This window comes from Phyllopteryx taeniolatus, chromosome 3 (genome assembly GCF_024500385.1).
Source record: "Phyllopteryx taeniolatus isolate TA_2022b chromosome 3, UOR_Ptae_1.2, whole genome shotgun sequence".
Taxonomy (NCBI): domain Eukaryota; kingdom Metazoa; phylum Chordata; class Actinopteri; order Syngnathiformes; family Syngnathidae; genus Phyllopteryx; species Phyllopteryx taeniolatus.
In genome coordinates this window covers 9,746,416-9,862,548 of record NC_084504.1, presented here as the reverse complement: position 1 = coordinate 9,862,548, position 116,133 = coordinate 9,746,416, and the positions used below count along the sequence as shown (strand labels likewise).

General features: G+C 40.2%; 2 protein-coding genes across 6 annotated transcripts; both read right to left on the bottom strand.

The window, feature by feature from the left end:
* Positions 1-3,338: 3,338 nt before the first annotated feature.
* Positions 3,339-90,509, bottom strand: cfap299 (cilia and flagella associated protein 299). 5 transcript variants are annotated; one of them, XR_009787637.1, is made up of 7 exons: positions 90,376-90,505; positions 85,828-85,952; positions 72,706-72,796; positions 19,475-19,617; positions 7,922-8,051; positions 4,197-4,366; positions 3,339-3,678 (listed from the first exon to the last, which is right to left on the bottom strand). XR_009787637.1 is itself a non-coding variant. In XM_061766892.1 (7 exons), the coding sequence occupies exons 2-7, from the start codon at positions 89,228-89,230 to the stop codon at positions 3,586-3,588; spliced, it is 684 nt and encodes a 227-aa protein (XP_061622876.1). In that variant the 5' UTR covers positions 89,231-89,818; positions 90,376-90,509; the 3' UTR covers positions 3,339-3,585. The 5 variants fall into 5 exon arrangements, 4 of the variants coding, with proteins under 4 accessions (XP_061622876.1, XP_061622877.1, XP_061622874.1 ...); XM_061766892.1 differs by lacking the exon at positions 4,197-4,366 and adding an exon at positions 89,129-89,818 and having other exon boundaries at positions 90,376-90,509; XM_061766893.1 differs by lacking the exon at positions 4,197-4,366 and adding an exon at positions 89,592-89,818 and having other exon boundaries at positions 90,376-90,509.
* Positions 90,510-101,680: 11,171 nt separating this feature from the next.
* On the bottom strand, positions 101,681-108,822 carry fgf5 (fibroblast growth factor 5). Its single transcript, XM_061769288.1, has 3 exons — positions 108,525-108,822; positions 107,729-107,832; positions 101,681-102,678 (listed from the first exon to the last, which is right to left on the bottom strand). The coding sequence occupies exons 1-3, from the start codon at positions 108,721-108,723 to the stop codon at positions 102,298-102,300; spliced, it is 684 nt and encodes a 227-aa protein (XP_061625272.1). The 5' UTR covers positions 108,724-108,822; the 3' UTR covers positions 101,681-102,297.
* Between the last annotated feature and the right edge of the window lie 7,311 nt (positions 108,823-116,133).

The following is a 116,133-nucleotide window of genomic DNA, read 5'->3' as shown; positions in this document are numbered from 1 at the left end:
TCTAGTTAGCTCATTAGCTTGCTTGCTCGTTAGATCACGAATGTAAAAACAGTTAACTTTCCCTTAAGTGTCTTTGTTGTGTGGCTGTATGTGCGGCGCATGGCGCGAGGCTGTGGAGTATTAGACCCCAACGCAAATTGCCTGGCTACTAGCGGCCAATTTCCATTGGAGCTCCCCAATTAGCCATCACCTTCCTCCGTGTGTGTGTGTGGTTGTAGGCATAGCTTGATGGCTAACTCCAACACTTTAGTGGTAGAAATGAGCCAAGTTATTATTAATTAGTAACTCGCAATTGAGCTCAACATCCACTGATGAAATGACGGCGCTCAGTATTTGTATAGTGGATGAGGGCCGACTCATGGCCAGAATGTACGCCCAAGCCCAAGTGTGTACTTGGGCTTGTTTTTAGTCCCACCCCAAAAATCTGTACAACTGAGATGGTGACAAAGTTTCACACTATAGCTCAACAATTCAGTAGTAAATTGTTCATCTTCAAAAATATTTAATGTATTTAGAAAACAAATCACGGAAATGACTTGACAGGGTCTTTAACTGACTGACCGACTATGTGATGCACTGAAAAAAGGTGAATTTGCTACATTTAAAAAAACAAAAAAACATTTACTATAACTTTGCTGTTCTGCTGCCACACAAGACAGAAAAAGGACAGAGAGAGTCGTTCCAGACACACACTCAGGAAACAACTCGACCAAAAGCGAGATTGTAATAATGCAGTAATAAACTTGCATTTCCAATTCAGAGAATTAACATGTGACTACTATTAAATGCCAGAGGTCTTTAGATGTGCCTCGCAGTGCAGCTAGGAACATGCGGAATGCTTTAAAGCTCATTAAACGTTCTTCTTCTTCTTCTTGTGAGTGTGAGTGGGGACATAAAAGCAGAGGGACCCCCACCTTCCCACTTCACCCAATCTCACAAAGCTCTTACGTCTTTAATTTGTTTAGATAAACTCAGCGAAACTCGCAAGGATGAAAGAACATGACAGATGGAACGGACGAAACATTATGCTGGCAAAACTACAGTAACACACACAATGTGTTATTTATTAGAATTGTTGGTATTAAAAAAAATACTTTAAATGTATGGATTGCATTCATTTTAATTGCATTTGTACCAAAATTAAACCTTTACAATTCTAATAAAACAGTAAACCAGTAACACCCACAATTAATTTATTTATGCTTTATGTTCTTGAATGTCCCCTTTCTATATTAAAATTTGTCTTTCAGGGGTCTTTCAAATACCAGCAATTATGAGCGATTTTGTCTAATTGCTAACAAATTTGAACCTCATATACTAGACAGATGTACAACACTAAATTGCCAAGATTGTGATTTTTCGGGCATTGCGTATGATCCGAGCATGTGGTGAAATTTGATGACTTAGGGTTAACTCTTAACAACTCAACCACTTTTTTTTTAATTTTTTTTTTTTTAAAGAGGCTCTAAGCAGATATCCGTGTTTCTAAATACATTACATATATTTGAAGATAAATGCTGAAAATATATGCGATGACTTAAAACAATATACAGTAGCTTAGGCACCTTTTTCACCGTTTGAATTTTCTTGATTTTGTGGGCGGGGCTAAAACACTTTTTAGTGCGAGTCCCCTCCCCCACTAATTAAGGACAAAGTAACATCATTTCATTTGGCTGCTGCTCAGTTGTGAGTTACGTAGCTGTGCTTAGCCTCCATAAAAAGGCCCATTTACCACTCCAGTGAGCAGTTAGCAAGCAAACGATGGCGACAAGCCCAAAAGGCATCTTCACGGGTTGCCTCAATTTACCGAAGAGCTCAGTGACTTTTTTTCAAGCTCCCAAAAAATGAGGAAATAAAAAAAAAAGCGATGGATTGACTTTAAAGACACAAGCAGATGGTGAGCTGAACGTCGCCACCCGCAGACTCAGCAGTGCACATTTTATGACAGATAGTTTTGTAAATTTTCACCAGAGACAATATGGCTTCATGGGTAACTTGACACTAGTGAATGAGGCAGTGCCGACTGTCTAACTACCTGGGCGTCCTCCTACCGTCCCGCTGTCGTCAGGTGCTGTGTACATTATGTCACCAACAACGAGGGTAAGTTAACTTGTGTGCTTATTTTTATGATTATAGTCCACAATAACCACTCAATTTTGAAGTTGACCCTCCTAGCATGATTTTACATCATATAAGCTATCACCCGCTCAGTATGTTTGATTCCTTTTGGAATATTAAGAACCCTAGACACAGGAAGTCAGCCATTTTGTTTTGAAGGGGCCATTATACATGAAATTTGTTAGCCGGCACGGTGGTCGACTGGTTTGCACATCTACCTCACAATTCTGGCAACTGGGGTTCAAATCCCGGCCTCGCCTGTGTGGAGTTTGCATGTTCTTCCCATGCCTGGGTGGGTTTTCTCTGGGCACTCTGGTTTCCTCCCACATCCCAAAAAACATGTGTGGTAGGTTGATTGACAACTCTAAATTGCCCGTCAGGTGTGAATGTTTCACTTGTTTGTTTATATGTGCCCTGCGATTGGCTGGCGACCGGGTCAGGGTGTTTCCCTCGCCTCCCGGCCGAAGAAAGCTGGGATAGGCTCCAGCAGCCCACGACCCTAGTGAGGATAAGCGGTAAAGAAAATGGATGGATGGATGAAATTTGCTAAAGATGTGTATCATGAGCAAACCCACAAAAAAAGTCTCAAGAAGACATGATTGAAAACAAACAGCAAGTCTTCCATTTTGATTTGAAGCGGTCATTTCGGGGCCAATTTGGCCATTCTCAATGGTCCTTCGAATTATTTAAAAATTCAGCCTCCAAAACCATTTTAACCCAGCAGTATGACATTTAGTAGACATGTCTACCACGAGTAGACCCACAAAAAAGTCAGAAGAAGCCATGCCAGAAAACATACTGGAAGTCTACAGTTTTTCTTGGTATGGGCCATTTCCGGGTCAATTTTGCCATTTTCTGTGGTCCTTTGAATGTTTTTTGTTGTTGTTGAAAATTCAGCCCCCAAAGCCATTTTAACTTAGCAACATGAAATTGAGTAGACACGTCTATCAGGAGATCACAAAAAAGTCTCAAAATATTGCGAAAAAGAAACAGGATTTTCTGCCTTTTTTGTTTGAAGTATCCATTCCAGGGGTCCTTCAAGGACAAATGTTTTTCAAAGATTTTATCTGATTGCCACTAAATTTTAACCATGTATACTAGACAGATAGATGACACTAAATTGTCTGAAAAAAAAATATTTTCCATCCTTGCGTGTGAGCGCAGCATCACAGGAGAACTTTGATGACTCGCTAAAAAACACACAACTCAACTCCACAGGGTCAGATTGTGACCAAAATAGATTAATTGAGCTAAAAAGGGCAAAATGATGAAAGGCAAGTCAGGCCGATTATAACTTCTTACATTGTGGAAGTAACACTGTTGATGATTAAGATGATAACAAAGTTAAAAATGGAATGTTACTGTGCCTCCGCCCAGATGGCATGTGTGATATGTCTGCCTCCCCGGTGGACCTTTTCCTTTGTTCCCCCCATCAAATTACAGGGTGTGTGTATCTGTGTGTACATCTCAGACGCTTGTAATGTAGTGGTCCAGGATGACAACATGCGCGTAAAGGCCCGACTGCACCACGCTCCTTCTCAAGTCCTCGCCGGGATCGCACTGCAACACACAAGCAGGAATTATGACTCTGTATAGTAACAGTATGCAGTCACACTAATGCTTCACACGGAGCTGCCTGGTGATGACAAAGATACAAAGATAGACTTCTTGATATGAGATTAGTTTGACCAGGTGTACCTAATGAAGTGGCCAGTGAGTGTATTTACCCTTCTGGGAATTATCTGGTTAATTACAAAATAAGCATATAAAAATAATATATTCCATAATGATAAAAATATTTTTAAAAATATTAATAAATCTTAAAACATATTTTCAAATTATTTCTTATCATTGTTATTATATTCAACCAGTTCAGGGTGTACCCCGCCTCCTGCCCGATGACAGCTGGGATAGGCCCCAGCACACCCGCGACCCTAGTGAGGAGAAGCGGCTCAGAAAATGGATGGATGGATGGATGTTATTATATTTGTACTAATTAAAATAAACACATAAATGCATAATTATTATGTACTATATATTATTATTGTGGGTCACTGATGGTGCAGTGGTACACTCACCTGACTTTGGTGCAGGCAGCGTGGGTTCAGTTCCCACTCAGTGACAGTGTGAATGTGAGTGCGAGTGGTTGTCCGTGTCTATATGTGCCCTGCGACTGACCGGCGACCAGTTCAGCGTGTAGTCTGCCATTTGCCCAAAGTCAGCTGGGATAGGCTCCAGTGTCCCGACCCTAACCAGCATAAGAGGTGTTGAGAGTGGATGGATGGATATTATTATTGGAATTATTAATATAGTATATATAATAATTACCATCGAATTTATAATTAAAATAAATAAATAAAGGCTCATGGGCTTTTTGCACATAACACCGTGACGTCATATCAGTTGCGATTAATACGATTTACCCTCTTCCGGTTTGTGTGATATGAAAGCCGTGTATTCAAAGTCTTAAGTAAACAGCCAAGTATGAGACTTTAAAAAGATCCGATGGATGGATGGAATTTATTTTTGTATTTTTTATTTTTTTTAAAAAAGCAACATTAATTGATATCATAAACGTGTTTCAATGTTCACATCGTCAACCAAAATCGTTTACACTGTTATCTCAGCGATGTTGCACTCACTCCTGATTAAGTGTGCTTTGCCTCAGAATCTGCTTTTCTGGACACCGCGGTGCATGAAAACATGAATTAAAAGGAGAAATAGACTCATTAAAGAAAGATTCAGAAACTGAAAATTACTGTAAATCTACATTTGTATTACAAAGATTCATGTACCATGGAGGTGATGATCAGTGACTAACAATGCGTTGATACTGGACGCAAAGAGAACGTTTACCTCCGAGGCTTGGCAGCCGGGGGGACGTAATAAAATTGTGTGCACCAAGCAGCTGTTCCAAGTGGATGCGACGGTAATATCATACGCTAGATGTGCCCTGCGAAGCGACCCCAGTGAGGATAAGCGGTAGAGAAAATGGATGGATAGATTTTTTCTTTTCCCAATATCTGGAACAATTAGTGTTACGCCCATAACAAGTCAATATGGACGTTCCGTAACATTTGGCAGCTCTCGATAAATGAATGTTCCATAAAAAAAGTCGTTATTTATTTTAATTCACGTCAAGTAGTACATACAGCTGCACACACTTCAGCACCAGGGTATACTACACATGTGAAAAGAGACCCAATAGAAGCACCGAACCCCCAATTCCAATGAAGTTTTGCTTTGTAAAACGTAAATCAGAACAGAATACAGTGATTTGCAAATCCCTTTCAACCCGTATTCAATTGAATACACTATAAAGACAAGATATTTAATGTTCAAACTGATGAACGTTGTTGTTTCTTTTTCAAATAGTCTCTCATTTTGAATTTGACTCCTGTAACACCTTCCCAAAAAGCTGGGACAGGGCCAACAAAAAACTGGGAAAATTGAAGAATGCTTAAACAACAGCTTTTTGGAACATTCCACAGGTCGAACAGGTTAACTGGAAACAGGTGAGTGTCATGATTGCATATAAATGGAGCATCCCCGAAAGGCTCAGTTGTTCATAAGCAAGGATGGAGCGAGATTGACCATTTTGTAAACAACTGTGTGAGCAAATAGTCCAACAGTTTAAGAACGTTTCTCAATGCACAGTTCCAAAGAATTTAGGGATTTCATCATCTCCGGTCCATCATATCATCCTATGTTTCTGAAAATCTGGATAAATCTGCACATATGTTGCAAGGCCGAAAATCAACAATGAATGCCCGTGACCTTCAATCCCTCAGGTGGCACTGCATTAAAAACCGGCATCATTTTGTAAAGGATCTTGTCATGTGGACTAAAGAACACTTCAGAAAACCATTGTCAGTTAACACAGTTTGTCACTACAACTACAAATGCAAGTCAAAACTCTACCATGCAAAGCGAAAGCCATAAATCAACAACACCCGAGCTTGGGCCGAGCTTATCTGAGATGGACTGACGCAAAGTGGAAAAGTGTGGTAGAAAAGTGTGCTGTGGTCTGATGAGTCCACATTTCAAATGTTTTTTGGAAATCAAGGACGTTGTGTCCTCTGGGTCAAAGAGGAACAGGAATATCCGGATTGTTATCAACGCAAAGTTCAATAGCCAGCATGTGTGATGGTATGGGGGTGGGTTACTGCCCATGGCATGCATATATGTAAAGGCACCATAATGCTGAAAGGAACATATAGGTTTTTGCAACATGTGTTGCCATCCAAGCAATCTTTTTCAGGGACATCCCTGCTTATTTCAGCAAGACAATGCCAAGCCACATTTTGCATGTGTTACAACAGCGTGGCTTCGAAGTAAAAGAGTGCGAGTACTAGACTGGGCTGCTTGTCACCAATGTAAAATGTGTGGCTCATTATGAAGTGCAAAATATGACAACAGAGAGCGCGGACTGTTGAGCAACTGAAGTTGTACATCAAGCAAGAATGGAAAAGAATTCCACCTACAAAGCCTAAAAACAATTGCTTCTTGAGTGTTGCTTTTTTTGTAACGTGTTGCAGGCATCAAATTCAAAATGAGTGAATATTTGCAGGCCACTGATGGTGTAGTGGTACCCTTGCCTGACGGTGGTGCGGGCAGCGTGGGTTAATTTCCCACTCAGTGACGGTGTGAATGTGAGTGCGAATGGTTGTCCGTGTCTATATGTGCCCTGCGACTGACTGGCGACCAGTTCAGGGTGTAGTCCGCCTTTCGCCCGAAGTCAGCTGCGATAGGCTCCCCGTGACCCTAACCAGGATAAGCGATGTTGAAAATGGATGGAAGGATGGATGAATATTTGCAAAAAACAATTAAGTTTATCAGTTTGAACATTAAATATCTTGTCTTTGGAGTACATCAATTGAATATAGGTTGAAAAGGATTTTGAAATCATTTTATTCTGTTCTTATTAACACAACACCCTCTCTTCATTGGAATTGGTGTTTGTACTTAAAAGGTTATAGGGTGGGGGATCAGGACATTTAACAGATAATAATGAAAGACAGAAACATAATGTAAAATACACATACAATTAATACTCTATGGCCCAAATAAACAAGACATTGATCCCAGTCAATAGTTTGAAGCAAATTGTAAATACATCCATCCATCCATTCTCAACACCACTTATCCTGTCCAGGGTCTCGGGGCAGCTTAAACCGGAGGGTTAAACCCACGCAGGCACGGGGAGAACATGCAAACTCCACACAGGCGGGGCCGGGATTTGAACCCGGGTCTTCAGAACTGTGAGGCAGATGTGGTAACCAGCGATCACCATCATGCCGCCCACGTTATTTCAGTAGTTCCCCCCCGCCCCCCCGGGCCCTCTGATATATTGTATATTTTGGCATTTGGCAACAGGGGTGTGTAGACTTTTTATATATCCACTGCATATTCCCTTCACCTTAATTAATTGTTGTATTATTGACTGTGTTGATTGTGTTAACAGAAATAAATACAAAATACATGATCCATATATGACTATTTTTTTCTTAATTGTATGAATAATTTTGCTGATGGGTGCCCTTTTTTTGGCTTTCGCACTTGCCCCCCAAAATGTCTGGGCATGTGCCTGTACGTGTGAGTCATTTCTCCATGACATGTAGAAGACGCAATTTTTCCAAACCGGAAAACATCGACCTGTGTTTCGGCAAGGCGGGAGATTTACATGCATTGAGCCCATTACTTGACATGCGGACCATGAACAGTTTGCCGTTTGTCTGTAGTCTCATGCTAAGAACGTTAGCTGTGGTCTGTGTTTTTACATGAGGGGGAAGGTGACCCTTACCTTTGGGTCCACATTGAGAATCTTGCTGTCCATCTTTCTCCTGAACAGAAGACCGTCAGGGTGGTCGTAAATCGGTTCATAGTTTGAGCTGCAGCTGGAAGCTGAAACCTGATTGGTCCAATTATAGTAACTGAAAGGTCGAGCAAAACAACAAAACGTTTTAAGATTTACATGTTCGAAAAGTATGAAACACTCGTTTGAAACCCTAACACAGACTTGAAATCCTTACTTGAAACCCTAATTGAAGACCCTAACCCTAGTTTAAAACTTTGTAAGATAGTTTACCGTGCAAGTGACTCAAGTTCAAGCTCGTGTCAGTTGGCCAATCAGAGGACACGTGAACTGCTGACCTCACACGTGTCAGCTAAAAAATCATGGCAGGTCGAAACGCTCGAAACATCTTTTTCTGTCTTTGTTTTTTCTTTTTTTGGGAGGCCGAGCGAAAAAGCGTCCGACACATTCCGCACAGGAACGAGTAGCCCGAAGCCAACATCTCGCTAACCTGCTAAAAATCCCACTGAGGTCGAGTGCCAGTTAGCGGCTCAAGAGTTCAGCCAGACGACACACATGCAAACGTACACAGTTAGCAGTTAGCTGCTAGCCAGAACTCTATTGATTTTGGATGAGGTCGCTGTGGCAAGGCAAGAACCCTGCTGATTTTTGTCCAACATGGTAAAACATGTTATCTCAGGTAGTTACAACACTTACAGTGTGGAAAGTAGTCAAAGCACAAATTTGAAACCCTAACCTTTGCTTAAACCCCACACTAACTTCAATCCTACCCCTGCCTTTAAACCCTACTTTGAAACCCAAACTTGGACTTGCAGCCCGAATGTCATGCTTTAACCCTGGCTTGAAACCCTAACTTTAAACTCTGATTTGAATCCCTACCCCTAGCTTGAAACCCAACTTTGAAACCGTAACCTTGGTTTAAAACTCTAATTTGAAACCCTAATCCAGTTTTAACCCTATTTTAAAACCAACACAGGCATGAAATCCTATTTTAAAACGCTAACTTGAAACCTAAACCCAGATTTTTGCTTGAAACCCAACTTTAAAACTAACCCAGAATTGAAACCCTAATTTGAAAACCTAACTTGAAACTGTAACTCAGGTTTGAAACCCTCACGCTTAAAAACCCTACTTTAAAACCCTGTCCATTGCTTGAAACCCAGGTATGAAATCCTAACTTGAAACCCTAACCTTGTCTTCAAACCCTAGTTTGAAACCGTTACCCCAGGCTTGAAACAATAACTTGAAGCACTCCGGCTATAACGCACACAGTTTGCCTTTATACTCGAGCGCAACCCACATGCGCAGTTTTGCAAAAATATCCTGCAGTTCTCCTCCAAGTCGGGGGTGTCGCTACGGCTGGTATTGGCTAGGACGCCACAGGGTGGAGTTTCCTCTGCATTTTTTGGCCATTTCCGCTAGCCGTCTTTCCTTTCCTTTCCGGGACAAGGAACAAAGAAACAACAATGGCGACCGTGGAACAGTGTCTGCTAGAACTAATGGACCTAGATGACCAGATGATACATTTAATTATGCTGCAAAATCAATCAAGAAGGCAGCGGTGTAGATGGTATGTAGAACCAAAGGGAACGCTGAGTACGTCATCACAGCATGTGATTAAAACGGACCAATCACGAGAGATGATCTCCGCGGCATTCTACGCGTAGCAACAATTTTTGCCGTGTGACGCATAGGGGCTGCGCGGCCCAATGTGTCGGTCACGTGATGCAATGCGGGCGCGAGAGTATACAGAGGCCTTTACAATGGCTTTAGATCCTAATTTGGTGCAGTCTTCAAACCCTGACTGTGATTTGAACATCCCAAATTGATTGTGGAGATGACTGAGGAAGCTTCTCAAATGTTCTGTTGATTTGATTAACTTGATTGGTCCTGACGGAGGGGAATTGTGGGAAATGTTTTGTCAACATTTCTTCTTCTTCACCTTGTGTTCTGTCCTCTTTCCATCTTTCCCATGTACCCCTCCTCCTCTGTGGGGAACAATAACAGGCAGTGTGGTTGCCACTAAGAGGGAGCAGATGCTGCTGGATCTGGTGCCCACTCGCTGCACTCAACTCCACTAAACCACATGCACTCGCAATACTGTCCCTCCTCCTCCTGCCACTAAGAAAACAGAGCAAGAGCCACACCGGCTTGTTTTTTTGTTTACAAAAAGCTGCTTCACATACTGGCTGAGACGTCTATTGTAAGTGGCTAGCGCGTAAAGCTAATGTGGTGGTTTACGACATCACTAGGTGCTCCTTCTTGACAAACATCACTGACGAGATGGACTCCAAATCATCACCCATATCTAAATTAAATGTATTTGTTTACAAAAAGGTGCTCAACACACTGGCTATGAGTCCTGTTGTAAGCAGCTAGCAGGAGAAGCTAACTCAGTGCTCCTTATTTTCAAATATCATGGATGAGATGCACATACAGTACATGCACCACACCGGTCGCACGAGATCCAAATCGTAGTCCACAAAAAGCTACTCCATACTGACAGTCTTTTCTAGCCAACAGGTAGTATAAACTTACCAAAATATTTAGTAGCTCTAAATATGACTAAACAAGGGACTCAAATGCACAAATTCAGTCGCAAAGGATCCTGAATCCAAGTGTTGCTTTCAAAACCAGAGACGGAAGGTCCAAATGCAAGTCATTCGTTAACAAACCAGAGTTTCTTTCAAAACCAGTTCTGATTTATCCAAATCAAAGTTCTTTGTTTACAAAAAGTGTTTATTTCAAAACCAGTTCTGATTTATCCAAATCAAAGTTCTTGGTTTACAAAAGGTGTTTCTTTCAAAACCAGTTCTGATTTATCCAAATCAAAGTTCTTTGTTTACAAAAAGTGTTTATTTCAAAACCAGTTCTGATTTATCCAAATCAAAGTTCTTGGTTTACAAAAGGTGTTTCTTTCAAAACCAGTTCTGATTTATCCAAATCAAAGTTCTTTGTTTACAAAGGTGTTTCTTTCAAAACCAGTTCAGATTTATCCAAATCAAAGTTCTTTGTTTACAAAAGGTGTTTCTTTCAAAACCAGTTCTGATTTATCCAAATCAAAGTTATTTGTTTACAAAAGGTCGGGAAGGGTTTAAAAAAACATTTCTTTCTGAACTAGTTACAGAAAATGCAAATCAAAGTTCTTTGCTCACAAAAAGTGATTCTTTCAGAACTAATCAACGCAGATCCAAAGCAAATTCCTTTACTCACAAAAAGTGTTTATTTTGAGATCAGCGGTTTCCGATCCAAGTCAGTCCTTTGCTCACAGTGTTTCTTTTAGTCATTTGTTCAGCTTTTTTCAAAACAAATCATTTTCAAACCAAATCAGAACTTTCTCCACAAACTTATTTGTTTCATGAAACAGACATGAAAGAGATCCAGTGCTAAAGTGTCATTTGTTTACAAAATTATGAAACATCTATTTTTTTGCATTGTAACTTCAAAGACATATTGTGAACAGCCTGTCACTCATAAGTGTGCCTTTAATGACTTTGTATGTGTCTATCATCAATGTCTCTTTGGTGTTTTCTGACCATCTGTTTATGCGCTCGCTGCCCACTGGCCAGCCAGCGAGTGAGCGGTGGGTCACGCCCACGTGGTCGCGTCAAACCTAAAACCATTTCCTTCTGAGCAAACAATCGCCCCGCCGGGTATTTTGGTCTCTCGCTAGATATTCCGCCAAGCAAGCAAAGCAAAGCAAAGAAAAGCGAGCTCTTTGAGATTCCAAGAATCTGTGGTTTGTCAGCAGTGGTGGGAAGGAACCAGGATTTGTTACTGTACTGTGGTACCTTGACTTTTGAAATCAAATTAATTTTCCCCTTTGAAATGAATTGAAAATACATTAATCCGTTCTAGCCCACCCAAAAAACAACACAATTTTCTGTTAGGTGTTTCACAAGACCATGAAATTTGGGAGATATGTATAAGATGAGTTGACTCACAAAACATTCTGAAGGAGCCATGCCTGAAAAGACACAGGAAGGCAGCCATTTTGGTTTAAAGAGGCCATTTCGATGTCATCTTAAGGCCTCTCTATAGGCCGACGAATTGGCGCGCGCGGCCCCTCTGCGTCACTTGACGCGCACACCGCAAAATTTGTGTCTGCGCGTAGAATGACGCGGAGATCATCTCTCGTCCGTTTTAGTCACATGCTGTGATCACGTACTCAGCGTTCCCCTTGGTTCTACATACCATCTACGCCGCCGCCCTCTTCATCGATTTTGCAGCATAATTAAACATATCATCTGGTCATCTAGGTCCATTTGTCGTTGCTTTGTTTCTTGTCCCGTAAAGGAAAGCAAAAACGGCTACCGGAAATGGCCAAAAAATGCAGAGGGAACTCCACCGTGGCGTCCTAGCCAATACCAGCCGTAGCGACACCCCCGACTTGAAGGAGAACTGCAGGACATTTTCAAAACTGCGCGCGTTGGTTGCGCTCGAGTATAAAGGCAAACTGCGTGCGGGATAGCCGGAGTGACGTCAGCGCGGTCGCCGCCCCCGCGGGTATATAGAAGCCTTTAGCCATTTCCAAGGGTCCTTGCTTAACTTAGGAACGTGCAATTTGTTAGGCATGTCTTTCATGAGTCAACACACAAATAAGTCTCAAAAAACCCATGCCTGAAAAGACACAGGAAGGCAGCCATTTTTGTTTCAAGTGGCCATTTTGGGGTCATCTTGACCATTTCCAAGGGTCTTTTGAAACTGGAAAATTCAAACCCCAACACGAGTTTCTCATAGGAACATAGCATTTGGTAGACATGTAAAACATGAGTAGACGCACAAAAAAGTCTCAAGAAGCCACGACAGAAATGTCATGACAAATGACAAAAGGCAGCCATTTTGGTTTAAAACGACCTTTCTGGGGTCATCTCGGCCATTTCCAAGGGTCTTTCAAATCCTTCAGGCCCTGAAGACAGTTTCTTGGAGGAACATCAAATATGGTGGACATGTCTATCATGAGTAACCCCACAAAAAAGTCTCAAGAAGCCATGCCTGGAAAGACACATGAAGGCAGTCCTTTTGGTTTAAAGTGGCCATTTCGCTGTCATCTTTGTCATTTCCAGGGGTCCTTCTAATTTTTGAAAATTCAGCCCCCTAACACCACAATTATTTTGTTAGGTGTTTTCAACAAAGAAAGATAGGACTATTGTACAGAAACAACAGAACATAATAAAAGAGATTGGAAGGAAAAAAACTATTGACAATTGTGGCTCTTTTTGCCCAAATGCGAGGGCATTAGAGTACCTTATGTTTTTTTGCTTCTTTCAAGAGGTGGCATATCTGAAGCTCACTCATAACTCAAGTTTTGGCTCGGAACACAAGAGCAAACAATCGACCAAGCCATGGCTCATAATTCAAAAACTTGTCAGTTGGGGCATTTGTAAGTCAGGGTAATGCTGTGCTGAAGTAGGATTTTCTGGTATCTGTACTTTACTCCGTCTAATTTCGGGCCACTTCCAGCTCTAAAAGCTCTGACATCATGAAAACTGTTATTATCGCACCAGTATTGCAATACTCGGGTTATCTTTAACTGCGATCGCGGCATTCCGTATCAGAAATAGTTGGAAGTCACTCCTAAAACAATCAACGAATTTTCCTTTCTATTGCCAATGTGTCAGACAATTTCTTGAATATTAATTTTTTTTGCAGAAAAAACACCTTAAAGGAGCATGACAATGTTTTGTTATTGGCTTTTTCTTAGAGATGATAAAATAACCAATAATTGTGTATAAACAGTATGAGTAAGTATCCATCCATCCATCCATCCATTTTCTGAGCTGCTTCTCCTCACAAGGGTCGCGGGAGTGCTGGAGCCCATCCCAGCTATCATCGGGCAGGAGGCAGGGTACACCCTGAACTGGTTGCCAGCCAATCGCAGGGCACATACAAACAAACAACCATTCACACCTACGGGCAATTTAGAGTTGTCAATTAACCTACCATGCATGTTTTTGGCATGTGGGAGGAAACCGGAGTGCCCGGAGAAAACCCACGCAGGCACGGGGAGAACATGCAAACTCCACACAGGCAGGGCCGGGGATTGAACCCCAGTCCTCAGAACTGTGAGGTAGACGCTCTAACCAGACGGCCACTGTGCCGCCTGAGTATAGTATAAGTAAGTATAAATAATAAATAAGTATTTTTAAGGAGAGGTGGCATGTTCTTTAAAAAAAGAAAATGTTAACGAACCATAAAACTCACTGGAAAAAGTGGTTGTTTGAGCGAGTGGGGTGCTTTTGCCACCTGTAGTTATCGGAGAGGGGGTGGAAAAAAAGAAGGAAGGCAGCTCGCTTGCTCTCGGCATGAAACTTGGACACTGACAAACAGCACATGGCCACAGTGCACCTGCGTGCCTGGCTTCATTCTGCGCTGTGAAAACATTTGCACCGCTGTCCTGTCGCATTAACTTTGCAAACGATCCCGGATCCCGCGGGACTCTGGCGTTGTGCCGTGGCATAATGGGAACTTGTGGCCCACTTTGTGGCCCCGGATTGATAAATATTTGCCGGGGAGGTGGAAATATTCCACATGCGGAGAAGTGTATGAGTTTTGTGTTTGAAGGCGAGTCATCAAACTTCACTGCCATGCTCTGTCCACATGCCATGACAAAAATGAAAAACTTTCTCATTTAGCCTATCTTTCTAGTATACAAAGGTTCAAATTTGGTAGCAGGCTCTGAAATGAGTGCTTCAAACCAGTGCCAGACGTCCGTTTTGGGCCTGGCTTCTTGAGACTTTTTTTGTGGATCTACTCATGCTAGACATGCCCACCAAATTTCATTTTCGAAAGTGAGAAGAGCTTTGGGAATAGAATTTTCAAAAACTTCATAGGAAGAGTTTGTCTTTGTAGGTCCACTAAATGACCAAAGTTAATGTAAAATGCCCATTTCTAACAGAAATGGTGGACATCTGTGTCTTTTCAGGCTTGTTTCCTGAGGCTTTGAGTCTATAAATGATAGACATGTCTACCAAATTTCATGTTTATAAGTGATACTGTCTTTGGGGACTGAATTCCCAAACAATTCAAAGGACCCCTGGAAATTGCCAGCTTGATGTAAAAAGGCCATTTCGAACCAAAATGGCAGACATCGTGTGTCTTTTCAGGCATGGCTTCTTGAAGCTTTTTTTGTTGTGTCTACTCATGGTAGACACGTTTACCGAATTTCATGTTGCTAAAGGAAAATGGCTTCAGGGACTGAAATTTCAAAATCCGTTTAGAAAGAGTTTGTTTTTCATGACGGCCAGGAAAAGGCCAGCGTAACTCTAAAATGGCTGCTTCAAACCAAAATGTCAGACTACCTGTGTGATTTTGGACACTTTTTTGTGGGTCTACTCATGCTAGATATGCCTACTACGTTATCGAGGCAATTATTTCCCTGCACTATTAGCCTTGAAGGCACCGGTCAAAAACACTGTTGTATTTTGATATTAGTATTTATGACTCCAATTCTGATTCAATTGAGTGACACCATACAAAAGTTTTCTTCAATCATTCACCCTGCTAAAAACACAAGACATAGGCAATGAAAACATTCTAAGGATGGAAACAATAGAGCACAGGAGTCCCCTGCGTCATTGTTTCCACCAAATCGTTCCCGTCACACTTTTTTTCACTGGTGCATGTGTGCCGCCGGGGGTGGCGCTGCCCAGCTGCCGGAGTGTTCCGGTGGTTGCCATGGCAACGCCCTGTCCATCGAAATGCCTCGCATCGCCCAAGCGGTTGACCGTAAAATGAAAGTAGTCCACCAGAGAAATGTGACATTTTAGTAGATTCAGATTCGGTGTGGAAGTATGCGTGCATCCGTGTACCAGTCACAGACAATATAATTTTCGTTAAAGGGGAAAAACCTTAATTGGTATTCCACAATTGGGCCAGTGCAGTGCAAGCATTCTATTCCCCAGCCACCCGAACGAGTGCACTGACTGAGCCAACCTTTGCTAGGTTATAATTTAATGCATCAGCGTGCTGTGTCAGCATTCTTCTTTCTTGCCATATTTTAACGTTGTTTCAGCCTCCTTGGCGTTTGACTGGGTGGAGGAATTTGGTCAAGCTCTGATCGTGTGGAGTGGACTTGTTAAGAGTTTCGTGTTTTATGGCAAGTCATAAAAGTCAAGTCATCATTTTTTCTTTTACAATTTATCATTGTCCATCTGTCTAATATACATTTTTCAAATTTGCTAGCAATTGGACACATTTTTTTGTAGGCTGAAGGGAAATGACCGAAATGACAGTACGTAATATGGCTGCTTCAAACCAACATCGCAGACTTCCTTTCTTTTCAGGAATGGCCCTCAAAAGACTTTTTTGTGGCTCTAGTCATGGTAGATATGCCTACTAAATTTCATCAAACTAAATGAAGCTCTCTTCAGGGGCTGAATTTTCAAAAACTCTCATGGAAGACTTTGTCTGTATGACCTCTGCGAATAGCCAACAATGCCATTCAAAATATCTGCTTCATACTAAAATGGCAGACTTTCTGTCTTTGCCAGGATTGTTTCTTGAGACTTGTTTCTTTCTCGTTTCTTGACACTTATTGTGATAAAATGATGAAACAAGATGGCAGCGGTCCAGAGAGCAGCATGTGATTTCATTTACAGACACAGTGGACCTCATTGTTGCCAAAGTTTGTTGTGGGAGTTTTGGGGTTAATTTGGGAATATTTGTGAGGTTATGTTAACTTGGGATGTGTTGGGGAATTTTTGAGGATGTTTATGGTTGTTTTTGGTTGTTTTAAGAGTTGTTTTGAGGTATTGTGGGGGTCTTTTCTAGGGTGCTTTGTAGTGTTTTGGCATGAATTTGTTATTTTTTTGGCCTGTTATGTGTTTGCTTTGGGAATGTTGTGATTAAGGGGATTTTGGGGATGTTTCCAGGGATGCATTGGAGGTATTTTTGAGGATATTGTATTTGGGTGTGTTTTGAGGATGTTCTTGTGTGTTGTAGTGTTGTTTTCAGGGATGTTTTAGCAATGGTTTTGGGGTGGTTTGGGATTTTTTTGGGGGTGTTTTGAGGATGATTTTGGGGTTATGTGGGGATGTTTTGCAGTGTCTGTGGGTGTTTTCAGGGATGCTTTTGGGCGCTGCTTTCGACGAAGTTTTGTGATATTTTGAGATGTATTTGGGTGTTTTGGACTATTGAGCGGGTAATTTAGGGGATGTTATGTTTGAGGGTATTTGGGGGGGGGTGTATTTGGGTATGTTTTGGGGACACTATTGATGTGCTATAGGGTTGTTTTAGTGAATGTTGTTTGGTGTGGTGGGGGTATTGGAGCTGGTGCAGTGTGTTGTAATCTAGGTGTTTTCAGGGAAGTTTTGGAAATGTCTTGTTTTGTGCTGGTACTTTTGGGTGTTTTTTAGAGATGTTTTGAGGTCTGATGGGAATGCTTTTGGAGATGTTTTAAGAATATTTTGGCAGGTGGTGTTTGGAGTCTTTTCAGGGATGTTTTGGATGGGATGTTGCGTTTGAGGGCATTTTAGGGTGTGCGGGCGGATTTGGGCTGGTGTGTTGGGTATGTTTTTGGGTTGTTTTCAGGAATGTTTTGAGGGTTTTTTGGGGATGCTTTTGGAGATGTTTTATGAATGTTTTCTGGAATTTTTGGGGTGTTTTCAGGGATGGTTTGGGGAAGTTTTTCAGGGTTATGTGAAGGTATTTGTAGATGTTTTTCGGAGATAATTTGCCATGTTTTGGGGGTTGTTTGTGCTGGATGGGAAGAATTTTGGGGGTGTTTTCTGGGAACGTTGCGGGGTGTCTTCTGTATATTTGAAAGACCGTTGGGGATGTTTTAAAGAGGTATGGAGGTATTTGTACTGGTGCCTTAGGATGTTTTTAGGGTGATTTGGGGCTGTTTTTTGGGGGTGTTGAAACAAATGTGTGTTTGGTTCCATTGTAGGGTTCTACGACCTAGCAGGTATCCAGTGGCGGGCTGTAAAATTTGGGCGGGTTTATTTAGCAATGGGAGCCGTTCTTTGGTTTCATGCGCTTATTATTTAGCTGCAGCTTAGCTTTAATGCTCGCCGTGCCCCAGCACCAAATTGGAAGCAGACGACTCTGTGACCTCGCCGTGCAAGCGAGCAACCTGCCACAGCTCCTTGAATGAAAAGAGCAGAGAGCCATGATGAGGTAACCACGTCACGCTGAGACACGAGTGCTCCTTTGCTTTTACTATGTAAAACAACCATGAACTCAACATGAACTCACATGGGACTCCATTAAAAGAACTTGTACAGATCGACACACAAGGTTTGGGTTTCGGAGTAGAGTTTCAAGCCAGTGTTAGGGTTTCAAACGAGGATTCGGTTTAGGGTTTGGCTTTCAAATGAAGGTTTCGATAAACGGTAAAGGTTTCAAGTCAGTGTTTGGGTTTCAAATCAGGGTTTAAAGAGACTTCAAATGAGTGTTTAGGTTTCATACAAATGTTAGGGTTTCAAACCTGGAATCTAGGACAGGGCTAAGGTTTCAAAGTATGGTTTAAAGACAGGTTTAGGATTTCAAAGTAGGGTTTCAAGACAGGTTTAGGGTTTCAAAGTAGGATTTCAAATCGGTGTTTAGGTTTCATACAAATTTCAAAGTGTAAAATCCAGTTCCAAGAAAGGGTTAGGGTTTCAAAGAAAGGGTTGAAATTCGAGTTTCCACCCTGGAATAGGGTTTCAGACAAATGTTAGGGTTTCAGGACATAGTTAGTGCTTCAAGCCAGGGTGTGGTTTGTAACACGGCCCAACACATCATTTTACGTGGCGCGCGAAAGAAAATCATGTCAACTCCATGATTTTTGTAAAAATCTGTTGTCATATGTAATAAATGTTAAGCTATTGTATAAGCATTTTTTTGGTTACCAAACTCCTTTTTACAGTAACTTCAACAATAACTGAACAAACAATTATCCTTGACCTCTGACTTAGTTATCCATCAATTTGTTGTGTATATAGTATGTAATAATATGATGAGCTAATTAAACATTTACATTGTTTTGCAGTCACGATGGCCCTCTGAGGGAAACCGTAACCACAATACGTCCATAAAATCTAAAATATTGGTGCAATCGTTCTGATATTTTCAAAGGTGGAAGTGGGCTAGGTAGAGATATCAACATCAATTTTGGTGATGAGGGATCGCAGTCTATAGTGAGCGTATACACGAGTCTCCAAAAGGTCCCCAATGAAATCAAATGTTTGATTTCACCACGACTCCTTGGCAACCCAGCTTGTCTCCAGGAGAGACACCAGGAGACGTCACCTCCGCAACTAGCGGAGGCTCAAGTCGCCAATAGGTCGCTAAATAGTCTCCAGGCCACTAAGATAGGGTTCTTTAGTTTTCAAAGGAGGGTTTAAAATTTGAGTTTCAAGAAATATTTTACTTTAGTAGGCTACGAAGAGGGTCAAATTATTAGGAACAGCTCTCAGTTCTCAGTGTCGTCCCTGTCGAGGCCTTCACGGTAGAGTTCATTTCAACTTCTCCTCACATTTAATCCCAACTAATAAGATTTCCTTCTCCACCACCCACCAGCCTCTGCGGACCCCAGAGCCGCGTCCAAGGAGGACTCACCATAAATCCGAGGGTCCTGGCACCAGCTTCTTTCTCCCGCTGAAATATGGCGCAAAGTCCTGCGTCTGCAGTCTGTGGGCGTAGTCGATATAGCCAGACACTTCCTGTCCGAGAGTGTTAGCATCGCGCATGAAGATCAGCGACTGCGGAGACGCAGGACAAGAAAAGAACAAAAGAGGAAGATGAGAGAAGACAATATCAAAAGGGGAAAGGGGAGAAGTAATGGTTGAAAGAAGGACAGGACAAGAAAAGGAAATATGAAGACGAAAGATGGGAGAAGAAATGAAAAAGAAAGAAGAAGAGGAGAAAAAAGAAGAAATACATGAAAAGAAAAAAGGAAAAAAGACGGGAGAAGCAACAGATTAAAAGAAGAAAAAAGACAAGCGAAACATGGGAAAAGAGGGAAAAAGACAAAAATGCGGGAGAAGGAAAAGAACAAAGTACGGGAGAAGAAAGTGACACAAATAAGATGGGAGGAGAAAATGACAAAAAAGAAAAAAAAGGGGGGCGTAAAGACAAAAGAAAAAGAAATACGGGATAGGAAAAGTACAAAAAAGAAGAGATACGGGAGAAGAAAATGAAAAAGGACAAAAGATGGGAAAAGAAAAGGACAAAAACTAATAGATGTGGGAGAAAAGGAAAAAGGAAAAAATGGGAGGAAAAAAAGACAAAAAAAAGAAGTGTCTGTGTTACTAATCACATGTGAGAGGAACCCTGCAAGGTCAAGACTCCCGCTCCCACCGCCAGCGCCAGCGTCGCCCGCGTGGGCCCACGGTGGAATATCCTGATGGACGCCGAAAAAAGATCCTTTCATTCATTCCGATACACCCACAAGACCGTAACACCAGCGGGTGCATCGGTCGACAAAATGGGGACGGAAACGTCCTTCAAATGGACGCAAACTCTTCAAGAGTCTTTTGGCCAAGTTCCGAATACACATTTACTGATGCTGTCATAGACCCAGACCGGGGATTACGGAAAGGGGTTCAAGTCCACGGTGGGGCTTCAAACAAGGGGTACGGTTTCAAGTCAGGGACACGGTTTCAAGTTTTTGGCTTTCAAATTCTTGTTTCAAACCTGAATTAGAGGTTCAAACAAGGTTTAGGGGAGGGGTTAACCAACATGGTGGGGCCAGGTAGCCCCCAAGGACCAACCACCTGAGTTGCACATGTGCCTGTTCTAAAAAAAATAATAATAATAATTTGCTCACCACTGATAGGACATTGTGATTTCCTTGGAATGTTGTCAAAGTGGTCATTTGAAAACGCAAACACTCTATAAATAAAGTGCTGCATATTGATATTTAGCCATTTTCTAACTTGTTAAATCTTTGTTGATAATAATTGAGAAAACATTAACATGATCAGTGTCTTCACATAAATAATCTAAATTGACACGACTGTGCGTCAAACTGGTAGCCCTTCGCATTAATCAGTACCTGACAAGTAGCTCTCAGTTTCAAAAAGCTTGGTGAGCCCTTGTATAGGGTTTTAAGTTAGGGTTTCAAACAAGGGTTGGGGTTTCTAACTGAGCCACTGAGAACATGACTGGGCTTTTCCCAGTAAAATTAGCCCACTCTAGTTCTCAGCGGCTGACTTTGTCTTTGAAATTAGGGCTTCAAATAAGGTTGGGGGCTTCATGTTCGGGTTTCAAGCCTGGGCTTCAAACAAGAGTTAGGGTTTCAAATTAGGGTTCCAAGTCTTGGTTAGGGTTTGAAACAAGGGTTGGGATTTCAAGTTTGTGTTTCAAAACAGGGTTAGGGTTTCAAGTCGGGGTTTAGGTTTCAAAGGTAAAAAACAAAACAAAACAAAACAAAACATACAATTATTTGATTACACTAATAAATATATAGTATGATTATTATTATATAAGACCTCCTCACAAAAATGTAATGAGATAATAGTTCAGACTTGTACGCCCTCCATGTTTTATGGCGTTTCGAGCTCCTCAGGACAACGTTGACTCCCATCCTTCTCAATCATCTTTGATTGCTTTTCAAGACGGGAGCGGCTGGGCAGCGTCTGTACGTGCGTTCGTGTGCTGAGCTGATAGCTAGCATCTGTTTTAAACGTCTGGAGGCAGACGGACGGATGATGTCGCGGGGCTCTGTGACGCGATCGGCAGATGTGATGGCGAGGGTGGGATATGCACCGGCTTCCACGTGGTAATCGCTCCCGTAAAAAACATTTAAAAAAAAAATCCCAAAATAAAGATGAGAAAAAAAAATCTATAAAAGTTGGGGATTATGAGGGTGTTTGAGGTTGCCTTTGGGGCTGTTTTCAGCATGTCTTTCGGGTGTTGTGGGGGTGTTTGGGGATTTTATATAGAAAGTTTTTTGCAATCTAAATTCGCAATCACACATTTTTATTAACTAATTTCACAATGTATCGAAGTTGGTACTCAAGTGTTTGTTATCTACATTCTTGCTCACAGGTCTATCCCATTCATACACTTAATATTTTGTTATCCAGTCAAGCTTACAAACTTTTTGTTAACTAAATTCATGCCTAGCAGTATAACCTGACAATAAAATAACAACCCCTGCACCCCCACCGACCCTCAAATAAAAGCGCAGCCTTGGCTGAGGTCTGCAAACCATAACAACAGGTTGAAGTGTGTGTGTCACCCCCCCCCCCCCCCCCCCCCCCAACAGGCCTTACGTCACCTGACAGCAATTAACCCAAACAGGTGCAGTGACCTCACAGAGAGACCCCCACCCCCAACCTACACCCCCCTCCTGAGGCGAAGATCCCAGGTGGATTTCCTGCTCTTTGTGACACCCAATACAAGATGGCCGCTCGTCTTACACGCCACGGGGCTGTGACCTTCAAGATGAAGGTTACGTAAACCAAAACGAGAGAGAAAAGGAAAGGTCCCTGCCCGCTTTGAACATCGCAAACAAACACTGAAAATTGAACACTGCTGACTTGTGAGTGGGAATTAAAATAACACAATGGGTGTCCATTAAGATAACAAAAAACTTATCTGCGTACAAATTTAGAAAACAAAAATGAATTCAGATTACAGACTTGTGAACAAGATTTTTGTTAAAAACTTGCGCGTTTAGATAATGAAAACTTGTTGTACATGCAAAGGTGTGAATTGAGAAAAAAAGCGTATGGATGTGATTTTAGATAAAATCTCGTGAATTTGGATAACAAAAACTTGAGCATGAATTTATATCACAATTTGTGAATTTACATAACAAAAAGTTGTGAGCACAAATTTAAATAACAATAACTTGGGAATTTAGATATGTATGATTTTATACATAACACAAACTTAGATGACAAAAAATGAATTTAGATAACAAAACGTGAATTTAGGTAACAGACTACTGAGTGTGAGTTAAGATGAAAAGTTGTGAGTATGAATTTAGATTAAAACTTGTAAATTTAGATCAAACTTGTAAATTTAGATAAGACAAACCTAAATTTTGATACAATTTTGAAATTAACATGACAAAAACTTTGAATATCAGGCTTGATCAGTGTGATCATTATATACAATATTATATATATCAATATCTGTATGTGTGTATATATTTGTTTTTTGTTTTGTTTTCAGTAATTATTATGCTAACATTTCAATATTTTTTATTTAATATTACATAAAAACTACATTCAAAATTATTTTTTATGTAAATATAGTTTGTTTAAAAAATATTGTGTGTTTACTACTAATTCCTGTCAGTTAATGTAGAATACAAGAATGTTTAAATTATTTGATTATTTCTTATAGTAATAATAATATCGATTAAAAAAATATGATATAAAAACTGTAATTGAATTGTGCTCCAACTGCGAAATGCTGAGCGTCAGACACCTGCACGGCGCCCTCACACTGCACCATTGTTTGCACCGGGGATGGACAGAGTGTGTGTGTGAGTGTGTGTGTGTGTGTGTGGGGGGGGGGGGGGGGGGGGGGGGGGGGGGTTAGGGGGCGGAGGGGTCAAACTCGGCGGTGGTGCCAGATGATTATTTCACTTGGAAGTCGCTTCACACACTCGGCCTGCGGAATGGATGACATGCTCGAAAATGAACATCATACAAAATAAATACACATTTACACTTGTATTACCACCCAAAAAGAACACATTCACATGCTTGAAAAGCTACTTTTTGTCAATGTTTTCTAAATTTCTGCTTTTGTCGTCTCAATTCACGCTCACTTCTTTATCTTACTTCACAAGTTTTGTGATCTAAATTTGCACTGCGCACAAGTTTGCTTCACCTAAATTCACGTAATCTAAAATTCCCCAAAAAAGTCTTTTGTTATCCAACTTTACATTTTTGATTTTTTAAGTTTTGGTGATCTGAATGAATAAGATTGTGATCTAAGTTTGCACTTACACATTTTTGTATTTGTATTTGTTAGCTAAGATCATAAGTTTTTCTTACCGAAATAAACAAAAAAAAAATATTCTAAAATCATGCTCCAGCCTGTTATATAAATTCCAAAACTTTTTCTTACCTACTTTTGTGCTCATAAGTTTTTCTTATCTGGAGTTACACATTTCTTCTCTAAAGTTGGACTTACAAGTTACTAAATTCACCCTAATAAAGTTACGTTTCTTGTAATTTTTATTTTTATAAAATGTTTCTTCTCTTCTTCTCTATAACGTTTGTTATTTTTATTTTTATCAAAATTAACAAACACACGTTCCATCTAAATTCATGTTTCATAAGTCTCTGTAAGTCACATCTATGATTTTGTTATCTAAATTCATCAAGTTGTGGTTATCGGAATTCACAAGATTGTGTTATCTAAATTTGCAGGCTCAAGTTTTTATCATCTAAATTCGTAGTCACACATTCCATCTAAATTCATGCTAAATACTCCATTTGATTCACAATTTATTTGTTGTTGTTATCTAAATTCCCAAGTTTTGTTTCAGAATTTACAAAGTTTTGTTTTCTCTATGCGCTCACAAGTTTTTATTTTCTAAATTCAAACTCGTCCCTGCTAAAGCAAATGCCCCCGCGACCGGATAAGCGGTAGAAAATGGATGGATGCTTATCTAAATTCACACTTGGAAGTTTTTGTTATCTAAAGTCACACTCTTTAAAATCACGCTCACAAGTCTTATCTAAATTCACAACTTTTTGTTATCTAAATTTGTGCTCACCACTTTTTGTTATCTGAATTTAGATGCTTGTTTTCTAAGTTCACACTTACACATTTTTGTAATCTAAACTTGGGCAGCTAAATTTTAATCTCGTATCACGTTTTATGTAAATTAATGTCCACAAGTGTATGTATTTCTCGGTGATGCTTTTACCTAAATTTACAAATTTTGTTTATCTGAATTTACAAGATTTTTGCAGGCACACCTTTTTGTTATCTAAATTACTGCTCAGAAGTTTTTGTAAAACTTAAAATTCACACTCAAAACTTTATCTAAACTTGGACATCTAAATTAACAAGCTTTTATGTAAAATCACCCTCACGTCTGTCATTTAAATTCACAACTTTTAGTTATCTACACTTATGGTCACTGGTTTTTGTTATCTGAAATTGGACGCATTTGTTATTTAAATTCACACTCTTAACATTTTGTTATCTAAACCTGGGTATCTAAATGAACACTTTTCCCCCTAAAATAACACTCACAAGTCTTATCTAAATCTACGTTTGTTATCAAAATTCATGCACACAACTTTTTGTTATCTAAACTAGGGCAGCCTCTTACAGCCGAGAGGAGGCTAGCTCTCTCGGCAAAGGACACTAAAATCCAGTGTGTGTCTTTTGTCAACACAATGTTGTGTTAGCCTCCACATGACTGTACAACCAAGTTTTATTTTTTACATCTACAAACAAATCCAAGAATGCGGTTTGCATTGTTTCGGTCATGCGGAAAAAAAAAAAAATCAAGTATTTCAATGACTTTATCGAAAGTATTCGGCTTGTGTGCGCTCGCCGGGAGTGTGGAAATAATGGGAGGCCATTTTTATCCGGGCATTGGTAATTACAGGGTGTGTCAGTAGACAGATGTCTTGGCAGCAGAGACAAAAAATGCGGGGGAAAAAAATGGATGCTTCAAAAGGACCTCGTTGCTCTCTGCACTGTGGTTGCCAACCGTTTTATCTTCCTTTCACGCGCACTCACAAAAACAGCAAAACGTATTTTTACATACAAATACTCAAATGTGTTTCTTTGATGTTTACACTCAATGTGGTGGTGAAAAGGAAACTATAAAAATACATTAACATAACTGGTTATTGACAGGACCTTAAATGTTATTTTTATCTAAATTAACAAGTTTTTAATCGAAAACAAAGCTCACGACTGTCATATGAATTCACAAGCTAAATTTGCGTTAACGTGCTTTTGTTGTCTAAATTCATGAGTTTGTAATCTAATAGTGCTTGCAAGTTACATTTTTGTAATATAATAGTTTTTTAATCTAAATTTGCACTCACAAATGTTTGTTCTCTAAGTTAAAAAATATGATCAAAAATTGCTGATATTTGACTGAATTTAAGCCCAAAGGTCTTTTTTGATCCAAATTTGGTCCTAGTTCTTGTTATCTAAATTGAATTGATCCAATCCCCTAACGGGACAAGCCGAAAGGAAAAGAAGAAGATGTTTACAAAATTTTGCTACTTACAAGTCATTATCTTGCTTACCTAAATTCACACGTTTTCAATCAAAATTAGTGCTTAGATCATTTTCAATTATATATTAGTGTTCACAAGTTAAGTTTGAGTATTCTAAATTTAAAATTTTTAAAATCTAAATTCACACTCACAAAGTTTTGCTATCTAAATTTGAAAAAAGATGTGATCAAAATTCGCTTATGATTAAAAGTTTTGGTCTAAGACCAAAAGTCATTTTTATCTCAATTTATACATTTTTGTATCTAAATTCACAAGCTTTTGTTAGATACATTTGTGAATATTTATATAATTTTCTAAATTGGTTTTTCATGATCAAATTTCACAATTTTCTTTGTTTTTTTTGTTTAGCACGGTGGTCAACTGGTTAGCACATCTGCCTCACAGTTCTGAGGATCTGGTTTCAAATCCGGCTTCGCCTGTGTGGAGTTTGCATGTTCTCCCTGTGCCTGCGTGGGTTTTCTCCGGGCACTCCGGTTTCCTCCCACATCCCAAAAACATGCATGGTAGGTTAATTGACGACTCTAAATTGCACGTAGGTGTGAATGTGAGTGCGAATGGTTGTTTTGTTTGTATGCGCCCTGCAATTGGCTGGCGACCGGTTCAAGGTGAACCCCCCCTCTCGCCTGAAGATTGCTGGGATAGGCTCCAGCACGGCCGCGACCCTTGTGAGCATGAGCGGCTCAGAAAATGGATGGATGGATGTTTTTTGATATAGTTTTTAAGGGTTAAGTTTTTATCATATAAATTGACGCGCGGTTTTGCTTTCTCAATTCACACTCTAAATTCAAGTTTCTTTTATCTGAATTTGATTTCCAAGGTTTTCACTGAAATTCACTTACAGTAAATAGAAAATAGGTGCTCATTTTTGCTGTCCAAAGTAAAGTTTTTTTTATCTAAATTGAAGTTTTTAATCAAGAGTCACGCTCACAAGTCTAAAGGTACAAGCTTTTAAAATGTATAAGCCTAAATTTATACAATCTTTTCACACACACAAGTTCTAGTCTAAATTCATGCTCACAAGTCTTTGTTATCTAAATGCACACTTGTAAAAAAAATCTAAGTTCACAAGTTTTGGCATCTAAATTTGCACTTGCAACTCTTTGTTATCTAAATTTGTGCTTAAAAGTGTATCTAAATTGACACTCCCTCACAAATCTTTGGTATGTAAATATGGACTTACAAGTTTTTAATCCTGCGATTGGCTGGCAACCAGTTCAGGATAGGCTCCAGCACGCCCGCGACCCTAGTGAGGAGAAGGGGCTCAGAAAATGGATGGATGGATGGATGGATGGAAGTTTTTAATCTAAATTCTATCTCATCTAAATTCACGCTCAGGTTTTTATCTAAATTTGTTCTCACATGTTTCGTTATCTATAATCTAAATTGACACGTCTTGATGTAAATGCGTATTTCCAAGTTTGTATCAAAGTTTTTGTGATCCAAAGTCAACGAACTTGGCAATTCCACTTAATGACATAATAGATATGAAAACGTTGTTATAGTGTGTTTCAGGGAAAAGCGCACTTGTTTAGCTCATATGCTGTCCATGTGGGTGGTTGCACAAACAGATGCATTCCATATGGTGGGCAGGTGTCCTCCTCATGGCGACCACTGAGGTTAGTTAGCCCTCAGGGCTGTGCACAAACCCAAAAAGGGTTTTGGTGGACCAGGCCTCTGTCTTCGCCTTTGAGCGACCAATGAAGTCGCGGTCAGAAAATAAGAGGCTTGAACCCACGCACTCCAAATTACAGGCCACTTGCAATCACTAACTTCAAGACTCCTTTCTTGTTTTGTTTTTTTTCATCTTCACAATTTCCATGAAAACATCTGTAACGTTTTGCTTCACCTATGACACTTTTTGTGGGTCCACAATGGCAACATATCAATTACGATAACCTCGTGAATCCACTTTATTTCAACATAATAGATATGATAAACTCAGAAATCCACTTTATGACAACATCTGATAAATTTGTAAATCCACTTCATGACAAAATATGATAATCTTGTAAGACAACCTATCAATACGATAAGCATGTAGGTCCACTTTATGACAGCATCGATATGATAACGTTGTGACTCCACTTTGAGACAACATGATTTCGATAATAACCTTGTAAGTCCACTTAATGATGACATAATAGAGCTATGACAACCTCATAATTCCATTTCATGATAATAGATGTGATAACCGCCACTTGTTTACAACACAATGCATTAATTAATATGACAAACACATAAATCCACTTTATGACACGGCAATGAATGTGAAACCCTTGCCAGTCTACTTCATGACAGCATCGCGATATGACAACCTTGTAATTCCACTTTGTGAAAACATATCAATATGATAACCACATAAGTCCACTTTGTGACAACATAATAGATGTAATCACTTCATGACAACATACGATAGATAATCTTGTAAAACCACTCGATGAAAATGTATCAATATGATAGCCTTCTAAATCCACTTTATGACTTTGTATGCAAATGACAACCTTGTAATTCCACTGAATGAAAAGAATTCAATATGATAACCTCGTAAGTTCACTTTGTGACAACATAATTGGTAAGACAACTTCATAAATCAACTTCATTACAACATATAATAATCTTGTAAATCTACTTTATGAAAATGGCGACATGATAACAACGTAAGTAGCCTGCCTTTTGAACATTTGCATCGTTATAATTTGGGACTTTTTTTTTTCTGGAACATTCACTTATCTGGCTTGTCATAGGAAACGATATTGTCCAAATTGTGCTCATTTGTCATTGGGTCAACCTGGTACCGTATGGTGGTTTTCCACATGCTTTACGCAACAAACACATTTAAAAAAAAAATTTCATTCATTTTTTGTTATCAGTGTATTATTTGTGTAAAGAACAAATATGTAATGTATCAAAAATAATGATCTATGGTTTTAATCCACTTTTGTTAGTGGAAACATCCAAGGGTTCTGTTGATGCATTCATTCAAAATTATGAAAAGTAATCAAAATTGTTAATGAAATGCAATGAGTTATATGACTTAGAGAAAGTACAGGTAATTGAAATAGTTACACTACTTTTACATTTTCAACAGGTTAACAGGTTGTAATTGCAACCCACTACATTTCCAAAGTAATCTTCCCAACACTGGTGACAACATAATAGATATGACAACCTTGTAAATCCACTCATGACAAGATATGATAATTTTATAAATCCACTTCATAACAAATTATTAATGTGATAACCTGGTCAATCCATCCAAGTGTTTTTGGGTTGCCGAATAAGCTGTCAGGCTGACAGGTGGCATCGTTTCCAATGCAGCATGCTGTAAACGAAAAAGAGGGACAAAACGGTTCTTGCTGCGGTAAATGTGCGGCATGCCTGCGTCGAGAATAGTAGGCGACTCCAGCGCATGCGGTCACTGCGCAAATGCGTCCTACGCCATTCGCCACCGTATCTTTTTTCCCCCGCCTCTGACAATCATTCCCACATTCCGCTGGCTTTTAAATTACCAGTGGGAAGCCGATTATGAGTCCAAGGGACCAAAATACCCGCGCCGTGAAAAAGGGAAGGGAATTATGGTGGAGCTTTTTCGATGGATTTTCCTGACGTGTGACGGGACTGTGCCTTCTCCAATGAACGCGGCGGAAAAAGCGGGAACAGTGCCTTTGTCCCGCATCTGTCTGCCACAAAAATGCAGTGCAAATACCTCTGCCAAAGGCCAATTGAATTACACGCAATTGGTCACTTTTTGGAGGTAACAGGGCCTTAGACTAAATGGGAACTGCCTCGTGATCCCAATCATACAAAATTTTTATAGTTACGTGGAACAAGGATTACAAACATACAATTGTTTCCAGTTACGTTGAACAAGAATCACAACTATACAATTGTTAACAGTTACTTGGAACACAAACGTACATTTTTTTTTACAGTTATGTGGAACAAGAATAGTAAACACAACTATTTAAAGATACTTAGAAACATGGATAACAAACATACAACTGTTTGCAGTTACGTGGAACAAGGATCAGAAACAATTTTTTTTACAGTTATGTGGAACAAAGATCACAAATATACAATTGTTTCCAGTTACTTGGAAGAAGGAACACAGACATACAATTGTTTCCAGTTATGTGGAACAAAGATCACAAATATACAATTGTTTCCAGTTATGTTGAACAAGGATCACAAACATACAATTGTTTTGCAGTTACGTGGAACAAGGATTACACACACACACACACACACACACACACACACACACACACACACACACACGTTTACAGCTACATGGAACAAGTATTAGAAATATCCAATTGTTTACAGTTGGTCACTGATGGTGTAATGGTACACTCGCCTGACTTTGGTGCGGGCAGCGTGGGTTCAGTTCCCACTCAGTTGATGGTATGAATGTGAGTGTGAATGGTCGCCCGTGTCTGTGAGGATAAGCGGTGTTGAAAATGGATGGCTGGATGGATAGATGTTTACAGTTATGTGGAACAAGAATCATACAACTGTTTAAAGATACTTGAAACATGGACCACAAACATACAATTGTTTACAGTTACAGTCCCCTCCAAAAGTATTGGAACGGCAAGGTCAATTCCTTTGTTTTTGTTGTATACTGAAAACATTTGGGTTTGTAGATGTGTTTAACAACTCAGGAGAGAGTACCTTTTGTTTGAAGCCACCCAGTTTTTAAGTGAGCAATAGTATTGGAACAGACATGATTAAATTAAGTCAAAGTGAATAACATTTAATATTTGGTGGCATAACACTTACTTGCAATAACTGCATCAAGCCTACGACTGATTGACTTCACCAGACTGTTGCATTCTTCATTTGAAATGCTTTTCCAGGCCTTTACTGCAGCCTCTTTCAGTTCTTGTTTGTTTCTGGGAGTTTCTCCTTTCAGTCTCCTCTTCACAAGGTAAAATGCATGCTCTATTGGGTTAAGGTCCTGTGATTGACTTGGCTTCTCTAAGACTAGCCAAGTCTTTTCCCCCCTGATGAAGTCCTTTGTTGTGTTGGCAGTGTGTTTTGGGTCATTGTCATGGTGAAGCTTCGCCCGATTAGTTTGGATGCATCCATCCATTTTCTCTTCCGCTTATCCTTACTAGGGTCGCAGGCGTGCTGGAGCCTATCCCAGCTATCTTCGGGCGAGAGGTGGGGTACACCCTCAACTGGTCGCCAGCCAATCGTAGGGCACATATAAACAACCATTCGCACTCACATTCACACCTATGGGCAATTTTAGAGTTTTCAATTAACCTACCATACATGTTTTTGGGATGTGTGAGGAAACCGGAGTACCCGGAGAAAACCCACACAGGCACGGGGAGAACATGCAAACTTCACACAGGCGGGAACGGGATTTGAACCCCGGTCCTCAGAACTGTGAGTCAGATGTGCTAACCAGTCGTCCACCGTGCCGCCTAGTTTGTATGCGTTTTTCTTTAAATTTCACCGGAGAGTAAGTATTTTTACAAAATGTACAAAATGTTTGGAACAACTGACCAAGATGGAATGAAAGCCCTATGAATGTGTTAAGGAACAGTAAGGTTTGGAATCCACACACAGACATGGATCTAACGTATCAATCCCTTTTCCATACCGGTTATTTATGTCTCCCACACAGACTTGGACACAAAATAGATACAAATCGTATTTTCAATTACTTAACGTGCACCTGTGTGTGGGTTTCAGGATGACTGGACTGTAATTGTCGCTTCCAGTTGGTTGTGTTTCTAAACATGCATTTTAATGCACTAGCGGCCATAGATAATGTATGGAGTTAGTTTATGTTTATATAGCTCTATGCTTGCGGCAACTCGTGGCAGCTGGATTCAATCTCAAACTGGCTCTTGCGTTACATCCTTAACATGTTGTTCTGATTGGTTCTCTTGTCAACTTCTCCTGCCTCTTCAAACAAAATTAGTGATGATTTGGATCTCGTAATTGGCAGGCATTTCAGTCTTATTTTTATTTGTTGACAAAAATGTCAATACACTTGATAATTGTCTTGGTCCTCAAAAATGTACATTTTTATGTTGTCATCATCTTGTTTTAGTCAGAAAAAAAGGTTGTTGACTATAACAATGATGAAAATGTCTTCATCACCAAAATGAACACTGCTCTCCTGCCTGTCAGCGCCATCCTCATTATTCTTCTACCAATATACTCAATATCTCTCCTGTAGACGTGTCCAAACCATCAAAGTCTTCTCTCTCTAAGTCCTGGTACACAAAATGATTTTCCAACTCTTAAAATATTTTTTGGGGCATTCAACAATTTTGGTCGTCATGTTTCTGGTGTGCTCCAAGAATCTCAACACAGCAGACCACACACATAAAGATTCGATTGCATCACCGATCTCAAAGTCTCGCGTGATTACACAAAATCTCACAAAACCTAAGAAGAAGAAACACTTCCAGATATGCGCCGATGTGTCCTGAGTGTTCCCAAAGGTTGCTGGAGCTTGTAAATGGCGATGTTCTCAAAAAAACGACTTGATTGGAAAATGCTTCTTACTAAGTTTTATACATAAAACGACATCAGGTAAGACCGGCACGGTGGGAAAACTGGTTAGAGCGTCTGCCTCACACTCCGCCTGTGCGGAGTTTGCATGTTCTCCCCATGCCTGCATGGGTTTTCTCCGTGCACTCTGGTTTCCTCCCACATCCTCAAAACATGCATCGTAGGTTAATTGACGACTCTAAATGGCCTGTAGGTGTGAATGTGAGTGCAAATGGTTGTTTTTTTATATGTGCCCTGCGATTGGCTGGCAACCAGTTCAGGGTGTACCCCGCCTCCTGCCCGATGATAGCTCAAGCACGCCCGCGACCCTAGTGAGGAGAAGCAGCTCAGAAAATGGATGGACATCGGTAAGACATTTTTGTTTTTATTTCCGGTCACTGCCATGTTCATCAGACTTGGGTGCTTCTTTGATTGGCTACATTCTGTTCAATGTCACCATTCTCTGCGTCATGACTAGGGAAAAGTCGGCGTTCCCCACACACAATAAGAGTTTTGGTTGTAAATATAGAACTCCTTCATTATTTAAGATTCGGCCCTGACCTGTTTCGGACCCTGAAATCAGGACGAATCCACTCTTAACACACATCAGACCTTAGTATAATCTTATGAGACATGATTGTCTGCCGTTTGGCGTGCTTGGTCGGGTAGGGCCAAAATCAGCACAAAAACAGGCCGATTGTCTTTATGTTTACCGGCCAAAAGATCCAACCTTGGCTGTGCCTCTGATGAGCTCATTTCTAATCCTATCCAACCTGGTCACTGCTTGAACTCCAGTTTCCGCCACCTCCAGCTTTGTTTCCTGTCATTTCTTCAGTGACATTGCCTCTAAGGCATACAGCATGGCTGGCTGCTTGTCTTTGCCCTTCATCCTAGCAGACTCTTTTGTCACATAACACACCTGACACGTTCCTCCACCCATTCCAACCTGCTTAGATCCATTTCTTCACTTCCTTACCACACTCACCATTGCTCTGGACTGTTGACCCCAAGTATTTAAAGCCCTCCACCCTCGCTATCTCTTCTCCCTGTAGCCTCACTCTTCCTTCTCCACCTGTCTCATTCATGCACATACAGAATATTCTGATTCCGGCTAAACTTCATTCCTTTCCTTTCAGGCGCATGCCTCCACCTTTCTAAATGTCCCTCCGCTTGCTCCCTGCTTTCACTGCAGTTCACAATGTCATCTGCGAACATCTACGGGGATTCCAGTCTAACATCATCTGTCAGCCTGTCCATCACCACTGCAAACATGAAGGGCCTCAGACCTTATCCCTGATACAGTCCCACCTCCACCTTAAACTCCTCTATCACACCTACAGCACACCTCACCACTGTTCTGCTGGCCTCATACATATCCAGTACAATTCTAACATACTTTTCTCCAACTCCAGACTTCCTCATGCAGTACTACAGTGCCTCTCTGGGTACTCTCTCAAAGGCTTTCTCTAGATCTACAAAGACACAATGGAGCTACTTCTGACCTTCTCTGTACTTGTCCATCAACACACTCAAGGCCAATATTGCATCTGTGGTACTCTTCCTAGGCATGAAACTAGACTGTTGCTCACATATACTCACATCTGTCCTGAATCTAGCCTCCACTACTCCATCCCATAACTTCATTGTGTTGCCTCTTCTACGCTTCCTTTTCTCTTATTTTCCTCATTCATCAACTCACAGTATTATTTCCATCTATTCAGCACACTACTGGCACCAGTCAACACATTTCCATCTCTATCATTAATCACCCTAACCTACTGCACCTCTATCCCGCTGTCAGGCTAACCTGTGCAGATCTTTCTCTCCTTCGTTAGTGTCCAAACTGGCATACGTGTCATCATATGCCTCTTGTTTGGCCTTTGCCACCTCTACCTTCGACCTATGTCACATAGAATACATATTCTTGTCTCCTCTCCTTGGTCCTTTCAGTGTCCCACTTAATTCTTAACTAACCTCTTTCCTTGTATGCTTTGCTGTACTTTGAGGTTCCACCACCAAGTCTGCTTCTACCCTTTCCTACCAGAAGACACACAAAGTACTCTACTGCCTGTTTCTCTGATCACCTTGGCTGGAGTGGTTCAGTCTTCTGGAAGCTCCTCCTGCCCACCGAGAGCCTGTCTCACCTTTTCTCGAAAACCCGAACAACACTCTTCCTTTCTCAGCTTCCACCACATGCTTCCACCACATGCTCTGCTCTACCTTTGTCTTCTTAATCTTCTTCACCATCACCAGAGTCATCTTACACACTACCATCCTTTGCTGTCAAAAGATACACTTTCCTACCACTACCTTACAGTCAGGAACCAAATTACATCGTCTTCACAAGATATAATCCACCTCCGTTCTTGTAGCTCACTCTATGTCCCTGCCTCTTCTGGAAGAAAGTGCTCCCTATAGCCATTTCCATCATTTTGGCAAAGTCCACCACCATCTGTCCATCCAAGTTCCTTTCCTTGATGCTAAACTTACCCATCACTTCTTCATCACCCCTGTTCCCTTCACCAACATGTCCATTACAATCTGCACCAATCACGACTCTCTACAGCTGGGATGCTCTGAACTCTTTTGTCCAGCTGCTCCCAGACTTTTTCTTTCACCTCTCGTTCACATCCTACCTGTGGATGTGAACTAATTACACTAATTACATTAAACATAAAACCCCCAACTTCAAGTTTCAGCCTCATCACATATCTATTTTTCTCCTTAACGTCACTGGTGGTGGACCTTGTTAACCCGGGCCACGACTGATCCGGTAAGGAATTCTTTGGATGAATGCTCATATTTGTTTGGCAAACTTTTGCGCCGGATGCCCTTCTTGACGCAACCCTCTGCATTTATATGGGCTTGGGACTGGCCTACATTTTGCACTGGCTTGTAGGGCTGCATTAAGCCCCCATAGAGCTGCAGCACCCACTTCATTCAAATCAGCTGTGTGGGAAAATTTGGTGTTCCCTCTGGAGTACAACAGCGATGGCGTTTGAGTGGTGGCTCGGATGAGGACAGTGTGTCGGCGTTGTTCATTAGCTGTGCTGCATGTCCATGGACACGTCGAGCATGCTATTACATACTGTATTAGACGGCATCATCTAGATATGCCAGTCACTAAGCCAGACAAAAGAAAACGTGAGTCCAGCAGTTTATCCCAATATTTTTACGACACTTCTAGATCTAAAATCAGACAGGGTCAAAGACATTACCGAAGCTATTGGCATTTACATTTCAACAGCGACGTGCCCATATGCAGTAGTAGAGGACCCGGCATTTAAGTATTTTTTAAACGCGCTTGAGCCTCGTTAAAATGTCCCATCCTGGGCGCACATAAAACTCTCGGTGGTTTCTGGCCTTTACAAGCGCAAAGGAGTGCATTTTTGTCCATTCCAAAACCCTTGCGGGTGGAAGGCTAATAAGTCTGTTTATCCAAATCAAGCCATGTTGGCACATTACCCATTTATTTGTTTAACCTTTATTTATCCAGGTAAGACAATTGAGAACAGATTCTCTTTAGCAATGTTGACCTAGCTGCACGCACCAGAATATAAAACAAGGCAAAATAAAAGCAAGTTTTAAAATTTATAATTTTACCAGATTTTACCTGGCCGTACCTGTAACCTCAGTCCCCAAAGAAAGGGTTTTCTCAACAGCAGGTGCCTGCAGTACTCTGTCCTGATGACTGACAATGTAGACAAACCATTTTTTTATTTTCGAACAAAAGCTGAACTCACCTCATTCATCCCAATATCATTGCTTAAAAACATAGTGAGGGATATTGTACGTGATTGTTGCACGTTTTTAGCCTATGAATCTTTTATTCAACATATCCTATGATCCAATGTAATGTTTTATGTAAATATGTAACTACATCACATTGTACAGTTTGATGTACTGTATATGTATGTATCTGTTTTTATTATATTTATTTGTACTTGCTTTTATTTTGCCTTGTTTCGCCCTGCTGTCTGCAGACAGGTCAGTAAATGTAAATGAGAAACTGTCCTCAAATGCATAATTCTATAATAACAGAATTTAGCTTACCTTTAACTGGTGCATAAAGTTATTTCAGGTAGTTAGAAAATGTTCTATTTCTACTTCTTAAACTACTGTCTGCTGAAAAAAACCCAAGAATAATGCTTTTGGAACTTCTTGTTGCTTTTTCCTGTTGTACCGAACTTGTGAATGTGACCCCAAAACCGAGGTACATACTGAACTGTGAGCTTTAGTTATGTAAATTCACCCCCACAATGTTTTAATCTAAATTCCCACATTTTTGTTATCTAAATTCATGCTCACAAATCTTCTAATTCATGCTTATGCTTTTGTTATCTAAAAAAAATTTGACACTGAGATTCTGGCATGCTCAAAGAAGTTGCGGGCAACAATTGCTGTTTTCTGGCTGCTTCCACTCTGGTACGCGCGTGTGAAAAAGGGGGCGTGCCAGGTAGGTGTCGCTCTGTGGTTTGACGCCGGCGCACCGCCCGCGACTGCCAACTCCAACGCGACTTGTTAGCACGACGTTGCCAGAAGCGTCCGTCATCCACGGGCTGAAATTCCCAGCACACGTGGTTGACAGGAACGGTCGCTCCGAGAGAGAGAGAGGACGACTGAACCCCAGTCATCTTTCCTGGCTCGCAAACTTTATTGATCCTGTGAGGGTTTCAAATCTTTTCCTACACATTCTTTCCTTGACTTATGCTAAAGGTAGCTGTATTAGTTTCAGGGCTGTCTGTTTCCATGTGACTCAACTATTCTCACCAACTAGAAGTTGTTTATGACATTATTAAAACACTGTATAACTACTCTTATTGACAGCATCATTTTCAACACTGTCTGATATCAGTGACCTTCCCATGCAACTCTCACCTACAAGAATGAATATACTTGTCATTGGTAATCTTAATCCCGATGTCGTTTATGACTTTATATTCAAAATAAGATTACTGGTTTTCTGTCTTTTTTGAGGTGACATTCCAGAAAGAACTAACTTGCAATAACTTGTTTTTTGCGCTTGTCAAGTGTCACCTCGCGGACAACATGCTCATAAAGCCATCAGTGGCACTTACCCACAATGCAGCGGGGCACAAATTACAAGGTGGCACAAACGCGCACGCACACGCACACACTCACCGCAAGCAGTGCACTCCCTTCCTGTTGTTGCAGCAGCAGATGTTTCAAGGCAGACAAATAGCCTCTAGATTGTTAGCCACACTGCTAACACTTGCTAACTTAAATATAAACACATTCCGATCTGTGACCAAGAATTGTTTAAAAGGGTGACCCACAAAGTGAGGAACTCCAATCAGGAATGTCATCTGGGAGCAGTCACCACAACTCAGGAAGTTTGTCAATCGTGGGATGACGAAATTTAAATTCGGATATGACACATAATAGATATCCAATTAAAAACCAGGAAGGTTTGGTCAACTACGCGCACAGTACAGCGTTACCATTAGCTTGAGCTTTAACCAGCTAACGAACAGAGCTCATGCCTAGTTCAGACTACAGGATTTTAGCCGAGATATTGTTGTGATTTTCTATTGTGGGCGATTTCCCAGATCGGGCCCGACATATTTTGGTGAAAACGACAAAACTTCTAGTAATGTGACAAAATCCAAGATTTGGCCGTATGATATCGCTTAGACCCCAAAATGAAAAGTCTAGCATGTTTGATTTTTTGGGATATCTTGCGTGTAGTGTGACATATCAATGACAACTCTCCGACAGCACATCTTGACGTCAACCAATAGGATTGCGTGTTGTGACAAGCGCATTGCCTCCCGTGCTTGTCAACATACTTGGTCATCGACAGAGACACCAATGTTTAGAGAAGCTGTAGAGCACGATTCCACAGAACGCCGGCATGTTTACGTACAAACGTTAGTGCTAGCTTAGGCTACATAACATTTTGTTGCCTGCTGTAAACCGTATCGTGTTAGAAGTATGTGAACATACCTCAAGCTCTCCTTAAATGGACAGCCCAAAACGTTCTCTCCTGAGCACCTGGTGACACTGCACCTTTTTTTCCCCCCCAACTTTGCCGCAGCGATCCATTGTTTTCCAACAACGTATTGTCGTCATGGTAACTGTTGTGTCCAACTGCGGTGAAAGGTGAGACGTTTTCTGGTCACGCCTCCCCCGACAGTGTTTGATTTGACAAGATAAAGCCCAATGATTGTAAAAGACATACATTTAGCCTTAGCCCGACCACAGCACAACTATTTCAAAAACCCAGTTAGAGTTAGAGGTGCGCTGTGGTCATTTTAGCTAGCTATTTTACATCCACTTTAGCACTAGCTTTACTCAACTAACAAAATAAACACGCTGTTAGCTTCAGCCAGCTAACACAAGTGCAGCAAACCTCTGTTTTACCTACACAGTTAGCCTTAGCCAGCTAACACAACCACAGTACACCTCTATTTTAGATACACTTCGGCCAACTAACACTAAATACACTCTTTGCTTTATCCAGCCAACATGACCACAGTGTGCCGTACCACTATTTTACATACGTTATCTTTAGTCAGCGAAAGAGACCAGCACGTACTTCAGTTTTACATATACTGACAGTGATAGCTTGAGCGCGCTAGCATGACGACAGCACACTTCTGGTTTACATATGCTGTTAGCATTTGCAAGCTAAAACAGCAACAGCACACAACTATATTACATACAGCGTTAGCTTTGGCTAGCTAACACGACTACAGTGCACCTTGACCAAAACTATTTTTACATACGCGATAGCATTAGCTTTTGCCAACTAACAAGAACTGTGCAGCAATTCTAAATAGACTGTTGGCTAGTAAATACAACCACAGCGCACCTCTAGTTTACATACTGCATTAGCTTTAGCCAGCTAACACGATCACAACTGACTTCAATTTTACATACAATTTAGCATTAGCTGTAGCCATTTAACAATCTATAACACATGACCACAGTACAACTATTTTGAATACAAAGTTAGCTTTAGCCATTTAACATGACCAAAGTGCACCTCTCTATATTCCATAGATTAGCATTAACTTTAGCCAACTACTTGACCACAACACACCTCTATTTTCACCTAACGCAGGGGTCCGGACTGTATCCATCACGAAAAATGGGGATTCAATGTTTACTGTTAGTGTTAGCCTTGGCTGCTAGTCACTGTGACCATTCATCTCTCCAACACGATGATCTTGCACATTTGTGGGACGTCACAATGATGATGTTCTGATAACATTATGTTATTACAACGACAGCATTTTTTTTGGCGTTTGCCATCTTGTAGCAGAGGTGCGAAAGCCTCCAAAATGTTGGCCGCTGTAGGCGGGCCGCAACAGTTTGTGTGAGAAAATGTAGGACAAATAGCGCAACAACACGAGGATGGCAGCCAAGGTGTAAAAATCCTTCCTGAAGCTCAGGTGTGGAAAACAGAAGCAAAGAGCAAAGAGAAAAAAAAACAGCAGCTGTGATGGGAAGGAGTTGACCCACGATTGAACCGTGGTTTACGTCTGTTCCAAACACGGGCACTGCAAAGCTCACCAAGGTGCTCTTCTTTGTCTTGGACTGCATTGTGTGTGAGTCAAGACTTTTAAAGCTTTAGTGACTTTAGTTCACTTTGTTTTGACTGTCGATTACTTTGAAGTACAACATGGGCCTCTATTATTTTTAATTACACAGAATCTAGAATTTAGAATCTACTGGATCTCAATTAGCTCCCAGTATGCTCTTCCCTATCTGGCATTATCCAGATTTCGAAATTAATAATAAACCCCTTCATTTTAGTACATGGGGAACAACATGGAATTAACCACCTACAACAACAATTTAACAATAATGTTTTTAGGACATGTGATGAACTGTTCCAAGAATTTCAAACAACAGGCGGAAACTTTCTTCATCCATCCATTCATCTATCCATTTTCTGAGCCGCTTATCCTCAGCACTCCCGGTTGTGGGAGTGCTGGAGCCTATCCCAGCTATCTTCGGGCAGGAGGCGGGGTAGACCCTGAACTGATTGCTAGCCAATCGCAGGGCCAATCGCAGGGTGATTTAAACAAACAACCATTCGCACTCACATTCACACCTACGGGCAATTTAGAGTCTCCAATGAACCAACGATGCATGTTTTTGGGATGCAGGAGGAAACCGGAGTGCCCGGAGAAAACCCATGCAGGCACAGGGAGAACAGGCAAACTCCACACAGGCGGGGCCGGGAATTGAACCCGTCCTCAGAACTGTGAGGCAGACGCTCTAACCAGTCGTCCACCGTGCCGCCCAAATAACTATGGAATATGGAAATTACTTGTGTATCCCCTCATTTATACTCTCGTCCTGTAGACTTTTATAATTTACATAGTTAATCCAACCACACTTCAGTTGTACAGCTGGGTTCATGACCCTTGTCCTGCATGCTTCTTCTCCTGTCATTGTCCTGTTCTATCTTGTCCTGTCCTTCCCTCACAGGGTGTAGCCCTACAGCCCCATGCAACACTCATATTTAATGTTTCATTGTTGGAGATAATGTAATGACTTCTCTCATCCTGTTTACAATTAGTGCTTTTTTTCTTCTTTTGTCTTCGTTTCTCTCTCCCCTCTAGAAACTTTGTTCTGTTCAACTGATCGACTCTGATTCTCAATAAACTTCAATTTTAATACTAAGAAACCACAGCGGAAGCTTAAAAACTCCACTATGACACAGTAAAACTTTTCTGCCATAAGAGGGATACAGATCTTCCATTCTGCGTCACTTAACAAACAGGACAAAAAAATAAATAAAAAAAATATTACACAGCGGTACCTTGATTTTTGAGTGCACCAATTTATGATTATTTTTTTTGTTATGACCAGTTGTTGGATTTGTGAATCCTACTGTGACCCAAAACAAATCTTGCTTCAAAGAACACGGGCTTGGTCAAATTGCCTGCTGAATGTTTTGGGGATTATCCTGATGATCTCAAATCAACCAAAACATCATGAGCACATCAAAGTGCCTAGCTTAGCATGTGCTAACTTTTCACCCTACAGAAAGTCTGACACAAGCATGCACACATGCGTGCACGCGCGCGCGCACACACACACACGCGCGCGCGCACACACACACAACGGACATTAGCTAATAGACTTTGTCATATGTCATAAACCAGTTAGGTCTAAAAAAACAATTACCGTATTTTCACGACCATAAGGCACACTTAAAAGTATTTTTCTCCAAAATGGACGGGGCGCCTTATAATGCGGCGCGCCTCATGTGTGCACCGAGTTCCAAAATCTGTAAATGTTGTGTGACTTTGACTGACTAGGAGCATTTCCTGCAGCCATGAGAGAATTCAAGATCAACGAATCCATGGTTCGCAAGTGGATGGAGCAGGAAAACGAGCTTCGCCAAGTCAAGAAGACGAAGCTGAGTTTCCGCGGAAACAAGGCGAGGTGGCCCGAGTTGGAAGACCATCTCGAGCAATGGATTAATGAGACACCGGGAGAAGCATCTCTACAGTCACCATTCGACTTAGTGCAATAACTATGAGCTTGCCATCATTCCGGGAGGCTTGACGAAGGAACTCCAACCGCTGTACATTGTGTAAACAGGGTGTTCAAAGTGAAGTTGCGAGTGGCGTGGGAGCGATGGATGACAGATGGCGAACTCAGTTTTGCTCCCGCTGCCTTTTTAAAAACATTGTTTTAGCGTGCATGCATGCTACCGTATGATTTAAGATAGCGTATGTTTTACCATGCCTGCACCCAATAATACGGTGCGCCTTATGTATGTGTTAAATACAGAAATAGACCCCATAACTGAGACTGCGCCTTTTAATACGCTGCACCTTATGGCCGTGAAAATACGGTAGGTCGGGAAAAAAAACAATCTTCCAATGGCACTGCACATCACCCTAAAAACACCACTAATAGTGACGTTCAGAGGTGGTACCATGATGGCGTGGGGCTGCTTTTCAGCAAATGGTACTGGTAAACTTCACATTATAGAAGGAAGGATGAATGGGCAAATCTACCGAGACATTCTTGAAAAAAATCTGCTGCCATTTACGAGGATGATAAAAATGAAACCGGAGTAATGAATGTGACTAGTTTCTCCATACAGGAGGCATCTTAAAGCTGTCATTGCAAACAAAGGCTTTTGTACAAAGTATTAAATGAATACCAGTTGGCATGGTCAATACTTTTTCCCTGTGTCATTTCACATAATTACACATGACTTAATTTCTGAGTTTATTTGATGTACTTTCTTTGTATGTATGGATTAATTGGGTTGTTCCCAACATCTGGTGAAATTTTCATGTCAATAGCACCTTTGGAAATGTATTTAGTGAGAAAAATGGTGACGTGTTAAATACTTTTTTGAGTCGCTGTATATGTACCAGAAAGTATTCACACCCTTTCACTTTTTCCACATTTTGCTATGTTGCAGACTTATTCTAAAGCTGATTTGAGTTTAGTTTTCATTGAAAAAAAAATCTACATAAAATATCCCATAATGACAAGGTAAAAGCACATTTTCAGACAGTTGTGCAAATTTATTGAAATTTATCTTGGAAGGGTTCTGGTCGTCCCAAAAACGTCTTTCCCTTTAAGGATTATGGAGGCCACTGTGCTCTTAGGAACCTCACAGTTCTGAGGACACGGGTTCAAATCCGGCCTCGCCTGTGTGGAGTTTGCATGTTCTCCCTGTGCCTGTGTGGGTTTTCTCCGGGTACATCGGTTTCTTCCCACATCCCAAAAATATGCATGGTAGGTTAATTGAAGACTCTAAATGGCCCGTAGGTCTGGTTGTTCGACTGGTTGTTCGTTTGTATGTGCCCTGCGATTGGCTGGCGACCAGTTCAGGGTGTACCCCACCTCTCGCACGAAGACAGCTGGGATAGGCCCGGTACGCAAGATGAATGAATGAATGAATATAAACATAAACATAAAATGCAGTGGTGGCATGGTGAACGACTGGTTAGTACATCTGCCTTACAGTTCTGAGGACTGGGGCTCAAATCCCGGCCACTCCTGTGTGGAGTTTGCATGTTCTCCCCGTACCTGTGTGGGTTTTCTCCAGGTACCTTCATTCTTGAAAGCCAAAAAATTGTCACCCGAGTAAAAAGACAGACTTACAGAATGAAAGCGTCTTCCGCCACCCAATTTGAGAGTTTCAGATTTTTTTTTAACCCAAAATATGCTCATCTTGATTAAAATAAAGTATTTCAATAAAAGGCATACTCTTTTCAGCATAAAATGTCTACTTAATAATAAAATAAAATTTGTCCTTTTTTTCAAACTCAAATATAGTCACTTACCCTTTATTTTCAGAATAAAAGTGTCGTTTTTAGAAAAAAACACACAATGAACTAACTAAACAACAAAATACAGCCATCACAATGGTAAGAATTGGAATTTCAGAATAAAAGTATCCTTATTTTTCTAAAATATGGTGACCCCTTTTTTTTTTTTTTAAAAAGAAGGAGATAATTCCACAGTAAAAGCATTATTTAAAAAAAAAAATATATATGATAAACATATTTGGAAAAAATTCGAACATCACATTAAAAGCGTCCACATTTTTCAAAACCAAAATGTTGTCATCCCAGTTAAATTATTTCAGAACAAATGTATCCTCATTTTTTGCAACCTAACTTGTGGTCACACTAGTCAAAATAATATGAATTTCAAAATAAAGGTATGCATTTTGGAAAACAGCCCACAGAGCGGTGGCACTGGTGAAAGTGCAAAAACAAACAAAGCGGGAAAGAATGCTAAGTGTCCCTTTTGTGGACAAACAAGGAAATGTCAAACATACCAAAGTGAGCTGTACAAAATCAAGTCAAGTGTGGGCGGCGCCTCAAAACAAAAGCACTGAGCTTCAGGTTAATTCTTTTGACCCATTGCTAAGGTGACGCATGCACCTGCGTTGACAGATGATTTTGGCTTAGTCTTAGCTTTAGTCTAAACGACGTTACGCAGCAAACGAGTTGCAACAATGACAAACATTCACACTTGGACCAAGATGTGGACGACAAAAACTCAATTGATATTTTTATATTCATATCCAGGTACACTCTGTATATTTACTCAACTGCAGATGGGGCAAGTCTTTGTCACATTGTTAGAATAATATTTAACGTTAGCAGTATTGTTGGAATAATATTTAATGTTAGCAGTATTCTGTTAAGAATCATACTTGATGTTCAAAGTTCTCTTAATTTGTTAGCTTAACATATTTCATAGACAATGCTAGGCTTTTATTTTGACAGTCAGTTTGTATTAAAAATTGTCTTAGATGTTTACAACAGGCGGGACGGTGACCGACTGTTTAGCACATCTGCCTCACAGTTCTGAGGACTGGGGTTCAAATCCTGGCCCCGCCTGTGTGGAGTTTGCATGTTCTCCGGGCACTCCGGTTTCTTCCCACATCCCAAAAACATGCATGGTAGGTTAATTGAATGGTGTGAATGTGAGTGCGAATGGTTGTTTGTCTGTGTGTTTCCTGCGATTGGCTGGTGACCAGGGTGTACCCCGGCTCTCGCCCTTCTTATTCTGCTTCTTATAGGAGGCAAAATCTATTACAATGTTTACAAAAAAATATACTAAATTATAAATATCACTCAAGACAAAATTGTCCTTGTTTACAAAATTGCACGTTACGTCAAACTTGTCTTTTAAGTTTACTAAAACATGTTAGGCTTGTGCATCACATTACTCGGGCAAGCTTGATTGTGAGAGTTGTGTACAAACCTACTGAATGTGAATTTGCTTCATTCACACCACGCGCAATTGGAGATGAGGAGGGACCATTCCACTTTCTGCGACATATCTCCTTTGACAGAAAAAAACCCGTATGAACTAGTCAATCAGACAATCAAGTCAGACAAGCAGTGTGTTGGTATCACTGGTGGGCAGTGATTGTGCTAAAACTTAGGTTAATGCTATGGCTAGCGCGGTTCACAGTAAAGTACAACCGACAGTTCTAAACTCGTAACATGAATAAACATACTACCAGATACGCCAACTTCATAGTTCGGCATCGTTAGGCCTGGTCCTGGTATTGGTACCAGGATTTATCAAAAAGTGTGAGGTGTCCACAAACAGCGACGACAATTTCATCCTCCATTGTTGTACTCAAAAACTCCAGGACACAGTATATTCCGAGACCGATTGGCTGTCGCGATGTAGTGTCACGCGAATTTGTGGCTTGAGGTGAACTTTACTTAGCAACCTAGCAAAATCATTCGGTGTAACCGGACAGTACCCAGAGAAAAATGGACTTCAAGCAATGTGGATTCTGTGCCTCTCCACTCTTCCTCCAGACCCTGGGACCTTGATTTCCAAATGAAATTCAAAATTTACTTTCATCAGAAAAGATGACTTTGGATCATTGAGCAACAGTCCAGTTCGTTTTCTCATAATGCTTCTGATGTTTACTCTGATTCAGGAGTGGCTTGACACGAGGAATCAGGCATTTATAGCCAATGGCTAATATTTTGTCTGTACGTGGTGGCTTTTGATGCACCGACTCCAGCTTCAGTCCACTCCTTGTGAAGCTCCCCCAAATTCTTGAATGGATTTCGCTTGACAGTCCTCTCAAGGCTGCGGTTATCCCTGTTGCTGGTGCACCTTTTCCTACCACACTTTTGTCCTTCCACTTAATTTTCTGTTAATACACAGCACTCTGTGAACAACCAGATTCTTTAACAATGACCTTTTGTGGCTGACCCTCCTTTTGAAGGGTGGTGATGACTGTCTTCTGGACATCTGTTATGTCAGTAGTCTTCCCCATGATTGTGTAGCCTACTTACCCAGACTGAGTGACCGTTTAAAGGCTCAGGAAATTTGTAAAGGTGGACGGGAGTGATGGTTGGCCAGGGAGGTGGTGGTGGGTCCCTGCGTTCTCCTCCTTGAGGCCGGTTTTAGGGTGTAGCTGGTGGACTGCCCTCGATCGCTTGGTGTGGGTGGTGTCCTATTGGCCAGTCCATTCTCGGGTGAGCCCCTGGGCCCTCTCTTCTTGGCTAGGTGGGGTGGGGTCCTCCGTTCCCATCTTCCTGGCACAGCAATTCCAGGACACATCTGACGTCTATTGTGCATGCGAGATGGTGTCAGTTCACTTCCATCTGTCCGCAAACACACACCCTTGGTCTTCAGTTGCTTGGCGTGGAGCCACTCCCTAATTGCTATACACAACACTTATGACCTTGCAAAATTCTTAGGATGTCACCTCACTTGCACTCCCCTTCTAAAGATGTTTAGAATTTACATAGCCACTCCCACCACACTCCAGTTGGACTGCTGGGTCCACTACCATTTTCCTCTTCTCCTCCTGTCCCTGTCCTGTTCTATCTTTTATTGTGCGGTTCTTCCCTAACAGGGTGTAGCACTACTGTCCCGTATAAAACTTGAATCCAATGAGACATTGTAGTATTCACATAATGCTTTGTTTTGTTTGTTTTTTCTTACACTATTACAACAAGTGTCTTCTCTCTTCTTGTGTATTTTTCTCTCTGTCCTCTCCTTTTTCTTTTCTGTCACTCCCCTTTAAAACTTCATTCTGTCTGACTGAAATGTTCAATAATTATCCATCATAATACAAAGAACCACACTGGCAGTATAAAAAACTCAGAACATAAAAAATACTTTTCCAGGTTAAAGGAATAAAGATCCTCCATTCTGGATGACCTAGCAGTCGAACAGGACAGGTAAAAAATTAAATTAAAAAAAGGATACTTTTGCAGGTGTTTTGAGTGAATTACCTGTTTATGGTGTGACACCATGAGTTTCCAATATTGAACTTTTTCCACAATTTTAACATTTTCTGAGACACTGAATTTGGGGTTTTCATGATCTGTAAGCCATAACCATCAAAAATACAAGAATCAAAGGCTTGATATATTTCAATCTAGGTGTAATGTTTCAATATGAGTTTCACCAAAATATTGATTTTTTTTCACAATATTCTATTTTTTTTAAATTATGTAAGCCCTATGTTAGTTTTATCAAAGACTGTAAATTGTCTTTGATATTTATAAAAACGGCGGCACGGTGGATGACTTGTTAGCATATCCGCCTCACAGTTCTGAGGACCCAGGTTCAAATCAGGCCTCCCCTGTGTGGAGTTTGCATGTTCTCCCTGTGCCTGCGTGGGTTTTCTCCGGGTACTGCGGTTTCCTCCCACATCCAAAAAACATGCATGGTAGATTAATTCGAGACTCTAAATTGCCCGTAGGTGTGAACGTGAGTGTGCATAGTTAAACGTTTATCTATACAGTGGGTATGGAAACTATTCAGAGCCCGAAATTTAATTAATTAATTTTGTTTTCATTGTTTGCATCAAAGACTTAAAGGTATCTTTGATATATACAAAACATTGTTAGATTCATGATGAGTGTAAATTGTCTGATATTTTCAAAAACGTGCTGGATTCATCGAAGACTGTCAGTTGTCTGACACATTTGCAAAAATGTCTGGGATATTTACAAGAATACGTATGTTAGGTTGGTCTAAGAATGTAAATTTTCTTTGATATTTGCAAAAACACGTTAGGGTCATTGAAGAGTGTAAATTGTCTTAGATGTTTACAAAACATGTTGATTTAATTACAATTGTTTTGGGGATACTTCTTAAACTGTGTTATATTAATCAAAGACTGTAACCTGTCTTTGATATTTACAAAAAATCACATCGGTTTCATTTGACGTTTACAAAATGTGGACATCAGGTTTATTTAGTCTTTGACATTAACAAAAAACATAGATTGGGTTCATTGAAGCCTAAATTGTCTTTGATGTTAATGAAAATATTAATTGGATCATTGAAGACTTACGTGTTCACAAAAACGCTTTGATGTTTTTACTACTGCACACCTGTAGGGGGAGTCATGTTGTGCTTTAAACGCAATTTTTAGTACACATAAAAGTAATATGAGTTTCTTGTCGAACTTCAGGTCAGTTAGCTAACCTTTTAGCTACGACAACTGACGCCATTTTGTTTTAAAGCACCAGCAGGAGTGTTTATTTGGAGTAGCCACGATTAGCCGTGTTTACCCGACAGGGCCCTCTTACCCCGAGTAAAAACGTTACATGGCTGGATGAGCTCCCTCTTAACATGGAGCTTAAGTTGCAGCGGAAACATTTGCGTAACAAACATTTGCGTAACAAGCTCCACAAGAGTGAAAATGAACTTGAGCTCTCCGGACGCTGTGTTGGACCTTTGTTTATGTTAACAGGGAAAAGTGAAAGCGGCCAATGACAAACATTTGCACATTCGAGTGACGGCTCACAGCCTGAGGGTCAGGGGAGGGGAAAAAAAACATGAGCTAGTAAAAAGTAAAACAAAATAATAATAATTTGAAAAAGTAAAAAGTATTTCATCCTGCTTGATGGTTTTTAAGCATATTAGTGACATTTTTGTACTCTAAATTGTATGCTAGCTTTGCAGAAATAAGAGTCATCTTTCATTGTTTGTTCAAGACCTGAAATCATCCTTGATGATTGAAAAATGAAGACTCTAAATCGTCTTTGAGGTTTAAAGAAATGCACGTCAGTTTTGTTGAAAACTGTCCTTGATGGTTATAAAAGGCAAGTTAGATTTGACAAACAAAATCTTTGACATTTACAAAAACACGTCGGTTAGGTTTAATGAAGAATCAAAATAATTTTTGATATTTAAAAAATTTGTCTTTATTCACAAAATGCATACATTAGACATGTTAGAAAATCTTTGATGTTTACAAAACCGCTTACATTAGGTTCATTGAAGACTGTACTGTCTTTGTTTAAAAACCACAGGTTACTTGAAGACTAGATTCTTTGTGATGAATATTAGGCTTATTGAAGAATAAAAATTGTCTTTGATGTTTACAAAAGGCCTTTTTTTTTTTTTAAATGCATAGGTTAGGCTTGTTAAACCCTCTAAATTGTGTTTTAAAATTGTTGTGGATGTTTACAAAAATCACCTTTTCGATGTGATGAATCTCGAGCAAATCAATATGAAAAGCAACTAAGTGTTGCTCAAACCATTGAGTGACATCCACTGACGGACGGCTGTAAACTGAGCGTAAACAAACGCGCGGCGGCCAATAATGAGCGGCTTAAAATTCTCTGGGGATTTAACCTTAGGGTGCCGTGTCAAGTGGTCCCACCTCTTGAGCAAACACAAGATGGCCGCCCTACAGCGTGACACAAAGCAGAGCGCCTTGACTCAACTCAACGCCGACACCCTCGTAAATTCTCCCGTCCAGCCATCCAATATCATTTTATGATTGGCTACGAGCTGGCTAATAAGTGTCAGCTACAAGTGTGTCGGGAAGGAAAGCATGGCCTTCACGGTGGGCCTGTTCAACATATCTTAGCGTCGGTCTTTGATGACTAACATGAGGAAGAGTCTGCTAATCCAGACGCACAGGAATTTTCAACAGTCACATTGTAGTTTTCGGCTTCAAAACATTCGGGGTGTCTTTGATGTTTACAAACGTGTCAATTGGCTTTGCTATATAAAGCGAGTATATTATGTTAATTTGAACCTCTGAATTGTCTTCGATTGTTTGCAGACTGTGTACATTGGGTTCATTAGTTACAAAATTGGTCAGAAAAATTAGATTTTTACATAAACATGGTTTGATCTATTTAGTACTATCGTCTTTGATGTTTATGAAAATGCGCATGTTAGGTTTGCCGAAGACTCTCTTTGATGTTGACAAAAAATGTCCGTTTCCAAAAACATGCGCAGTAGGTTTTTTTGTCTCTAAATTATGTTGTCTTTGATGTTAATGTATTTTCTGAAGACTAAATGTGTACATAGTTTTGTCTTTGAAGTTGACAAGCCACTTAGGTCGGTTGAAGACACTTTAGGTCTTTGACGTTTACAAACTTGTATTTTGCTTTTCTATCTTTTCATCTGAGTTGAGATGTGCAAAGTAAAAACAATTTTTTCTTAAAAAGGAGCAGTGGATCCGAGCACGTATCAGCATTATTCTGGAGCAGTAGGGCATGACGTGCCAGGAGGCCTGCAGCAGGGCCTCATCGCCCGGAACTCTGCCAAGACAAATATTGTCGCCCTCGCATGGCCAAGGGGGGACTGGGGAGGGCGGCAGTCTCTTGAACCGGCAATGGCCCATGGAAGGCAAAGGACATGGACTGCTAGCTGCAGCGTGTTGACGTCTCGATACCGAAAAAAGTATCATCTAAGATGGAGATGTAAGCGAGCCAGGAAGAGGATAGTGTCTTTATCTAAAGCCTGGTGTTCAAACTTGTTTACCACCGCCAAGCACACAAGTGAACATTATGCAAGGATTTTACAAAAACTACAAATAAGAACTAGCTTACCGGCCTGGCAAGAAGCAGCTGGTTTCTACTAAAAAAAATAAATAAAAAATCATCAATGACAAAGCATTTTTTGTAAGCATTAAAGACATACTAACCTAACATACCTGTTTGTGTTACTTTTTGTAAACATTGAACATTCAATTGACCTAAAATACGTGTTTTGTAAACATCAAAGTCAATTTCCAGTCGGCAACATGCGTACAGTACATCATTTTGTAAATATCGACAATTCATATTATTCAACCAACCTAACGTACATTGTTTTTTTTACACACATCAAACACATATCTTTTTGTAAATATTAAAGACCATCCATCCATCCATTTTCTCTCTTATCCTCCCTCGGGTCGCGGGCGTCCTGGAGCCTATCCCAGCTGACTCTGGGCGAGAGGCGAGGTACACCCTGAACTGGTCACTAGCCAATTGCAGTGCACATATAAACAAACAACCACTCGCAGTCACATTCACACATACGGGCAATTTAGAGTCTTTAATTAACCTACCATGCATGTTTTTGGAATGTGAGAGGAAACCGGAGTACTCTGAGACAACCCACGCAGGCACGGGGAGAACATGCAAACTCCAGGCCAGATTTGAATCCAGGCCTTCATAACTGTGAGGCAGACGTGCTAACCAGCAACCCTCCGTGCCTCCATATTAAAGACCTTTAATGTTAATATTTTTTTTACACATCAAAGACAATCTATAGTTTTTTTTATAAAATGGATTCAGATTATACAAAGAACTCAACATACATTTTTTGTAAACATCAAATATATGTAGTGTCTTCAAAGAATCTAATGTAATCTAATCTTATAGTGAATATCAAAGACAGTTTCGAGTACTTAATGAACTTTTCGTATGTGTTTTGAAAACATTAAAAAGGTTATTTTGCCTCGAGTGACCCTATTTATGTTTTTTTGTAATCCCCGATGTGGATTTTGGTCTTTGATGAACCAAAAAGCCATTTTTGTAACCATCACAGACATTTTAGATTCTTCAGTTAACATCTTTTTGGAAACCAAGTGTACGCGTTTTTCAAGGCGTAAACAGATTTTTAAAAATTTTGTCCTTCTTGGTCTATCAGTGTTCGGACGGGGCGAGCATCACCGTGAGATAAGCGTCCGGATTTCCACACCGTGAACGGACGCCAATGTCGCACTATCAGCGAGCCCAGATGGTGGCTGGCCATACGTCGCTGATAAACAAGATGGAAGTAGGATGGATGAGAAGTGGAGGGGGCTTGGAGGTTTATCTGGAGCAGCAGGTGGCTTGTGGAATGAAAGCTGCAGCTTTTTGGGGGTCAGAAGTGGGGAAACATCAAAGGAGCGGCTAGAGCAGTGGTCCAAATATTCATGCAAATGTCCAAGATTACGCTAAGGTGCAAGACTTCCTGTTTGAGGATTCCTGACAGGATGTGTTTGGAGCAACCCATAAACACCACATGAGAGCATCTGGACACGCACTGTTGACACAGCAAATGCAAATATATTTTTTTGGTGGTCTAATTGAGCCGTTTTGTGAACAAACAGTGTTTTAATGGCAATATTGGTATTTATGCCAGAAACTAGCTGGTCTGGACAGCAAAAAAAAAAATAAAACATTCATTCTAAATAGAAAAATACAGCCTTTTAAAGGATACTATAATAATTCCAAATAATAGCCTTTTTCTGAACAAATAAAGTGTTTTAATGGCAAACATGGCAAATGTGTTCATTTTTATGTGGCTGCAGATGACCTTTTGTGAACATCTATAACATTTATACAGAAAACTAACATGTTTGAGCCTAAAACTATATATATATATATATATATCCATTTTAATGGTAATACATAATCTTGTTAGGGAAAATGTGTTTTTTTGTGGTCAAACATAGCCTTTTAGACCAAATAGTCTTTTGTGGACAAATATATTGTTTTCATAGCAATATAAACCAGACACGAGCCCATTATAGCAAAAATCAAGCGAAATATCATTTTCAAGGAGAAACAATGTTTTTGTGGTCTATTATAGTGTGATATCAGTGGTGTACAGCGAGGGTCTTCGGAGCCTGCTGGCCTAAACACTATCAAAACCACTGACCTACAATTACAGCCCAATTTAATTATTAATGAATGATTACTTTTGATTATCCATCCATCCATTTTCCGTAGTGCTGATCCTCACTCGGGCCGCTGGAGTGCTGGCGCCTATCTTATAATATAATATATATATATATATATATAAAATATAATAAATCATATATTGTGGTGACACAAGATGGAGACATTCACCAGGTGCATGTATTTTCAAGCGAGGGGCGGGATTTGAAAAAACAAAGACAGTTGTTGGCTTCAAAGAGAGTGGTTGGCTATTTGATGTGAAAACACCGTTTGTATGTGGAGAGTAAAGTGACCGGACTTGTTCTCATCTCCTCGTCTTGTTATTTACTACATCCCTACAATATAATACAGTGGAACCCTGATAGAACCGACCCCGATATAACGGATATTAGACAAAACAACAACAACAGAACAATGTGTCCAAAAATAGTTTCCATTTGTCACTTAAATTGCCGTTGACTAAGTCTGTTAGTTCCAGAATTGGCTGCTGTTTACTGGCGCTATGGCGCATTGCAGGCAGAGAATGAGACTGAAGTATTTCTGGGTCACAGATATACAATAATGCTAGATCATCCTGTGGCGCATTGACGTAGCGGCCATGTGACGATGGTTATATCTATTGCCTATTGTAGATAGAGAGAGCGAGAGAGTGATGGCTTCAGCGTTAACTCTAAGGAGTACAAAACAAGTCTTTGGGGTCTGGAACATGCTATTTTTGGGACAATAACAGTCTTTTTTTTTTTTTGGTCACACCGGTCACCTTTGGCAATAGACTTGGCACTAGAAACCACACAAATTCCCAGCGGCGCATGAAAACGACTTTCCTACGATGAGTACTGTACGTCAACAAAGTCACGATGACCAAGCACATCAGCATGGTGAATTTGGATAAAATGTGAAATATTTTGAAGCTTTTAAAAAATGTAAAAATATTTTGAAGCTTTTTAAAAAACATTTAAGTAACTTTGTACTGCACTGGGCGTTTTAGGCCACGTAAAAAAAAAAAAATATATATATATAATTCTGTACTGTTCAGTAATATGGGTGCATGTGGACTCAAAAAAAAAGTGCTTCAATATAACGGACAATCGACTCTATCAGACGAACCCCCCCCCCCACCCCCACCTCCTGCCCCTATTAGCCCATTCTATCGAGGTTCCACTGTATGTCTAATAATATATATTAAGTGTTTTGTCTTCATTTCATAGAGTGTCTTGGATGCCCAGCTCCAGTCGTGTACAGTATATGTATTTTATTATTTTTTTTTGTCCAACCAGATTTCACCTTCCATGTGTTGACATGTAAATGTAATCTAACCAAGACTTTCAGAATCCCGAGTGCAGGTGTCAAACACACATTGGTGAAATGGGGGTTTCTTTTTTTTCAACAAATGATATTTTAGATTCACCACTCTGTGCCTCCACAACGGCTGAGCAACAACGGCATTTTTCCATCCTCTGATTGGTTCAACTAAATAGTCTGTTGACCCCTCTGATTGGTTGAGCTGAATATGTGCATGAGATCTATTTACTGGGGAGGACGACTTCAGACATGATTAAAAATAATTTTTCAAGACCAGTTTTCAAGAAAAACTCTATTTTGTGAGGCGAGCTCAACCAATTTGTTTCTATCTGGAAAATGATTTTCTGGTCACTTTCAGATCAGCATGTGTGAACACGGCAGCTAGTTTACACAGACAGGCAGAAGCAAAGAAAGGCAAAATATCATCTATTTCAAGTTATGTTTTTGTCATGTTAGTAGATAAATATTGATTGTGAACTGGTGTATTGTAGTGGAGAGGTTTGGAGTTGTTTGGAGGTGACCTATTGGAAGATGAAGGTAACTGTGTTTCTTGCTTTAGTAATAATGGTATTCATCCTCAATTTCATATGTGAAATGCATCTGTCTCTTCTTTAATGCCACCCAAAGTTATGTAGAGTTTTTGTACATTATTTTTGGGACTTGATGGTGTGAAGAGGTGGATTAGGTCACTGAAAGGCCCAGGTCCGAAACTCACCGCCCGCCACTGTGTGATAGAAGGAGTTCGCACATGATTTGGTATTGACAGCTGAGATAAATAGGTGACACATTGTTGCTCTGACAAATACAGGCGTGCACTATTCCGCCCTTTTCACAGCTCATTAAAGTTCAGCTCATTAAACAGCTCTACTTCAAAGATAACTTGTAAGCCGAATGTCCTTTTGTTCTCAAACGCAATCCAAACAACGACAGAGGCTAACATGGCTAAGAAACGCTAACACGTGGCAAACAGATGAAAACACAGCTATGATAGGCTGATAAAGGCTAATTAGCTGAACTTTTGCATAACTGAAACAAAACACACTGACAACATTGAGAAAGGGTAATGGGCTAAACACAAGGGTAACGTGCACTGAAAATATGACAAGCGCACCAGATTCAAGTGTGTCACTTCGCATTTGTGTACCAAAGGCAGAGGGGTGGACGGGGCTCGAGTAGTGTTGTCATTCATGAAGATGTCATTCTGTACCGCTTATCCTCCTAGGGTCACAGGCGTGCTGGAGCCTATCCCAGCTATCTTCGGGCGAGAGGCGGGGTAGACCCTGAACTGGTCCCCAGCCAATCGCAGGGCACATAGAAACAAACAACTATTCACACTCACATTCATATATTCACAAGCAACAAGATTTTTGTCATGTTTTTGAGATAGTAGGCTGGAAGCTGCAGCTGGCTACTAGTGTGGACTGAATGGGTAGCAACAATGAGGAAATGTAACGTCAGTATTTTGAGCGTAATAGCCTGTCAGCAACATACTGAAAAGAAAAATAACTAAGAACTTGGTCATTTTGGAACGTGAACTTAGTTCAAAATTTTGAATTATAAACTATGAATTGAACTTTGAACTTGTATGCATAGAAAATGAACTTTCCCAACACTGTGGCCCCTCTGACCACCACCAAACATCCAACCACATTCATTCATATACCACTGCTGTGGGCACCCCCCATACGTATACTTTTTCCTTGTGTCATTACACATTATTACTCACAACGTAATTTCTGAGCTTATTTGTTCTACTTTCTTTGTATGTGTGGATTACTTGGGTTGTTTATTTGTTCTACTTTCTTTGTATGTGTGGATTACTTGGGTTGTTCCCAACATCTGGTGAAATTTTCATGTCAATAGCACCTTTGGTTTAGCCCATGTTAGAATGTCTGAGCTGTGTTTTAGCCCATGTCCACCGCTCTTAGGTGTGTTTAAACCAATCTAGACCCAAGTCAGTCTCTTTTATCTCTGGTTTAACATATGTTAGCAACTCAGCTTTGTTCTAGCCCAGTGGTGGGCAAACTACGGCCCGCAGGCCACATCCGGCCCGTTGATCATTTCAATCCGGCCCGCCAAAGATTGGTACAGAATCGCCCAAATCATATCCAAATCGTCATGATTTGGATACATTCATTTGTTCTGTAATGCCGAGTGGTTCCACCAGGTTGTGCTGTAATGCCCAGTGGTTCCACCAGGTTGTCCTGTAATGCTCAGTGGTTCCAACAGGTAGCGCAGTAGGTACAGTGATACATTGACTTGACTTTGGCTGTTCTGTTTTTACTCTGCTACTGCTCTGAACCCTTCTTCAACCATGAGTGGGCCAAAGAAAAGAAATGTCGACAGTGAGTGCCGAGTGCTTAATATAGAATGGACTACTAACTACTTTTTCACTGAAGTCCGGTCCAAGGCTGTATGTCTAATTTGTTAGAAACCATTGCGATTTTAGAGCAATATAACATCAGCTGTCACTTTTCTACCTAGCATACTGATTATGCTAACAGGCAATCAACGCAGGAACTGATGGCTACAGCTCAGCAGTTAAAATCAGGCTTGCAGGCTCAGCAAAACATCTTTATCTGACAAACTGTCATCCAAAATTCAGTCACCCAAGACCCTGAAACAGCGCCACGGGAGCAGCAGGTGGTATTGATTGATCTCCAATGTGATACTGTCTTAAAAGAGAAGTTCAACTCTCAAACTGGCATCGCAGACAAATTTCCAAAAATCCTGAAAATGGCACAGAGGATGCTGGTGTTGTTTGGCTCTACATATGTATGTGAACAGACTTTTAGTGTGATGAACACCAAGAAAACATCCTGAAGATCCCAGCTGAGTGATGAACACGTCAGATCACAACAAAACTAACACCAGAGTTTGATGCACTGGCAAAAAAAAGTCATCAACAAAACACTGTTCCCATTAAAAGTAAATCTAAGTATTAACACTACAATGCCTTTTTATTGTTTTTACTTTTCTTATGTAAGCATCTGGTTCTGGCTTGGCCCGCCTGTCAAATTTTAAAAGTCAATGTGGCCCCTGAGCCAAAAAGTTTGCCCACCCCTGTTCTAGCCTGTGTTTGCCTCTCTTAGCAATGTATAATCCAATGTTAGCATCTTCTAGCTTTAATCTCGCCTCTTTAAAGTGCAACCAAACAGGAGAAAAAAAATGTCTTGTTAATAAGCCTGACAATGAATGGATGAATTAAAAAAAATGCAATGTGAAATCAGGTTTCAAAATGGTCAATCATTGAGACATTCTTTCATCTTGCAGACGCTGTGGGCATGTTGCTAAGAGCTCTGAAAATCCTGCCTCCCATCCATCCATCCATCCATTTTCTTTACCGCTTATCCTCACGAGGGTCACGGGTGTGCTGGAGCCTATCCCAGCTAACATCGGGCAGGAGGCGGGGAACACCCTGAACTGGTTGCCTGCCAATCGCAGGGCACATACAAACAAACAACCATTCGCACCTACGAGCAATTTAGAGTTGTCAATTAACCTACCATGCATGTTTTTGGGATGTGGGAGGAAACCGGAGTGCCCGGAGAAAACCCACGCAGGCACGGGGAGAGCATGCAAACTCCACACAGGCGGGGCCGGGGATTGAACCCCGGTCCTCAGTACTGTGAGGTAGACACTCTAACCAGTCGGTCACCGTGCCGCATCCTGCCTCCCCTGTCAATCAAATACATGTAGCACCTTCCTTCTCTCACAGCTCCTTTTCAGCGACCAAGATAACGCACGCTTTCACGGGCTGCAGAGAAGCATCCTCTGAGAGGGCATAATGACCATAAACCGCGGCACCATGACAATTTTCCCTCCTTTGAAATTCAGCGGACCTTTGTGGCCGCCGAATGGTACTCCATAAAGGGGCTAAAGCTGCGTGGTGCGCTCCCATCCCGCGGGTGAATTACAGCCTCCGTGAGGAGGAGCAAGAGGAGGAGGGAAGGAGGCTCTGGGGCTAATAGCACTAATGCTGTTATGCTGGACCTCTAACCACTGGCAGATCCTGTTTGTTTATGCCTGGGTGCCAAACGGCAAGACGTGTTGCCCAAATAACACAAAACACATTACACTTTAGGGAGGATGTATTTTTTCCAAGTTGTGGGTATAGTTTCATGACCAATTGCATGCTATACTGGTAGAACTGGGTGAAGTTATTTATGAACGAGGAAGTGCACTTCCGCCGAATGTCCACTATAGTGTTGTTTCGTTCGCAAACATTTCATTCATTAAACGTACTGCCATGTGGTTTGCGATTCACCAGCGTTGTCATTCACTTTGGCGAATTACCAATGAGCAGCCAGCGTCAGGCAGTGCCGTGCAGGCGGGGGAGAGACTTCAGTGAATTGAATGTACTGGAGTACTGAAGAACTGGAGAGTGATTCGTTCAGGGGAGGGAGTTAAGTGAACTGGTGTACTGAAGAACTGACGAGTGATTCATTCGTTGAACTACGTTTGCGATCCGCAAAGGAGCAATGTACTAGTACGAAGAGTGATTCGTTTGCGCAAGGAATGACGTACTACGGAGTGAACGTACTAGCAGCCGTTTCTTCAAGCTAACGGCTAATGTTGAGTCAGTCAAGCACATGAAAACAAGCACACATATTTAAAATAAAAGTAAATCAATAATAAATGTATATACGTACACATACATCTCATTCCCTTTGTGTCTCTAATGCGATTATTAAAGCTTTTTATTTCATAATAATAATAATAATAATAATAAAACATTAACATTTGATAGCGCTTCTCAAAACACTCAAAGACAATTTCCACTAACCAGAAGCAGGAAGCCCGGGTGGCGGGGGCTGGTCCACCGCGGTGGAATGGAGAAAAGTCACGCCGGCCGGCGACAGCCTAGCTGGACGTAAGTGGACATGGAAGGATGTTCGGTAGCTGAGTTCGCTGCACACGTGTTCACGAGTCACAACCAAAGCCAGGTGTTCGAGAGCTTGCTGAGAAAGCGATAGGTAGGTGATCATTTATTCATTCATTCATCTTCCGTTCCGCTTATCCTCACTTGGGTCGCGGGCGTGCTGAAGCCTATCCCAGCTACCTTCGGGCGAGAGGTGGGGTACACCCTGAACTGGTCGCCAGCCAATCGCAAGTTGATCATTTAGCTTGTTTCTTTTTCTTTTTTTAAATCTACAGTTACAACTACGCATAGTCTTTCGGTGAATCTGTTGAGTGAACGTGAACCTCAGGGATGGATCGTTAACTGAATGAGGAAGCAGTTGAATGATTTTGTGAAAAAGAACTGAACGATTCGGTGAATGAATCGTTTGAACAAATCTTTAAAAAAAATGATTTGAATGATTCAGTACACTCAAAAGAACTTTCGTGTCCATCACTTGTCGACTGCATGGAATAAGGGTGCTTGGTGTTTATATAGTGGAGTGGAGTGGACTATACGCCCAAGCCCCATGATGTCATGGGGCTAAAAACTCCGCCCACAAAATCAGGAAAATTTAGAAGGTGAAAAAGAGTATTACGCCATATCTCAACAATTCAGTACTATATTGTTCTCCGTCTTTGCACATTTTCAACACTTATCTTCAAACAGCTAAAATATTGAGAAAGCAAAAACAAAAATGAGTTTGATTGCACTTTAGCCTCTCTTAGCTGTGTTTTAGCCTGGTATCACTTCAGCATGGCCAGTGCTTGGGTCTCATAGTGGAACCGTGCTGGCTGAGGAAGTAGAATCCCATGAAGGAATCAATTTTGGGTGAAAACATTGACATCCAATCTGCCACCTAAGCCGCTGCTGATCCACTGTGGACAACATATGGAGCGCATTCTTCGGAATCCTCTTTTGTTTTATAACCACACACACACACACTGGAGTATTCCACCTGAATAAATAGTGCACAGCATTGCTTTCACTTGTACACACACACACGTACTCATTTACTCAGTCACTGATCAGTCACTCAGTCACACACACACACACAAAGCTGCTACTGATGGCTACTCTGCTGTCAGGTGAATATTGGTGCACTTGTGCTGAAATACCAAGGATTTGAGCTAATGGTTTAGCTTTCAGATTCGCGGCGTGTTTGCGCGTCACTGTCATGAATGGTAACATGTGGCCGCGAGGCAGATGGTTTTGCTCCACTGATCAATAAAAGACATTCCTTCATTTAGTTAGTTACATTTTTTGCAATGATTATCTCCATGAACTCTTTATTACACTTTGTACTCAATTTGTTTTCATTTTGAAAAAATCATTCTCCTAAGTAAATGGAAATAATCTGTTAATCAAGGTCATCCAGGAACACAAAGCATCCAAGAGTGCGAAGTGGTACATCCACGACCACAAAGCGGCACATCCAGGAAACGGTGCAACCAGGAGATCCAGGAGTGTGAAGTGGCAAATCCAAGAGTGCAAACAGAACATCCAAGGGTGCAAAGTGGCGAGTCCAGGAGTGCAAAGCTGAATGTTGATGCTCCTCCATGTGCATAGCAGAGCAATCATCCATCCATCCATCCATTTTGTTTACCACTTATCCTCACTAGGGTCGCGGGCCGCTGGAGCCTAGCCCAGCTATCTTCGGGCGGGAGGCGGGGTACACCTTGAACCAGTCGCCAGCCAATCGCAGGGCACATAGAAACAAACAACCATTCGCACTCACATTCACACCTACGGGCAATTTAGAGTCTTAAATCACCTACCACGCATGTTTTAGGGATGTGGGAGGAAACTGGAGTGCCCGGAGAAAACCCATGCAGGCACAGGGAGAACATGCAAACTCCACACAGGCGGGGCCGGGATGTGCTAACCTGTTGTTCACCGCGCCGACTAGCAGAGCATCCAGGTATGCAAAATGGCGCACCCAGGAGCACAACATAGCACATCAAGCAGTGCAAACTGGGCCGTCCAGGATCACAAAAGCAGCACATCCCGGAGCGCAAAGTAGCGGGTCTAGGAGAGCAACATGGCGCGTCCGGGAGAACAAAGCGGCACATCCATGAAGGAGAGCAAAGCAGCACATCTAGGAGCGCAAAGCAATACGTCAAGGAGAAGGACTGCAAAGTGGCATGTCCAGAAGACCAAAATGTGCGGTGCGTTCAGTAGTGCAAAGCTCACATGAAAGAAAGGGCTCATCCAGAAATGCGAAGTTACGCATCCAGGAGCGCTAAATGACGCATCCAGGAGCATAAAGTGGCACTTCCAGGATACAGTAATCCTACACTATATCACAATTCTTGTGTCGCGGTCCCACTGTATTGCAGAGTTTTATTACAGGTGTTACTCTATCTTTTATACTGTTTGTACAATATGTTTGTGTTATCCATTGCTCTTGCTCTCTCTCAGTATATTTTGTGTTTAGGCCTGTCATGGTAGCAAATCTTTTAGGACGATATATTTTCCCGAAAACTATCACGACAAACGATCGTATCGTTGTTTTTTTTTGTTCGTTGGAACATGGTCCACTCGGGCTCAATGTTCCCCACCTTCCCCGGGACGTGGGTGAAGTTCTTCAAGAGGTGGGAGTTGAAACTCTGCCAGATGTTCCCAGCAGACCCTCACAATACGTTTGGGTCTGCCAGGTCGGACCGGCATCTTCCCCACCATCGGAGCCAACACACCACCAGGTGGTGATCAGTTGACAGCTTCGCCCCTTTCTTCACCCGAGTATCCAAGACATGCGGCTGCAAGTCTGATGACACAACAGCAAATTTGATGAAAGTTGCTGCTGTTTGGTGCATACGCACAAACGACAGTCGGGACCCCCAGACATTATTTTTGTAAAATGAATTTACCCCACAAAATACGACTTTAATATCATCCATCCATCCATTTTCCGAGCCGCTTCTCCTCACTAGGGTCGCGGGCGTGCTGGAGCCTATCCCAGCTGTCATCGGGCAGGAGGCGGGGTACACCCTGAACTGGTTGCCAGCCAATCGCAGGGCACATCGAAACAAACAACCATTCGCACTCACAGTCATGCCTACGGGCAATTTAGAGTCTCCAATTAATGCATGTTTTTGGGATGTGGGAGGAAAGCGGAGTGCCCGGAGAAAACCCACGCAGGCACGGGGAGAACATGCAAACTCCACACAGGCGGGGCCGGGGATTGAACCCGGGTCCTCAGAACTGTGAGGCTGACGCTCTAACCAGTCGGCCACCGTGCCGCCGACTTTAATATCAGATTACTGTAATTTTAAAAAATGGATTTTAATCCAGTAATATTACAGCATTTGACCTAAAATATGTGATTTTAGGCTCGTAATATTGCAGCTTTTCTCTTGGAAAAATCTGACTTAAATCTTGTAATATTGCATCTTTTTCATCAAACATGATTTTAAACTGTTATTTCTCGCAAAAATGCCACATAAATCTTGCAAAAGTATGATTTTCTCTCAATATAATAAATAATACATTTTCTATTTATTTTTTTGGGGCAATAATACAACGTTAATGTTGGAATGTTACAATTTTTAAAATGAAAACAATAAAATCATATATTTTTAAATCAATATAAAGTAAAATGCAGGAAAATTCAAACAGGAAATTAAAAAAAACAAAAAAACAAAAGCAAAACCAAAGAAAATTGCAAAAATTGAAAACAAAAGAAAATTATAAAAATGACGGCAGAAAGAAAAAAAAGTACAATTATTCATTCATTCATTCATCTTGCGTACCACTTATCGCCACGCGGGTCACGGGCGTACTGGAGTCTATCCCAGCTAACTCTGGGCGAGAGGCTGGGTACACTCTGAACTGGTCACCAGCCAATCGCAGGGCACATATAAACAAACAACTATTCACACTCATATTCACACCTACGGGCAATTCAGAGTCTTCAATTAACCTACCATGCATGTTTTTGCGATGTGGGAGGAAACGGGAGCACCTGGAGAAAACCCACGCAGGCACAGGGAGAACATGCAAACTCCACAATGGCGAGGCCGGATTTCAACCCAGGTCCTCAGAACTGTGAGGCACACATACTAACCAGTCGCCCACCGTGCCGCCAAAAAGTACAATTATAAATGAAAACTAAAAATGATTTAAAAATGTTTATTTGAGAGATGCCAACCAGTGGAGCTTTTGCCTGCCTTCTCCAGGATGACTCCTTAATGCCATTCAAGTCAAGGTCACATGATAGCCCTGCACCTTTAGGCCTTTGAAATCAAACTTGCCATTGTTTTTTTGCCCATGGCCACCACAAAGGACGAACACACACACGGAGGAGCGTGTAACGCAATAGCACTGGGAATTCCTCTTTAATTTCAATGCTACACTTGATCTGTGGGCCGCATGAACGAGCAGCTTATTATCTATAGTGACAGGAGCTTATCAATACACGACTGGCTGCCGGGCGCACAGCCTCCCCCAAAGACAAACACTTCCTTTATGCGCTGCGTCCCCTCAGGGCACAGGACGCCCTGCACAGGCCCGCCGGACAAATTCCTCGACGAGAGACAAAAAAATCACACAAAAAGTCAGAGCAGATAGTATAATCAGGAGTGTGAACAAAGCTAGAAGTCATTTTAACTCGAGAAAAATTGGCTTGGTAGTGCCACCTGGGATTTTTTGAAAATTCAGTCACAGATGCCAGTTTCATTTAGCAGCATGACATTTGGTAAGCATGTCTATCATGAGTAGTCAAGAACCCACATAGGAAGTCTGCCATTTTTGGTCATTTGGGGCATTTCTAGGGGTCCTTCAACAAGGAACGCCTCCATGAGAGTTCTTGAAAATTCAGCCCCAGAACCCTGATTCACTTGGCAACATGAAATTTGGTAGAATTCAATCACAAGTAGACCCAAAAAAAAGTCTCAAGAAGACAAGCCAGATAAGACGCACAAAGTCTGCCATTTTGGTTTGAAGCAGTCATTTTAGTGTAAATTTTGTCGTTTTCTACAACGCTGAAGCCATCCAACATTATTCTTTTTTTGAATTCATAACTCAAGGCCAGTTTGGCTTACCAACATGAAATTTGGTCGGCAGGTCTATCATGAGTACACCCACACAAAAAAAATCTGAAAACCCACAGGAAGTCTAGTTTTGGTCATTTTAGGTATTTCAAACGGGTCCTTCAATGAGAAACTCCTCCACGAGAGTTCTTGAAAATTCAGTCCCCAAAGAAATTTGGTAGAAAATGTCGATCAAGAATGCACCCACAAAAAGCTATGCCTGACAAGACAAGAAGTCACCATTCTCAGGTCAGTCCTATGTTCACACTGCAGGGCATGGTGCCCAATTCGGATTTTTGGTTCAATCTGATCTTTTTATGTAGTCATTCTCATAAAAATAATGCGGCTTGTACTGTGAACGAAATTTGTGGCAATTTCAAGGATTTTGTGCAACTGCAGCCAACATTTTCTTATATTTATTTATTTATTTGAAATGTATTTATTTAGTTGTAAAGCATCTTCTTTTCACCACTGACTGTTTTCTGCTCCTTTGTCTGCCGTTGGCTTTTGTCGTCTGTTTTGTCGAATAATTGTGACGTTTGTCGTCTTTTGATGGGTAGGATGAGCGTGCCGTGAGCGCCCACATTGCACTTGCGTCAGATACAATTCCGATTTATATCCACATATGAAAGGTGCTTGAGTCGGATATGAAAAAAATCGGAATTTTCCTGTTCACATTGACATTAGAAAAAACAACTTATATGTCACATTGGGAAACAAAATAATAAATAAATCGGAATTGAGCTGCAGTGTGAACATTGCCTAAGAAACTCCTTCAAGAGAGTTTTTGAAAATTCAGCCCCTGGAGACTTTCATTTCACAATATGAAATGTAATATCAATGTCTACCATGAGTAGACCCACAAAAAAGTCAGGAATCCATGCACGAAAAGACACAGTCTTTCATTTCGGTTCGATGTGAACATTTCAGGCTAATTTTGTCTATATTCAGGTGTATTTCAAAGACGAACTCTTCCTAGAGAGTTTTTGAAAATTCACCACCGAAGCCTGTAAGCATCACAAAAAAAGTTTCAAGAAGCCATACCCGAAAAGACACAGAAAGGCCGCTAGTTTGGGCTCAATTTACATGTCGGCTACACTTTACTGAGGCTGTTCAGTGAAGCCTCACCAGCTTTGAATGTGTCGCTCTGTCCCCCGCTGGTAGGCGAGCACACCTTTAGTTTCACAGGCGCAGCTCCCAACAACAATGGATGCCCCCTCGGGCGCCTTGTGCAGGTGCGAACTGAATTGATTTCAGAAGAGTGGAAAAGAAAAAAAAAAAGTGTTCGAACCTTGCACTAATAAAATTTATCCTGCCCAGGTGCAGCTTTTGTTTGTCTGCGACTTTCTCAAGCGAGTCGAAACAGTGGAGACCATAGAACATCAAATATGTCAACATGTCCATTTCAGATCAAAGATATTAAATATGATGCTAAGATATGTACATTAAAGATGATTTTATGCATACATTGGTGAACATTAAATATGATGTCAATATACACAGTTGAGATTATAGCCCATTAATATTAAGTAGTTGTGTTTGTATGGAGAGAATGAGGAAGAGGGTGCAGGGGCTGCACTGAAGCAACAGGTGAACTGACAGGTGTAATTTCAAGACAGCTTGTTGAAAGGCAGTGGAACAAAAGCATAAAGAATGACACACAGCGGCCCAAAGGAAATGTCCTCCACTGCGAGGAAAGACAATCATTGTGCCTCAAAGTCGTCCTTTGTGGGCACTCAAATGGAAGCTTCTTCTCACTCTGTCATACCCGAGAGTGACGGATGGACTGGACACTCGACACGCTCGCCGTTTTGTTAACAAAAGATGGACAAGTTTACAGTGGCCCGGTTCAAATAATATGTAAAAAGAAAAAAAAATTAAGAAAAATAAAATTATTAAAAAAGAAAACAAAAGAAAATGATGACAAATGAAAACAATTGTAAAAATGAAAATGCAAGAAAATATCCATCCATCCATCCATTTTCTGTACCGCTTATCCTCGCTTGGGTCACGGGCGTGCTGGAGCCCATCCCAGCTATCTTCTGGCGAGAGGCGGGGTACATCCTGAACTGGTTGCCAGCCAATCGCAGGGCACATACAAACAACCAACCATTCACACTCACATTCGCACCTACGGGCAATTGAGAGTCTTCAGTCAACCTACCATGCATGTTTTTGGGATGTGGGAGGAAACCGCAGTGCCCGGAGAAAACCCACGCAGGCACGGGGAGAACATGCAAACTCCACACAGGCGGGGCCGGGATTTGAACCCGGGTCCTCAGAACTGTGAGGTAGACGCTCTAACCAGTCGTCCGACGTGCCGCTAACTAGCAAGATAAATGATAATAATAATAATAATAATAATAATATTTTTTTAATGGCTGAAATCGCACTTTTTAAATTATTTAAATTTATTGCTTTTAAATCAGTATTGTTGTTGTTATTATTATTATTGCTGTTATTACTACTATAACTTCCTTTCTTCTTTCTCAAATTTTTTTTCTTTACTCTGCGATATGGATCCCCCTGGGTCTGAATTTAAGAAAGGGCTGCAAGACTAGCCTGGTTTACATGGAACCTTCTATTCCAATTACAATCGGTTTAGAAGCCTAAATCGTATGAAAATGCTCCATATAGAAACCTCAATCGGAATAAACAGGCTGAATCCAAATGGAATTTCATTCAGTTTCACAAGAGTGGAATATTCCTTTTGACAAACCGATCAGAAGTAAATTTTCGTCATGTATACCATCATTCAGAATAGAGCAAGGAAAAGCTGTCTGCACATGCTTCGTCTCGACGTAAATGCGTGGTGACGTCATCGTTTACACATGATGTACAACCCCAATTCCAATGAAGTTGGGACGTTGTGTTAATCATAAATAAAAACAAAATCCATCCATCCATCCATTCTCTAAGCCGCTTATCCTCACAAGGGTGGCGGGAGTGCTGGAGCCTATCCCAGCTCTCATCGGGCAGGAGGTGGGGTACACCATGAACTGGTTGCCAGCCAATCACAGGGCACATATAAACAATGATTTGCAAATCATGTTCAACCTCTATTTAATTGAATACACTACAAAGACAAGATATTTAATGTTCAAACTGATAAACTTTAATGTTTTTAGAAAATAATCATTAATTTAGAATTTTATGGCTGCAACACGTTCCAAAAAAGCTGGGAGAGGGTCATGTTTACCACTGTGTTACATCACCTTTTCTTTTAACAACATTCAATAAACGTTTGGGAACTGAGGACACTAATTGTTGAAGCTTTGTAGGTGGAAGAATTCCCATTCTTGCTTGATGTACAACTTCAGTTGCTCAATAGTCTGGGGTCTCTGTTGTCGTATTTTACACTTCATAATGTGCTGCACATTTCCAATGATAGACAGGTCTGCACTGCTGGCAGCTCAGTCAAGTACTCACACTCTTTTACTATGAAGCCACGCTGTTATAACACGTGCAGAATGTGGTTTGGCATTGTCTTGCTGAAATAAGCAGCGATGTCTCTGAAAAAGATGTTCCTTGGATGCCAGCATATGTTTCAAGTTAACCATGCAATAGGCAGTAACACACCTCCATACCATCACAGTTGCTGGCTTTTGAACTTTGCGCTGATAACAATCTGAATGGTCCTTTTCCTCTTTGGCCCAGAGAACACGACATCCATGATTTGCAAAAACAATTTGAAATGTGGAATTCCCAGACCACAGCACACTTTACCACTGTGCGTCAGTCCATCTCAGATGAGCTCGAGTCCAAGAGAATACAGCGGCGTTTCTGGGTGTTGTTGATATATTGTATTTGTTTTACATGGTAGAGTTTTAATTTGCATTTGTAGATGTAGCGACAAACTGTGTTAACTGACAATGGTTTTCTGAAGTGTTCCTGAGCCCATGTGGCCATATACTTTGCACAATGATGCCGGTTTTTAATACAGTGAGGGACTGAAGGTCACGGGCATTCAATGTTGGTTTTTGGCCTTGCCGCTTACGTGCAGTGATTTCTCCAGATGTTATGGTATTATGGACTGTAGATGATGAAATGAACAACTGAGCGTTTCGGGGATGCTTCTTTTATACCCAATCATGATCCTCACCTGTTTTCAATTAACCTGTTCACCTGTGACATGTTCCAAACAGGTGTTTATCGAGCATTCCTCAAATTTGCCAGTCTTTTGTTCTCCCTGTTCCAGAAAAGCTGGGTTGCTAGCATCAAATTCAAAATAAGAGCATATTTGCAAAAAAAACCCCAAAACAAAACAAAAAAACGCTCATCAGTTTGAACATTAAATATTTTGTCTTTGTAGTGTATTCAATTGAATATAGGGTGAAAAGGATTTGCAAATGATTGTATTTTGTTTCTATTTACACTTTACACAAAGTCCCAACTTCACTGAAATTGGGGTTTTTACAACAGAAATAAACACAACCTCTACAAAAAATCCACTGGGTAAAACAATAGATATAAACAGAAAGACTAGAAATAATGCACAAACACAGTTAAAAGAAAGTGTGCCAAATGTACATTACATATATCTGCCACCTTGAGCAATAGAAGGGAAAAAAAAGACCAGAAATAATGAACACAGCCAAAAATGTCTGTGATAACTGCAACCTTGCAGAATAGAAATATCTATTAAAAAAAGATTAGTAATAATGCAGTCATTCAAAAAGTGCTTGATAAACACCACCTTGCACAAAAGAAATAATAAAAAAAAAAAGAATAGAAATAATCGACACAGACAAAAAAAAAAGTCTATGGTAACCGCCACTTTGCACAATGTAAATAATAGAAGAGTGAATATAATCCACACAGTCAAAAATCATCTGTTGTAACTGCCACCTACCAGAATAAAAAGGGCGAAAAAGACTAGAAATAATCCAGGCAGTCAAAAAAGTGCTTGGTAAACACCACCTTGCACAATAGAAATGAAAACTACTGGAAATAATTCACACAGTCAAAACAAGTCTGCAATAAACACTATCTTGCAGAATAGAAATGAAAAAAAATAAAAATAAAAATCTTCACAGTCAACCAAGGTCTGTGGAAACTGCCACCTTGCACGAAATTGAGAAAAAAAAAAAAAAAACGACAAGCTATAATCAACAAAGTCAAAAAAGTCTGTGGTAACGGTCACCTTGCACAATAGAAATTAAAAAAAGACTACAATACAGTCAAAAAAAGCACCACTTTGTACAGTAAAAGAAACTCAAACGCTAGATATAATCCACAGAGTAAAACAATAGAAATAAACACCAATACTACAAACAATCAATTATTCCACTACATGCTCTGCTACATGCACGTCAATCTTCCATCACCTTGGAGAACAGAAAGGAAAAAAAGAAATTACTCCAAATAATCCACAGAGTCAAAAAAGTTCATGTGCTGTAGACATGTAAATCATCCCGGCCAAAGAAAATCTCACGTGCTCGGTTGACAGCTACAAGCTTCAGGAAATATCCCGACACGCGGGAATGTTTCCGGAATGTGCGGCAAGTACCAATAAGAGGCAGGCAACCTTGAATGTCCTGTGGCTTGTCCTTGTCTCAACAGCAGCTTTTCAGTGTTGTTACTGGCTGCGTCGAAATATGCGCCTCCCCAGCCTCTCGCGCCCAACATTCCGTTAGGGGCTTATCCTCCAGTTGGACGCATCCTGGACATCCAGAGCGGCGCACCAGAAGTGGTGCGCCACAAGCGTTTCCTTTCATGAGACGGGAATTGGCGGGTTTGGTGACAAAGCCTCCCTTCTGCCAACACATTCCACTGCCAAGCCTAAAATATTTTTAGAATCACTTATTTTATCGATCATCCTATTGATTATTCAAGTAATCTCATTTTGAAAATATACATAATACCAATGCAAAATATGCACATGAGATGCAGGTATTATTTTTTTCCAGTTGGGGTCACCATCCTCAACTTCTAACTGTAGTATCTATGAGTTTGCGTGTGGCTTTAAAAGGCGGGGCTTGGTGTGACGGGTGGCGAACGTGGAAGTCAGCTAATAAGAGTGTAGAGTAGGCTGGCTGTTAACTGGCTAAGCTGTTAGCCAGTTTGCATGTTGATTAACTCAATGAAAATTGTGGCCGTGCAGTTATTGAATGAATGTGCTTGTTACATGTTCATTTTGTTACGGCTTGTTCAACAAAGTGATGGAGAGTCCACCTGTGGAGGGATTACAATTTGTTCTAACTAGCCGTGGTAGGCTATATCAAATTGACTAACGATGTTTACTTTATCGTAGACGTGCAATTGTGTAAGCCAGTTCTGATTTGCAGTTGACACACTGCCCTTTATCTTTTTTTTTTTTTTAAATGTGAAACGATCCATAACGTTCAACATTATCTGTCTTTTACACACATTTTCCTCTTGACACGTGAAAAATTAGCACAGCAAAGTGCCGTGATATAGCAAGAAATATACAATACAAAATTAAATATGTATGATATTAAAATCTGATACAGTGAGACCACAAAAAACTGAACCGCGATATGATGAGGGACAACTGTATGTCCCACTGGGTCGTTGCGGGGCTTTCCACTTCCTCATTTGGGAATTGAAATGACAACACTGAACTGTTCTGTAAATTGTGGCATCCAGGGTAGATGAATTTTAGGGATGTAGTTATAGCTAGCTAGTTAACTACATGCTGTAGTGGTATAAATGGGCTTAGTAATAATAACTAAGTAACTCTACAACAACGACTACAAATAATCCACAGTCCATAAAAGTCCATTTGACAACAATAATACTTAGGGGTGTCAGTGAAAAAATGAGAAGCCTATCGGATTATGTCCAACTGGATCTAAAATCTCAGATATAAGCAGTCTTATACAAGCAGGCCATTCCAAGCTCCTCTCGGCACTTCTTTCAAGCAGCGCCTGGACCATGTCCACGCCATGCAGAACCCATGTGATCACAACAACAGATTGCTTAGGTGCTAACAAAGTAGCAAGGAGTAAGAGTGAATGTTTTTTGCTTTAAGTTGTTTATCGACACTCCAGTTGAACTTCACTGTAAAACTAAACACACATAACAAAAAATTACACCTATTGTACGTTCAAATACATCACAGACTTTGTTTTTTTTTGTTTTGTTTTTTTAATCTCCAGCTCAAAGCTAACACACAATGAAAAACCCTATTGAAGAGCTAACGAAAATTAGCATCGAACTTGCGGCGCTTATCTTTCTCAAAATAATGATTAGTACACAAATGCTGTACAAACACATACAAATAGGCAATATAACAATATTCTCAGGCATATATTCTTCAAACTCTGTGAATAATGAGTTACATTAACAGTATTGGAGTGTGACTCTCTTCCTCTACTTTCTTTATGTTACTGCAATTGTGTATCTCACTGCTGCACCACACTGCCCCTCAGTGGTCAAGATGCACACAGTAGGAACAGCGCTCCCACGCCCAACATGGCACACACATACAGGGGCAGTACAAGTACCTCAAGCCTTACTACATTATTTCTATTCGACATGATAAAACTTTATCCCAAACGCATGAAGTAGTTCAAAAGTGTATTGCTGCACATGTGGAGAAAACAAATGCTGTTCCTACCATATACTGACAGTAAAAAATTATCGACGTAAACTTGAATTGTTATTTTGCACTTTAAAAGTATCATTTGTATTTATTGGACTTATTGAGGTCATTTTTCATGGTCTTCTAATTTATTTTTTATTCAATTGATTCAATTGTACAATATGCTTATGTTAAATTTAAACAGTGGTTATGTTGCAATTTAAATATATATTTTTGTTTTTATTGGTTTTATTGAGGTTATTTTTGTGGATGGTGTGTGGATGGATATCTGAAATGTAGTGCAGGTAGCTATTAGGTCAGTGATCAGGTCAATGCTTACGCCAGTGCTTGATAAGTGAGGAGACTCGGACTGCTGTGCTCGGCAGCATATTGTGCTGCAAGATTCACGCCGATGGGACTTTTATTGCAGTGCTGAACTTTTTTCATCGAAGCTCAACAAGTTTAAAATACCATCTTAAAGCAAAATGTGGTACAATGTGTTGGATATTTTGCACCTGTGATGAATCACGATCAATCAAAATTCAAAAGTGTGATTCATCTGATTTTCAAAACTCATCAATTGACAGCCCTATTTATTTTATTCAATTGTAATATATTCTTATCCTTAAGGTTAAACTTTATGTAACACATTGGTTAATAATACATTTTATTTTTTATTTTTCCTCATACCTACTGTTGCTGACTATTGTTCTATGAGTAATATCACTTGATTGAAGACGCTTCTAACATTTGATACTATGAAATAAATAAAAATATGTATGATTTGTGCTCATATCGTATCGGATCCATATCGGTATCAGCCAATACTTAAGGCTGCAATATCAGTATTGTATCGGAACTGAAAAAGTTGAAGCGGGACATCCCTTGTAATACAAATGCACTCACTGTCATTTTCCCCATACGGTTGGCCTCCTCGCGCTCGGCCAGCGCCCTCAGGAAGTTGTCCTGGACATCACATCCTGAGCTCGCGAGCGTCCTGGAAAAAATAGTTTACATCTTACCGTTTGATCAATTCTCTTAGGATAGTTAAGATACTAAACAGCTGATTAGTCGCCATCCTCACACTTCTGATGACGCAGCATGTGGTTTGTCACCCAAGGCTATGTTACAAGGAAACAATTGTATGTTAAAAACAAATTTAGAGGCAGACATCTTAGATTTTGGGACTGCAATCTTGGAATTTTGCATGGCCAATAAAGCTTCAACAGGAACAAATTATTGTCCAATCCTCTATATTTCTTATCGCCCCCCCCCCCCCAAAAAAAAAAGTTTGGACTTGGATTTACATTTATTTGTGTCATTTTTAAGTGTGCTGGGAGTCTCAGGCTGGTTTTAAAAAAAGGATAAAAAAAAAAAAAAAAAGTGCCGGGGCAGCACATAGTTGTAGGCTCCTCCATGCGCACTCCATCTTGTTGTGGGTCACACGTGGGCGGGTGGGGGTGTGCCGGGTGGTGCTCTGGCGGCCCCAAAGTAAACACAGGTGTTAGGGAGGCAAGGGGGTGGGGGGGGGGGGGGGGGTGTTACCCAGTTACCCACAAACACATACTCATAAAGACATGGCCAGTGAACGCCACTGGAGCACAAACACCCTCTTCTTTTTCTCCGTCTCTTCTTCAGCCAGGCTCATTTAGCCCCGTTTTGTTGTTATTAGCATTATTAGCAGCTAACGACTTGCTAATTAGCTCGCACCGCCGTGCCGTCAAAGCAGATGGCCTGTGAAATTATTACGAGTGGAGGAAAAGGGAAGTTAAGTCAACTGAAGTGAACGCCATCTGCTTGTGTTCAAAACTGTGCAGGTGCTGTTCAGCATGAGGCCTGTTGATGTCGCTAGTGAGTTTTCCACTGCTGTACAATGTCATTTCCATTGTCTATAGTCTACCTAACACTAGTGTGAAACACTAATTTGGAACCCTAACCCTAGCTTGAAACCCTACTTTGAAAGACATACCCTGTCTTGAAACCATAGTTTGAATCCCTAACCCAGGCTTGAAACCCTACTTTGAAACTGTAATCCTGGCTGGAAACCATACTTTAAACCACATACCCTGTCTTGTAACAATAGTCCTGTCTTGAAACCCTTATGTTTGTTTAAAACCATATGCCAAGCTTGAAACCCCGATTGGAAACCCAAAACTTGACTTTGAACGCTAAACTTTTCTTTAAACCCCAAGCCTGGCTGAAACCCTGACTTGAAATTCAAAATCTTGTTTGCAACCATACTTTGAAAACCTAATCCATTCTTCAAACCCTTAGCAAGGCTCCAAAACCTTACTTGAGTAGTTTGAAACCCTAACCCCTTGTTTGAAACCCTTACCCTGGATTGTAACCCTAACTGGAAGCCCTAACCCTGTCTTAAAACCCTAGTTTGAATCCCTAACACAGGTTTGAAACCCTACTTTGAAACTATAAAACCTCGTTTTAAACCACACTTTGAACTTAAAATGCTAACCCTTTTGGAAACCCTAACTTTGAAACCCTAAATCTAGCTTGAAATCACACCTCGAAAACCTAACTCTGGCTTCAATCACTTTCCAAGTGTTGAAACCTTGCCTTGAAACCTTAGTCATAGTTTGAAAGTCTAACCTTGTATAGAAATCCCAACCTTTGAAACACTAATTTGAAACACTAAACCTGGCTTTACACCCAAATTTGAAACCCTAACCCTTTATAAACCCTTCAAAATCAACAAGTTTCTATTACTGACATATCAACAACTCTGCTTCTAAGATTGAAAAAAGCTTTTAAATGTTTCTTTGGTCTTTCCTTTTGATTTCAATGATGATTTGTCTCTGAATGTTTTAAAGAAACTAATTTTGAGCACGGGGCTATTCCAGCAAGCAGGTTCAAAATGCTCTTAACCGAAACCTGAGTTCTGACTTGGGCTCCCCAGAACTCAAAAACTGGGATAATTCAGGTCCAGAACAGCTGATCTGAATTAATTCAATCAAGTCCAAGTACGCTCACCTTGAGCTAAACTCGTTCACGGTCACAGCAAAAAAGACAGCAGTGGAGCCCTGGTATATCGATTCCCCATGGAATCAGAAACATGTCAAGTTACTTATTTCTCCCTTGGAATATGAGGTGCTAATGAAGACGTATCGTGATATGAAAATATATTCCTTAAAAACCACTTCTCCAGAAGTGAAGGAAAGAGAATGCACAAGTGAATGCGGACTTTCAATGCATTCATTTTATTCATACTAATTGACATTTATTAATAAAGAAAATATTAATTTAACATTCAATACATTTTTATTGAACACGATTTTATTGACATACTTGTGTCATTGATTTGTAGACCCAAATGTAATGTCTATGTGAAGATACAGTAAATTAAATGGAATATGCATGACGTGCCCCATCCACGTCACATTTGGAAGCCAAAATGACATCCAATTAGACTGCATGGGGGAGCAAACCTTTTGTGCTCAAGCGTTACATTAGATTTTGAAAATGGACAGATGGGCCAGGTCATTTGGAGATGAGGTCAAAAGAAATCGTTAAAATGATTTATTCTAATAAAAAAAATATTGGCTTCTTTAAAAATATTGTTTTATTTGATTTACAATAAATCTGTTAACCAATTATTTCTTAGATGAATGAATAAAAACTAAACAAAAAAGAGATTTTAGATTTTAAACGTTATTTCAAATTATTTTAATGATGATTCATGAAGAAATTATTATTATTTTAACGTTTAAAATGTATATGTAAAATTATTTTAGTAATGTTAATAAAATACTAAAAATAAAATACTACTTCCAATACATAAATCATTTTACACTTGAAACTATGTGAGTCCCAGGATGCACATGTCTGGAAACAATGAGTTCCAGCCCTGGAACAATGAGTCCCTGCAACTTATCATCACAGAATAGAGATACAGTAATCCTACACTATATCACGGTTCTTGCTTCGCGGTCCCGCTATAGTGCAGATTTTTATTACAATTGTTACACTGTTTTTTTTTTTTTTTTACAATATTTGTGTGTTATCCATTGCCCATTGCTCTCTCTCTCTCAATATATATGAGAAGTGTTTAGTTTTTTAATTTAAATTTTTTAGGATGACAAACGGTAGTATTGTTGATGTTTATGCCACTGATATAGCGATATTACAGCATAATAATTCAAGTACATCTTTTTAAGAACAATTACCTCAAATAATATATTGATCATTGGCATTGTAATGTAGAACAATAAAACATCTTAGATAAATAAAAAAATATATGCCTAAAGCACTCAGGCTCTGGTCACAAAAATGTAACTGAACAAACATTAAACATTTGGCGCAGAAGTCTAAACAGCCATGAATGCCTTAACGGCAATATACTGCCAATCAAGTTTCCAGCTGGTTTAGAAAAAGTGCAACGTATAGCAACATTAATAACAGTATAAGTAGATCAAAACAACCTGTTTTGATTCAAGATTTGTACTACTTTTCAAATGTCTGCCGCCGTTCTTTAAATGCAGCTTTGTCAACATGTTCAATTACTATATCTCTTACAATAGTAACGCTATACTGTTTATAATGTGAGCATACATGCAACATATACACTGCCACATTTATATTGGCATTGTTGGGCAAAGGGTTCCTTCCACAACTGCAAGCTGACGGGAAACAGGAAATGTGTTTTTTGTTCCCAGCTGAAGAAATTGGGTGGGATGGTTGTGTTTAATATGGATTTTGTCACTTTGGCTTTAGCGTCCTCCTTCACGCACCCTTCCCCCTTTAACGTCCGCTGCTATCCTCAGCCACGTCCGCTTTTCCTCTGTATAGGCAGCGTGTTGGCAGGAAATGCTCCCAGTCAGTCAAGCGGTCAAAAAAAGTCACAAAAAAAAAAAAAAAGGTCAAGCGGAGCGCTCATCACACCACAACATTTATAGATGTTGGAACTCGGTGTACACATAAGGCGTGCCGCATTATAAGGCGCCCCGTCCATTTTGGAGAAAATTTAAGACGTTTAAGTGTGCCTTATGGTCGTGAAATGTATTTAACTGTATTAATATTCAATCAATCAACCAATTCTAAAAGAAATTATTACAAAATGGATCAAATGAAAAAAATACATTTAATCCCATGTTTAGGAAAATCAACTTCATGCTAAAAATATGTGACTCGATAAAATACCAGCATATATTTTTAGATTTAGTTGTGCCTCAATATCAATAAGATTCCGGAGAAACAGACAAGGTATGTTTGCTTCGGGTGGGAGGAGATGCATAGAAAGTCAGGATTGAGCAGACAAATGAGTCAGACTTCCTCTTCCCCAGCTCTTTGGAACGGAATGATTAGGCTTTCCCTCATCTCAGGGTCAACTTCCTCTGAGTTTTCACGTAACCCGCTTGCTGGAATACCCCCAGATGGAAGCGTCGTCCATTTTGTCTCAACGCCAAGAAGAATATGAAAAGGTGAACAAAAAACAAGAAAACTAAATACTAATCAAATAACCAAATTAACCAACCAAACCAATCAATCTGAACACCATCCAATCCAACCAACCAATCAACTAACCAATCAGTAAACAAACTAACCAACCGACCACCCAACCAACAAAACCAACCAAATGGCCCAGCCATCCAACAAAACAAACTGTCCAATTAAATGAAGCAAGCAACCCACCAACGAAGTAACCAACTGATAAACAAACAAATCAACTAACAAAACAACCAACCAATCAACAAAGCCAACCAATTGGCTAAACCATCCAACAAAACAAACCGTCCAATCAACACCACGATTCAACCAAACAATCAAAAGTCACTTACTTTCTCTGACGTAGAACACTTGTGTGGGGGTAGCTGTGGCTCAGTAGGTAGAGAGGGTGACCGAAGGGTAGCTGCTTCCCATCCCGGCTCCGACTGTCCGCATGTCCTTGGGCAAGACACTAAACCCTAATTTGCTCCCAGTGGGCCTGGCAGCGCCTTGCATGGTAAGAGTCGTCCATTGGTGTATGAATGTGTGTATATGGGTGAATGTGAGGCTTTGTAAAGCGATTTGGGCACTGTGATATTGTAGATAAAGCACGATATGAGTGCAATCCATTTACCATTTACTTTTAAGACTGGAAAAAAAAACCATTTAAAAGTAAACATTTCTTTGACTTTCCCATTTGCTTACATTGTCGCGAGCATCGACAGAAAATAAAAGCCTGCCAGATTTAAATGATTTGAATTCAGGATTTCAAATGTAAACCAGACAAAGTGATGTCGATTCATGTAAAACTTGAAAGCCTGCGTCACAGATGTTATCTTTCCAGTCTTGCTCCTCATCAGCTTATCTGGGGACGCACATGATTTCATTTAGACCCTGATTAAAAAGCCCTCTATTTTATTGGCTGTCACCCCCCCCCCCCCCCCCCCCCCCCCAAACACCATCACCCCCCACCCCCAAACACCAACACTTTAAAACCAATAAAACAACAGGATGGCAATAATTACATGTGGCACCCATCAGTCATACGCCATCGGCAGCACTTGAAAGAAGAAATGCAGAAGAGGCTGCAGGCTGCTCGTCCATTATAAAGATGTAGAAACCACTTCCTGCCCTTCATCCAGACCACTGAGCCTGCCGCGGGGGCGCGGGGGGATCCATGGCTTTGGATTCTGCTGATTTAAGAGGCAGGAGGATTTGAGAGTCATAAAAATAATCCCTGCTAAATCACTACAGAAAAAGAGGGGGAGAAAAATGGAGAAGGACAAGTGGAAACATGACAAAGAACCCTGAAGAAACACAGATGGAACAATCCTGGCAACCATTCAATATGGTATTGTCAATCATGAGAGTTTGCTCTGGGAGCTTCGACAGATTTTCAGGCCTGCTGGGGATTGTAGTGGAACATCAAGTTGAACCCTGCAGAATTTATCCTTGGTCACAGTTTGGATTTGTAACGATAACAACTTGGGTTCCCAAAAAAACCTGGGCTGATTACACCAGTGCCTGTTTTGCTGCCGCTTCTCCTCTCTCCTTCCTCTCCTCCTTTTAGGTGCTAGGTGGCGATGATCAAAGTGAGACTGTTGTTGTATGGATTTTGCATTGACCGACCGGGACAAGATCTGAGGAAAAGGTGATGAGGAAAGCTGCACTGATTACACCACTGCCTGTTTTATTGCCGCTTATCGCCACCCCACATGCTGTTTTAACTAACCTTGTATACACCATACAATGTGATAAACGATGCCCACTCGGCCTCCATTGGAGCCTGGCCATCCAACTAACCATAAAAGTAACCAAACAAACCAAAAAAAACCAAGCAATTAACCCAACGAAAACCAACCAAGTGACCACACCAACCAAACATGAACCAACCAACACCATCTAATCCAATCAATCAACCTACCCAGCAAACTAACCAGCCTACCAATTTAAAGACCCAAACAACCAAGACCTAACCATTTGAATAAAACCAACTAAACAACTGAACACAACAACCAAATCAACCAACCAGATAACCAAACCAACCATCTAAGCAACCAAACAACCTCACCAATGAAAATAGATAATGACAACTAATTATTGGACAGACCAACCAAACAACCGAACAAATCAATCAACAAATGAACCAAACCAACAAAGCCAAACCAACCACCCAAGAAAGATCTAATCAGTCTAATCAGTCATGCCAGTTTTGTCAGTCTCATCCGTCACGTCAATCACATACATTCTGTCAATCACGACATTCCTGTCCGTGACATCAATCACGGCAGGCTCGTCAATCACATCAATCTCGTCAATCACATCAATCTTGTCAATCTTGCTGCCGTAATTGTCTCCACGAAAGGTGCAGGCACTGTGTGTTCACGCCACTGCTTTCACTTGGCACAATGAGAGCAGGAATTTTTGAGGTGGATGGGAAGAAAAAGAAAAAGAAAAACGGACAAACCATTTTGCCTGTGATTTGGACTTGTGGGGAAGTCGTGATGGAAAGCTTACAAACCACAGCACTCCAGCTAGCGTAGCAGTAAGGGATGGGCTAACATTAGCCATCAATTCAGCCATTATTGAATGAGAAAATGTTTTTATTTGATACCCTAACCCTAGTTTGAAACCCTAACATGAAACCATAACCTATCCCAGATCTGAAACCTGGATTTAAAACATTAACATTAATTTGACACCCTAATCCCTGCTTGAAACCATTGTTTGAACCCCTAACCCTTGTTTGAAACTAAATCCCAGACTTGAAACCCTAACTCTAATTGGAACCCCTAATTTGGAATCCTCATCCTTGTTTGACACCCTAACACTGGCCTGAGTTTCTACTTTGAAATTTTAACTCTGGCCTGAAGCTAGAATTTGGAAACTTAGCCCTTATTTGAAGCCCTATCCCTTGCTTGAAACCCCAATTTCAAACTCTAATCAATGCTTGAAACCCTCATTTGAAACCTCGTTGTCGTTTATTCCTCACAAATATTGAAGAGAAGTTGCAAAGCACGGACACGCCATGTGCAGTACGGCAGCTCTTCTAATACTGCAGCTGCTGTCACACGTACATGTAACCATGGAACTGCCTCGTGATCACAAACATACAATTGTTTATAGTGACTTGTCTAAAGACATGATTATCTAATCACATCCAACAGCCTGCTGTACTACATTTCCATTACACAGCAAAAAGCTCCTGGGGAAGTAATGTGAAACGTCAGTCACGCTAGGTGGTCTCCAGGTTGAACATGCCTAAATAAAAAGTCAGTGGTATTTTTTTTAATTCTGGCTCCATTTCGGGCTCCCATCCCGAGTCGAAACATTGGACTCCCGTTCCTCATTTTTTGTGCTAACCAAATAAGCACACAACGACAACTAAGCATCCCATTCATTCCCTGCTATTGAATTTCACTGCACTGGAAGCTTCTCTGTTTTGTCTTTTTCTTCTTGTTCTTTCTTCTTCTTCTTCCTTTCTTTAGAGTGCTTGCAAGCAAAAAAAAAAAAAAAAAAGCGCGTCGTCCTTGAGAGGAGAGGAGAGGCGAGCTGGGCCAACGGCGGGGCAACGTCTCCACTCCCCCGTGTATTTTATTACCACAGGTGCAGGGGTAAAAAGAAGGATGGTGGCGGGGGGAGAGCACGCATTGATCAGATGCACGCTACGGGCCGGCTTAATTGAAAACAGCTCTATTTATACACCTGCAGGCACTAAAGGTCTCCGGGAGAGCACGACGGATAGAAAGGGAGGAGGAGGAGGGGTAGGAAAAAAACAGTGACAGAATGGTGAGAAAAGACACCAGGCTAGAAGGTGAAAGACGTTCCCTGAACAGCAGGACGAAGGAGGAGCGCGAGGAGGAGGGGGGAAGGTTTGCGCTTTGGTGTTCGCAGGTGCAAAACGCTTTAGAACAACAACAATGTGGACGAACAGATCCATCAGGAAAAAGTTGTCTTTGTGTTGGGCGTGTTTAGTGATCCACTTGGCAGGTGCTACGAGACAGCTCTGGTGGATGTGCGATAAAAAAAAACAGCAATTCCTGACAACTGCCACCTTGCATAATAGAAAAACAGTGAAACCATGCTACAGTCATCCCTCGCTATATCGCGGTTCACTTATTGAAGGTTCAGTGCATCGCAGATTTCTTTGATTGTGCAGTACAATACAGTAACTCAACTATATGTCTCCGGTAAAGTAAACATTGTTAGCTGATTGAATATACAGTAGCCTACCACCGCTAGACAGAATGAATTGTGGAAACAGTTGCCGGTGTTAAACAAATGGTAACAAAATACAGTAAATACAGTCAAGGGTTTAATCTTAGCACATCTGGTAGCCTCAACTGATGCGTCACTGTACACCACAGTGGCTAATGCTTTAGCAGGGAACTAGCAGACCAGAAGTACGTCCACATATGTTCACTTCCACGTCACTCAACACGCCCTTTAGAGGAACAGACACATTCACAGTCATAGTTACTATCGTATAGAATGTGTGAATGGCGATAAATAAATAAAATAATACCTGCACTGTATTGCTGGTTGGTGATCAAATGGATGCATGGAGCTTTAATATATATACATTACTATAAAACCTGTCCGATACTTCACAGATTTCATTCATTGCAGGGGTGTTCTGTATTATACGTCTGGAATACGTTTAATATGTTCGTAACTCAATGCATTTGTACAGTGGTGCCTTGAGTTACAAAAGACTTGACTTACAAGTTTTTCGAGATACGAGGCATTATTCGGACGATTTATTTATTTTGTTTTATTTTTCTTTGACTTGCAAGCTCAGTTTTGAGATACGAGTGCTGTATGGTGGCAGCGAACTCAATTAAACTCATGTCACAATAAGCAACAGTTTTGCAATCGGTGAACAACTCATCAAAAACGAGGCTTCAAGCTTTGTGTCTGCATGATTGTATTATAATACCTTTTAGTGGCCAAGGCGGGCACACCAGAAGGAGCAGCACAATGAACTGAATAGCAGCAGTTTAATTCTTTACATTCTATTAAATTGTGTTATTTATAAAGTAAAATCCAATAGACTTTTTTTTTAATTAAAAAACAGAAACACAAAATCTTTTGTTTTTGGGGTAGCTGGAATGGATTAATGGCATTCCCATTCATTTCAATGGGGAACCATGATTGGAGATATGAGTGCTTTGCGTTACGAGCATGTTTACAAAATGAAATAAACTCGTATCGCAAGGCACCACTGTACAAGTTTGAATATAATTGCTGAAAACATGGAAAGACGGACAACTTGAGGAGCTATAGCGTTCACTGTTCCAGTTTTTACAGATTTTTTGGGCTGTGGCTAAAAACGTCACCTAGTGACACGCTTGGGGATCTGGCATGAGTCTCCGCTCCCCCACTATATAGGAGCTTGAGCACCTTCGTTCGCATTAGCGCTTATCTGGCGCAATTGTGATGTGCAGTTGGCTAACTAGCTATGCCTACACCCCGAAAATGCCTCTTATCTTTGGCTAGTTCACTGGTGTAGACATTTTTGAGTACCTCTTTGTCAGCCGTGCATGTACGTACGTCTGTGAGAAAGTGTGTGGAGGGGAAAATAAGTGAAGAAAAAAAAAAGCCAGACTTGACAGCCATAATGTGGACCTGGGCGCGGAGGAGTGGCTGCTCCAGAGCGTCTCATTGTCGCCCGTGAGTGCATGCACACCACAGTGAGAAAGGCGGAAGTGCGAGGCTGGAAAAAGAAGGGAAAAAAGACAAATAGAAAGCTCGATTTGACAGCCAGCGTGCGGACTGGGTGCGCTGGTATGGCTGCTTTAGAGCGCCTCATTGTCAGCTGCGAGTACACACACAACACGAGAGGAGGCTTTAAACCGATACCTTTTTACAGCTCAAACATGTACAGTGGATACACCTAGTTGCGGATTTTTGTCTATTTATTTCCTCTTTTTTTCCAAATTATTTTCCCTTTTTTAATTTGTTTTCTTATTTTGAGGGGAAGCCAAATGCGAAAACGCTCAGTGGTGGTTTATCCCCACTTATTCAAGTATTATTATTATTATTTTTTTTTTTTTGCAATACAATTCTATGGACACAATTATTCACAGATTTTTACAGTTCGTGGCCCAGGCCGGTCCACTGTACTTACAGTGGGTATGGAAGGTATTCAGACCCCCTTTGTTATAGTGCAGCCATTTGCTAAAATCATTTAAGTTCTTTTGTTTCCTCATTAAATGTACACACAGCACCCCATACTGACAGAAAAAAAACTGAATTATTGCATTTTTTCTGCAGTTTTATTAAAAAAGAAAAACTGAAATGTCACACAGCCCTAAGTATTCAGACCCTTTGCTGTGACACTCATATATTTAACTCAGGTGCTGTCCATTACTTCTGATCATCCTTGAAATGGTTTTACACCTTCATTGGAGTCCAGCTGTGCTTGATTATACTGATTGGACTTGATTAGGAAAGCCACACACCTGTCTATATAAGACCTTACAGCTCACAGTGCATGTCAGAGCAAATGAGAATCATGAGGTCAAAGGAACTGCCTGAAGAGCTCAAAGACAGAATTGTGGCAAGCCAAAGATCTGGCCAAGGTTACAAACAGAATTCTGCTGCACTTAAGGTTCCTAAGAGCAAAGTGGCCTCCATAATCCTTAAATGGAAGACGTTTGGGATGACCATAACCCTTCCTAAAGCTGGTCGTCCGGCCAAACTGAGCAATCAGGGGAGAAGAGCCTTGGTGAGAGAGGTAAAGAAGAACCCAAAGATCACCGTGGCTGAGCTCCAGAGATGCAGTTGGGAAATGGGAGAAAGTTCTAGAATGTCAACCATCACTGCAGCCCTCCACCAGTCGGGGCTTTATGGCAGGGTTATGCGTCTTGCACTGAGGAGAGGCTTCCGTCAGTAAAAACCGGAAGTGAACGATGAACTGTGATATGTAGCACTGTAAACAGAAGAACTACAAATAATACCCAGTTAAGACATAACAGTGACATACGTCCGTGACAAGACAGTGCCCACTTGTCTTTGTCTGGTTCAATGAAAACCCGCAAAAAGTGATGGCAAATTGGCGCGAGAGAGCGTCACAGCACGGGAAAGGACCATCATGGCGGCTCTTGTTGAACAAACGGCAATAAAGACTAATTGATGGTTAAGGTGCAGCTGTAAACCATCGTGCTGATTAAAGAAGCAATAAATTGACATCTGGCGCTTCATCAGCCTGATTACAGTCACGGACCGGACGCAATGCATTGTGGAGGACGTTAGCTTCAAATCGCATCAATGCAGACAACTGTGAGCGTGATAAGACTCTCATACGCTTTTTATAAACAAACAACCTTGATTTGGATTTTGCATGACTGGAATTTGAGTACAATTGATTGCAATGTTTGATGAGGAGCGCTGAGTGTAGACTGCAAAGTAAGCTTCTCATGCTACATTATGACAGATGACCAAATGGAAGTTTGATTAACAACCTAACTAAACAACTAACCAGCAGAGTCAATTTACAAACTAACCGCAAACTTACTAATTGCAAATGAAAACCATCTCTCATGTCGCAAAAGCAGAATTTGAATATTTCTGTTGACGAACTGTCTGCCTCCATTTTGGTAGCCTAGCTCTGACATGTAATTGGTGCACCAGGAAATCATGCACTGACAAAAGTTCTGCGTTGTTTGGAACACAAAATGCGATTAAAATGTGTTCATTTTTAAAACAAATTAATTTTCATCCCTCCATTTTCCACACCACTTATCCTCACTAGGGTCGCGGGCATGCTGGAGCCTATCCCAGCTATCTTTGGGCGAGAGGCGGGGTACACCCTGAACTGGTCGCCAGCCAATCACAGGGCATATAGACAAACAACCATTCGCACTCAGGCAAGAGAGTCTGCAATTAACCTACCATGAATGTTTTTGAGATGTGGGAGGAAACCGGAGTACCAGGAGGAAACCCACGCAGGCACGGGGAGAACATGCAAACGCCACACAGGCGAGGCCTGATTTGAACCCAGGTCCTCAGAACTGTGAGGCAGATGTCCTAACCAGTCGTCCACCGTTCCACCACAAATTAATTTGTTCGTAATTTAATCATAATTAACGCATTAAAGTGCCACCTGTGTGTACCTGGCCTAACTGAATCACTGACTGAATGGATAACGAACGCACTAACTGACTAACTAACCAACTGTGAAAAGCATTAAATGGGAAATAATCTGTAGTCTTTGGATAATTTTGCTATTGAACTGGTTGACTGACTGACTGACTGGATGTAAAATGGATTAAACTAACTGACTAACTAAGTAACTAACTGTTAGTTCATACAAAAGGTCCACACTCCAAGAGTGTTTTGGGATATTTTGCATTTGTGTCAAAATCATTTTGTACGTTTCATGTCGTGCGACAGGATTTGGAAGTGAAACCGTTGCGGAAACTGATACCCGGCAGCTTCCTGTACACACACACACACACACAGAGAGAAAAAGTCAGCCACAGCCGCATAAAGATTTCAGAGCGTGAAAGTGCTTCCAGATATGTCGCGGGTGGTTTTCTGAGCGTTAGTCAGAAGGCGGGCAACGCCTCCTAGCAGAGTAAAACTCACGTAGTCTGGTTCTGGTGGTGGCGGGTCGCCGATGGCGATGCTGCTTTCCGCTGCTCAAATTCCTGCAGACTCAGCACAGTGCCCTTGTGTCCGTGCTCCACCAGCTTGCGGGCCGACTTCTTGTTCTGGAAGATCACAACAGTGTCCATTTTGGATGTGTTCTTACTAAAATGCTAAAAAAAAATTTTTTACAGTGATTCCATTGAAGCTAAAGTCAGAACGACCGTTGACAAAAAAGATTCAGGTTTTATTGGGTTTTTGTGGGTTATAAGTGACATGATGGACACTACCACCAGCTTTCGACTTTTCTTTTTGTTTCACAAGAGGAAACCCCGCGTCAGCTTACCGAGGAAACTCAACTAACTAGCTAACTAACTAACGTATAAACTGCGAATATAATCACGTCTCACGTGGTAAAAAAAATCTCTTCTTCAGTTGTTGAATAATTCTGCTATCTAACTGAATAGTGTGGGGCAGGCAACTCTGGAAATGTAGTTGGTTACAATTACAAGTTACCCTGTTGAAAATGTAAGAGTAGTGTAACTATTTCAATTACTTTCTTGAAGTAATATACATTTGATTTTTTTTTTTTTTTTTTTTTTACATTTTAATTACTTTTCTTAATTTTGAATGAATGCACCCTCAGGACCCTTGGACGGTTCTGTAAGAATGTAAATTAAAACCATAGCTCATTATTTTGGAAGTAACCACGTTTGTTCTTTACGCAAACTGATAACAAAACATGATGAAATGTAAATACATAATAAACATTTGTTTATCGCTTTGTATCTGTACAGCATCTGGAAAATATGATACCATGTTGACCTAACTACAAATGTGGACAATTTAGACCAGTGGTCCCCAAACTACGGCCCGCAGGCCGGATACGGCCCTCCTCCACATTTGGCCCGGCCTCCTGAACAATACCAGAGACGCATTATGATATTTTTTTTCAGTCTGGCCACATGATCGAGACTAATACACGCATAGAACGTGACATTCTATTCCACCCTTCTGCAGTCTGTGCCCCCGTCTGAAACCTCCCCCTCAGAAAAAAAAATAATGGCAAAAAGGTTAGGTAGGCGGTATTTAACCTGCAGTGGACAAACGATAATTTCTTTGTTCAATGCAAAGGCTGTTTGTCTCATCTGTCGAGAGGCAGTGGGGGTATTCAAAGAATACAATCTGTACCGACACTATGAATCCGGTCACAAAGACATGTATGATAGCTTGCAAAGCCAAATGTGAGCAGACAAACTCTCAAAGCTAAAAAGTGGACTGTTAGCTCAGCAGAATACATTTGAACGTATTTCCTGACTTTTTTTTCTGTAAAGATCCCGGAAATTGTTATTGATATTTGGTAATGTGTGGCTTTCTCGAAAACAATAAATGTTTACCTTGAGGCACCCCTGCAATCGTCACACTTTTTCTGTTACAAACTGACCCCGGCCCCCCATCAGAGAAAGGAAAAGTTATGTGGCCCTCACAGGAAAATGTTTGGGGACCCCTGATTTAGACAATATCACTTCATACGACATAAGAGATTAGTGAATCTTCCATTTAAAAAAAAAAAGTCTTAAATTATCAAGATGAAACTGCTAGAAAGCAATGTTTTTACACTTTTGAACACTTTTATGTGTTCAAAAGTGTAATTATTAATCAAACCTTTTCAAATCTCAGACAAACTAATAGACTGCACCACAAGGTGGCGCTTCGAGGACATATTTGGAAAAAATATGTTATGTTGGAGACTCAGGCAGAATGGCACATGACCAGAGAGAGCCAATCACAACCATTGGCTTTAGAAGCCGTAAGTGATATGGAAAAAAAAAAAGAAAAATCTGAGTTTCAGCAGATATTTTTCAACTGTAACTAAAATTGTAATTATGGAAATTTCCCAAAGTAACAAAGAGAATTACACATTTTCTCACAGCAAAGTAATGGATTACAATAGCATATTTTTTTTAATTATTTAATCTAGTTAAATGTACAGTTGCTCCCCAACACTGTAAATGACAAGCTAACAAATCAACTCAAACGCAACTACATCTCATCTCATAAATTAATCTTTTACTCAGTTATTGCGTAATTTTGCTCACTAAAACAATGACTGATCAACAGAGTAACTAAGTAAGTAACTAACTAAATAAACTTGTTTTGGAAAACATTTTGCTGTTTTCAGCTAATTTTATAGATGTGCTCAACACATGTTGATTGGGTTTTACAAACAGAGTAAAAACAGTAATAGCACTTTTTTTTAACAAACACTACTTTCAAATCCTTAACAGAGCACTTTTAGCAATTTCGTACACACGTTCTTTGGATGATTGTTCCAGTTGCGAAAGCATTGTTCAGGTTCAGGACCGAAATTCAAGCATTGTAGGTACTGTCAAATATCGACACGTCGGAAAAACATTTCTGAAAACATTTTGTCATGTTAAGCTTTTTTTTTTTTTGGGGGAAAACAAAACATTACCAGTACTAGTTTTTGTATAAACTATGCTGCACACAAATGGAATAGGTTGCCAACAGAAGCGGCGTCAACCCAAAGTGTGAATGTTTTGAAGTCCAGAAAACACTTCTTTTTTCTCATGCTTTTTAGAGCAATTCGATTTTTAAATGATCTTTCTTGCACTGTATGCTGTTTTTATTGAATTTTTATTTTTCTCTTTGATTTTAATGCTTATGAGCTGTTTTTCGCTTTGTTTTTTAAATGCTTTTAATTATGTAAAGGTTACCTTGTGTATGAAATGCACTATATAAACACATTTGCTTTGCTCTTGGTTACAAACCATACTTTCAAATCCTGAACACAGCTTTTGTTAGCTATTTTTTTTACACGTTCTTATGTCGATTGTTCCTTCCGTCTGCATCCAAACTGCAAACAAAGTTTGATAGTTGAGTGTTGTCACATCGGAATTATATTCTGGAAAACATTGTTTTTTTCAGCTAATTTTATAGATCTGCTAAACACCTTGATTTTACAAAAAATGTTTACCCTTTGATTGAGTTTTATTTTTTTTTAAAGTGTGTTTTTTAGTGTTTTCGCACACACGTTCTTTGGTCAATAGTTTGGGTAGCAAATCAGAGTCCAAACTGCAAACCAAGTTTGCACCGTCATCACTGGAAAACATTTGGCAGTTTTCAGCGAGTTACTGAGCTGCGGGTGTGCGTATTAGCAAGGACAAACTCACGTTGCTAAATCAGGATTGAGATTTACAAAAACAAAGTTTGATTAAAAAAAATGTGAATACATCTTTTTTCCCCAGAGAACAACGCTTAGTAGCACTAGTTTTCGTACTTGAGAGCTCACGTTGTTCGTTAGATTGTTCTGGTTCCTAAAGCACCGTTTCAGTCCGGGTGAGTTGAGCATTGTCACATTTGAACCTATATTAGAAAACATTTAGACATTTTCAGATACATTTATGGATGTTTACAAAAAAAGTTGTTTTTTTTTCTTCAGAATACAAGCACTAATAGCGCGATATTTTGCACAAAGTGTACTTTCAAATCTTGAACGGAGCGCTTTGTTAGCCTTTTCGTGCAGGTGTTCTTGGGGCTGAAGCGTCATTGACGTCGGCGTCCAAAGTGCAAACCGAGCTGTCAGTTCGTCCACTGCAGCCTGTCAGCTCGCCGCCTCATGTCCGGAAACTCCAGACCCCGCCGCCCACCCTCCCACCGCTCTTTTGATGCAGCTCGGCAGAAACGATCCCCCAGTCCCAAAATTGGCACCGAAGCGCCTTCTCTTTATGCTGGATGCATACCCGCAACATCCATCCTGGCGGCCGAGGTGATGACTTTGTAACGTGACCTCTCCCACCATCTGAAAAGCCCCAAACAGCGGCGGCCAGGAAAAACAGGTCTGGGCAGCGGGGCGACTTATCAGAGTCTCGGGCATTCGTCGTGGCGGTGGTGACCCGGCCCGACCCGAGCCAGTTAAACAGTGATTGACGACAGCTGATTAGCAGGTCAGCTATTGCCCGTCGGTGCCCTGTGTGGACACAGGTGTTAAAACAAAGTGTACCACTATATCATCCACGAGTGTGCCATCTAGTGGAATTGGGGCTCAATGTCGAACAGAGGAGCCATTCAATACCGTTCTTTTGCTCCTTTGGGTGGCACTTGCCCGTTGCTTCCCTCTAGCGTGCGACTTCAATAACTACATCAACAAAACAGGCTCGCAGCCAGATTCCTTGAAGAATTTCGGCGATTTTACGTTTGCGTCCAAATTTGTAACGTTTAAGAGACTTGCCGTGTAACAATAAAACAATTCTATCATACTCTGTAAAAAACACTTTACTACGGCACATGTTATAAGATAATTGAAAGACAAATAAGTAGCTCACAGTTACTTTTACAATTGATGCCCATGAATTGACGGTACCTGACTTGAAAAGCGTATTTATAGTTGCCCCATTCGTTTCAATCGAATGAACATTCGGTGTGTGAAAATTGATCTTAATCCCTCGGTCTAGTTTTGGCGAGCAAACCGACATTAAACAGGTGTACACGTGGCTACTTTAACACGACGAAGACAACGTCTCTCACTTTGAGGAAAAACAAATCCATCGGCGTGACTTTGGAGTCCAAATAATCTTCGTAGTCCTTAAAGCAGCTCACCGGGTCTCGTAAATCATTCGTTTTGCGAGACTCCATTTTGCCGGTGTGTTGTGAGGTTGCCGTGGCAACCACGGGACTTCTTTTTTACGACAGTTTGAAATGAAGCGGAAGTTGCACTCAGCTGGACAAATCAGGAGGCCCCGTCATGGAGGGGCGCTTTGAAAAACGCTCACTTGGAATAATATGCTTGGTAAGTTGAATTAAACATTTTCTTTTAATATAATGTGGATTCCGTATTAAATTTATCTTGATGTATAATGATGGGCAAATGAAGCTTCTGTAAATAACTTCAACCAATTGTTTCGAAAATGGGTTCATTTCTTGAAACTTCAGTTACAGCGACCTCTCCTGGCGAAAAGCAAAGCTGCAGTGCATTTATAACAGCTTTGCTTTGGAAAAATAAAATATGAATATGAATTCAATCAGACCCTTTCAGTGTAAGAGCATCCAAGAATCCTAACACCCCCGCTTGTTCTTGCACTGTACTGTACCAGTGGATATGGTAATACTTCACATTCCAAACAAATAACTTGAAAATGTTTCAATCTTGCATTTTTGTAATAGGCTTTGTGAGAACATCTGCCACCATGTCTGTCGTTGAACAATACTCAATAACAACCTTCTTATCAATGAGTGCAGATCGAATGAAACGATATTTGATATCAATGTGTTTAGATCTTTGACGACACACTGGGTTCTTTGAAAGAGCAATTGCACCTTGATTGCCTTCAAATATTGTCACTGGTGCATATTCACCTCCCATGTCCATCCCTTTTAGAAGTTGTACAAGATGCAGTAGCAGCCAATGCGGTGTATTCTGCTTCGCAGGTGGACAAAGCAACCGTTGGACTGCTTTTTAGACTTCCGCGAAATAACAGGCCCATCTTTAGTTAAACTAAAACACTACCCTGTCGTACTTCGTCTGTCGTCTTGATCTGCTGCCCAGTCAGCATCACAATATGCTACAAGCTCAAGATTAGTATCTATTTTTTTGTAACACAATATGTGATCCGTTGTTCCCTTCAAGTATCTTAGAACATGTTTAGTCATTATCCATTGTTGTTCTGTTGGTTCTTTAAGGTAATGTGACAGTGTACTGACAATCCAACTTATGCCAGGTCTTGTACATGTCATCCCATATATCAAACTGCCTACCACTTATATTATATATATTTTCTCGGATTAATAGGTGCACTGTCATTGTCAATGTTTTGTTTTTGCTCACTCGGTGTCACCCTTGCTTTGCAATCAGACATACCGAATCTTTCCAGTATTTTTGTGATCAACCTTGTTTGGTTCATTGTGATCCCATTGTTCCGTGAAAAGTCAATACCAAGAAAATGTTTTGAGTTCCCCAAGATCCTTCATCTTCAATTTTGCTTTCAGCATTGCCTTTACCTTGTTAAGAGCGTCCTCATCAGTTGTAGCAATAATTAGATCATCGACCCAAATTATGAGAATTATCCATTTATTGCTTGTCTGTTTGTTATAGACACAGTGATCTGCCGAATTCTGCACAGTCATTTTCTCTTTGATTGTGTAAAACCACCTGCCCCCCCCCCCCCCCCCCCAACTGAATGTTTACCCTCTGGCAGTGTGGTCAATGTGAATGTGTTATTTTCCTGAAGGGAATCCATTTCCTCCTTCATAGCCTAAGCCCAAATGTTCAACTTTGGCGAGTGCACGGCTGCACTGTAGGTTCGTGGTACATTACACACCATCCTGTAACAGAAATCTACATTTTTGGATACCAAGTCATCACATTCTATTTCACATTCATTGTCCTCTAGGGACTGAGAGCTCTTTCTCTCTCTTGTAGGATAATGTGAGGTGTGTGTGCGGGATTCTTTATCACTTTGTGAAGGTTCAATGTGGGGTTCCCGTGTCTGCTGTAGACTTTGATCAACCATTTTGGCTTTTGGCATAAAGGTTCTTCTAAACCTTCCCTCACATGGATCACTTATAGGCGGATCTGTTTGCGTTTGCTGTGCAATCGCACCTTTTGCAGCAAATTTCACCAATCTATGTTAAAGGACTTTTCCTGTGTCTGGATAGTAGACCAAATATGATGGACTATTTTTGTCATATCCTACAAAAATCCCTTCTTCACAGCTCTGGTCTAACTTTTTCTTTTCCTGCTTGTAGGTGTAGCAAGTTGACCCAAAGATTTTCATCAAGATCAGGTGTCTTTCCTGTCAATACGTCGTAAGGATTCTGTCCTAGACGCCTGTTATAACATTGATTGCGAATTGTTGCAGCGGCCATAACTGCATATGCCCACAATGTTTTCGGTAAGCCACTCTCACTCAGCATGCATCTGACCATCTCAAATAGTGTTTGCCAATTCCTCTCCGCAGTTCCATTCTAATGGGGTGAATATGGCGCTGATGTCTCATGTCTTATGGCATTTTTCCTGAGTAGAGATTGGAACTCTTTTGGCATGAACTCAGTGCCATTATCAGATGGAACACAGGGGCTACGTCGGCAATACATTTCTCAGTAGCTCTGACTGTATCACTCTTGGCATTCAAGAAATACACAAAAGTTACTCCTGAATGATCATCGGCGAATGGTAGCGTGTACCTGAATCCATCTTTTGTGTACGAGCTCTCATGGAGCTCTCATCAGGCTCCATGTTTCGGTTCTGCGTAAACTTCCCCTTTGTGCAAACTTCACAGTGTATATTAGATGTATCAATCTTACCCTTAATTTTCATTCCCTTTGTCACACGCTCAACGTTTGACACATCCTCGCAATTACAATGACCAAGAATTTCGTGCCATGTTTGAATATCGTAGCAGCCATGACACTCATCATCATCATCAACATTACTCACGGTGTAGAGATAGTACAGGCTATTTCGTTCTTGTATGTCAAACTTGGTACGTCTTTGTGGATGAGCTGGTCATGTCCCTTTCGAAAACTCACCGAAGCTCCATTGGATGTTGCTGATCTCACAGAAAAGATGTCCTGCGGATATGATGGTACGTACAGCGCTCTCGTCAGCGTTGTCTTCACTTTGCGACCATTGACGTCCCTGAGGTAGACCTCTGCAGCTCCTCTCTTGTCTGCAACGCCATTTGCCCTCGTTCCATCAGCCAGCTCCACGCAGTGATTTCTCGGCGTGAACGTTTCATCAAACTTCCTAAATTTGCCAATGTCAGTTATTGTGTGTTGTTTCGCCCGTATCAACCATCAATCGCTTGGGTGTCGTATCACAACTTTGACAATCATTTATCTTGAATGCAAACGTGTGGCCATCAGCATCGCTTGCTTGTTTCATATTGTCTCTCTTAATTCGTCTGCAATTTGCATTTTTATGAGTCGAGCTCTTGCAAAAACTGCACCATTGTGTATAGGTATTTTCTTGTGGTTCACTAGTGCATTCCGGGCTTTGTGACCTTTCTGTCTTCAGTTATAGAAAGTTATTTCAGAGTTATTTTTAACTTCTTTACGTTTCATCCAGCCACTTGCCTTCATCACATTGTCATCAATTGAGTGGGGGTTAAATTTTTCCGTACTTTCGTAGCTTCTCAACTTTGTTTTGAATTCGCCGAACGTTATCGTCTTGTCGCTTTGTGTAACGTGGATAGCGAATGGCTTGAAGGTGTCCGGTAAACCTTTCAATATCATTGCAATCAGTAGTCCGTCGCTCAGGGTCTCTTTGGCATTCCTCAATGCGGTAATTGCAGTTTCCGCGCAAATAATATAGTCCATGACACTCTCGTTAGCTGCTTTTTGTAGCGAAGTTAGCTCCGTATAAAGGCTAATCCCCGCGGCTTTCCTTTGCCAGCGTAGCGCTCCCACAGTATCTGCAACGTCATCCGCTGCTTCTCTCATAATCAGTGAGAGGCTCTTGTCATCCAAAACTTGAATTAGTTTGGCGTATGCTTTCTCATTTTTCTCAGCTTCGCTGTCGCCACCATCTTGTGCTGCTCTGAGTATGGAGGTATGGAGTATTGAGGCCTTGCAAGCGCAGGTGTCCCAGAAAGGTGTCTTTTCATCTCCATCGAAGCATAAGCGGTGTGTGTGTGTGTGTGTGTGTGTGTGTATATCTATCTATCTATCTATCTATCTATCTATCTATCTATCTATCTATCTATCTATCTATATATGGATATATATATATATATATGGATATATATATATATGGATATATATATGGATATATATATATGTATATGGATATATATATATATGGATATATATATATATATATATATATAGATATGGATATATGTATATATGGATATATATATATATATGGATATATATATATATATATATATATATATATGGAGATATATATATGTATATATATATATATATATGTGTATATATATATATATATATATATATATATATGGATATATAGATATGTATATATGGATATATATATATATATACGTCACACTTAATTTGGGCCAGCTGTTGATTGTTCTGTGGGAAGCATTTGCATCTTGATGCTCATGATGATGATTATTTTTTGGGGTTGATTTTATCGCAGAAGTCTTGGCCACTATGCATGGCAAACCAAAGATGTCTTAGATTTATTTTGATCAAAGACAGCATAATTTTAAAGTCTTTATTTGTAAAATAAATGTCATATAAACTCTCCTTCATGCATACATTGCAAGCTTTTGCTATAAAATTTCAGTACAAAAAAATCTCACGTGCAATCATAATGTGTTAACATCATGGCAGACAGTCAGTTTTACACTTTGAAATATAGAAGATCTAAAAAGGAAACAACCTTTCAAAGTCAGACATTTTTACAGGTTTTGTATAAAGGAGTATTAGGCCATGAGAAAGACAGAATACAATTATACTACGACAAAAAAGTAGTAATATTACAATATTTGTATATACATAAAGTTGTATTTTTTAAAGAAAAGTATGTCTTGAGAGGGAAAGTCAAGATAATGATTTTGGTCATATTTTTCACATAATTCTTTCCAAGAAAATATTACTGTTAGACTTTTTTTTTTCTTGAAAATAATACAACATTGTAACATTATTATTTTTTATTGAAAATATATTGTGTAATACAACTGAGAAAATACAACCAATGTTGTATTATCCATCCATCAATCCATTTTGTATACCGCTTATCCTCAGTAGGGTCGCGGGCGTGCTGGAGACTATCCCAGCTGACTCTGGGCGAGAGGCGGGGTACACCATGAACTGGTCGCCAGCCAATCGCAGGGCACATATAAAAAAAACAACCATTCGCACTCACATTCACACCTACGGGCAATTTAGAGTCTTCAGTTAACCTGCCATGCATGTTTTGGAATGTGGGAGGAAACCGGAGTGCCCAGAGAAAACCCACCCAGGCACTTTGAGAACATACAAACTCCACACAGGCGAGGCCGGATTTGAACCAGTGTCCTCAGAACTGAATAGAATATTAAAAATTAATAATACAAAATTAATTATCAAAAAATTACAACTTTAATCTTGTAATATGATGACTTTTTCAAAAGAAAGAGATTTTAATTGAGTAAAATTAACTTTTTTCCTAAAAAAAAATATTTTTTTCTCCTGAGTTAACAACTTTTTCCCCTTTAAAAATATGACTTTAATCTGATATTATGACAGTTTTTTTCCAATAAAACACTACTTTAATCATGTCATATTACTCTTTTTTTCCCCCTAAAAAAGTAATGATAATAATAATAATAATACATTTTAATTGTATTGCACTTTACATACACATATCTCAAAATGCTGCAGAGAATCGAATAAAAAAAGTTAATTCAAAATTGGTTGTAATTACAAAATTATAAAATTTTATTTACTTTAATCTTGTGATATTACAAAATAAATTCTCGAAGAAATACAACTTTAACCTTGCAATAGTTTTCTAAAAAAAATAATAAATATGTTTAGTGATATTACAACTTTTTTTCCTGAAATAAATACAACTTAAATTGTGTAGTATTACTCCGGAAATACATAATGCAGCCCTATGGGGGGCACAAGCCAGTGCAAACTGTAGATCGATCCCAAGCCCGGATGAATGCAGAGGGTTGCACCAGGAAGGGCATCCGGCTTAAAACTTTGCCAAACAAATATGAGCGTTCATCTAAAGAATTCCATACCGGATCGGTCGTGGCCCGGGTTAACAACGTCCGCCCCCGGCACCGTTAACCTGCAGGGCGCCTGTGGAAATTCAGCTACTGTGGGTCGATGACGAAGGTGAGCTGGAAAGCGGGTTCTTAGGCAGAAAGAGAAGAGGAAAGCACAGAGCCTAGAATTGAATGTGGGGACTTTGAATCTTGGGACTATGACAGGAAAAGCTCGGTAGTTGGTTGACATGATGATTAGGAGAAAGGTTGATATATTGTGTGTCCAGGAGACCAGGTGGAAAGGCAGTAAGCCGAGAAGTTTAGGGGCAGGGTTTAAATTATTTTAATATGGTGTAAATGGGAAGAGAAATGGAGTCGGGGTTATTTTAAAAGAAGAGTTAGTTAAGAATGTATTGGAGGTGAAAAGAGTATCAGATCGAGTGATGAGGCTGAAACTTGAAATTGAGGGTGTTGTGTATAATGTGATTAGTGGCTATGCCCCACAGGTAGGATGTGACCTAGAGGTGAAAGAGAAATTTTTGAAGGAGCTAGACGAAGTAGTTCTGAGCATCCCATACACACACAGAGAGAGAGAGAGTAGTGGTTGTGCAGACTGTAATGGACATGTTGGTGAAGGAAACAGGGGTGATGAAGAAGGGATTGGTAAGTATGGAATCCAGGAAAGGAACTTGGAGGGACAGATGGTTGTAGACTTGGCAAAAAGGATGCAAATGGCTGTAGTGAACACTTTTTTCCAGAAGAGGCAGGAACATAGGGTGACCTACAAAAGCGGAGGTAGAAGCATGAAGGTGGTTTACATCTTGTGCAGACGATGTAATCTGAAGGAGGTTACTGACTGTAAGGTAGTGGTAGGGGAGAGTGTGGCTCGACAGCATGGTGGGTCGACGGTGTTATGTAAGATGACTCTGGTGGTGGGGAGGAAAATTAAGAAGACAAAGGCAAAGCAGAGAACCATGTGGTGGAAGCTGAGAAAGGAAGAGTGTTCCGCTGTTTTTCGGGAAGAGGTGAGACAGGCTCTCGGTGGACAGGAGGAGCTTCCAGAAGATTGTACCACTACAGCCAAGGTGATCAGAGAGACAGGCAGGAGAGTACTTGGTGTATTCTCTGGCAGGAAAGGAGAGAAGCAGACTTGGTGGTGGAACCTCACAGTACAGGAAATCATACGAGGAAAGAGGTTAGTTAAGAAGTGGGACACTGAGAGGACTGAGGAGAGGTGAAAGGAATACATTGAGATGTGACGTAGGGCAAAGGTAGAGGTGGCAAAGGCCAAACGAGGCATATGATGGCATGTATGCCAGGTTGGACACTAAAGAGGGAGAAAAGGATCTCTACAGGTTGGCCAGACAGAGGGATAGAGATGGGAAGGATGTGCAGCAGGTTAGGGTGATTAAGGATAGAGATTGAAATGTGTTGACTGGTGCCAGCCGTGTGCTAGATAGCTTGAAAGAATACTTCGAGGAGTTGATGAATGAGGAAAATGAGAGAAAAGGGAGAGTAGAAGAGGCAAGTGTGGTGGACCAGGAAGTGGCAATGATTAGTAAGGGGGAAGTTAGAAAGGGATTAAAGAGGATGAAAAATGGAAATGCAGTTGGTTCTGATGACATTCCTGTGGAGGTATGGAAGCATCTAGGAGAGGTGGCTTTGGAATTTTTGACCAGCTTGTGCAACAGAATTCTAGTGGGTGAGAAGACGCCTGAGGAATGGAGGAAAGGTGTGCTGGTGCCCATTTTTAAGAACAAGGGTGATGTGCAGAACTGTGGGAACTATAGAGGAATAAAGTTGATGAGCTACACAAGGAAGGTATGGGAAAGAGTAGTGGAGGCTAGACTCAGGACAGAAGTGAGTATTTGTGAGCAACAGTATGGTTTCATGCCTAGAAAGAGCACCACAGATGCATTATTTGCCTTGAGGATGTTGATGGAAAAGTGCAGAGAAGGTCAGAAGGAGCTACATTGTGTCTCTGTAGATTTAGAGAAAGCCTATGACAGAGTACCCATAGAGGAACTGTGGTACTGCATGCGGAAGTCTGGAGTGGCAGAGAAGTATGTTAAGTATGTTATAATAATACAAGACATGTACGAGGGCAGCAGAACAGTGGAGAGGTGTGCTGTAGGTGTGACAGACGAATTTCAAGTGGAGGTGGGACTGCATCGCGGATCAGTCCTGAGCCCCTTCCTGTTTGCAGTGGTGATGGATAGGCTGACAGATGAGGTTAGACTGGAATCCCTGTGGACCATGATGTTTGCAGATGACATTGTGATGTGCAGTGGAAGCAGGGAGCAGGTGGAGGAACAGTTAGAAAGATGGAGGAATGCACTGGAAAGCAGAGGAATGAAGATTAGCCTAAGTAAGACAATATATGTGCATGAATGAGAGGGGTGGTGGGGGAAGAGTGAGGCTACAGGGAGAAGAGATAGCAAGAGTGGAGGACTTTAAATACTTGGGGTCAACAGTCCAGAGCAATGGTGAGTGTGGTCAGGAAGTGAAGAAACGGGTCCAAGCAGGGTGGAGGAAGGTGTCAGGTGTGTTATGTGACAGAAGAGTCTCTGCTAAGATGAAGGGCAAAATTTATCAGACAGTGGCGTGGCCAGCCATGATGTACGGATTAGAGACAGTGGCACTGAAGAGACAACAGGAAGCAGAGCTCGAGGTGGCGGAAATGAAGATGTTGAAGTTCGCTCTCGGAGTGACCAGGTTGGATAAAATTAGAAATGAGCTCATCAGAGGGACGGCCAAGGTTTGATGTTTTGGAGACAAAGTTAGAGAGAGACATGGTAAGGATAACACTCTGTGCTGACCCCTAATGGGACAAGTCTCCGCAAATACATTACTTTAATCCTTAATCCATCCATCCATCCATTTTCTGAGCCGCTTCTCCTCACTAGGGTCGCGGGCGTGCTGGAGCCTATCCCAGCTATCATCGGGCAGGAGGCGGGGTACACCCTGAACTGGTTGCCAGCCAATCGCAGGGCACAATCACTACTTAAAAAAAGGTTTTTGATCTAGTAATAGTACTACATTTTCCTGGAAAAAAAAGACAATTTTGTAGTATTACATTTCCATCTGCTAAAATCATACTTTAATCTTGTAGTATTAAAACTTTTGCCACAGCAAAAATCTAACTTCAATCTGGTGGTATTATGATTTAAAATAATAACAATAAAATCAAAATCTAGTACTATGACTTTTTTCTCAAAAACATGACAATAATCTCGTAGTATTTCAACTACCACATCCCACCGCAAATATACGACTTTAATTCTTCCTGTAATATTATGGTTAAAAAGATGAAGATTTTAATTTAGTAATATTCAAATTGTTTGCTGAAAAAATACAACTTCAGTTTTGTAGTATTACACCCTTTCCCCTTGCAAAAATCACTTTTTTACTCTAGTAATCCCAAATAACATGAAAGCTTAGTCCTGTAAAATTAACATTTTTTTCCTCGGGCAAAATCCGACTTCTTTCGTGAGATTCCGACTTACTTTTCTTGATTGTTCCGCTTTCCCCACCCCGGGAGTCTTTCCTGGCTGTTTGCCACCCGATCCAGCGACAGCTCGATACCTCATGGCCTCTTTATCCTGGCGTTGCGCCTTCTGCGTGGAATTCGGCAAGGTCGTGCCTCAGGATCATTGGTGGGGGACAGCCGCTGGTTAAAATGATAGTTTTGATGGACGGTATTCTTCTTGAGCCCCCTGCAGCTGTTTTGTGGAGGTGGATGATGTCATGGAGCCGTAAAGACAGTATACAATATTTTGAAAATGATTGCACACTTTACATTTTTACACTCAGTTTAGCAATGAAAATACTAACATAAAACATTCGTAGATGATATACACAAATAACACTGTATCTTATTGTGGAATCAGTGTAACACTTTTTAGACCCGACTTGCTTGCACTCAGAGCTACATTTCGACGCAATTGTGTCCTGATCTTTCCCAAATTCCGAGAAATCGGAATTAAACAATAAATGCCTTGTTAAGTTAATTTGGTTGAATCTTGTAATATTATTTTGTCTTGGACAAATACAGCTTTAATCTTATGATATTACAAGATTACAATGAACTTTTTTATAAAATAAATGGAAATTACAAGATTAAAATAGTTGTTTTTTCGATCCGTATTCTTATTAGATTAAAATCAATCCATTTTCTGTACCGTATCCTCACTTGGGTCGCGGGCATGCTGGTGCCCATCCCAGCTGACTCTGAGGGAGAGGCGGTGTACACCCTGAACTGGTCGTCAGCCAATCGCAGGGCACATATAAACAAACAACCATTCCCACTCACGTTCACACCTGTGGGTAATTTAGAGTCTTCAATTAACCTACCATGCATGTTTTTGGAATGTGGGAGGAAATCTGAGTACCCGGAAAAAACCCCACACAGGCACGGGGCGAACATGCAAACTTCAGGCAAAGGTGTTGTACTACAAGATTCAATTTTTATTTTATCAGGAAAAAGTAGTAATAATGCTAGTTTTTTTTCTAACGAGAAAGTGGTAATTGTTTTTAGAAGAGGACCTAACATTTTAAGATTAAAGTCAGATACATTTTGTTTTGTTCTGGAAAAAAAAGTTGCAATAAGTTATTAGTTTATAAGTTATTAGTTCATTAGTAATAATTGTCTGCTTTTCCAATCAGCGATCAGAACTTTTCCAACTTGTCAGTTTCCTGAAATGCAGCAAAATACTCAAAGGACATATGGTAGCTAGCATTTAGACATTATAAATCATAAATCCAAAGCAGCTTTTTCTGAAACGTTTACTCGTTAGTCGAAGGTCATGGATGTTGGGAATGTTTGAAGTCGTGATATTACAAGTTTAAAGTTGTATTATCTGTGAGAAATTGAGATGTAATATTAGAAGACTAAAGCCATATTTTGCCAGTAAAAAAAATAAATATTTTTTTTTTTTAAAAAGGCATTAAAATCCAAGATTTGTTTTTAGATTTTTTTTTTTTTTAAAGGAAATATTCAAATTACTAGATACATTTTTGGGGATAAGACTAAAGTTGTATTTTTCAGAATTTATTTTCTAATATTACAAAACTAAAATATATATATATATATGTTAAATAAAACAATCATAAATTACAAGATTAAAACTGTATTTTTTTCTGAGAAAAAAGTCAGATTACAGGAGTAGTCACATATTCAAGGAAAAAAACCATTGTAATATTACAAGAATAAAGTCTTCAAGAAAAAAAGTACTACTTTTTTCAGACCGATACCAGTACAAGTATTCACTCTTGACTACTCACCAATAACGATACAGAGTACCGATACCACGAGTACTTTTGATAACTAAAATTTCAATTAACACCATAATATATAATTGTGTACAAGAGCTTTCTTTCTTTCTCTTTCTTTCTTTCTTTCTTTCTAATGCAAATAATGATTTGCAGATGTGTCAAGCCGCCGCAGTGTAGCACTGAGTACTGGCCAGGAGGACTTACTCGATGTCAGATTTGTTTTTGCCTTAAGTAATGCTGGATGAACTTCACGAGTACCCAATTCCTTGAAATAATACCATTATCGGCCTGATACCGATACCTGGTACCTGGTATGATTGTTTCGGTCCTCGCTCATCCCTAATTTTTACAATCAGAGATAAAAAATGTAGCAGAACACTCAACGTTAAGAGCTAGTGTCATCAAAAATGGTCAACCCAAAATAACTTTTTCCGAAACCTTCGAGTCTTTAGTCGAAGGTTAATCATGTCGGGAATGCTCGGAAGTTTTTCTGAAGCTGCGTGTTCTATCCAAAGCGATACTTGGGCCAGTACTTGACCTGTCTGGGCCGCGTCCCGTCCCGGACCTTTGGTTTCTCTGGAGAGGGAGGCGGCTTGGGCGGCGGCTTGGGTGGCGTTTCCCGCCGCTCGTCGCCTTTCCCGTCCGTGACAGCGAACCCACGCTCGCTGCCGCCGTCTGTGCCGAAGCCGACTCTGGGCAGGAAGTGCGTGGAGATGTGCTGAGCTTTGACTCGCGGGCTGGAGCCCATCTTGGCTTTGCCTCGCTTGTTGAGGGCCACGAACCACTGGCGACCAGTCCGGCGGCTCCAATGGAGCACGGAGGCGTACGTATTGTAACTGTTCTCCTGGAAACGCTCGCGGAACTTGCAGTCATCCGTAAATGACTCCTATGGAAGAAAACAAAATAGGTGTCAAATTTACTGGTATTAGTATAACAAGATAAAAGTCATATTTTTTAGAAGAGGAAAAAAATATCATATAAAAAGATCAGTTCCACTTATTCAAGAAAAAAGTCTTCAGTATTACAAGATTAAAGTTGAATTCTTAAGGGAAAATAAAATATATATTTTTTTAAAAAGTTGTAATATTAGAAGATTAGTCATATTTTTCAAGAAAAACATTTGGGGGGTAGAAAAGTTTGTTTCTGGTAATGTAAGTGGGGTTTAAACAATTACATTTAACAAGTAATATTTTTCTAAAAAAAAAAAAAAAAGTTCCTTTAGTTGTATAATATTCTAACTTTTTCTTTCAAATAAAACCCACCTTGTAAGACAAAAATGACTAATGTAAAATTCAGACTTTTTTTTTTCCAAACATTTTTTATTAGTCATAAAATTTGATTAATAAATGACTAGTAATACTAGGACTTTCTACAAATATACAACTTCTATTTGTAATTTCGACATTGTAATATTTAGAACTTTTTTACTTGAAGAAAAATAGACTTTCGTCTTGTGATACTAGGAGTTTTTTGTCAGAAAATACCACTAATCTTCTAATCTGGTCTGACTCCCCCCCCAAAAAAAATAAAATATAAATATAGAATATATGTACTAAAACTAAACAATATGCCAATGTAAACTAACCAATATGCCAATGTAAACTTTTACTTTGTAGTATTTACAACCTTTTTTTCTGACTTTTTTCCCAAAAGAAATACAACTTTGTGTAATATAAATTGTCTTCTTTGTGAAAAATTACATTTTAAATAGTGTAACATTCTGACTTTATTTCTCTAAAGAAATACAACTTTAATCTTGTAATATAATTAATTTTTCACTGTGAAAAATCATGAATTAAGTTTTGTAATATTATGACTTTTCCCTATTACTTGGTTGTAATATTACAAAAAAATTTTCTTTTAAAAAATGCAACTTTCCATATTGGTGGCACGGAAGACTGGAAGACATCTATTAAAATCTGCTTCACAGTTCCGAGGATCCGGGTTCAAATCCGGCCTCACCTGTGTGGAGTTTGCATGTTCTCCCCGTGCCTGCGTGGGTTAACTCCGGGTACTCCGGTTTCCTCCCACATTCCAAAAACATGCATGGTAGGTTAATTGCAGAGTCTAAACTGCCCGTAGGTGTGAATGTGAGTGGGAATGGTTGTTTGTTTCTATGTGCCCTCGGTATTGGCTGGCGACCGGTTCAGGGTGTATCCCGCCTCTCGCCCAGAGTCAGCTGGGATTGGCTCCAGCACGCTCGCGACCCGGGTGAGGGTAAGCGGTACAGAAAGTGGATGGGTGGATGGATGGATGGGACTTTCCAAATTTTTGTTCTCATCTTCATGTAAACTCAGTGTTTAGCTAATTGCTATGAAGTCAGGGAAAGACGATGTCATGACCGTCAAATTTACGAGGAAGCGTCTGAAAGCTACCAGACACTCACAAACATTTCCCACGTTGTTAGCCCACATTAGCCTAATTATCTTGGATCGTAAACTGAAGCTAATTGCACACTGGGACATGTCGGTGAGTTACTCTCGCACCTATTTGATGCTAACATGTGCTAACCGCTAACACAAACTGTGAGAATCATTTGGCCACACGCTAATGTTCGCTACGTGTTCCTTGTTTGGAGGCTAAAAATAGCTCCGGTGGGAACCAAACCAAACTGTGTGTGTTCTTGCTGTTTTGTGCCGCCGTTCCCAAACAAAACAAACGTTTGGCGCTCATGTGCAGCGTAGCAGAAACTGAAGCCATGACGGCTGAGAGTAAACATGGCCGTCACATGAGAACTAGCTTTGGCTGCGCTAACGCTTTAAACTCAATAATTATAACAGATCTATCTATTGAGTTCTATTTCTTTGATATAGAAAAATAGTCCTAATATTACAAGAATAAAGCTGTAGTTAACTTTTGAAAAATATGTTTTTATTTTTTTAGGATTAGAGAAAATTTTATTTTTCAGAGAAAAAAAGATTAAGGTTGTGTAATTTTTAGAAACAAAATGCAGTAGAGTGAAGTCATACAAATTTTTAATTGGAACATTACAGTATTAGTTTTTTTTTTTTATTAGAACAATATTCATAATATTACAAGATTAGTCACATTGAACCTTAGAAAATAAGTAAATTTACAAAATTTGATTCATTAAAAAAACTACAAATATTATTACAAATTAAAGTCTGATTTTTTAGATAAAGATTTAATATTACAAGTTTTGTGTTGCTTTTGTTTTAAAAGTTGTTATATTAGATTATTAAATTTGTAATTATTTCTTTAATATTTCAAGATTTTTTAGTTTAAAAAATGCATAATATTCAAAGATCAAAGTCTCGTGAAAAAATTGAAATAAATTGGAAAAAATTAAATGAATGAAAACAAACAAAATCATATATTAATAAAAAAGTAAAAAATATTGTGAAGGTTTAATTTTTTTTCAGAAAAAAAGACAATGTTAGAAAATTATATTAGTTGTTGTTTTTTAGGAAAAAGGTTGGACTATTAATCAACAAGATTATTCTAAATAAAAAAGTTGTAAGATTTCAAGATTAAATTGGACTTTTCTTTCATAAAAAAAAGCCTAATATTTAAAAAAAATTCATGATATAAAATAATCTTGAATTTAAAATGTAAACAAATTAAAATAGATTTTAAAACATTAAAAATACTAAAATGTAAGATTTCAATTGTATTTTAATAAAGAAGTTGTAATTTTACAAAGAAATTAATCAGGTGTTTTTTTCAGAAAAAAGTCATAAATGAGAAGATTACATTAGTACAAGTATATAAAAAGGTATTATTACAAGAGCAACATTTGAAATAAAAACAGACACAATATTTCAAGGTTAAAGTTAACTTTTTAGTTGAAAAATGCATAATATTAGAAGATCAATGTCATATTTTTTAATAATTAAAAAGTCCATAATATTTGAAGATCAAAGTCCTATTTTCTATAAAATATATTTACATTAAATTTAAAACAAAACATTTTCAGTAAATTGCAAAGGATTTGAAAAACACAAGATTAAAGTCGTATATCGATAAAGAAGTGGTACTATTACGAAAGTTTAATAATTTTTAAGGGTTGTGTTAGGGTTAGGGCTAATATTACAAGAGGGTTATGTATTTTTTGTTGGAATTTTACACAATAAAATTATATTTGTTTTAGAAAAATAACAAAATATTACAAAATTAAAGCTTGATATTTTTGGAGAAAAATAAGAGTACAATAACTTGTATTTGAAGGGAAATAAATTGTAATGTGACACGATTTTGGGGGGAGAAAATTTCCATTTAATCATCACTTTAAAGTCAGATTTGGTGAGGAAAAAAAATGTCGTAGACTATCAGAAAAAAAATATTTTTTTAAAACTCAAGCTATTGGAAGATTAATGTTGTCTTGTTTAAATTTGAAAAACGGCATAAAATAAAGCAAGGGTGTAGCAAGAAAGTTTGAATTTGCTTCCATGAAATTTGCCCAAATGGACATGTCCTGCAATTCACCATTTAGTTGACTGAACTGATGACTTTGAATTGTCACTAAATTACTTTAGTACATGTCGCCTTTGAAGTGGACGCTTAGCTCCCAGCTGGCAGGATTTGTCAGAACAAAAGCGGGGTCCTCGGAAGGGATCCTGGGGGGCCCCCTAATCGCTTTTATTCAGCCGCGTATTGATTTCCACTTCAGCTGTGTGCTATCAACCATCCCAGACAGGACTTAATCTGCCTTGCCCGGTAATACGCACTAACTGGAGGACCACTCGCTCTGTGGCTAAAGATAGAACCATAAACATTGATCAATTCAACATGATGATTCAGCATTTGGTGTTAAATTAGGGTTTCATGTTAAGTTTTCCAAATATCATTTGAAGTTGGGGTTAGCGCTTCGATTTGGTTTCAAACCAGGGTTAAGGTTTCAACTTTAAAACAAGGTTAGGGTTTTAGAGTAGCGTTTCAGACCAGTTAGGGCGTCGAAGTAGCGTTTCAACTCAGGGTTAGAGTTTCAATGAAGGATTTCAAGACAGGGTTAAGTTTTCAAACTTGGGTTTCAAGTTGGGGTTCAGGTATCAAATTAGGGTTTGAAGCCTGGGTTAGGGTCTTAAACAAGGGGTAGGCTTTCTAGTCAGTTAGGCTTTTAAGCCTGGAGTAGGGATTCAATCAAGGTTTAGGTTTTTATATTAAGGTTTGAAACAAGGGTTAAGGTTTCACATTATAATTTAAACCTTTGTTATGGTATTTAAACAAGGATTAGATTTCAAATTTGGGTTTCAAGATCGGATTCAGGTATCAAATTAGGGTTTTAATATTGGGTTAGAGTTTAAAATTAAGGTCTAACCTGGGTTATGGTTTCAAACAAGGGGTAAGCTTTCAAGTCATTGTTAGGGTTTCAAGCCTCGATTAGCATTACAAAAAGGTTTAGGTTTTCATATTAGGGTTTCAACTTCAAGCCAAGGTTAGGGTTTCAAAGTAAAGTTTCAGGCCAGAGTTAGGGCTTCAAAGTAGGGTTTCAAGACAGAACTAGGAATTTCAACAAGGTTCCATCCATCCATTTTCTACCGCTTATTTGAGGTCGGGTCGCGGAGGCAGTAGCTTTAGCAGGGATGCCCAGACTTCCCTCTCCCCAGCCACTTCATGCAGCTCTTCCGCAACGGTGCATTGGACCATGTTTACTTAACATGTTAATACTAAAGCAAACGCCTGCTATTCTTGGGAATCGGGACCAAGACCTGCGTGAATAGCGAAAATCTGCAAATAACTGACACTCCCTAAAATGGGTTTCTAATTGGATTCAGACGCCACAAGATGGCGAACGTATTCGCTAGCCCACGAGCCTAAATAACATACCGACACAAGCTGATGTGTTTTCAGCGAAGAACGGAAGATAGGCGCCAAAATAAAAATGCAAATTCACCAATGCCTAACCCTGAATATTGCAGGGTTCACTGTACTATCTATATGGAGCATATTAGCATAGCACGGTGGTTGGTACTCACAGTGGTATGGAGGCGTCCTCTCTTATTCATGGCCAGAAATCTGTTACTGTAGACTCCGCGGATTCCGATCACGCCCTGGGACACGGCAAACAGCTCCAGAACACCTGCAAACACAAATACGAACAACTGATTGATTGGCAGGTGATTATTTTGAACCCCTCACTCACTTCCGGATTGTTGTGATGTCATATTGTACTGCCATTACTTGGTAGATTTGCATAACTATAATGAAGTCATGCGAAATGTAAGCAAATCTCAAATTGAAAACTGAAAAAAAAAAAAAAACATACTTAATTTGATCATGTTCATCCATCGGTTGCACGTGATTTTTTTCCCCTCGGAAATGAATAATATATGTTGGCTTACCACATTGCTCTGCCATGATCTTGCTGTTTCTATTTTATTACACAAATTACCGTCTTTTTACACTTGTATGATGGGGACGAATGCTCAAATTTGACTTGAAACATTGCCTGTCCAGTTAATAAAGTTGGACCGGTATAAATTATTCGGGTTCCAATTTAAGGTTTCAAGACAGGGTAAGGGCTTTGAAAGTAGGGTTTCAAGCCTGGTTTAGCTGTTCATAAAAGAGTTAATGATTCAAATGTAGGTTACAAGGCAGGGTTAAGGCTTCAAAGTAGAGTTTCAAGACTTCAAAAATAGGGTTTCAAGCACAAAAACAAAAACACCCCGGCACGTAGGAAAACCACGTGGGTGCAACCCACGCGAGTCGATGCGCGTGCACGCACGCTGCTCGTAACACACACGGAGGTTAGGGACGAAGACGTCAACTTACTCAGCCGGTTGGCCTCATGGCTGCCGTTGACTCTGCCGTCCGGGTGGATCTGGAGGTGGAAGCCGATGCCCACCCTGCAGTAGAGCCGGCACGTCCTGCGCCCTGAGCGGACCTCCTGCTTCTCCGCCGCCGCCTCACCGTTGCGACGCGCCGCGGCCACCAAGTGCACGACGGTGAGCAGGTAAAGCGGGACGTTCATGCTCGACCACCCGCCAGTCGAACCACTCACATTCCCATTTGAAATTCTATACGCACGCTAGTATGCACGCACTTGCCGAGCCGCCACAGGATATTTATACCGCTGATGATCTCACCGCTGCGGGCATGCCTCCGTCCTCACTCCTGGATCGCGACCACCACCATCACCGGCGGGCGCTGGAGCGACGCACGCCGCGCGTCTGAAGCCAAGGTCCCGCGCGCCAGCCCGGACGCACGCAGAGCGCGTTTTACGCACACACCAGTGAGAAGGCGACGAAATCACTCTGTTCAATTTGTCCACTCCTCCGGGTGTGATGCGTTACCTATAAAGTGTATACCGTAACAAACAGCTCCAGACGCCATGGAACACAGGTGTGCAGCAATTGTCAGAGAAGGTCCTTATACAACTAAATAGTTCACAAGGAGGCAAAAATCTTTAAGCATTTTTCAGTGTCAGCAGTAAAAGTTAGAAATTCAGAGGAAGCACAAGTGGACAAATTGACTTCATGCAACACAGGTGTGAAGCAATTGTAATCAACGGTGCTAAAATGAGTACATATTAGTTTTGCAGGAAAGTTGAATCTTCAATGATTTTTCAATTTCTTAAATGTTTCAGTTTATAAGTATAATTTATACATTTGCTCTATCCAACAGAGGTGTGAAGCAGTTCTCAAAAAGGGTGCTTCAACTTATTAGTTAAAGAAAGCAACATTTTCAAGAATTTTTCTCTGTATAGTAAAGCAGATGTAAGAAACATTAATTTTACAACTAAATATTAGTTCAAGAAAAATTTCATCTTTGAGCATTTTTCAGTTTGTATCATAAAGAGTTTGTAAAGAATTTGTGGTCACATGGCTAGATGGACTCAATGAAACAAAGGTGTGGAGAAGTTACCATAAACTGATAAATATTATAGTTCACAGGAAATCCACATCTTTTAGCATTTTTCACTTTGTACATTAAAAAATTGAATCCAATTGTCTTGAGACTTCAATATCAGTTTACAGGTGTCATGCAACAAAGGTATAAAGCAGTTGTCCGAAACTGCCTATGCAACTAAATAGTAGTTCACGGAAAAGCAAGTATTTTTCACGTTATACACTAAATGCCTGAACCCAAATGTCCTGGAGCTGGAATAGCAGTTTGTAGGTGCCATACAGCACAGGTGTGAAGTACTTCAAAGAAACTGTGGTTATATGACTAAATATGGGTTCAGTGAGTCCCACTAAAGCATATACAAAAGAAACAACATTGTTTCAATTTCAGCAGTAAAATGTTTGAGTTTGTGAAAAAGCCCAAGTTGATAAATTGACTCCATGCAACAAAGGTGTGAAGCATGTTGTCAGAAAAGACTGTACGACTAAATATTAGTTCACAGGAATACTAAATCTACACACATTTTTCACTTTATGCAATTATTGTTAGAGTTTGTAAAGAAGCACAAAGTACTCCATCAACACAGCTTTGAGGCAGTCCTTATGCAACTAAATATTAGCTCACAGGAAAGCAAAACCTTCTCGCGTTGTACCCTTTCAACAGTAAATGAGTTTGTAAGACAGCACAGCTGGGTACGTAGATACATTGACTCCCTACAACACAGATGTGAAGCAGCTCTAAAAAAAGGTTCACTCCCTGGTTTAGTGTTAAGAATAATAGCAGTATAAAAATGATTGTGGATATTATAGTCCAATGGTCCAGGGGCTGGAATAGCAGTTTATAGGTGCCATGGAACATCGGCGTGAAGAGTTAAAAACAAATGTGACAAACCACATCAAGTCATATCTCAAACTAAAAACAATGACGAATGCTTTGTGGATCTGTCATTATTTTGGAAATAACACCGCATATGATGACACAATCACCCAAAAACATGTTTTTGTTGCCTTAAGAGAGAAAATGTAGTGCCATGTGTTCTTCAAAGTGGGTCACATCAGCGCTTTCATTGTTGTCAGCCATGTTTCAGTCTCCCAAACCTACCCACCCCTCCCTGCAGCGGATTACGAGCCGCAAAACTAAGCTAATTGTCTGCAGCCAGCCGAGCTCGAGCCTGCCATTCGGGCAGGGCCGGCGTCGCCGCTGTGTAAACAGAGCGCCACTGTTCCTAACGTAGCGCCATCCCGTTAGCCGACGAGCTAATCCCTCCCCAGCCGTATAAACAAGGAGCGGCGTCCCCGCGTGATCCTGGCTTTTAACACCCCCGCCGCCTGGTTCTGCATCTGAGCCCAGAGATGACGATGGAGCTTCATTTTGCTTTTTCCTTGGCTTTGTCGTTGTATTACTGTTGTAAGGCTATTGTAGAAGGCTCGTGTCAGCGAGACTGTCAAGTACTCTATTGCCTTTGAAGACGGTTTCGAGAATACAGTATTTTTCAATGTCTGGGGTGAATGAACAGGAATCTTATTGATTTTGATGAACTCTTGAGGAATCTTTTTTTTTTTTTTCTTTACATGAACAAGAACCCTATTGATTTTTAACTCTTAAGGATTATTGGTCTACTACACAGACAACCTGATGGATTTCAAAGAACTCTTGGGGATAAGCGTTCTATTAGATGAAAAAGATTCTTACTGATTTTGAAATCTTGGGAAACATTTTTCTATCATGCGCGTGAGAATCCTCTTTGATTTTGAAGAATTTTAGGGGACTATTGTTTTGTCACATGAACGAGAAAGCTACGGATTTTGAAGAACTGGGAATATTGCTTCATGATGTGAACAATAATCATGTTGATTTTGAAGGATTGTGATGGGATATTCTGTCCCATGAGCAGGAACCCTACTGATTTTAAAGACCTTTCGGGGACTGTTGTTCTATCACATCGAGGGATTCGCCAGCGGGGAGCACCAGCAGAGGCGGCTAGCACCGCCAACGGCGCCTAGAACCACCAGAGGCGGAAACCGCGCTTCCACTTTTCCACCCGCCTCCACGCTGCCACGTGTTTCCACGACGTCAAGGATCCCAAAATGCCAAACAAAGTCATATCTGGAGTTGAGGGAGAGTTGGAGGAGATCAAGAAATCGCTAAATTACATGCAGTGTTGCCACAGTTGCTTTGAAAAAGTAACTTATTTACTTTACCGATTACTTGATTTCAAAAGTAACTAAGTTAAAAAAAAAAGTAACATTTTAGTTACTTCCAGCAGCTACCAAGTGGGAGGAATATCAGTTATCCACAGTACAAAAAAAGCATCAGCTTAACCAAATCCATTATTTGGTCAAATACGCCACACAAGTTGCAGAATGATGTCATCAACATGAACCAATAACTTTAATATTAGTGTAGTTGAAGCTACATTAAATCAGCAACTTAGTGCAGACTTGACATGCCAAATACAGTAAGTACATAAACATGTAAACAAGCACACCATTCTCAGTACACTTCTCTAAAGACTCTTAACTGATGGATGCCGATTGTGGTCCATGAAGGCAACAACTGTGTGTGTTTGCGTGTGCGTGCGTGCGTGCATATTGGGCGTATACACACACACACACACCATTGCTACCACCATCGTAATTCTGCTGCAAAGAGTGAGAAAAGATGGCAAAATTATGCAACTGTTTAACTAGCAAAGCTGTGGGTGATTGACGGAGGAGAAGCACTTACTTGCGTGACGTCAGCCATGAAGCTCGTTAAAGCAACTCACAATCCGGACGACATAAGAACTTGAAACTTCTCACTTTTGATTGTAATAATATTTAAGATAAGTATTGTAAGTCCTTCTGTGCGTCAGTCCTTATTGTATGACGATTTATGACCGCACATTTAACCCACAATGTATTGCGAGCTTAACACGACAGTAAAACTGTATTCTGAAGTGTAAATAAAAAAGTAACAACAATCAAATACAGTTTTTACTGAGGAAAATAACAAAAATAGTGTGGTGAAAGTGAAATCGTGCATTTCTTTGCACTTTTCTGGTACTGTAAACAAACTATAAACAATCACGTCCCAATAACTTCGTTGTGTTTATTGAGTAATGAGCTGGCTGCCTGATAGGTATAATATTTTTGAACAGATGGACTGCTCTTTGTACAAATCACCAGCCATCAATTAGTACTTGGCGAAAAATATTGATGACTCAAAAGAGAGTTGCCGTTTCGAAGAAGTAAATGTAGTCTGACTACTTATCCGGGGAAAGTAATGCGTTGCTTTGCTAGTTACTCAAAATGGCCACATTTTGGAGTAACACATTACCGGCATCCCTGATTACATGTCTGACAAACTGAGCAACGTGACCAAACAACAAAATATGCTGCACAAACTGATGGATAAGACAACTAAATAACCTGATAAAAGAGAGAGATAAAAAAAAAATAGAAACTTTGAGGCAGGGAATTGAAGACTTGGAACAATACACACGAATTGACGATATAATTATAAACTTGGAGGCTACGCACAACATCCTGTATGCCAGAGCTACTGGTGGATGTCGGGATAGTGAAGATGCTCCACCAGAAGAGCTAACACTTGAGCAACAAGTTTGAAACTCTCTCCACACAAACAACGTAAATATCCACAGTCAGAACAGTTCAACCTGTTCAACCCTACTTCCCAGAAGAGACACCAGGATAAAGCCGACAATTGCAGTTGGGCTTGTGAGCCGCAAGAGCAAGACCGAGCTATTGAAACAGGCCAAGAAATGAAAGAGAACTGGTGTGTATTTAAATGAAGATGCAACGAAAAACAATGCTGAAATTTCAAGACAAGCACACAGCCTAAAACAAAGCAAGGTACAGGTGACACGGACGAGGAATTGAAAAGTTTAAATATGAGTGAATGGGGCAAGGACGCAATAGTCGTAATAAGAGAACTCAAAAGACCTAGAACAATATTAATAAAACGTGTAATGTTTATGGATGACTGATTACAATGCACAAGAAGAATACAAAAAGCGGTGGTGTTGCTATGTATGTGCATAGAGCAGTGTGATGCAGCCATCCATCCATTTTCAACACCGCTTATGCTGGTTAGGGTCGCGGTTGTGAGTGGACTTCTCATAAATGACAAAGGATCATCTTCCTCTATTTGCGATTTTTCAGAATTTCTTTGAGAGAAACATACATCAAAACACTTGTGCATCAGAATTCAGAAGAGTTAGACAACAAATATCCGCTGCTACCTCTAAAATGTACTGAGGAAAACAAAATTGGAATGAGGTTTATGGAAACGAAAACCCCAATGATGCATATGATGCATTCCTGTCAAATGTAATCCAATTATATGAGACTCATTGCCCTTTTTTTTTTTAATATTTAATTTATTTTTTTTTAAACTAGGAAACAGTGTTGTATCAATAAACCATGGATTACGAAAGGGTAGAAGATGCATGCAAAAAGAAAAATATTTTATATAAAAGAGTCATAAAGTTTAGGATGCAAAAAGTTGAAAAAAAGTACAAAACATATCAATAAATTACTAGATATCATAGGAACAAGTAAGAACATTATTACAAACAACTAGAGCAAAACAATAGCAATACACAAGAAATCTGGGAAGTATTCAATAGTATAATTGTGGTTCCAAAAAAAAATAATTATCCTGAATATTTTATAAATGATAAAAATGTCATTGTTGAAAACATTTGAGACATAGCCAATGCATTTAATAGTATAATAAGTATATTTAAAAAAACTCATTGTTTGTAAATGCCATAAATGATTAAAAAAAATTCTAGAAAACTTTGATATTGATATGGTCTTAGTAAAAAGTATTATAGAGAATATAGTGAAACCGTTCACATACATCTGTAATTTATCTTTTCAAACTGGTATATTCCCTTTCAAAGTAATTCCCATCTATAAAAGTGGAGTAAAACATCAATTTACTAACGAGAGATCGATATCTCTACTTCCACAGTTGTGAAACAGTTTAGAAAAGTTACTTGCATCAAGGCGATAAATGTATCAAGAAACAATCTTCTCTTTGAAAATCAATATGGCTTTAGAGCAAAAAGGACCACCTCAGTGGCTATGATGGAATTTGCGGAAAGAATACATACTCGTATAGATAATAAAGAATTTTCTGTTGGAGTTTTTTTAGGTCTGAAAAAAGCATTTGACACTCTTGATCATGGTATATTAATGGCAAAACTGGAGAGATATGGTATAAGAGGTTTGCCACATAAGTCGATAAAAGGTTATTTGGATGATCAATATCAAGATGTGCAAGTTAACAATGTAAGATCCAAACTACTTAAGGTCATTTATGGGGTTCCCCAAGGGTCTGTATTCGCCTCTAACATATTATATATCATTGATATCTGCAATGTCTCTGAAGTACTTACATTTCTTATTTGCTGATGATTCAACTCTCTTCTACTCAGACAAAAACCTGCAACAGCTTTTGAATACCATGGAAAATTAACTAAACACTGAAAAACTGTTTTGATATAAATAAATTATCACTAAATTGAAACAAAACAAAGTTATCGTTTTTTGGCACGAAACAAATAAAACAGGTTAAAATCCCATTCCATTGAAATAGAAAGCGTATCTACAGTAATAATACATTTCCAAGTTTGAGTAGTCTTTATGAGAGCAAGACTCGTGTGTGTTTGAGAGTGTTTGAGTAATGTTGATGAGAGTGTTTGAGTAGTCTTTATGAGAGCAAGCCTCGTGCGTATGAGAGTGTTTGAGTAGTGTTACTTAGAGTGTTTGAGTAGTCTTTATGAGAGCAAGACTCGTCCGTATGAGAGTGTTTGATTTGTGTTTATGAGACCCTTTCAGTAGTTTGTGTGTGTGTGAAAGCATTTGAATAGTAAGCCTGAGAGCTAATCCTGAATAATGTCCCTAATGTCTTACTCTGTTAGAGCTGTTACAATGTGGAAGGACTATGACAATGACTTGAAAATGTTTGGTTCACATACACTTTTTAAATGTATGTTTAAATCTAAAGTACTGGAAAAGTATATGACTCAGGTGTCAACAAATAACTTGCATAAATCTCGTAATTTTTGTTTGTTTACTTTTGGAACAAACTTGTGCAACTCTTGTTGTTCGTTTATTTAAAATAAGTCTGTTTATTTTATGTAATTTCACTCTGTGAGATGTTGAAATTAGTTTTTGTGTTTTGTGTTTTTTTTGCCGAACTATGTTTTTGTTTTTGTAAAAGCTCGGCATAGGCTAAATAAGCCATGGCTTCCCCCTACACCTTTTCAGTTGGGTCCATCCTTTGTTGGTTTTCTGAAATTATTTTGTAACTGACTGAAAGCTAATTGAATAAATCAAACCAAACCAAACCAAAAAAAAAAAAAAAACTCTTTGGAGAATTTTGTTCAATCACCTGACCAAGAACACTTGATTTTGAAAAACTGGGAATGTTGCTCTATCATGTGAAAAGAATCCTATTGATATTGTTACGTCACATGAACAAGAACCCTATTTATGTTTAAAAAAACTCTTCAGGAATATTA

Excerpts from the sequence above, each read along its gene's own strand:
- cfap299 (XM_061766890.1), bottom strand. The coding sequence starts at position 90,483 with ATGGAGTCTCGCAAAACGAATGATTTACGAGACCCGGTGAGCTGCTTT. Across the intron at positions 85,953-90,375 it reads TGGATTTGTTTTTCCTCAAA|AACAAGAAGTCGGCCCGCAA; the intron begins GTGAGAGACGTT and ends GTGATCTTCCAG. Across the intron at positions 19,618-72,705 it reads ACCGTATGGGGAAAATGACA|TCGCTGATCTTCATGCGCGA; the intron begins GTGAGTGCATTT and ends GCGTCTCCGCAG.
- fgf5 (XM_061769288.1), bottom strand. The coding sequence starts at position 108,723 with ATGAACGTCCCGCTTTACCTGCTCACCGTCGTGCACTTGGTGGCCGCG. Across the intron at positions 107,833-108,524 it reads CCATGAGGCCAACCGGCTGA|GTGTTCTGGAGCTGTTTGCC; the intron begins GTAAGTTGACGT and ends TTGTGTTTGCAG. Across the intron at positions 102,679-107,728 it reads GAGGACGCCTCCATACCACT|GAGTCATTTACGGATGACTG; the intron begins GTGAGTACCAAC and ends TTTCTTCCATAG.